General features: G+C 39.1%; 1 protein-coding gene across 5 annotated transcripts; it reads right to left on the reverse strand.

Moving 5' to 3' along the window:
* Window positions 1-6,108: 6,108 nt before the first annotated feature.
* On the reverse strand, window positions 6,109-99,806 carry LOC136857318 (uncharacterized). Of its 5 annotated transcripts, none has more exons than XM_067135901.2 (7): window positions 99,723-99,806; window positions 66,802-66,874; window positions 49,691-49,801; window positions 32,817-33,128; window positions 23,982-24,122; window positions 15,136-15,248; window positions 6,109-7,967 (listed from the first exon to the last, which is right to left on the reverse strand). In XM_067135901.2, the coding sequence occupies exons 3-7, from the start codon at window positions 49,793-49,795 to the stop codon at window positions 7,913-7,915; spliced, it is 726 nt and encodes a 241-aa protein (XP_066992002.1). In that variant the 5' UTR covers window positions 49,796-49,801; window positions 66,802-66,874; window positions 99,723-99,806; the 3' UTR covers window positions 6,109-7,912. The 5 variants fall into 5 exon arrangements, with proteins under 5 accessions (XP_066992002.1, XP_066992003.1, XP_066992004.1 ...); XM_067135902.2 differs by lacking the exon at window positions 99,723-99,806 and adding an exon at window positions 99,431-99,566; XM_067135903.2 differs by lacking the exon at window positions 99,723-99,806 and adding an exon at window positions 99,435-99,509.
* Between the last annotated feature and the right edge of the window lie 25,930 nt (window positions 99,807-125,736).

The following is a 125,736-nucleotide window of genomic DNA, read 5'->3' on the forward strand; positions in this document are numbered from 1 at the left end:
AGGCGTGCATTATTCGAACTCAAGACGAGGTAAGATGCGCCTTGCTGCATATGCAACCACCATTATGCATGAGTGCAATGTGTAATCTAAAATGCTTGTTTGCTTCATTTCTTTCGACAGGTAGTTGTACATCGTTATCAGACCCTGCATTCAATAACATATGATCACTGCTTGTGTTTACCGATATTTTGGTGACGAAGGAAATATTTCATTACAATGTTATAGAGTATTCACGTCATAATTAGGTACTTCGATATATGACGGTGCAATGTGAAATTGTGTCGAGTTGTAAGCGACAACTTGAAGACGATATCCGAAACGCAACGTAAGTCGTATGTGTCGGTTATTTTGTCACATAGCACAGCCCACTGTGTTGCTTATTCAAAAGAAGTAAAATACATTGGCAGAAATACTTCTGGGATGATCCGGCACTTACAAACGCATAATATCAATGAGGAATCGTCACATAACACCTCCGGCCCGGTCTGAATCACAAGAAGCTACCCTGCTGACGATTGTGAGGCATCCAGGTAGGTTTACATCCTAACAACAGTTATTAACAAATTATACGGGTTATTCAGCTAAGAAGTCCACGTGACATAGGTACTGGCATTTTGTATTCACTTCCGTTACTGGTATTAAGTAGCTCATAGTTCAACATGCAGTGCTCTGCTAGGCTTTGACAAAATTTATCGTCACCTCACGTTTCCATATGAGAACTGCTGATGATAACTATCTAGCTTACACTCGTGGTTACTCGGACGTCGCACAGCTCGCAGCACAGGAAAATCGGTCTCGAGAACGTTGACCTTCACCTCTGCTGATAGAATTGGAGCAAAGTCGGGCATTTTAGATTACACGTTTCACTCATATGTAATGGGGGTTGCATATGTATCAAAACTCATCTTTCCCCGTCTCAGGTTCGAATAATGCACGCCTCTAGTATTCAAGTAGGTGTACATCCTATCTAGGTATTCACAAACTATGCAGGGTTATTCAGCTAAGATGTCCACCCCAAATAAGTCGTGCACAGTTTAAGATCGGAATTCTTTTGTATTCAACCATTTAAGGAACGCCGCAATATCACACAACAGGCAGTGTGCGGGAAAACACGTGGCTCATATAAATTTGTAGGCATCGAACAATATTGTCATTGCCGGTGAAACTGCATTGCTTTATTTTCATGCTAGCCCAAACAGTCTTATGGTTTTAAAGGAGAAATTGCCAGCCGGGAAATCGTACAAGGGTGAGCGATGGGGGTCATAGTAGTGCGTTGCAATGCACACGGAAGCGAGATACTTTATCCACTTCATAGGAAAGTTCGATAAGCTACAATGTTTTAAGGGCGTCGGGCACTTTCCATGCCAGTACAAAGCATCTATTGTCGCGGCCACCAAATTAGGCGGGTGAGGAAAACAGCCCTGTCGTCAGATATGGGAACGGCGAAGGGACAGATGGTCGAGAGTCGCTTCACCCCGGGCACGGATTGGCAACGCTGATCGTATAGTGCTGTCAAACTGAAGCCCATCCGCTCCAGGCCACCTTACCCGAGTCATTCCCTGTCAAGCAGTTGTTGAGTTCGCATCGTAAGTGCAGTTAAAGATGGATAGTGAATGTGAATTTATTTGCGCTCAAGTCAAGAGAGAAGTGGCAGAGAGGAACAAGACATTCAAAATAAAGGACGTAGAAAAACTCACGTCAGAAGCCATCGACCGTGTGACTGCTGCAGATTGGGAAAAGAGCTTCAATCGCGCGGAAAATGTTCAAATAGACGATTGGGCCAAGGAAATAGCAAGGGACGAAAGAATGGAGCCATTCTTCATCAGTGTAAAAGACGACTCAACAGATAGTGAGATGAGTGATGACAGTGACAGACTGCCTTGAAGCCAGAAACCGATTCTTACTTGATTGTAAATTAATGTAAACCTATTCTTTAAAGTTGTTCTTTTTCTATATTACTCGGTACAATATACAGTATTGAAATATTTAAAGTTATAATGTAATAAAACTGATACGGATTAATATGTAATCCGAAAGTATTTACGGGGTCCTGCAGCCTGTGCTCGTGCACGCGCCCCGAACTGCCTCGGCTAGCGGCATTTACATGATCGCTTTCCGGGCCATTTTCCAGGAAAATTACAAGACTCACGGAAATATGTTTCAGATAAAAAATATGTCAGGCGATTTTTTACATTTTTCCCGCAGACAAAATTTTATTGGCTGAAGAAATAAAAACTTAGCCGCTTACTGAAATTTTCAATACATGATACTACGGATTTAAACTTACTCGTTCAAGATTTTATTTTTCATAATTATTTAAAGTGCTTTATGTGGAAAATAGGTATACCACTGGAATCAGCAGTCTTTTCTGAAGCTTGTAGTATAATTTGTTTCGAAACATTGTATGAAGTAACATCAGGAGCTTGAGACGACGACTCGCCTCGCGCTTCGAAATGGTGTGTTCAGTTAGACATTTCATCGCCAGTAGCTACATAACCTTGGCAACAAATCCAAGAAATCCAACAAATAATGCATTTGCACAGGGGAACTGGCATAATTTATCCTCGTGTTTGAATTGTGCGATTTTTTCTTTCATTGCGTGAGGTTATGTTTGTCGGTGATTTATGGAAGTGCATTATTTGAACATTGTAAATACATCTTGTTGGATACACATAGGAAATAGTTTTTTCCATGGCATTTGAAAGGTTTAAACTGTGAATCGAGGTGATTGCATGTATTAATGGGTTTTAGAATACCTCGTGACGCGGCGTTTACATTTCTGAAGTACGAGAAAAGTGCCATGGCGGGAAATCGTACAAGGATAGTCATAGGAAAGTTCGATTTTAAGGGCATCGGGTACTTTGTGTAAATACAAGGCATCTAAAATGCATACAGTATAGTAAATCAATTAATAAAGCACTTGCACATGGGAGCCAGCATCGATTTCTCCTAGTCTTTGAATAGGGCTTTTTTTCCTGTCTTTTGTTGCGTGAGGTTGCGTTTACCAGCGAGATATCCGAGTGCATTATTTGAATACTGTAAACGTACCTTCTTGAATACATTTTGTAAATAGTTTTTTCCATGGTATTTGAAAGGTATAAACTGTGAAGCAAGGTTAACTGCATGCAGTAACGGGTCTTAGAATATTTTGTAACACAGCAAGGGTTGGTATTGCTGAATTGCGAATTGGCGGTTAATTCGAAATCCGATTTTTGAGTCCCAACGACTTTGAATTAACGAGGTTTTACTGTATACATAAATAACACAACTCCCAGCATATTACAAAAACACCTATGAACTATTTAAAGGTAATACTCTACTCACCATCTCAGTTTGTCGGTTCCTGGACTTTCAAAAGCTTGCGTGAAGATATGGCGCATGTTCGAGATTTTAAATCTCGCCGGATTTCTTTCACTCGGAAGAAAAACCGGCATTTCAGATGATAATGACAACATAACATGTTTAAGACAACAGCCAGCACCTGAAGGATCAACTAAAATTTTGCCTGTAGAATCAATACAAAAAAAAAATTCACTCCACATCGATTTTGAGTTCAGTTTTTCACTAAATACTTTCTCGGCCTGGAAAAAGATGTCGCATATACTTTTTGAAGGCCATGTTAAAAACACTTCATTATTGCTTGAACCGTAGTCTAATTTCGTAGAGAACTGAAAATGTACTATGATTATAATCACGTAGAGAATGGGCACAGGGCGAACACTTAATTTTTTGAGTGCTTAACAACGTACCCAGCCAAATGGTACACTGAACACTTCTCAAAGAGTTTCGAATTGTGTATTTCTAACCTGCTTCTCCAATAAATTAATTCTCGATTTTGCTGATTTCAGACTGGATCTAGCTCGAATTAAATTTCGATTAGCATTTTTACGCGCCTCTGGAGCGATAATGTATTTTCGGCATCAGAAAGCACACTAGAATAACCCAAATTCTGATCAACATTAGACTGACCTTTTAATTCTCCATTTGCTGCTACACTCCTGTCTTCAATCTTCTTTCTTCTCCTCCTAGTGGTGTTTAGATTAATTTTCCTGTTGGGAGTTTCACGGGACTTAATCTCACTTGAAAGGTATTTCGGAAATTAGGTAAAATGTGAGGCACTGCTCCTGGACGTAATTTTCATCTCGCACGAGGTATAACAACTTTTTCACCATTCACTATAAAGTTATCTGATTTTACTTCAAATCATCAGAGAAATGAACTTGACAAATTCTACAATTACGCGTTAACACAGCCTTTCGTGGAATAGCTCTGGCCCATTTTTTAAGTTTATTACTATCCTTCGGTGGTGAAAAGAATTTTATGCCATTAACTACTCTACCATAGCCTGACTTACAGCCAGGCACAAAACAGTACGGCATGTTGAACTATTAATTTTATCAGGCCACATAACACACGTGCTTTAAGTACACAAAACACAACGAACTGAGTTTAGGAACTGAAAGCAAAGGAAATTCAACTCGTTGACTTGAAATATCTCGCACAATAACATTTCCAACACATGGTTTGCCGGGCTACTGAAACACGTGTTGGACACCAACATTTGCAGTGCTCCCAGTGGCGGGTCCACAAACTACCACGCTATAACAGTTGGGTCATCACACTTGGTTCTTATATTCGTCATGCTATCACCATTCACTTCACAAATCTGTCGAATTTCTACAGCAAACAGGTTCCTTGCTGACAAAAACCGTATCACTGACCGAACCTCACACGTGGCGGGCCGAGTTGGTCTTCAACATTTTGAAAGCACAGAAGAAAACCGCACAGGTTAGCTACAGAGCTGAAACTGAGCAAAGTTGTTCCCGATGCATGTCGGCACATGACGCACGCGTTCGTTGCGATATGCGCGCGAACTACTAGTGTCTACAACAAAACGGACTTTACTTAAAAACCACGCTTCGTAATATATAGTGGATCTTTACCATTCCTTTACCACCTTTAACCCGCCAGTGTAGTGTGTAGTTTCGAACTTGAGCCCTGGTGTACCTTTGCACTGCAGTTTTGACAGACGGACGTATTGAAACACACATCTGTGACCTTGTGAAGGGGCAGGGAGGGAGAAATTATCAGCGACCGTGAAGGGTGAGCGTTCTGCTTCACAACTGTTTCTTTACCTGAAAACAGGGTGCCAGATTGATTATGGTTGGAATATTGTTACAAGGGGAGATGGGCGTCTTTAATCCTGTTCTCATTTAGTGATTTTGTTTTTTCTTCTAAATGTGTTAATTTGTTAAATTGTTTTTTCCATGACATTTGAAAGGTTTGTGAATTGAAGGTACTTGCATGCATTAATAGATCTCAGAAAACTTTGACGTGGCAAGTGTTTACGAGAGAAGTGCCACGGTTGGAAATCATACAAGGATAGAGCGACTGTATTGTGTTGTCATGCAGGAGTTGTCAAATTTACCGATAATCCACGAGTCATATATTTACCAGTTTTATTTATTTGTAGGTTGTACGACATCTCGCAAAGGTGACTGATTCCAAAATGCCATTAAGCCATATAGTATTTAAATTGCGGATTAATATGCCACTTCCCCTGCACCTCTTAACAGATTGATGAACAAAATTGGGATGTGCGATGAATTTTAAAATCCATTTTTGTATTGAAAATAAAGGATGCAACAATTATGCTGTGAAGTACGGTATATACAAGGTTTATTGATGGGTACTAGTGACTTCATTATTTCTTGGGTACTTGTGCTCTCCAGTAATAACAATTGAATTTAAAAATGAATATAATAGAACTCACTAAACTGATAATACTTCAGTTGGGAACCAGTTTAAAGGGTATTACACCAGAAAAAATTTTCACCCCCCTGCACACTACGATATACAAGTTTAGAATTCCAAGTCAATGAGAAATTACACAAAATGAGCATGTAAGACCACAAAGGAAAAAATTTATTAATCAATTCAGGGTGAATATATTTTATAAAGGATGGAAGTATTTACCCCCTGAAGAATGCGCTAACAAGAGATAGTAGCAAACTGCGATGTTATGAACTCTGAAGTAGGCGGAGGTTTACAATATCCAGTCAATCGCAGAAAAATTGGTAAAGGAGCCAGAAAAAACACACATAAGACTTCGCTTTATAAAATCACTTTATTTATTCATTCATTTCAATGCTTCGTTCCTCAGGAATATTCCACAAGGTAAATCTGACCCTACTCTCCTTACATAAAACATACATGTAACATTTGCTATCACGAAAAACAAATGGAAGAGAGAGGCTACACTGTGTCCAGAGAGAAAGTATCAACCATGCTAGTACTTCTTGTTCCAAGTAAAGTTCTATCTCAAAAACTCATTACTGTCGTGCAGTTCACAATTCAAATCTTACAACAGATCATGCTTAAAGGAAACAATGAATTATGCTCACTATTACACAATTAAAAATATGAACTTATAACACTACCATTTCAAAGAGCCCCTCCCTCATTTTCCCACCATATCGCCCACAATTGACAGCCTAAGAGAATGATCCTTTAACTGAAGATGTTAGCTTGCCAAATCAGACCAACAAAAGCTATAATATGTAACACTATCAGGGCATTTTTCACTGTTGGAACTCTAAAAAGTACTGTTATCCTCGCATTAAAATGCATACAGATAGTCAAATCTCTTATAACTTTTTTTGTTTGTTTTCACAAGCATTAATATTGCTGCGGTTCCTCATAGAACTCGTCAGGGGAGACTTGAAATAATGCAGAATTATTTAACAAAATATTCAGTAGAAAGTAAAATCTAAGAAAGAATTCACCCCAACTATTGTTTTAACAGAACTCTTACTTGGAAGTTGAAGTACTTCAAAATTACTACGTTTGTAAATAAATTGGGCGGTAATGATAGAAGCAATTTAGGAGGAGGAATGAGGACTGTGTAGTGACTTGGCATTAAGTGGTTACATCAGGTAACATACGAGATTCTTAAAACCCTGCCAATGGAAAAAGGCCAACATTTCATATGCCAGAAATGACTGGGGTGTAGTAGCACTTGGAGGTCTTCTCCATAATGAATACCACACTTCAAACATCGTGATTTTTTTATTCATTACAAGTTTAACACATTTATCCTCTAACTATAATTGTTACTTTCTCTAATTCCTATGTTTAACAAAAATAAATCTGCTCACAGACAAAATATTGCAACATATTAAGATTTACAAAATTATCACTAAGGTAAAGAGTAAAAAATTACACCTCAGGATAAAAACTGCCAAGACCAGAACAACTTACTACAGAATTAGCAAATCAGAATTAAAGCAGCACTTCAGATCAAAAAATGGAAAACAAAACGAATGATTCAGAAAAGGAGAACCAATGATAAAAACAAGGAGTGGCTCCCTAAAAAGGCAAGCCAGAATTAAAGGGCTTTAATTCAACAGGATCAAGTGCTCTGCAATAGCTGTTTCGGAAAGGGTGTAATGTGTAACTGATAAAACTACAAACACATAAAAAATGATCGCTCAAACATGTAACTTATTCCAGAATGACAAATTAAAGTTACATATATTTATATCTAGATATAAAGTTAATGCTCAAGAGTCACAATCCAGCACATAACTTGGCGATAGAAGATTCTCAGGGTGCCAAGTGGCCTTTCTCCACAACACTTTAATACCACACAAACTTTTCACAATTCTAGATCAAGAGAAAAATACATATGTACAAGTATGGCTGGACACAAAATTAAAAAGTAGGCTAATTAAGGAATCAATTCTTAGCAATATAAAGTGGAAACTGATTGGAAAGTTCTCATCTACCTCCACAACGCAAGTCTTTCACAATTTAAGGAATAATTTGGTTACAAAAAAATGGGTAAAACTGGTGATTACCCTTCCTCATCTTCTTTCTTGTGAGTTACGCTCCTACTGCACTCTGCTGCAGTTCATTCACTGTCGTCTCTGTGGGGTAAGTCAGATTCAACTGGAGTCACTTTTACACTGGACAAATAAAAGGAAAAAAGTATCTTACTGATAGACATGGACTGTCAGGAAAGATAATAAGAACATGTATTTCATAGAGTACAATAACTTTACATTCTAAATAGTGCAGAATTACTCTTAGGGAGGCCATCGTAACACATGCAGAGCCACACTGTCTGGTAAACTGCCAGTGTCACCACACGCTATCGCAGACCACCAAATGACAGTAATTTTACATATGCTATAGGGCAACAGAAGCAGTCTAGTTTTCAGTTTACTTTATCTGAGAATGAAGAATGATTCTGAATTGAATATCACACTAGCGCAGTTCGTGGAAGAGTGGAATGATCGTAACTAATACTTCCCAAGTAATTGCACAATTAATACAGGAGAAACTGTGGAAGAAAAGTTGCAGTTGAACAGTAACATAACTACAGACATAAATTTGTTACTCTGCTGCGAACATCACAGTGTCAAATTATCTGCATGTAAGTTTTGAAACTTTGGCAGATAAATGAAGGCTGCTGTAAAACAAAGAATGTCTATGTCTCACTGAATGAATAAATTACATTACTTCATTAGCCTTTTTACTGCAAAGCCAGTCTGAGATGGGATCATTTTCAATGTAGTAGTATTTTATGAACAGCGTATACTGCTAGCAAGAGAATATTCTGCGACATTTACTGAAGTTACGAATGAAGCTTTCTCTAAGAGCATGCATATTTTGGCACCTATCAGTTGTCCCACATGACAACAGACAGGTGTGCAATCTAGCATGGAGTTACAAACAGATTAATGCAACTTGTGGATTGTAGGAAAGTGTGTTGTCTGCCTTAACCTCTGTTAAGGGGATGGGACAAAACAATATGAATACCATGGGAAACTGCAGATCCATCCGACTGAATATTCCCTACAGAATCCCCAAGGATGATACCGATACTGACATGATCTACAAAACAAACTTTAGTACCTACAATTAGCGCAGCTTCTGACAACTGCAGAGCAATATAACGAGACTAATTTGATTGCAAGGAATTTATACGTGAATGAGCACCCTAGTTTTAGGAAGGAAAATTTTGAAAAAAAGGTGGTATTTGTTAATTTTATAGCTCTGTTGAATAATAATAGTAAGAAAACTGTAAATAATATAATACAATAAATATGCCTGGTCTAGATTACAGATTTGTGAGAGTAAATAAAATTTCTCTGGCACAAACCAACAAAAAATCTGTGGAATTTCACCATTTTTTAAACTGCCTGTTACATGTGCAAAGCTATTTTTCCTTTAAAACAAAACTGAAATTAATTTGTTCAAAAATACATGAGCCATCCTAACAATTTAAACTCTTGCTTTTGCTATAGCTTTCAATAGAGACATTTCACTCATGGCCACATACCCAAAATGTATTTTCCAGCACATATTTTAAAAATACATCTTCAATAAGCTTAACTTTTTGACCACAAAATGCCTGGTGGTTACTGTTTGTCTAAGGCAAGCCTTACTTGATCATTGTGAGACTGTTTTTAGCTAATTTTTACTTTTGCCAAATGCAAGCAGCTGATGATGAATGCAACGCATTCGAAACATGTTCTGAACTTTTAATCTAATGTCTATTGAAATAGCCTAAGGCTAAATAAAAGTGAAAGTATCGATCAGGTGGATTCTTGTTCCTTCAATTAATTGGATCTTATAGTCGATACGGATATGAAGTGGATAGTATGTAACCAGCCCTCAGGTCGAGAAAAATCCCTGACCTGGCCGGGAATCAAACCTGAGGCCTCCTGGCGAGAGGCAGGCACGCTATCCCTACACCACGGGACCGGCAAAAACGTGTAGGCTACGTACAAATCCCTAACCTCCTTTTGAGGTTTCAGTGATTTATATAGGCCTACCGGTATTTATATATTTGTATATTTGGTTGTTCGAAGGTTTAATAACAATTTAATACATTACAAGTGTTCACTTTAAAACCCCTAATCAGAAAATTAGTTAGATTTACCCCATACCATAAGGAATATTTCACAAGAAACATCGATCAGTATGACAATTTATTTCACGAGATACCTACCGAAATAGTGTTAGTTTTAACACAGAAATAAACAGTTTTATTTCACCAAAAAATAAGGCCCTTAAAGATGACAGATTAGGGAGAGAAAACAAGTATACCCAAGGAAGACATCGGAAGGGTCGAAGAAGAATGTGCATACTTTTTTTGCTACTGGCTTCACGTCGCACCGACACAGATAGGCCTTTAAGGCGATGATGGGACAGGAGAGTGCTAGGACTGGGAATGAAGCGGCCGCGGCCTTATAAAGCAGTCATGGTGGAGTCTGCAGAAAAGACCTGTAGATGAGTATCAGGAAGGAAGAAAGATCAAGAAATGCCCTGCTGGAATGATAGGGCAAAAGATATAGTTAAATGGAAGAAACAAGCGTGGAAAGATGGCTGAGAAACAGAACAACGGAATGCAAAACAATACAGGCACTGCAAGAAAAAGTGCTCCAAGGTGGTCCGAGAAGAGAAAAAAAATGCTGGCAAAAATTCACTGAATCTCTCAGGAAGATGATAGAACTGGAATCAAAAAGATCTTATTCCCATGGGTTACAAGGAAGAAAAACCCAGGTGAAGGTGCTAACTTCATTAAAAATGAACAGAAGGAAGTGATTACAGAAGCATAATATATTGCAGAGGTGGGGAAAATACTTTGAACACCTTTACAACATGAAAAATACCTCGGTACAAGGAAAAATCAAAGAACCAGATTTAGTGCAGGTGGAAGATAAGGAAAACGAGTACACTGCAGATATTGAGTGGGCCACTAAAAGAATAATGCTAGGCAAGGTAGCTGGAATTGACGAGGTCACCATAGAAATGATAATAGCAGCCAGAGCAACTGGTCTATACTAGTTGTATAGACTTTTCAGAGTGATACGGAGAGAAAAGCGTTCCAAAAGAGTGGACGAAAGGGGTCATTATACCAATTCTCAAGAAATGAGACAGGAAGCAATGTGAAAATTACATTGACAGAGGCACAGATTGGGAATGAAACAATGCAGATGGTAATAGCATTGTATCAAAATCGCAAAAGCTGTATTAGAACCAAAGTGAGTCAAACTGAATGGTTCAGAGTTGAGACAGGCTTAAGACAGGGAAGTATATCATCTCCCTTACTCTTCATGGATAGAATTATACAGGGGGAAGCGTAATTCGCGCACTCGGGCGTCGCAGCGCAACTCCTCGCATGCCAGCAATAAAAAAATGTCTCTTACAAAATTTCGTCTTGCGAGTATATCCGGCAGAAAAACGACGTTGAAGAGTAGCAATCTTGCAACACTGTAACCGCATGTACGGTAACTACCTCTGTCAGCAGAAGTTAGTCGTACTGTACAGTTGGTGCAGTGGATAGAGTTTTGGGTTAGCATGCAGGAGGTCCAATGGTCGATCCTGGGTTGAGGCGTATGTTTTTTATTTCGTAAATGTAGTCCAGCCTCTGTGGTGTAGTGGGTAGCGTGATTAGCTGCCACCCCCGGAGGCCCGGGTTCGATTCCCGGCTCTGCCACGAAATTTGAAAAGTGGTACGAGGGCTGGAACAGGGTCCACTCAGCCTCGGGAGGTCAACTGAGTAGAGGTGGGTTCGATTCCCACCTCAGCCATCCTGGAAGTGATTATCCGTGGTTTCCCACTTCTCCAGGCGAATGCCGGGATGGTACCTAACATAAGGCCACGGCCGCTTCCTTCCTTCTTCCTTGCCTATCCCTTCCAATCTTCCCATCCCTCCACAAGGCCCCTGTTCAGCATAGCAGGTGAGGCTGCCTGGACGAGGTAATGGTCATTCTCCCCAGTTGTATCCCCGACCAAGAGTCGGGAGCTCCAGGACACTGCCCTTGAGGCGGGATCCCTCGCTGTGTCCGAGGGAAAAGCCGACCCTGGAGGGTAAACATGATGATGAAATGTAGTCCAGGTGGTATGGTACCTGGCATCTTAATCATCAACAGCGATTGCAGTGGGTCCTCTAGAAACCATTTGCTCTTACATACTACGATCCTAGAAATGGACGAACAATCGTTTTCATTGGTCAGCTTTGAAAGGCGCCCTTTCCACATCGTGGGCGTGAATTTATTCGCACCACTTCATCTACTAGATGTGAAACCTGTTTGTTTCAGCTGTCTATTTCTTATTAGTCTAACCAGATATTTGTTGTTTCAGCGTTACAAAATGATGTAAATGTAGGATACGTGTGACCTCAGAAACGGTGTCTTACTGTATTACAGTAGGTAATGTCAGATGGAAATTAGCAAATAAAAAATGCGCCTCAACCCAGGATCGAACCATCGACCTCCTGCATGCCAACCAAAAACTCTACCCACTGTACCAACTGTACAGCACGACGAAAACGTGCTGACAGCGGTAGTTACCCTACATATGGTTACAGTGTTGCCAGATTGTTACTCTTCAATGTCCGTTTTCTACCGGATATACCCCCAAGACGAAAATTTGTTAGACATTTTTTTATTGATGGCACGTGAGGAGTCGCGCTGCGACACCCGAGTGCGCGAATTACGCTTCACCCTGTACATAACATCAAGGAGAAGATGATGGGCAAGCAAGTAAAGTTTATGCTCTTTGCTGATGACGTAGTTTGGGGAGATAATGAAGAGGAAGTACAGACACAAGTGGATGTATGGAATGAGGAGATTAGAAATTTTGGAAAGATTACTACTGCGAAAAGCAACACTTTGATCATGACGAGAGGTAACGGAAAATCCAGGGGAGTGATGATAATAGGAAATGAACCTCCTGAAGTAGTGAAAAGTTTTTAATATTTGGGCAGCATGTCACAAGATGGAAATTTGCATAGAGATATTGATTTAAGAATATAGCAGTCTGTAAGTTTCTACCAGTATGTAAGATATAATGTATGGAACAATGATGTGCCACTGAAATGCAAGGTTTTATACTGATCCTATTATAAACCTATACTGACCAATGCTTTAGCAGCCTGGACATTGACTAGACGGAACCACAGTAAGATACAAGCACATGAAGTGAGGTTCCTGAGGAGCATACAGGGAAAGACAAGACGAGATAGAATACTAAATCAGGAAAGGAGAAGCTTGGCAGTGTGTAAACTTCAAGAAGAGACTGATATAGCAAAGCTAAAATGGTTAGGACACATGCTGAGAACGCCAGGAGAGAGAATACCAAAGAGAACATTCATGGATAGAGAGACTGCAAAGGGGACCTGGGGACAGCCTAGAATGAGGTGGAGGAGCTCTGTTGTGGACTGTATTGCAAATAGAGGAGTCGATAACAAGTAAGTACTAGAAGAGGAATGATTAGCAAGTAGGACGGCTTTGGTACACTACCCTACCCAGAGAAAATATGGAAACAGGAATGGATGAAGATGTAATAGCTGTAGTGATGGGAATATTTGATGGTTTAAACTATCACTAGACTACCGATTGTGACTATCAAAATATTAATTTTCATTGGGTTTGAAATTGCTTATAGAGTAGTAATCGGTAGGAATGTAGGTTCTGTACTGGAGTAGTGCTAATACCGATAACGAGTGACAAGTCATTTGCTAGTAACTAGAAAGATCTGATGAAGTGTGGATTGATGTATTTTAAATCTGATTTTCATAGAGTTTGTTCTGCTGGTAGTGATACAAAAGAAAAGAGAGAGACTACTGTCGGATTTTTTTTATTATGGACACTCGAGTTTAGGCTTTAATTACAAACGAACCAATAGGCCTATTGCAATGCGAGTTATACCAATACTTTCCTTGTTTAATTCTACATTAGCGTATATTAGACACACTGTTTTCGACGTTCATTAAATATTTTTTACTTGTGGTTGTAATAAATATTGCCCAGGTTTTTGGCTTCTCTAGGAAGCGCTCACTTAGGAATATATACAAGGAAAAACTTGTCTGATGGTAATGAAATTTTTATATGTTATAAACACATGTATTTGTAGTGTAATACTCAAGTTACAATTTTTTTCAACCATCCCGAAAAAAGTTCTTATTTTTCTAAAGCAACTCTTTCTCAGTCCAGGATAAACGTACAACAGCAAAGTTGGGCTTGTTTTGAAGCACTCAGTCATGGTTATCAGAAACTACAACAACTGTAACCGTACAGTTTGGTACCGAATTTATTAAGAGTAATATTGAAAGGAGGTTTTGTGTACGCCGGACCGTGCGATTAACAGCAGGCCGGTGGTGAAAACGGGCGCAGTGTTGCCGCGTTCAGTAGTACATTGGTATTTAAAGTAAGATGATGTTCTAACTGAAGTAATTGTGGTCATTATGCTTTATTTTAAACAAAATGCATTTTTGTGTCCCAAAAAACTATAACATTACCTATTATTTATTGATAAAGTGCACAATAATATGATTTAATTTATTATTATACAACTTCAAGTCAGATATCTAATCATATACAATAAATGAAGTTTGCTCACTTCTGCGGGGGGGAATTGCATTATTAGTTTATGTTTACATTATAATTCGCACCAGTGAAGGGATTGTGCCGAAGAGTATAGAGTCTATCAACTCTGACTTCTTCGTAGTTGAAATTTGACTTTGTTTTGTGCACTACATCCAGTCACTGGTTTGATTCAAGTATTACTAACCGAAAATACTGATAAACTGAAGTGCAATGCTCCATAGCGAGAGTCCAATTTCAGAGCTTACAAGTGCAAACAGTTGTAACGGTTGACAAATATAGAATAATTCGGTAGTTTTCATTAGATAGTCCCATCACTAAATAGCTGCATTGGAGAGACAAGTTCCTATCTGTGGAAAATGTAACCTATCTTCACTCTCCCAAGGTGCTGGAAATTCAATATCTTTGTAGAAATCTTTCTGGCCACTCAAAATTCTTTTCTTTCTGTGGTTCTGCCTTCTACAGCTTGTATATAGTCTTCATACAGCAATAGAGCTTCCAATGTCTTCTAGTTGCTGCCATTTTGAAATTTTAACAGCTGTTAACACTAGGCCAGCATCAAAACAGTATTTTGTTAATGTTAATTATTCTAGATGAAAGTCTTAAAAACACCTGTGTAAAAGTTCAGCAATGAGACTGGAAGTTGCAGAGCTTGTTAATTGAATGAAGACCATAAGGTATGTTAAATTATGCAGGCTAGCAAAATCGTTATCAGATAGAAAATGCGAATACTTACTCTTTAATGGAATCCTTAAGGAACTCCACAATTGTCTCTTTTCTGTTTTGCATCTTGAAAACTATTGGAGCAGGGTAGTAGAGTTCCTTGTTGTTGATAGACCAACCCGAGTACTGGAGAAAATAAAACAAATATATAATTCAAGATACCACAAGAAAAGTCACATTTACTTAACTATTTACATGACCAAATCTAATCTTGTTAGTTTCTATAAACTACTAAAAGCGAAGTTTAAACCCTTCAGAAATTAGCTTAGTTTACCTTTAGCAGTAACAGCATATTTAAGTTTTGCACCGTACAAATATGAGGCACTCCCAAAAGTAAAAAATGAAGGTTTTGCAAAAAACAGTCAAGAAGTGCAAATATTGTCATTTTTGAAATGCCACTCACTATTGCTAACAAGACAAACAAAGGTCATTAGAACTGGCACCAACAAAGCAAGAAGAGTACAGTGGAACCTCGATTATCCGTTCCCGGAAAATAAGTTTTCCCGGAATATGCGTTCAAATTACGTGGTCCCGCGAGCATCCTAATTAAATCACGTTGTAAAAGTCCCGCATTATCCGTTCCTCGAAGAAACGATTTCCCGGATCAACTGTCCAGAAATTCCAGTCCCATCAACGCTAAATCCTCGATCAATCGTTTTTTAATAAACTGTATCTCACAAAAGGACGGCTATTGCATATTTATGGATCTTGGCGTTAACGCCCCGTCACAGCGATAATTAAAGCAAGTACTGTACCGGTACTGGAAAAGCGATCGGCGGTTACCTTGCATAAGGGACCATCTTAGCATCGCATTCGGGTGGTATTGTTTAGAGAATCTCGGAAAATAATAAAGCAGAGCGTGGCGACAACAATTGCAAGGAGACACGGCGCATTTCGACAGGTCTGCTTGAAGACGGAACGAGTTTCGTCAAATGTTCGCACTTATAAAAAGTCCATATTATGTCCAGGGTTAGATGTTTATATTTTTAATTTTTTCGATCGTACTGCCGAAGACGTTTTTGGCACTTCGCTCAGGGCACTGCAAAGTAACTGGGCTTTCAGGCAGGAATCGAAACTGCTTCTTAACACAAATTCAGTATTTTTTATATTATCGTACATGATTATGTTAGCAAGACCAAAACAGATGTTGCACCTTACATTAAAAAAGCCATGGGAGGTCTTGGAATTGCCTATTACTGTTTAGGTCCTAATGTAAGACTGGGAATTTTACGTTTTCGTGTTAAAATACCAAAAAAACCGCAGTCGTTTTATTTGCACACGTTACATTTTAAATGGTTGGTACAATTTCAAACTCGTACTGACATGTGCAGTGAGCGCGCTTTCCAGATGACCTCAAGGTCACGAATAACCGTAGTTTCTGAAGTTTTGATATTTCTTTTATCTTTCCAATTTGATTGGATTTGTGACGCGCAGAACTGAATATAATGCATTCGAGAACTTTTAAGAATCGATACTTACATTCGAAACCATGTTTTCGAGTTCAACATAACCTTTAAAAGTCGACGTAGGCCTAATTTGCGCGGTACAAGATTTCCAGAAACTGACTACGAACAGTATACCGGAGACCAAATTACAATGAAAGATTAAGAAATGAACGGATTTCGCATTCATTTTGGGTGCTTTCGTATCTAATGTGCTTTATTTTATTAGATGAGAGAATTAAAAACTACTTGTGGTCGATTGTCGTTTGGCTTGGCGTTATTAGATTTTTCGAAGAGTTTGGCTAGCCTAATCAAAGTCGCTGAACTGAAAGAAGTTTTCACGGGAAACTGACGAAGATTCCCCTGTAAAACTGAATATAAAGTATCGAGATTTTGAACTCGCGTACCAGTAATTAATGTGGTTTCGTGGTCTAACATGCCCGCCTCTCATCCAGAGGCCCGGGTTCGATTGCGACCAGGTCAGACAATTTTACCTGGATATAAGTCTGATTCCAAGTCCACTCAGCCTACGTGATTACCTTTAATTGTGGAGCTATCTAATGGTGAGATGGCGACCCCTATCTACAGAGCCAGGAATATCGGCCAAGAGGATTCGTCGCACTGACCATGCGCACCTCGTAATCTGGAGTCCTCCGGGCTGAGCAGCGGTCGTTTGGCAGGCAAAGTCCCACTGGGGCTGTAGTTTGGTTTGGTTTAGGAGTTTTGTAAGATTATAATGATACATATTTCATTTTTGTGATGTTTAGCCAAATTGTTGATGGTTTTCATTCATTCCCGGATTTTCCGTTTTCCCGTATTGTACGTTTTATTTTCATGGTCCCTCGAAAAACGGAGAATCGAGGTTTCACTGTAGTCTGCTTTATTCGTTGGAGAAAATGCCCCTACACCTAGGCCCGGTTTCAACAACACGTGTTAGTATTTAACAAAGTGTTAAATCATTTTAACATACAATTTAAGAAAATTTGCGTTTCATCAACAACTGTTAACGTTAACAAATATTAAACTGCGTATTAAAGTTAACATCAGCCATTTCCCAAGTTAAATGGCTAACATTAGCATTTAGCAACCTGTTACTAAATGGCTGCTGTAAATCTCCCTTTAGATGCGGAATTGCTCTATTTAGATCTTTTACACAATAATCCTGATTGAAGAAGATTTCAGCGATGTAATGAATTTTGAAAATTTGACAGATGCAGAATTTCTTTATAGGCCTAGATACAGGTTATGAAAAAGTCGTTGCTAAGGTTGTTGGCGAAATTCGAGTGAGGTTGGAATATCCTATGAAGAGAAACTTGCCTCTTTCTCCAATGTTGCAGGTACTGATATTACGATTTTTTGTTACTGTTTTTTTTTTTTTTTTCATCCCACATAATGGTTGGAGACAGTGCTGGAATTTCTAAAGCCACTGTTAGTAGAGTTGTTTGTCGAGTGTGCAGCAATAGCATCCATGAGAAGGAGGTATGTAACATTCCCTTCAGTACAAGAACGTCAGCAAATTACCCGCGACTTCTATGATATAAGCCGTTTTCCTGGTGTTCTAGGTGCAATAGATTGCACACATGTAAGAATCCAATCACCTGGAGGCAACAGGGCCGAAATATATCGTGATTGGAAGGGATATTTCTCAGTTAATGTTCAGGTGATTAGTGATCCTAACCTCCAAATCAGGGATATAGTTGCTAGGTGGCCTGGTTCTGTACACGACAGTACAATATTTAATAACTTCCATATCAGAGCACAGTTTGAAGTGGGGACAATTAACGAAGGGATTTTGTTAGGTGATAGTGGATACCCGCTAAGGAAGTATCTGTGAACCCCATTGAAACCATCGCAGACTTTCTACCACGCCTAGTCCTTTTCTTTTATTGACGTCCGAAACGGGGGAGGAGCCTACGTTCAGCTGTTTCCAATATGGCGGCGAGATAGTGACGGGAAATAAACACGACAGTGATCGGGTGTGCGTCTGTAGGATTTATTAAATGTTCAAAATGTCTTTGGTGTCGTATGCGCAACTGTTGAGAGTTGTCGGAGATTTCACGCGTCCATTAGTGGAAGGGGAAGAAATATTCAAGCGTAATTACTTGATATGTGTAGGTAAAAAGTTTGAAACAGAAGATGAAACTGGTGTTGGAGCGCTGTGTTTACAATCATCCCACATCGATTCAAAACCCCACAAAGTTAATGTTGTCTTGAACAAAGGGAGTGAAAATGTGAAGTGCAACTGTACATGTAAAGCGGGTTTGTTAGAGAAATGTTACCGTTGACACGCTAACGCACCTTAACAGTTAAGCTACTGTAATTTTCCACTATTAGAAGTTATGGAGTAATTTCTTGTTGATTTGGTCCATGCCAAAGCTTTAGCCAGGTGACGGGGGAGTTACCTGTCTTGTAAACTGTAATCTTGGGGAAGAAATAAAATAATAATTCTACTAAGTAAATGTTGTAAAGCAAATAAATCCTAGGCTTTATACAGGCTTTTGTTGGAACAGCCCACATCCTAATCTTAACATTCTTCCATTTTTACCATCAGCACAAATGTTAGAACTTAGAACCGAAAATAGTAAGTATAAAATGTATAACTACCTACAGAATATGCTGAGCAAAGTTTGAAAATTATAATTCAAGGGTAGTATAACCTCTACAGTCACAGCTGTTTGGGGTTGAAGAATACTTGGTTTGTCCAATTCTACCAAACAATTAGATTATGGCTTCTTATTTATGATGACCGGGCGAGTTGGCCGTGCGGTTAGGAGCGTGCAGCTGTGAGCTCGCATCCGGGAGATAGTGGGTTCGAACCCCACTGGCGGCAGCCCTGAAGATGGGTTTCCGTGGTTTCCCAAATGCTGGGGCTGTACCTTAATTAAGACCACGGCCGCTTCCTTCCCATTTCTAGACATTTCCTGTCCCATCGCCGCCATAAGACCTATCTGTGTCGGTGTGACGTAAAACAAATAGCAAAAAAAGCTAATTTATGATGGCAAAATACTACATATTTTCTTTCATTGAAAGAAGTATTTTATAGGCAATTTAAATGCAGTGCTTAATTACTACCAGTTAAAGATATTACTCACACGTAGATAGTTAATTTACTGCCTGCTGTTACACATATGAAGAAGTTTACAAAGAGCGGATTACATTCTATGTGCGGCACAGAAGTATTAGGCTACAAGTTAACAGTATTTTTGATGTAGCTAAATCGTTGTGAATACAAATTAGAGACAATAACTATCAATGAGTACAATAAACAGTACCGGTACCTACGCTGTGTAAAGAAGTCGTCTTCACGAGAATGCAGACTGCACACTGTTATGTATCGCCTAACGCGTTTTCCAATTGACAGTGCGGAAGCCCATCTTTCTCTCTGAACCTTTTGTACAGGAAAGTAGTGAAGAGATTTCGCATCCGTTTTATACGATTTGCAACCGTATACAGAGCAGTACCTCCTCAAATTTGACAATTTTCTTTCTGTTTCCATCACGACGTCAATGCTTCGCCATGTAAATAAAGCTCACCAGTCACTATGTTGCAGCTTCAACATTCTACCGCATGGCTGCACGACTTTTATGTCGTCAATAGCCAAGCCATTTGTGTGCTTGCACTCAATAACTTTTTATTTACTAACTAATTCAATTAAAAACTTAGAACTACGACTCCATTTCACTCCACACGCCCTACGCCCTATTTAACAGCTGTACTCAAACAAAAGCACATTGGAGCGCGCTGTAAAATAGCACGTTCGTACCACTGCCTCCTTGATTCGTACCAATTCACCATGTTGGGAGAGTTAACAGTCAATTAGTTAACATTTCACAAGAAAAGTTTGATGAAACGCAAGAAACCTAACAAGATGTTAAATTTCTAACTCAGTATTAACTAACTGCTTGTTAGTACATATTTAACATGTTGATGAAACCGGGCCCTAATGTTCAAATGTAAGGCTATTCCAACAGTAGAAGGTAAAGCTATTATGATGAGAGAGTACCCCTGAAGATGGCAAATGACTTTGCAGAGGGCTGAGTTGATCAAATAAAAAAATACATATATGTAAAGGAAAAAGATGGAGAGCACTGTTTTACTATGCAAGAACGCATTGATGAAGTACATTACAACATATCAGAATCATTCCATATTGACTGTTTTCACTTTACAAAGGCAAAAATGTATCCCTCCTAATTCAATACAAAACATAATTCCATCATTAGATGGAGAAATAAAATTCAAACATGTGTAGACTCGTTTGAGCCATCTTCAGTGAATTAAGGGCGGGGGGTTAACGTAACATACAAAATACAAGCTAAAAATGTGCTAAAAACATAATGAAAAGCAAAGGAGAGATGACCGAAATAAAAACAATAATATACAATATTTACATCACTAGAAGGAGCAATAAATAACTCAGACAAATTCAGTGAAAAAAACATAATATAAAACATAATTGAGACCAAAAAGTGTGCTAGCCTAAGAAAAAAGGATACAGTCTGAAAGAATACGTGCTCTCAGACTACGAGTTCTGCAACCTAACTACAAGCACTTATTGTTTGTTTCTGACTTATTTTTCTTTTCTTCTTAGGCTAGCACACTTTTTGGACAAAATTATATTTTATATTAACCTTTTTTTCACGGAAGTTATCTCAATGAGTTCTTTATTGCTCCTTCTAGTGATATAAATATTGTATATTATTGATTTTAATCCTGTCATCTCTCCTTTGCTTTACATTTGTTAATTGATTATGTTTTTAGCAGATTTTTAGCTTAATATTATGTATATAACTTTAACCCCCCCACCCTTATTTCACTGAACATATCTTGAACAAGTCTAAACATGTTTGAATTTTATTGCTCCATCTAATGATGGAATTATGTTTTGTACTGAACTTGGGAGGATACATTTAATTTTTTCCGTTGCAAGTAACAATCATTGTAGACAATCACTGTTGTGAGGTAAATGGAGTGAGAAGACGAGCAGATAAAATTGAAAAGCAAGAAATAAGTGCTGATGTCTAATGTTAACATCAGGCGCTTCACCAGTCACGAGCACCAATTGATGTCCAACTTCATAATCAAGACGGGCGCATCTAGTTTGATGGTGCCACCTGTGAATAGAGACGAAGACCCAAGTCAGGGGTTTCGCCGGTACAGATTGACCACATATTAGTCTGACTTGAGTGTTTATAGTTAAGCCAACGTAGAAAGCTGGGCAGAGTCTGCACTGAAGCTGGATGAAGTGCAGTCATAATGACCTTGTATGGGGTAAGACTCGCGAGATGTTGCTGGTGAAAATGGTGCTGGGTATAAGCAGACGGCAGGTCTTACACAGGTGGGAGGGCCAGAAGAGGTGGGAGTTTGCGAGATTTGTAGCGAATCAAGATGTTTATCGATGGGTGCCCAAATCTCGCTGTGGGGCTTTTTGGAAGAAAATCATGAGTACATCGAGGGCGAGAAAAGAGTGCTCGTTTCAAAATGCAATTGATTCTGTGCAGACCAGGGTGATATGTGGTTATAAAAGGAAGGAATTACGTTGCTCAGAAAGCCTGGGACAGAATTCATGGCTCAGCTCAAACCAATTTGAGCGGACAAATCCCTAGCAATTAAGGCCTTCCTCAGGTTGTCAGAAGAGGTACAAGCAGTAGGGGTTGTGGAAAGCCTCCACAGACATTACTTCAATGAAAAATTTTTAATACGCCAAGAAGAGACTGTGATAATTCCTTGAGGTCTGACGCCTGTTCTCCAAAAGAGCAAGTGTCTGCATTAATCGTTTAAAGTGGCCTTTTAACTTAACTGTAACGTGATTCGCGCACAAGAAACAATTTATCCAGTGACAAAATCAAAAGCCCAGAATCAATACAATTATGAGTGGGCAAGAAGTGTTTATATAAAGATGGTGGAGAGGTCTTGTGAAGAATGGAAATTAAAATTTTTCCAAGGAACTGATGACAATATACCACAAAACTGTGGAATCATTCTTCCACTAGTGAGGAAGTAAAGGAGCATGCAACATTTATCAATATCTTATACAGGATATACTTGCACTCTTGAGAAATGTGTGTAAATGCTAAGGCTGGAGCACAAGGACAGTGGAAATAGGGAGCAACAGAAAAGGTTACGGATAAACATGAAAATCTGAAACTGGCAATCTCTGCATCTAGCCCTCAACAGGCTAGTTCATACCTGCCTAAGAAATCAAAAATAGGAAGAATTTTTTTAATTCTTTGATTTTATCACATATTTCACCACGGTCTCGATGAAAACAGGACAACATAAAACGCATACATATCTACAGTTACAAGGAAAAAAGACTGTTAATTTTCAAATCTTAAAACTAAGAAATCATAAAAATGATTACAAGAAAATCTAACAAAAAAAGAACAAAATGCATTTCATTTATTAGTCTAACATGAAAGGAAATTCTATTTCATAGGTATCCCTGAACACCTGGAGATAACGCTTCTTATGTTTTGTGACCATAATGTGAAGAAAAAATACCAGAAACTGTCACCGATACAGCTGTCTGAAATACATTAAAAGCATTAAAATTATGATCGAACAATGAACACAGATGCACAGAAATATGCTAAACTACCACATACAAAACAGATCAGTATATCTGATACATTATTAACCTACGACTGACACGGAAGAAAGCACAGAACCCCAAGAAAGAAAGAAAAACCGAGTGGCCTACAACTCCCAATGAAACAACAACTATGTTAACAGCGCACAAATCACACAATAAGAAACTCAGACTCGTCCCAATTAACGGACTCGCTAGCCTCTCTCCCTTGTAGGGCGATTAACTTCCCGAATTCCCACTCTAAAACATACACGAGGCTGTAGTGAGCGCGAAAGAAGACATGAAGGCGACAAACGATAGACTACACTCACTGACTGAAGCATCAAATAAATAAACTTGAAAATGAGGTTGCATAAATTACACAAGTACACAATAATTTATCCCATGGGAAGAGTTTAACTGTAGTGGAGGTCATATAGGTAAAAAATAGGAAGTAAAAATAAATCTGAAGTACGGAAGAAGAGTTAAAAAACGGAAGGTTTGGCAAGCCAGTTTCTGCACTGTACGAAGGCAAGAGCTGGCCACTTGAGAGATCACTTCTTGATGTGGTAAGTGTAGGATAAAAAGCAAGCCGGACTGTCTGAACTAGAGTAGACAGGTTAACATCATGCAAAAGGAAATTTAATTGCAAGTCGAAACAAGTCATGCAAAGGAACAAGTAACATAAGTCACACAACTACATATGACTGGCAAGCAAGCTAGTCTTTATAAAAGCAACTTACTAATTAAATCTCAAATTTCTTAGTAGTCCATAACTATTTTAAGCAAAACAAAGGATCAACCTATTTTCAGTGGACAGAATTCTTTGGATACTTGTTTACTTACAGTTGATGTATTCTTGTAGAGTGTTTTACCATCTTGTTCAAATGGCATGTATTTCTGCAGTAAAGCCTTGCCATCTATTTTCCAGATAGGGGGATCACCTCCATTTTGGAAGTCTGTTTTCAGCACAACAAATGCACCAGACTGAAAGAAAATTAAAGGAAGTTTCTAGAGAGAGCATGTTTCACATGAAAATCAATATAGAATTTTCACATACAATGAAACTTCATTAGTGTTTCCCAATCACAAGTTTCCTCACTTAGCACATTGTAAATTTGGAATCATGATTCTCGTTGCAATGAATATATATATATATATACACACAACTCTCGCTGAACCCTGAACATGTTCATCACCTCTTATGAAATGAACGTGATTTCCAACACAGGAGACAGACTGGGGAAAGTGGCACGATTGTACGATTAAAAAAAAAAAACCACCTTTAATCTCTAAACTTCACATGATAAGCCGCCCAGAAAAGTTCGCTTTGCTCGACTGTTAAACGCGAGATTGCTGAATGACCCAGTGAGCCTATTTATGCTTTCTTTTCACATTCCCAGAGGTGCCAACTTTGAAGTGGATTATCAGTAATTGCCCTCCGCCCCCAAGACAAATTTCGAGTCAAGTCCAAAGCATACGCCTTCCTTCTTGATAATGACACACCCCTTTTGCCCTTCCTTCTAGCAATCTATCGAAAAGTATATCATATTACACAATAACATTTGCACGCAACCTGTTGGTTCTATGATAAAACATTCCTTGTAGCTTGTTTCTCACGCAGCAGCTGCTTTTCAGTGTAGTTTTTCTTGAAGCATCCTTCCAACTTTGATGACATGTTCGTTTTCTGAACCATAAGCGATACCAGTGCAGTGCAGATCTTTCTGTCAACTGTCAGGTACACTTAACACAGCAAATACAAGAGCAAACCAACACACACAGACCGATATTTAAACAAAAATTCGAATCACCATCCTGGGCAGAAGCGCGCCATGATGAAGACTTTGGTGGATCGCGCCCTTCGTGTCCGTGAACCAGAGTACATCGAGAAGGAACTACGGCATCTTGATCTAGCCTTACAAACCAATGGCTACACGGTACAAGAGGTCAGGAGAGCACTCCACCCCAGAAGACAGCCAGCGAACAGTAAGCGAGAAGAACCCAGGAAGAAAGGTATCGCTTATTTGCCGTATATATGGGATGTCACGGATCGTATTGGAAGGCTCCTTGAACGTCACGAAGTTAAAACCATTTTTCAGCCGACCCAACAGCTACGAAACATGTTACGTTCTGCCAAAGATCCACGTGACCCTTTAACATCTACTGGGGTCTATAGGATACCTTGCAGCTGTGGAGCTGTTTATATTGGCACGACTGGCAGAAGTGTCAATACTCGCCTGACGGAGCACAAAAGGAATTGTCGCTTGGGACAATACGACAAATCAGCAGTAGCGGAGCATGCACTGCTTGACGGAAATCATGAGATCCGTTACGAGGATACTGACATACTGGCCACAACATCCCACTTTCACGCCCGTCTCTACAGGGAAGCAATCGAAATACATAAACATCCAGATAACTTTAATAGAAAGGAGGAAGGACTGAAACTCAGCAAGGCCTGGTACACCCCTTTATATAACGTACGGCCGAAGTTTACTAATATCAGGGACATTACAGTCAACCAACCAGAGGATCCATTGCTCGGCACGACCCAATCTGAGGTCGTGCACTCCGAGATCCAATCAGACGACACTTCTCGGAGTGACCCAGTCAGAATCCATGCCCGGCGCGAACCAATCAGAGGTCGTGTGTTCAGATAGCTAACCAAACGTCAAGCTGCTCGGCGCGACCCAATCGGAGGTCGTGCTTTCAGATATTCAATCAGATGTCGGTTTGCACAGCGCGAACCAATTGGAGGCCACACACTTACATATAAATACAGCTGCTTCCCAAACAACTTTTGCAGCCGGCAGCGGGATACAGGAGAGCGTATCTACACGACGCCACTGAAGATGACTACCGCAGCAGTAGTCGAAACGTCTGGGAGAAGCGAGAGGAGTGGACCACGGCATAACAGCCCGGAAGAATTTTATTATATTACTGAAGGATTTGTAGTGGAGCTCCTTCATTCACAATTAATTTTACAACGCTTATGGGTAGCAAAAGGAAGTCACGATCAAATAAGTAACGTTGCCAACTCACAAGCACTGAAATAAAGTCGATTTAGGAGAAAGGCTCGAAAGGACTCAACATTTTTCCTTTTCTTTTGTTTCCGTCAAAAATTATTTTTTCGTGATAATGTCAGCTTTTCCGTAATTATTTCCCCTTTGACCGTAACTCCGTAATTGTGAGGTGAAATCCGTAATAATTACGGACAATCCGTAATAGTTGGCACCTCTGCATTCCAATCAGAAGTTCAGACATTTATTCTATGGCGAGTGGTAGAGTGAAGGGTAGAAAATACTTGCTGACGACGTACCAACAAATTAGAAACATTGTGTGAAGATGACTAGCGTGGTGCATATTTGTGATAGCCTAGTTACGGATAGAGAAAAGGCCATGACAGTTAAAATCCTTCAGAAAGTGGACTGGCATCTACATCTAAGTTCACAAGAGATGGCGGGAATCTTGAAAGTCTTACGAGTTTCTACTACAGACGGTCCACTCTCGCACGTTCAAAATGGCGGTCGAAGTAATTCTCTCGCACATGGCAGAGTGTAAGGGAACAGTGGCAGAGGTCCCAACTACACAGTTTAAAACAATTAGGGGAACATGTTTTTGAACGTATGCCATTCTCCAGAAAATAATACCTCACACCCACGTATATTACCAACTAAACCTTTATTTTTTACCGTTGAAGTATAAAAAACACAGATGGATTCGCAGTTTTTTAAGATCACAAATAGAAATGTCCAAACAGGGGCGAAAACAAAGTGATAACTAGACCTGGGATTTTAGGCAAAAACCTTATTTGTTCCTTAAGAGATAACTTAAAATGAAGTTGTATGTACATGTTTCATGTGATTATAAGGTTAGAAATGATGGTCCTATGGTACCTAAAAATGCCTAAACTGGCGTTAAAACCTATTTTTGCATATATTCCTATAATTGTTATATTTTATCCCAAAATCGAACAAAAAACGCTTTTAATTTAGTTAGAGAATCTAAAATATTTGACTTGTTTTCAATATCTTCAATAGCATTTTCTTCAAATTCTTTTCAGACAAAATGTGAAGCTGTATAACAATTACCACTCCCCAGAAGTCCTTAAGAACTTCCCGCTGTGAATACTCCCTTTGTCCCATAGTCTGGGTCACGAGGTGGGGGACAGTGCCCATTGACCTGTTGGAAACTAAACCCTTCATTCCATTCTGTGAGAAACTTTCAGTGCGTCCATTTGCATTATCCCGAAAGTGGCAGTTTCCAAGACCTCCTTAATTAAATAGCGGTTGCAGGAGTTTCCCCATTTCACGTTGGATGGAAAAATTATATACTGCGAAGTTTACAGCAAAGAGATAAGTGAAATTTCTTTTATATATCACTCTGAAGTACGTACCTTGGTGTGAGTCATACTTAATACGCAGGCGTTATCTCTCTCTGTTGTATTACGTTTTATACATTTTATGAATCAATTCAGCGTACATACACTAAACAAATTATAACAGTAAATATGAATTGGGAATTGTAGCGCATCCCGATCCCTCGATTTTTTGTTTATAGAGTCGTTAAAATCAGGCCGTGTTTGTGTGGTACTGTAAGGTCTATTAATTTCGGGGAAAGTCTAATTTTCAAGCAGGTTTTAGAAGAGGAATAATCGTACAAACGTATTGAAAAATGAAGATATCATGCTGCCGTAGGAAACCTAAAATTATGAGGTGAAAATTGTAAGAAAATTATATATGCATTTTTATCAATTGTAGGAAGTGTATGACACATTGTAAATATATACAGCATTTTTTTATAAGCATACAGTAAATGTAAGGAGGGAAAAGCACTGAATTCAGCTATGCGCGAGTATCAGTACTGGTAGTAACAAAAAGGTTGGCCAACAATCTACCTGAAAATAACATAACAGGAAAAGAAATGAATTAAATTCACCTCTACTGTTCGACTTCGTGGTTGGTCAGCATAGTCGCCTTCGGTTCAGAGGGCCCCGGGTTCGATTCCCGGCCGGATCGGAGATTTAAACCTTAAATGGTTATATCCCCTGGCTTGGGGACTGTGTATTTGTACTGTCCGAGATATTCCTGAAACCCACACACAATACTATCGTCCACTACAAAAAGATGCATTTTCCAGTACACGGCAGATGCCGCCCACCCTTGTCGGGAGGGCCTGTCTTACAAAGGCTGGACCAGGATAGAAATAGTCACATGGAATTATTACCTCTACGGCATCACTTAAAGGTCCAGGGTACATACAGGAGAGACATACATCTGGATCTCTGTCGATGAGACTACTGACACTAGGCCGTTATATTGCTCACGTGAAAGTCGGAAAATTAGATCCAGACACACCGTTCGTCATATTTGCTCTGCAGCGGACAGTTAACTAAAACCAATAAGTATACAGTTGCTCAGTTTGTAAATACAGTAGAAGTCCGCTATAGCGAGTACGGCATGTAACGAGAACCCCGTTATACCGACAACATTTTTATCATCATCATTTCCCTTTATCCAGCTGTAGCCGGGTAGGGGCAAATATGATTCCTCTCCACTTTCTTCGTTCTTTCCACCACTCCTCCTCCAACACTGTGTCCCAGTCCAGGTTTCTTTCTATAATGCTGCGTTGGATGGTATCCTTCCATCTCAATCGTGGTCGTCCACGACCTCTCCTTCCTTGGATTTGCATATCCATCACCCTTTTTGGCATTCTTACGTCGCTCATTCGCTTTATGTGCCCATACAATCTTAGTCGGCTCTTCTCTATTCTATCATTCCTTTTTTTCCACTCTAATTTCTTCCCGGATTTTCTCATTCCTTATTGTGTCTCTTCTACTCTTCTGTATCATACTCCTCAAGAACTTCATTTTGGCTGCCTGTATTCGACTCTCATCCTTCTCTGTCATTGTCCAAGTTTCTGCTCCGTAAGTTGTAATGGGTACGTAATACATCTTGTACATAGTATCCTTTGCTTCCGTTGGCACATCTTTGTCCCATAACATATTTCTTACACTATGATAGAAACAACTTCCAGCTTGAATCCTTTTACTAATCTCAGCATCCAGTCGAGCATTCTCCATTAATTCACCCCCCAGGTATTTAAACGTTTCCACTACTTCCAGGGGCTTGTCTGCAAGTCTAATCTGACCTTTCCCTTCTTTCTCCCCTCTAGTCATAACAAGAGTTTTACTCTTTTCTACACTTATTTTCAATCCACATTCTTCGATCTTCCCATTCACCACATTCAACTGTTCTTGAACCTTCCTGTCGTCTTCTCCCCAAATCACAATATCATCTGCAAATAACATCACGTTCATTTCTCTTCCTCCATATGCTGCTTTTGCTGTTCTCATGATGTCATCCATTACTATTGTAAACAGGATTGGTGATACAACACTTCCCTGTCTCAGCCCACTAATTATTTTGAACCAACTTGTCCTGCCAACTTGTGTTTGCACGCAACTACAACATTCCTTATACAATGCCATGATCATTTTTATTAATCCCTGTCCAATTCCTTTTTGCACCAGACTGTCCCAAACTTTCGTCCTAGGGACACTGTCATATGCCTTTTCAATATCAATGAATGTCATCACCATATCATTCCCATACTCCCAATGCTTTTCCATTAGTTGTCTCATAATGAAAATGGGCTCTATTGTTGACCTTCCACTTCTGAAACCAAACTGATTTTCCTGTATCTGCTTCTCAACCCTCCGCGGTGTAGGGGGCAACGCGTGCGCCTGTCACCCGGCGGTCGATTCTCGGCCGGATTAGGCAAGGTAGCAGGTAGGGACCCTCTTCGGAGGCAGCCCTACCCAGGGAGTGGCGCCCCTGCCTATGTGAGTCCCAGAGCACACTGACCCGGTGTGTAACATCTGGTATGGGTCCCAGCTCAGGGTTACGAGTGAAGACCTCAACGGCATTTACGGCGGAGAAGGTGGACTTCGGTACAGCGGAGATGGCGGAAGGGGCATACCCGTAGCGTCCGTACTCCAGAGGAGCAGCTACGAAAGGCGTCTTGTCTCCATGTTAGGGGCGGCCTAATTTTGAACCTGGCAGTAGGTATAAAATGCCTTTGGGTGTGGCGAGCCCATCGTAACAATAGCCTATGTGGACAAAGCAGACATGGAGCCTCGGAATAGGTTAGGGCGTCCCCTGCTAAAAGCAACGCGCAGCTCTTCAGGTGCTGGGGGAACTGTGAAAAATGGGCAACCAGCACCAAACTACATCAACATTTTTCTGTCCCTTCAAAATTCCTATATTAAACTGTGTATTATCCTACGGTTACAGCGAGAGCCCTATCATTGACGCATCCGTTATTATGAGCGATTATGCGTGCGAGATTTGTTATCAATATTTATGCCCCCCGCGATTATGTTGCACGCAGTTGATTATCTTCGGCATCTCAGGAGAGTTTGATATTTCTTCCTTAAAATATTTTCATTTAAAGGGGCAGTTAAAAGCAAATTATATATCTCAAGAAATAATACATTTGTCTAATGTAATATCTTAGAAATAATGAACATGTTAAGCAATACCAAAAAGTCAATTTAACACAAGAAAAACAGAAAATATGTACAAAACAGCAGACTTAAATTCCTTAGTGGACCATTGGGAGAACAACTTGCAGCGAGGAAAAGACATAGTAATTGATGACTTGCAATTTTAACTTGAAGGAACAGAGGCCTAACATGGACTATTTCTTGACCTTTCAAAGGCATTTGATACTGTTGATCATGAAATATTGTTGTACAAATTATATCAGATTGGAGTTAGAGGAATAGTTAATGACTGGTTTAGATCATACCTGGATAAACGATCCCAGTTTGTTGAAATTACACATTGTAACAGTAAAGGGCACAATGAGACATCACTCTCAGGTAAAAAGCATAGACTTAGGTATTCCGCAGGGTAGTATTTTAGGGGCCTGTTCTTTTCTTGATCTATGTGAATGATCTTCCTCACAATAACCAAGTAGAAACAGCAGTTCTATATGCTGATGATACAAACATAATTATTAATAATCCTCACCCTACGTCTATAGAAACTGCAGCAAATACAGTCCAGTCTACGTTAGAATCATGGTTCAGGAAAAACAAATTAACATTGAACTTTAAAAAGACCCAATACATGGAATTCAAGGCATCTAACTACCATGACAAAACCGCAAAAAAACACAACCTTATATTAAATGCAATTGAAAATACGTTGACCACAAAATTTTTAGGTGTCCATATAGATGAAAAATTAAGATGGGATTGTCATATGAAAAAAATAGAGAAGTCTCAGTTCTGTTTGTTTTGCCTTAAGGATTTTGTCTAATAGTTGTAGTGAAGAATATGTTAGAATACCATATTTTGGATATTTCCATTCAGTCATCACTTATGCTATTGGTCTCTGGGGCTGCTACAAATCAAATCTTGATGTAATTTTTCGAATACAGAAACGAACTATCAGAATTATATTGAGACTTAACAGGTTAGATCATTGCAGACCATTATTTAAGAGAATAAGGATACTCCCAGTACGAAGAATACACATCATGCAATGCATTCTACACGTGAAAAAAAAAAAAAACATTGATCACTTCAGAAAGAATTTTGACAATCACAGTTACCAGAAGCGAACAAGAAATAATATTTTTATCGAGCACAAGAGTAAAACCATTGCCTTGAGACATGTAGACAGTTGGAATCAGATTGTATAATAAGCTAAGATATTAGTCCCGTCAGTACTTTTACCACAGCTTTAAAAAATCTCCTGCTGAGTAGCTGCTTCTACAGTACAGAAGAATACATGATGAAGTGCTGGTAATGATGATACTACTTATTAACTTGGAAACTTTCTTAATATCTAGTATATAGCCTTAAAAATAGGTTAATGTCACATTGACTATGTTCATATCATTAACACATCACCAATATATTTTTATTTTGTCCTGTAAATATTGGTTATTAATATTATTTTAAAAAATTAAGATGTGTTGTCCTAACATTGAGGTATTTGGTGTTTGTTTTTCTTTTTCAAAATGCTCATTGTTGTGCATATATTATTGTTAGTATTAGGAAATCACTTGACAACTCCTATACTGTTGGCATATTTCAAAATACGTAATTGTACAGTCTATGGAAGCTAAATGAATGAATGATTCTCCAGCCCGAATCTAGACAAGCCCACCGCTTAGTTAAATTCTCTAAATGCTTCTCCTGACATGCCAGCAGCCTTAATTATTGAACTTTTCTTAGTTTGAAAATGTCATCCACTCTAAAACACGGACATTTTTGTAATCTGTACATTAGCAAGTTTTGCCTTGTGTTAAAATTGAGTTCTTAAAGTTACATCAAAACCTATCTCGATGTAACTGAAGTGATACTCTCCATTTTCATACGACTGCCATATAGCGGCCAAAAACAAAGTGCATCAACGCGCTACAACACAAGCCACAAACAAGGAAAAAAGTTTTGTCAAAGCTGGAGAAATGTCTACCTCAGCTGTGATGGGTGGCATACAGTGATGGGCGATGTACAATTAGAAAATGATACAAATAAACCTTCACAAAAAACTGGATGCATATTTAAGACTACAGTTTCCTAACACATTTTAAATTAAAACATTGTTTTATATTCAAACCAATACAATAGTTAACAGAACCTATAGCAGCACAAGGAGAACTTACAGTGAATTCCTTCTCAATTGGAACAGGTGCAGCAGCTGGTTGTGAAATAGTAGTTGATGTTGCTTCACAGCTCACTGTGTCTGCCTTTGGCTTTACTTTGCCACCAGAAGGGGATGTTGAAGATACCTGCTGGATCTTCTTGCCTCTACCACGACCCTTTGGACCTGCAGGTTTCTTTCCTCTTTTACCAAATTGTCCATCACTATCAGAGTCCTCATCAGATGGACTTTCATCTTCCTCACTTGTGCTAGGCTCAGTTAGTCTGGGTTTCTTGGTAACTGACGTTCGAAGGCGTTTGGATTGGCGACGACCCTGCAATTATCAGACAAATCAATCTAGCATTGTTACACATTTTGTTTCAACAATGCTGAAGCACTTCTAGGTTAGGACTATCCTAAAATGATCAGTTCTCTAGCAATAAACCTACACAGAGGTAAGATATATTTGAAAAGCAAGAATATACCAGAGAAGGAGACTGACTATATAGCATAATTTGATGTTGAAAATCAAGTTCAACAGAAAGGGGAAAAATAAATCAGATCAATGGCATGATGGAGAACATAAAAAACTTATGGATGTAAAAGCATAAATGAACAGGCTATTGTAGAGCAGATATACCAAAACCACACCATGTACACACCCTAAGAAAAGATAAATTCTTCTTGCTCTATATTATGCGGTTAACGTGGCTTTCTTTTAAATTCCTCGAGTTTGTGTAATAAATTGTTTTATTAAATCCAAAATTTTTTACTTTTTTATGGGGGTATCAAGTTTAAAAGGCGGGACATTTAAATAAACAAGTAGTCGTGCATTTTCAGGTGTTTGGCATTATTTTTTGTTTGTATTAATACTGCCTAATACGATAAATACTGTTATTTCTCCGAATCCAAGACGACCCCCTCTTTTTCCTTCAAAAAATGAGATCAGGTTCAAAAAGTGCTTTGTGAAATGAATTTCATTTATAACAAATTTCCACTTTCAGAAATACACAAGTGTTCGGTAACTAGATGTATCCTGTACTTCCTTTGATAGTTCAGGGAATTCCTATTAGCAAGCCTGCATTTGTATTGCATCTCATGTTATGGGCATCCCGACCTTGTTTTTCATGCACATACCTCACAATTCCATGTTTAACTTCCGTAAAACGTCCTCGTTGCGGGCCGCTGAATACACTTCTTGTACAGTACGCATTTTTAAGCTATCTTCGGCTTCATGCTAACGCCGACCATTGGCTTTGGTTATGCTGTATTTTCACGTGTTTAATAACCATTAATTTAAAATTTGTACAATAATATTGGCGAGAACCCATAGAAAAATTTCCAGCAATATTTGTTCTCAAGTGTCCCTACAATACAGCAATCCATCATGAAAATATTTCTGCCGTCCATAAAACTGCTTTTACTAAAGCTCAGGTACATTAGACAATGTAACTGCCATGCATCCTTGCTATTCCAATTGGAATGACACTTCCTGCACAGCTAGATCTCTGAATGTATGGTACGGTGCATTACATTCGACCTTGCAATTAGCCCCCAAGAGAGTACTCCTAATGTGTTGATGCCATTCTACAGATTTCACAAACGGTTTTGTAGAGGCTAGTAGAATGTCATTTAGTGACGTTACACAGAGGTACTGTACAATTTACTGCAGCGACCAACTATGTATAATAGAGACCCAGACGTTGAAGGTAGAGTTTTGTGCCCGCACGGGAGGTGAAGGAAAGCATCGTGGTTATCATGGTAGCTGCAAATGGTGTTCATTACTGTTACGTCCCAAATGCAAGACAACCCATGATTTTTCACAAGAAATTTTGAGGAAAAGAAAGTCGTCTTGGATACGAAGAAATGTGGTAAAACTGAACGTCCAACCTTCACGTTTCTCTACAGGGTTGGGTATGAAGCTAGACGGATCTTCATAGAGTTCTTTACGACCGGAGTAAATGTGATGAATCGAAATACGTGACACAAGAGTAAATAAAACTGATTAACACTTATTGTTTATTTTTTAAATTTAGAAAGGCTGCCAACAAAGGTATACAGTAAGATTCACTATACAATCACAAATTTGTTAAGGAATACTGTAGAACATTTTGCTAGTGCTAGTGGCTTTACGTCGCACCGACAAAGATAGGTCTTATGGCGAAGATGGGATAGGAAAGGCCTAGGAGTTGGAAGTGCCAGTGGCCTTAAAGTACATCCCCAGCATTTGCCTGGTGTGAAAATTGGAGACCACGGAAAACCATCTTCAGGGCTGCCGACAGTAGGATTCGAATAAACAAAATCATAGATGCAGCTCACATCCACGGGCCTCTAACCGCACGGCCAACTCGCCCGGTAATACTGTAGAACAAACATATGTACAATTTATAGTTCTTTATGGCCAGAAGCCATGTGTTTACTGCACAAAATGGGAGGCTATTGCGTACTGGACCCCATACTTATTGCAGCTATAAAAGTGGAAAACGGGTGGGCCAATGTGCGAGGAAATACAGTATGTTGTAATTAAATTCTCAGCCTGAAATTAATAATGGAAAAAAGTGCAGGAATATACAGCTATTTATCTCATCCACAGATTTCAAAGAAGCCTATGGTAGTATCCATAGTTCAACACTTATTCTCAAACACTATGGTCTTCAACCCAAATTAAAAATCAAACCAACTTTAAACCGCACCAATTCCAAGGCAAAGTTCAGGCCAGACGTGTCAGGACTTTTACAATTACACAATACAATAACAGTTATGAGAAGCAGATTAGTTCTTCGTGTTTTTAATTTAGGAATTACGGTTTTATGGTGCTAAATCTTTGTGTCTATTGACAAGCATGTCTTATTAAACCTTAACCAGGGTTTTTTTCATTTTGTTAGTTCTATTTATCCATGTTGCTTTCTTAATGAACGTAGGTTTTCGTGGCACATTGTATTAAAATAAATATGCAACCAGGAATAAAGCCATTTATGTACATTTAACAAAGCAGAGCTTTACGCCAAATTACATTATCCACCAGGGTATGTGAAGGTTTGCCTCCAACAGCGAGCAAAGAAATTCTCTGCAGAAACGTGGAAGTCACGACTATATTAGTGACGGCCCCCAACTAACTGACTCAGGGATCGTCGCACTGTGCTGTGAAGGTTGGGAGGGAAGTTATTGACTCATTGCCCTGTCGACAGTTTCTGAAGTCCGTCACGCTGTGCCATGGTAGTGTTATGAATATATTCCTGGAGTAGAGGTCTCCATGTATTTCATAACAGCGCGACAATTCCAGAGTCCAGCTAGTCAGGAGCCGTTTATAGTCGTGACTTACGCGTTTCTTCAGAAAATTTATTTACTCACTGTCGGAGGCAAACCTTCACATGCCCTGACGAAGGCCAATGTAATTTGGCATAAAGCTCTGCCTTGTTAAATATACATAATTGGCTTTAATCCAGGTCACATAATTGTTTCTTTATTGTAATACTATGAGCCACGAAAATCTACGTCCATTAAGAAAGCAACATGGATAAATTGAACTAACAAAATGAAGAAAGCCCTGGTTAAGGTATAATAAGACATGCTTGTCAATAGCGACAAAGATTTAACACAAAACCGTAATTCTCTCAGAAGCCATTTACATTTGTGAAACCATTACAAATTAAAAACAAAGAACTAACCTGCTTCTCGTAACTGAAAGAAGAATTATCAAAATGTGCATAAATAAAAAGTACCAGTCTGCAAAAACGTTGCAAATGAGAATGCCTATCGAGAGACTACCCCATCACCAGCACAATGAACAAGAAAATCTTTTCACATCCTGAGACTGCCAGGAAACTGGATTTTACAACTACAGTAGAATTCCACTGCAACGAACACCAGTATAACGAAATTTTCAGAATAACGAATAATTTTTTTGGTCCCTCCCTTTTTCCCTATTTGTTGTACGTTAACGAATTTCGTAGTTTCAGTTTAACGAATTAAACTTGAGCTCTTTTCTTTACCAGTTTGACCGTATTTTCTCAAATTAAAACCAAAATTCATCCTGTTTTATTACCAACATTTTTCTTGTTACATTATTTCGTTATTTAGACGATATGATCGCCATTTTCCATATATGCACCATACGCGATCGAGAAGGCAATCGCTTTTGTGTAAGCAATACGCTTCGCCCAGTTCCCACGTATGGTATGGAACTTATTTGGGAAAGACTAACGGTGTCCGACGTTCGAACTATTGAAAATGTAAAGGCCAGATTTCTGAAACAAATACTGGGCATCTCCAAGATGTCACCATCTCGACGGCGGTACATGGGTTTCACCATGGTCTATGCCACCAATCAGACTTTCATGAACCGTCCCTACATTGTGCGTACGTTGTGTGATAAACATTGCGATCGCTATCATTTCAGCAAGTGCAACAAGAGCACAAAATCTTCACTAGAATATGCGAAAATTAATGTATTTTTTTTATTTTAATGCACATTTGTACGCTATTAAATAAATAAATATGCTTCGCCCGTCATCCAATGTAAGACGCCACTCTATTAGCTGAGTAGGAGTGCCAAGTTTGCAATCCACCAATGAACGCTACGCTTTGCGCAACCAATAGGCTTTGCCCATCAACCAATGTAAGACGTTACACTATTGGCTGAGTAGGATCGCGATGTTTGTAATCCACCAATAAACGCGACGGTTTCGTCGCATCATGCATTGCATGTTTCTTCTTCGTATTTAATTCGCAAATCCTATTCAAAGCACTTCTCACATTCTCTTCTCATGTCATTATTTGGACCGGTCCAGCTGCGGTCAATCAGATGAATAAAAATCCAGGCTGATTTCTGCTTGTTTTCTCTTTCTCTCTTGGAGAACTACTACTTCTTTACGTTAAGGTTATATCATTAAACTTGCAAAGTTCGTGTACATTTCGTTAAATAAATAAGTACTGTACATATCGCAAATGGATAAGCAGAAGCGACAGCAGTTTTCGTTGAGTGAAAAACGTAAAATACTTGCGGAAGTCGAGAAACGCGGAAAGAAAGGAGATGTAGCGAAGAAGCATGACATTAGCCCGTCAATACTTTCTACGTTTTTAAAGCAGAAAAGTAAGACAGAGGAAAACATCGATGCTGATGCCCTAGGTCCACACCGTAAGAAGATCAGGACAGCCGACTACAAGGAGGTGGACCAAGCCGTCTATACGTGGTTTGTGGAAATGTGGAGTAAAAACATTCCAATAAATGGCCCACAGTTATGTGAGCGTGCGTGATTTTTCGCACGTTCGCTTGGGTCACCTGAGTTTATGGGTAGTGCTGGTTGGCTTCATAGGTTCCGGGAGAGATATGGCATATCCCACAAATTTATAAATGGTGAAGCTAACGATGCCCCGAAGGAAGTTGAGTCTTCATGGCGGCTGGAGACTCTAAAGGATGCCTTGAAAGAATATTCGCCGGCAGACATTTATAATGCAGACGAAACTGCTTTATTTTATAAACTAATGCCGAACAAAACCCTTGATTTTAAGGGAAATAAGTGTTTTGGGGGCAAACGTTCAAAAGAACGTATCACGGCTCTTTTGTGCACAAATTCCACAGGGACGGACAAACTGAAGCCTGTCGTAATTGGGAAGTTTGGAAAGCCAAGGCGCTTCAAGGGGGTGCAACATCTGCCCTGTGAATACAGGCACAATTCTAAGGCATGGACGACATCTGTGCTATTCAAAGAGTGGTTGTTGGACTTCGAACGTCGGATGAAGGCCGAAAAGAGGAGGATTCTTCTATTATTGGACAATTGCTCTTCTCATAATTGTGTGCCTCGCCATTTGGAGCATGTAAAAGTTTTATTTTTGCCTCCAAATACAACTTCAATTCTGCAGCCGCTGGATCAGGGTATAATTCATGCAGTAAAGCGGCATTACCGAGCTCGCGTAGTCCGTCGAATGCTGTGCAACGTTGCCACGAATAGACATTAACATCAATATATTGGAAGCAATGCAGATGCTTAATGCTGCATGGCAATCCCTGAATGCAGACATCATGACAAACTGCTTCAGAAAAGCTGGAGTGGTTTTCACAGAAGACGTCACAGAAAGTGAAGTGTTGGATGATGTGGAAACCGAGGAGAATTGGAAGTGTTTGTGTACAACGTTGGATGTGCCATCTACGGTAAGTTTTACCGACTACATCAATGTAGACAGTGATGTAATAGTTCACAAAGAAATCACAAATGAGGAAATTGTGGAGGACATTATGAATGATAGAGATCCATGCGATGAGGAGGAAGAGGAAGACAACCACCAAAATGATTTTGATTGACAGAGCTTGACTCTTCAGCAGGCAACGAACATGGCACGTAGCCTTCAAGATTTTCTCGTGTCACGAAGTGATGTGCCAGAATCTGTTTTAAATTCATGTGCAGTGGTTGGTGACTATTTGGAACGAGCTTTTGTGTCTGGATCTGTTCAGAAGAAAATCACAGACTTTTTCAAAAAATGTTCTGGAACAGTGTGTAGACTTGCTGGTACAATGTAAAAATAGATTTTCTGAAAACATCTGTCAGTACTGTAACTCTTATTATTATAATGGTATTTTGAAGTTATATAGATCCTGCAGCTGATATAACAGGGCAGATGACCTCGTAGTTCCGCCCCTAAAAACAATAACTAACGGATATAATACTAGGTGAGTTCTTAAGAGTTGACTTATTTCAGTATAACAAATTAATTTCAGAGGTCCCCAAAATTTTGTTATACTGGTATTTTACTGTAATAATGAGAAATCTGGGAAAGAAGGCAGGAGCAATGGATTCCCATAATTCAGCAAGATCCAAAGTACTGTACTTGACTCGAGATACAGGCAGACAACCAAAAATGAAAAATGACTGGCAAATTTTTGGCAGAAATGACACAGAAAGGCTATAGAGATTTCAAATTGAGAAAATATGATCGGAAGAAATGAGACAAGTATTGGGTAGATCACAAGAATCAAAGAATAGAACCTTCAAAGAGGAAGTGAAACAACTCGCGTTGTGTAATGGAAACAAAATTAATAACTAGATAGAAAACGCATGCTGCCCTGCAGCATGTTATAAATACGTCATGTGCACCAAGTTTGGTTGAGAGCTATGCTGGAATATACACATACATTTCAGTCACATTTGAAATTTTCTTTTTCACCCCTTCGCAACCACCATGCCAATGAAGACTGAACGTAAATGCCATCCGGGCTGTCACTATTAATCTCAACGGCCCCGAAAACTATGGATACTACAGTGAAACCTCGATTCTCTGTTTTTCGAGGGACCATGAAAATAAAACGTACAACACGGGAAAACTGAATATCCGGGAATGAAAACCATCAACAATTTGGCTGAACATCACAAAAATGAAATATGTATAATTATAATCTTACAAAAACTCCTAAACCAAACCAAACTACAGCCCCAGTGGGACTTCGCCTGCCAAGCGACCGCTGTTCAGCCCGAAGGCCTGCAGATTACGGAGGGGCACAGGGTCAGTGCGACGAATCCTCTTGGCCGATATTCCTGGCTCTGTAGATCAGGGTCGCCATCTCACCATTAGATAGCTGCACAATTAAAGGTAATCACGTAGGCCGAGTGGACCTGGAACCAGACTTATATCCAGGTAAAATTGCCTGACTTTGCCGCAATCGAACCCGGGCCCTCTGGATGAGAGGCGGGCATGTTAGACCGCGAAACCGCATTAATTACCGGTACGCGAGTTCAAAATCTCGAGACTTTATATTCAGTTTCACAGGGGAATTTTCGTCAGTTTCCCGTGAAAACAACTTTCAGTTCAGCAACTTTGATTAGCCTAGCCAAACTCTTCGAAAAATCTAATAACGCCAAGCCAAACGACAATCGACCACAAGTAGTTTTTAATTCTCTCATCTAATAAAATAAAGCACATTAGATACAAAAGCACCCAAAATGATAGTGAAATCCGTTCATTTCTTAATCTTTCATTGTAATTTGGTCCCCGGTATACTGTTCGTAGTAGGTTTCTGAAAATCTCGTACCGCGCAAATTAGGCCTACATCGACTTTCAAAGGTTATGTTGAACTTGAAAACATGGTTTCATGTAAGTATCGATTCTTAAAAGTTCTCGAATGCGTTATATTCAATTCTACGCATCACTAATTCAATAAAATTGGAAAGATAAAAGAAATATCAAAACTTCAGAAATTACGGTTATTCGTGACCTTGAGGTCATCTGTAAAGCGCGGTCGCTGCACATGTCAGTACGAGTTTGAAATGATACCAACCATTTAAAATGAAACGTGCGCAAATAAAACGACTGCGGTTTTTGGTATTTTAACACAAAAACGTAAAATTTCCAGTCTTACAGTAATAGGCAATCCCAAAACCTCCCATGGCTTTCTTCTTTTTTTTTAAAATGTAAGGTGCAATATCTGTTTTGGTCTCGCTAACATAATCATGTGGGATAATATCAAAAATACTGAATTTATTTTAAGAAGGAACAGTTTCGATTCCTGCCTGAAAGCCCAGTTACTCTGCAGTGCCCTGAGCAAAGTGCCAAAAACCTCTTCGGCAGTACGAACGAAAAAAAAAGAGTAAAATATCAACATCTAACCCTGTACATAATATGGACGTTTTATAAGTGCAAACATTCGACGAAACTCGTTCCGTCTTCAAGCAGAGCTGTCGAAATGCGCTGTGTCTCCTGGCAATTATTGTAGTGGCCACTTTCTGCTTTATGATTTTCCGAGATTCTATAAACAATACCACCCGAATGCGATGCTAAGGTGGTCCGTTATGCAAGTTCACCGCCGATCGCTTTTCCAGTACCGGTACAGTACTTGCTTTAATTATCGCAGTGACGGGGCGTTAACGCCATGATCCATAAATATGCCATAGCCATCCTTTCGATAGATACAGTTTATTAAAAAACGATTGATCGAGGATTTAGCGTTGATGGGACTGGAATTACTGGACGGTTGATCCGAGAAATCGTTTCTTCGAGGAGCGGATAATGCGGGACTTTTACAGCGTGATTTAATTACGATGCTCGCGGGACCACGTAATTTGAACGCATATTCCGGGAAAACGTATTTTCCGGGAACGGATAATCGAGGTTTCACTGTATACGAATATAGGTCGTTTTAGATTATTTTTACATATCACTAAACCTACCCTCCAGTCCACCCCTAGGATGCTTGGTACGTTTTTCTCCCATGGGATTTCTCTTAGGATAGTATACACGTACCAAGTTTGATTGAAATTGCAAGTTTATCTTTACGTAAAGATATTGTTCCTTAACCCATTCAAATCACAAATGGCCACATTCTTGACTGGAACCAGACTTAATCTGCCCACTCAGTTTGAGTACCTGCACACAAAAATATGCATAAAATAACTAATGCAGATAATTCACTCAAATTTTGCATTCATCTCACTGAAGGTTATGAACTTGCCCATTCTTTTCGCCTTGAGTGACTGCTGGCTGTGGTATATACATTTCATTAGAACAATTTCAAAAAGAGCAGATCGCAAGTTCGGACGGCCTATTTTTTTTTCCTGAAACACCACTGTATCCATATAGCCAAGCGTTCTTTCCACCACAGAGCTGGTAAACTGGCTACATCCTCGAGAGCCCTTGCTACATTAATATTCACTCTTGCTGGTGATATATCGTTAAATCCAGACCTATCAAAAGCCGGCGTGCTGAATTTCTTCAATCAAAACACTAGGAGTATTGCTAGTGCTCTATTGGAATTTAATACTGCTTTCAGTTACCTAAGACATGACTGTATGTGTGTATTGGAGTCTTGACTGACATCAATAGGCTCTATGTAATAATTACGAGGTATTTCATCTGGACGGAGAAGCAGTGTACAATAATAAAGGAGGTGGTGGTCTTTGTAGCCGTCAAGTCCATGCTGAGCCCAGTACCGAGGATGGATTTAGCAGGTTGCTGGGAAAACACAGTGGTGAAAGTAATGTTCCCTGCAGGCCAGGCAGTGTTTGTTTCTTGCTACCTGCATCTGTTCTGCCCCCTTTTTATACAGAGGATGTATCAGCACATTATTCTAATCTTCTAGAATCTCTTCTTAGATATTGAAAGTTTTGTTACTGATTTCAGTACTCCATCTCCTCCGTATTTCACTAGTTCCATCGTGATCGAGTCTTCTGCTGCTTTAAATTTTTGAAATGACCGACTATAAATTTATCTGCGCAAGGAGACCATGTACTCGTACAGGGACTGTGTTGGAAAGAACCTTGTATGCATTTTAGATGCCTTGTATTTAGACAGAAAGAGTACCCGATGCCCTTAAAAATGAACTTTCCTATGACTATCCTTGAACGATTTCCCGCCATGGCATTTCTCTCGTACTTCAGAAATGTAAACACTTGCCGCGTCACAATGTGTTCTAAGACCCATTAATACATGCAATCACCTAGATTCACAGTTTAAACTTTTCAAATGCCATGAAAAGAACTATTTCAGAGATGCCAACTTTCAAGAAAGGTAACTCGTAATACAGCCGTTAGGGCGGGGGGGGGGGGGGGGGGGGCGCGGTCGTAGATATATTTTTTTACATAATCTTACTAACTTACATATCATTTAATTTAAAGCTTGTAGTTCCTGTTTGGTAAACGTACACTGGTGACATGCTTTTTCTTTTCATATCATGTGCATCCTCTGCACTAACAGAGCACTTAACGGTTCGGAGTTCATATTAGCACGAAATTCAGTCTTGTTCTTCTTCATCATGCGCATCCGAAACATCGCGGCTACACACACTACAAAACACGTGTGAATGAGATTTTGAGGAATGCATTAAACAAGGCCATTCTTCCGAGTATACCTCCCTAAACTTTTCAACTATATTACTAGCGTCACTAATCACGGTAACGTAATCACACGTATTTTCCTGCACAAGAAATCGCTTAATTATTTCAAACCTTTTGCATTTCGTAACACACGATTAGCATATATCCTAGAAGAGCAATATATGTAAATTTGGCAACCAAAATCGCAATAAATACATCTTCAACAGTCACGCACACAGTATTCACAAGTAAACGCCGTTTGTCGCCACTTTACCGCCAAAACAAAGACAAAAGAACGCATACTTGCATGGAAGTCTGATTATGTGACGGACCAAGACAACTCCGCAAGATATACCACTTCACAGGTGCCTATATTTCCGGAACTGGAAGCACACACTGCGTTTGGCGCGTGAAAACTTTTAAATATTCTTAAACGAGGGACAGGAAAGGGGTATAAATTATTACCGATAAGTCCGAAAATAATATTCTGAGAATTCAAGCCGCATTGTGTATCCTTCTGAACACTTCATACACTTAGGTTTAAAAATGAAAAAAAAAAAAATTTCCGTAATTTGTGGTGTGTGATTCGTAAAGGCGTAATTATGACGGGTGATTCGTAATTATTACGATTAAATCGTAATGGTTGGCATCTCTGCTATTTCCGAAATGTATCCAACAAGGTGTATTTATTACAATGTTCAAATAATGCACTTGGATAAATCACTGGCAAACATAACGTCACGCAATGAAAGAAAAAAAAATCAAACAATTCAAAGATGAGGACAAATTATGCTGGTTCCCCTGTGCAAATATATTATTATTTTTATTTCTGTACTGTTTGCATTTTTAGATGCTTTGTACTGGCATGGAAAGTGCCTGACGTCCTTAAAACCTTGTGCTTATCAAAATTTCCTATGACGAGGGGATAAAGTTGCTTGCTTCCATGTGCATTGCAACGCACTACAATGACCCTCATCCCCGACCTTTGTACGATTCCCCGGCTGGCACTTGCTGCTTTAAAACAATAAGACCGCTTGGGCTCGCATTAAAATAAAGCAATGCAGTTTCGTCGGCAATGACAACATTGTTCAGTGCCTACGAATTTATTATATGAGCCACGTTTTTCGTCAACTGTCAGCATCGCCAGTGTTCGCGGATTCTGTTTTCCCGCACACTGCCTGTTGTGCGATATTACGGCGCTCCTTAAAAGATTGAATACAAAAGAATACCGATTTCATTCAATTTAGCAATCATGAAGCACACTGTAGACCCATCGAAGTGAGTGTATAGTAAGTGCGGAAAGCTACCCCTCCACGTTCCGGAACACGCGTTCTATTATGACGCGAATAAATTTTGAGTTGAAATTACTCTGTAACATACTATAGTTTTAAACTGTAAAGGCAGTTTCGAATTAAAAGTCTGAATTTCGGTAATGTGGCCGACAATGTACTTCGAATTACGAATTATTCATATTTCGAATTAAACAATTTAAATAACATGCAAAACTGTATCTCATGTTTCCGGGAACGAGAGCTTCAAATTAGGTGGGATTTTGAATTAACCTATTTTGAATTAGAGGTTCTACTGTATAGCCATGCTGTAGGAAGCGTACCAAATCACCAGCTTTTAACTAGCGCATCTTTTCACTTGGACTTCCAAATTTAATGTATAGTGACTGGGAGCATTCTTTTGGCTGTTGAAATCCAAGCCCTTATGTAAAGTATAATTTATGTATGTTCTCTACATTTATCACACGATTTACCTAAACAGTGTAAATAATAAGAGAGACTGCATTATTCAGGTTGGGCATGCCAAGAGTCCTACATTAGGCTACAATTTTTAACAAGGAATGCAAAAATGATTATTTACAATACAATCAATACTTCTGTATGATTCTGAGACATGGAGAATAACCAAGAAAGAGCAGCAGCTGCAGGTCTTTGAGAATAAATTTTATAGAAAAATATTTGGCCCATGGTTTGTTATGTCTCAAAGCTGGCAGAAAAGAACTGACTATGAGATTTACACCCTCTCTCAACAACACACTATAATGTGTGTGACAATCCAACAAACTGTGCTGGGATGGACATGAACTGAGGATGAAGAATAACAAGTGCCAGTAGATCTATACAAGGGATCTCTTAATGGGAAAAGACCTTCACGAAGGCCCCGAAGCACCTAGAAGGAGACCAACAAGGTATGCCAGACACTCCAGATTGATAACTGGGAAGAACGGGCTCAAGATCAAAAAAGGTGGAAGAGGATTGAGAGATCAGCACGGCAACTTATGTCCCTCAGACGCCAACAGGGTGAGCGAGTATGCTATCACCCAGATAGTGGCAACAGTTCCACGGCGGAAAGAATAAAAATAAATAACAGGAAATTTGGCCGCATTTATGGATATCTACAGTTGTGGCGGTAATGCGTTTTATTATCAGAATGTTTAATTTCGTACATTCGTTGTCTATTTTTTATTAACGCATACCTAATTATGTTTTGTTGGAGTCTCCAAAAATTGTTAAAAGTGGAGACATAAAATCAATATTATTTGTTAGGTACGTTGACGAGTAAAACAATCTTTATGATTGGATAGTTTTTATCACATTTTAAAGTTACTTCTCTCCAAAAAATACCTATATTGGCCCGAGTTATGAGACATTAAACAATCATTTTATTAATGATCACGCCTGCTATATTTATAGCAGAAACCCTGAATATTTCTCGACTAAAGTAAACTAGTTTCCTTATCCTGATGTGTGAGCCCACTTTAGATGCCCCCAGTGGGGGGGTGTTACATGTATCATTTTTACTGCATATCAACAGGACAGAAGCAGATAAGAAAAGAACCAGCTGTTGAAGCTCCCATTACATAGGCAGAAACACAAGCAGCCCTTAAGATGCCGCAAGGGAAATCTCCAGGAATCAAGTCAGCACGGACTTGTTAAAGCAGCAGGAGTCCACGGTTCACAGTGGCAACACAGAGAGCTCAATGTAGTTTGGAAAGATGAATCAAGTCAGCACGGACTTGTTAAAGCAGCAGGAGTCCACGGTTCACAGTGGCAACACAGAGAGCTCAATGTAGTTTGGAAAGATGGCAAGATACCTACTGATTGGAGAGAGGGCGACATCTCCCTGTTTAAGAAAGGAATCTAATGAAAATGCTCCAACTACTGGGGAATAAAGGTAATCGCCCACTGCAGGGAACCGCGCCGCGCCGCGCGGAACAAGCTTGTGAAACATTCCACGGGCCATTTTCCGAGACTTCGCCCATACAGCACACCTCACCGCGCCGCCTCTCTCCAGTTGGAGAAGTGCAGCTCACACAGAAATATGAGTTCCATTTCCGAGGAGGACTTATTATTTGCGGTTGCGATACTTGCAAATGAGGAAGAAGAAAAACGCGAAAGAAAAGTTTGGGCCCACAACATTTATGAGAAAATGGAAACGAACGGAGAGTTTCACCATTTATTTCCTGATCTACTAAAGGACCGAAGTAAATTTTCCCACTGCTTTCGTATGTCCCAAGAAAAATTCTATGAACTATTGAACCTAGTTAAGCCGTGTGTACCGAGCTCGATAGCTGCAGTCGCTTAAGTGCGGCCAATATCTAGTGTTCGGGAGATAGTAGGTTCGAACCCCACCGTCGGCAGCCCTGAAAAGGGTTTTCCGTGGTTTCCCATTTTCACACCAGGCAAATGCTGGGGCTGTACCTTAATTAAGGCCACGGCCGCTTCCTTCCCACTCCTAGCCCTTTCCTGTCCCATCGTCGCCATAAGACCTATCTGTGTCGGTGCGACGTAAAGCAACTAGCAAATAAAAAAGCCGTATGTAGAGCGAGAAAATATCACCTTTCGCCGAGAAAGACGTACAGTGCACAATACCACTAACCGCGTGAAGGTACGAGCGTGCTGGCACTAGTCGAGGACTCACGAAGACTGCCGAAACGGCACGAAACCACATTCTTTCCATTAATCCTTCCTTCTACCCTCGCCCATACAAGCGCGCCGAAAGGAAAAAGTTCCGTTCCAGAAACCTGGGGGCTTCTGGTGCGGAAATTCCACAAGCTTGTTCCGCGCGGCGCGGCTCCCTGCAGTGGGCGTTAAGCCATTGCATTTCACAAGAAGCAGACCACGGAAATTTCTTCTCGGCTGCGCTGCGCGGCGCGGCGTAGTGGGCGATTACCTTAACACTCCTTTCTCATGCGCTTAAGATTCTTGAAGAAATCAGAGAGCAGATAGAGAATCATCTTAGAGCAACAGTATGGCTTCAGGCCTAACAGGTCGACAACAGACCGAATCTTCAGTATCCATACGTTAATGGAAAGTATTGGGAAAAAGGCAAAAATCTGTTTATGGTATTCCTTGACACCGAGAATGCATATGACCACCAAAGAGAAAGAACGACTGAGAAAAAGGAATGTGCCGGAGAGACTGGTGAGGAAAGTTCAGATGCTGTATGAGAATTGTGTAGCTGCGTGCGATTGGGTGACGGACACTCATCCCGGTTCAAGACCGAAAGTGGAGTAAAGCAAGGCAGTGCAGTATCCCCATTACTGTTTATGACCATCTTGGAGGACATAATGAAGAACATCAGGAAAACCTCTCGTGATCTAAATGCAATGGCCTTCACTGATGTTATAATCTGGGGAGAAACTGAGGAACAGGTACAGTCAAGACTCAATGAATGGAATGTTAAGTTCCAGGAGTTCAATCTCAAGGTAAGCGTACTCATACAGTAGTGATGGCAATAAACAGGGGGACGACGAGCAAACATCATGCTAAGAAACCACCCCCTAGAAAGTGTGAAGAGCTTTACATATTTCCGCAGTGTAATATCTCTAGATACACTAAGCTACAAAGAAGGTGGCAACTATAGTGCAGGTGAGCTCTCACTTTTACCAGCAAGTTCCTAAAGTACCAACAAAATCAAAACTGGTATGTTCAATGAATACTTCATAACAATCTTAACCTATGATATTGAAACCGGCACCCTCACTAAGACAGACTCGTCCAGATTGTAGCATCCGAGATGAAGTTCCTTAGGTCCACAATTCAAAAAACCAAACTGGACAAGTTAAGGAATGATGTGTTTAGGAAGGAAGCTGGGATTGTTACATCATTGTTAGATCAGGTCAGCAGGTGAGACAGGTGGTTTGGGCATGTAATGATGGAGCCAACAAGGACAGCATAAGTTAACTTGGCAAGACATGTGGAAGGAAACGGATGGTGGAAAGACCAAGAACCCATTGGATGGACATTGCAGATTGTGGAAGGACAACAGAATGTATCACAATAAGACGGAATGGAAGAGGCTCGCAAACAGTACCCAGGAAACGAATTGTAAAATGATGATCAACCTTCCTGCCATTCGCAAATCTCTAGCAGATGGAAATTCTAAGTTGCCACAGAGGGAACTAGATATATTTCCACCAATAGAGCATATAAAAAAATCAGATCAAACATTTGTTGTAGGGTTTTTCCCCGGCGTTTGAGTGTCAGACCTAAGACGAAACGCCGGTTAATAGAGCAAACGCCGGGAAAAAAACCTACATCTAATGTTTGATCTGAATCTCTAGCAGTACGGTACCCGGAACCAAACTAAGACTCCCAAGAACGGCAGCTAATCGTGCTAACCCTTATGCTGGCGGACACTCTTAACTATAAAACACAGACGTATAGCACGACTTATGGGAGCTTGCAATGCGCAGGTCGGACACTAAACTATTCACCTATTTGTGTGAATTCAGAGCTGCGGTGGGCGAAGTTACGGAGGCGGACAATTCTCAACTACGAATGTACCGCACAATTTCAACGCGTTTTCATTGCATGGGTCGTACGGACGAAACAATCGACAAATTTTTGCAATGTTGTCAGAACTGCAATAAGACTTGTACCTGCTTTGAAGGAGAATCATTGTTCTCTGACAAATTACGTTGGGAGGGGGGGAGTGTTGAATGCGAGTTTTTTTTATCATTTTCGTCTCAAAAAGCCAGAGGGATCTAATACACGAGTCAATACGGTAGTTATGGATGCAATATAAAATTAACAAAGTGAGAGGGGTGTGTCTTACAGAACGAATGAATTCTTTGTTCACAAACCTCTCCAGCAGCTGGTGTCCAATCATCATCCGAGCCTTGCAGCTCCTCTGGCTCATCGACTGAAAACTCGTTCTCAGATTCGTCACCTGCGTACTTCTTCTTCATATTGACCTAAAAAGAATGTGAAGGCATATTTTTAAAAACTCTCATGTTCTTAAATTAATGGGGCAACTTGAAGACAACATTTTAGAACTATTGTTCTTCAAAATTTACTGTACTTGAGTCAATTTGTACATGAACAAAAAATAAGTGCAACACTTATTTCCTACCACTGAAAACAGCGATGGGATACTCTTAATTCTTTACTAATAGACAAGACTTAAAAAAAAACATGCATTTTTGAAAATAATAGCACTTTTACCGCACTCATAAGATGAATGCAGCCTCATCCAATAGGTATGCCTTTGTTAACATTTTGAAACTGATATTCTGTGCTCATATTTTGAGATAATGGATCTGGAGAAATGTGGTGCAGGTCAAGTTGACGCCCGTGGACAATCCGCATGTCCATGGAGGATGGAGTCTTATCTGAGGTGAATTCCAGTACTGAAAATGGCACATAAACCCAACCCTCAAGGCATAGGAATTATCCAATTGAAATTTAAATCCCTTGCCCCAATAGCAATTGAACCCAGGACCCTTAAGACCAAAGGCCAGCATGCAAAACAATCACTGACAGAGCCAGGCTATTTTGAGATACTATGATGAGAGTTAAAAGAATTCTGAACTACCGTATTTCACGGCATAATCGTCGCACTTTTTATACCAAAATTTTCGAAAAAATTGTAGGGTGCGACCATTATACGATGAACATTTAATACCAGTATTTGCATTACTCAAAAAATGTATTTATAACTAAATTGTATTTGATACAAATTTAAGATGCACGTAATACTCGTGTTTATACGTCATAATAATTAAAATAGTCTAAAACAAAATTCATAATTTTTCGCAACAATTCGGCGAACGTTTTTCCAACCTGAAAATAAAAATGAACGTATTAAGTTAATTGTCATTAATTTGAGTATTAAAGTTAAAATATTACACTTGCAAAAAATTATTGCTTTGTTGTGAAATGCGGACTTACCGGTACGCAATTTATTCCATATCTTCGGTGTCGCTTTCGCAGGTTTCGCTATCTGATGCGCCGTCCTCGCCTCTGTTAATACCAGTATCAGATTCTTCGTCTCCCTGCCACACTGCGTCATCTTCGGAACCATCTAGTGCATTCTAAATCCCAGTCCTTTTGAAGCTCTTGGAGACTAGTTCAGGTAGTATAAGATCCCAACTCTTCTTCACCCACGAGCATAACAAGTCCAAGGGTGGACGCCTGATATTTCCGGCGGGCGTCAATTGCTGATCGCCGCTCATCATCCACTCGTAAAATCGACGTAAGTGGTCTTTAAAGGGTTTATTAACACATACGTCTAGTGGCTGCAAAGCAGATGTTAGGCCACCAGGAATGACTATCTGTCGTGTCTTATTTGTAGTGAGAATTTGCTTCACTTCGTTCACGAGGTGACCTCGGAAACTATCTAAACCAAGCAGAGCTGGTTGTTTTACTAGTGCACCAGGTCTTCTATTCCACACAGTTTTAACCCAGTCCAGCATGAGTTCTACGTCCATCCAAGCCTTTGGTTGCACTCGTACATGAATTCTACGGGGAAACTGTATATTCTTAGGCATCGTTTTCCTCTTGAAAATGATGTAAGGCGGCAACTTTCTCCCGTCAGCTGTAATGGCTAGCATTGCCGTGCATCGCAACTTCTCACTACCGCTGGTTTTCATTGATACACTCCATGATCCTTTTAGCGCATTAGTGCTGTTGCGAGGCATATAAAAAAAGATTGGAGTCTGATCGGCATTACCGATTTGAGAAAGCAAGTACCAAGTTTCCTTGCGCAAACGTATGACAAATCGGTGAAAATTTACAATCTTGTCCGTGTAAGCAGCAGGCAACTTTTGGCTTAGTGTTGTTCTCCTTAGCACTGACAGATTGTGTCGTCGCATGAACCCCTTAATCCACCCACGAGTCGCCTTAAACTGAGTTACCGGTATGTTGTGTTTGCGCGCTACCTACTGTCCCTTAATTTGTAACATTTCATATGATACACTGCAGCCATTGTTACGTATTTCACTGAAGTACCTTAACACTTCGTCAATTATAGGAAACTTCCCTGTTTTAGGACATCTAAACGCGCGTCTAGAAGGGTTTGTGCTTTTTATCTTGTTTTTTACTTTCCGCCAGTCACGCACCAACTTTTCACTCACTGAAAATTTTCTTTCTGCAGCTCTGCTCCCGTGCTGTTCAGCGAAGGCAATTACGCTTAGCTTGAAGCCCGCAGAATAGTTTCTACATTTACCAATAATCGCTTATAAATGCTTCACACGTTAATGTTTTGCGATATAAATGACTTTCCGTAATTGTTCACTATTAAAACAAATTATTTCTGCAAACACCCCAAACACAAAGTAAAAACTTAAATTCTCACGCACACATGTCTACAGTAATCACGTAAATCTGAAACAAATAAACGCATCTGTGATCTGTCCATTCCAGAGCAGCCAATACTTTTAGGCAGCAAGGAAGCATGCAGCAATTTATCAGTTTAGCTCGTTGGTTGCGACACACTACTGCGCTTGCGCAAAGCTCGCAAACCGGAGCTCTAGCTAGCGCGGTGTAGATCTACTGTATAGTTGACTGTATTCCGAGACGTCAGTAACAAACATTCATTTTTTTCAATTTCTTTTAAACGTACGGTAATTAGGTTAATATTTCTTCCCAGTTATTGATGATTTTACATTACTGACGAGTTTCTAAAATAAAACTTTAATAGCATTGGATAATAATTATCTTGACTGCTTGAATAAAAGTTTTCATCCCATGCCCGAACACTTATGACGTAGTAGTAAGATAAGAGTCTAGCGATGACAACTGAGACATCGTAAATAATTTGGCTGACCGTGAGCTGAATAATTCCGTGGAAATCTGCGTTATCGTCTTGGATTTCACTTCGTGCACAATAACACAGGAGCCGGCCCCATGGTGTAGGGGTAGCGTGCTTGCCTCTTACACGGAGGCCTCGGGTTCAATTCACGGCCGGGTCAGGGAATTTTATCTGTATCTGAGGGCTGGTTCGAGGTCCACTCAACCTACCTACCCGGTATTTCCTGGCGACGTTGCCGATAAGCGATAACTTGCAGCCTTACGTATTTCAAATGGGAACTCATAATATGTAGGTGGTGAATAAATAGTACACTGTCTCACGACCACGTTGTCAAACTGCCGATAGCCTACCGGTAAGCCATGCGTCGTACATATACCGGTATTATTTATTTATACGTTGTGCAACATGTCGCAAACGTGACTGTGTTGCCAAATTGCCCATAAACCATACACGTATTTAAATTGCGCATTCATGTGACTCTTACGTTGCAGTTCCATTTACCTTTTAAACAGATTAGTGAACAAAATTTGGACGTGCGACGATTATGTAATTAAAGGTTTAAAGTCCGATTTTTGTATTGAAAATAAAGGATGCGACGATTACGAGGTGGCGACGATTATGCCGTGAAATACGGTACTCATAAGACCCTTCGTGAAAATGTTCAAATTAAATGCATAAGAGCAATGTCCAAAAATAGATGAATGTAGGTTTTTACAATTGTCTATCATTTACAGCTTGTTTTTTTAAAAAATTTGTCATTTAGCAAGTTGACCCTGCAATTATTAGAAATGAAAATATTATAGGAACTAAACTTTTTTTTTTTGCATTTGTTGGAATGAAAATTTGAATGTGCTGGAGCATACAAGTTTCACTTTCCCAGTCAGTTTGTGCAAATTCTGAACATTACAAGTGACATTTTCAAATCCAAATATATGAGATCTGAAAGAAATTTGTTTTAAGTTGGAATTTCTACCATTCATACAAAGTGATTTCACAAAGTTCATGTGTACTGAATTAGAACCGGATTGGAATAAGATAATCCTAGACCCAACTTTTTATGCAGAAGAGAAATATTTACAATGTTTACAAGCATGAAAAAAATCAAATAGAAAAGTCCATTTGTTTGAGAAATGGCACGTGTTGTTTCTGCAGTAAGATAAATTATCAGCTACCAGTTTGGTTGACAGCAATGAGCTTATTTAATTAAAACAGTAGGTGTTCCGAGGTGTTGAATTCACAGTTTCATTTCTTTGAATATTACAGACATAACCATCAGTATTCGCCCTCCGCCTCCGAAACAAACTTCTAGTCAAGTCCAAAGCATGCTCTTTCCTTCTTAATAATGACACCCCTTTTGTACTTCCCTATAGCAATCTATTCTAAAGTATATCATATTACACAATACTGCCGTCATTTCTTGATGGATGCAGTACTTTTGCATCCATCTCTTGGCACAGGCCAGAGTAAAGTGTAGCTTCCACCGAAGTCCCAGTCAACATCCATGGCTGTGACAATATGGAAGTTGCTGGGGTATGAGTAGTGCTGAGCAATGACATTCAGAGCAAGACTAGTGCATCAGAGTGTTATGAAAGGTGCTGCTCATAGGGTCAGTCGTGCTGCAATAGTACTTTCTGACCCAGTAAGGAAAGCAAAGGCAAACTACCCCACTCGTCATCTTACATAGTACGGCTCATTTTTGTGCTGCCATTGGTTTTTGGGGTTTCCTTATAACCGCATAACCTTTGGTGGTGCTATTTGAGGATCCAACCAGCCTCTGGGCTGATGACCTAACAGACAGACATTACACAATAACATTTGCACACAACCTGTTAGTTCAGTGATAAAACATTCCTTGTATATCATTTTGCATGAGAGTTTAACCTTTACATTGCTGTGCTCACAATCGCGGAGAGTGACTGCTGCTCTACTGCGCCCGTAATATTGCGAGCGTGACATTCTTCAGACTTTATCAATGCAATACTCCCAATATTGACACAAGAAGTCATTTGAACTCCGTGGGCAGATACACGCATCTCTCTGCAGTAGATAGGAGCTTACGAAATGACAATCTGTTGATTCATTCACGAGTTATTGAGATAAATACGATACTCTGTTTTACGAGCTGCCCTGCGGTATGCCCGGCATGCAATCTAGCAGTGAGGCCCGCGCCAGGGATGAGTAAGCTGCAGTATGTCGACCGCCAGCAAAGCGCGCGATCTTACCGAATCTGAGGTTGTAAGAGTGCTATCCACATTAGAATCGGAAGATGAATATTCCCATTTCAGTGTTTTCGAGAATAATGATACAGATGACACCGATTATAATGAAAGTACAGAAGTTGTCCAACCAGCCGGGGACAAACCGCTTAGACTGACAAGACATTTTCCTTCCCCTGTACCACCCACCCCAAAGAAGATATTTCCTGCCAGGTACTGCGAAGTGTGTTCAAACACCACGCTTGATGAGAAAAAGAAAGTAGATATATGTGTGAAAAATGCGACGTTGGACTCTGTACACCCCTCTTTTGGAAACTACCATACCCTAGTAAGGTAATGAAGGATATGAACTTGTTTCGTGCGAATGAACACTTCCAAAGAAGACATGTGATTTGAAAAAATGTAGGCTACCCGCAGTTTTGGAATTATCAGTTTTGTACAACCCTTCATTAACTGGTCTGGACCATTTTTTATTTTGATATCAAACCAAGATGTATAGGAATTTTTAATGCATTCTCGGTGTTTTATCTTCAATATTTTACCGTAAAATTTAGATACATTTGTACTCATTTTAGACACCCCTGAAGTTATTGTCTTCAAATTAGTTATATATCGGTGCCTGGAAGTGGACAGTTAGGACCACCTGTAGCCACTGAAACATGTAAGTTGAGCTATTTATTGTTATTTTTAATTATTAGTTTGATTTTTGTTCAATTCTTGGCCTTTTATGCTGGACAACCTTGAATTTCCTGCACAACATATAGCTAATTTTGTGTTAGAAAAATGTTTAAGACCTTCCATATTTAGTATAGAAATATATGACAAGCAGGCAAGAACCCTCTGGTTTTCCCCATCTTCCGACTTTTATGCACTGAAGTTAATTATTAAAAATAATTCAGCACAGGGCTTTTAGAAAAGAGTGTTTATCTCAGCAATGGAAAGGTTAATCCTGATGTATTATATATTATCTATGAAAAAAGCACTACTTTGTCTAGCATATTAGGGCTGTAGGTTATAACTAGCTACCTTAAATATTACAAACATATAATACAAAAGTGAGATTACACACACAATTAATTAAACTGGGGAAAAAGTAAAACTATCCTTAAATTGTTTCTAAAATGAACTGCATAAACATAAAAAAATCTTTCAAACAACAGATCTTTTGAAATATCCTAAAAATAGGTTTCACTAACATTACTTTAATCCTGATGTAAACAAATAGGCGGAGCACCTTGGCTTTGCACGTGGACATAGACGTAGTTGACTGGAGAAGCAACCGTCGCACTCACTCGACTATATGCGAATAAATTTCACCTGCATACACCCCAGCATCAGTGGGTGTGACACATCCCACTCTGACGAGTCTAGTGTCAGATCTGAGACGAAATGCTGGTTGATAGAGCAAACGCCTGAAAAGCCATACATCTAATTTTTGATCTGATTTTTGAAAAGTAGTACGTCGCAATAATTTTATTTTATTTTAGTTTATTACATTTAGAGTGTCTGAAAGAGTATGTAATCAAATTAAAATATGGTTGTCATATATACCGGTGTGTATATAGATATATGTTGTTTTAATAAAACAGTGATTAAATAATGAGAAATTAAGCCACAGCGCATGGTGTAATACAGGAAGTCATCTCATGGTGAGGGAAAGTCGTAAGTTGTACAATGTGGCGATAAGGTGTTGCATCTTGCAGCAGCAGTGAGTCAGTATTCATAGTGAGAGAAATGAAGCAAGATGTACAACTATCGAGTGTAGTGAAGCACAAAAGAGACCATAGGCAGTGCATTGTGAATGTTTTTAATAAAATAAGTGAACAGAATCCAGGTTTAACCGTAAAAGAGGTAGAGAAACTAAGTGCAGAGTTGTGTGGTGTGTCTGCTAGTTCGATTCATAACATGCGAACACAGTTTAGAAAGACAGGGAAATTAACAGCACTGGGAAAGGAATGTAAACGACCTCAAAAGAGTCGAGAAGTACGACGATTCACAATTAAGTATTTATTTATTTTCCACCTAGTCGATACAATGATTGCTTAAGGCAATTTTTAATGGTCAAAAGTGGTACATGTTTCGTATATTATCAACATCTTCAGCCACATAACACTGTTTAGATGAAAAATATATAAAATTGACCATTAAAAATTGCCTTAAGCAATCATTGTATCGACTAGGTGGAAAATAAATACTTAATTGTGAATCTCTTGAAGTGCGATACGGACCATGAAGCTGATTTTATGTAAGTACGACTATATCACCAAAAGTGGTATTAGAAGGAAAATGCATGAATTCTATTTTCGGAATGACCCACCTACTTTATGCAAGACAGTGTGAGTAGAGATTAAACTTGAGCCACCTTCCGTTTAACTACATTGTACAGACTTTTTAAACCCAATCACTGCCAAACCTGTATATAAACGTTTTTGAATTCCGTGCCACGGCCGCCAAACCCGTATATATACGTTTTGGAGCCGTGTGTACTTCAGCGATCTCACAAATGAACGCGATATAACGTAGTGCTTTGAGATTCCGTGGAAATGCTCAAAGAAGTTCTATACTGCAGATATACCACCCCATTTCGCGTGTTTTGAAAACACGATCTGGTGTTATTTCAGCTTTGTTGGAGTGGAACATCTTTCCCAATGTGTTCCCATCATGGCGTCTTGAAGTATACATTCGTCTCTTGTTGACGAAGAAATTAAATGTTTCCTCATAAATAGTGATTCTGGAGTGCTATATTTTGATAATGAAGGTGGAAAATATCTAAGTGGCGACAATAAACTGCAAGAAAGTGCGAGACATAGTAGTAATGAGTCTCGAATTGTCACCCCATCCTCAGACAAATTATTTTTTTCCGAAATGTAAATGATTTTGACATTACCAGTTCTTGGATAAAGAATTTTTATATCATATCAGTGATAGTATCACCGAGCGGGGTAGCTGCGCGTATTAACATGCTATGGCTATGGAGCCAAGCTCTGCACTCGGCAGGCGAGTGGGTTCGAACCTCATCGTCAGCTCTCTTGAGAATTTCTTTTCTTTGTTGTTTCCCTTTTGCACTCCCAAGTACATGCTGGGACAATTCCTATTCAGAAGTCAAAGCCGATTCCTTCCATTTCTGTACACAGTTTCATTCACCATCATCATTTCATATTCATTACCTTCTCAACTGAGGTTTGCGCCAGGAAGGGCATCCGGTCGTAACATAAGGTGTAAAATATAATCTCACTTCATCCCCAACATCATATTGGGCTGCAGGGCTAAGGGGACGATAAGCATTCCATTAATAGTATCAGTAAATATGTATCTGTCAAAGTGCTTCTTCCTTATAATAATAAAAAACAGCCTACAGGGCTCGACTAGTCATCAAAACTCGGCAGTGAAAAGGTTTAAAGGACAGAGTTCCAGTTTGTTAAAAAGAGATCCTAACCTGTGTTAATGGATAGGGAAGATATTGTATTGTGGAGACTGAAGTATTTGCGTGAAATAAGGAGATTTTGTGCAGAAGGTCGCAAAATTTATTACTTGGATGAAACATGGCTTAACGAAGGATGTGCAACTTCGAAAGTATGGGTTGATTCCAGTGTTAAATCGAAGAAACAGACTTTTGTTTCTGGATTTTAAACTGGCTTGAAGCAGCCGACTGGAAAAGATAGAAGGCTTATCATTGTTCATATAGGAAGTGACTATGGTTTTGTGGAAGGTGGAGCTCTCGTGTTTGAATCTAAAACAACACGAATATCATGAAGAAATCACAGGTGACGTCTTTTTGTTGTGGTTTTCGTCTATCCTAGTGAAATTCGAACCTGGGAGTGTGATTGTAATGGACAATGCATCTTGCTATTCTGTGAAAATGGAACGAAACCCGATAATGGCAATGCGGAAAGACCAGATCATTGCTAGGCTTGACAGTCGCCAAACAGAATACTAGGCTGATATGGTCAAAGCAGAACACCTTGCAGGGGTGAGGTCAGTGCAAGACATGTATGACAAATACATTTGCGACGAGAGCAAAGAAAGCGGGCCACTGTGTTCTACGACTTCCACCCTACCAATGCACTCTCAATCCCATTGAACAGATATGGAGTCAAGTGAAGGGTTACGTTGCGAGAAACAACACAACCTTCAAGCTACAAGACGTACGAGGTCTACTTTGCACAGCCCTTGAAAATGTGACAGCAGATAACTGGAAGGACTGCATTAGAAATGCAACGAAAGAAGAAGACCAGATGTGGGAGCTAGACGGCCCAACAGATGAAGTTAGAGAGATTTATCATCAATGATAGAGATTCAGACAGTGACAGTAATGAGAATGGGGGGATACATCGTGTGATATGGAAGGAATTGAGCCCCTGCAGGACGATTAAGAAAGCTAAACATATATAATATACATGGACTTCTTACTTTGTTAAGACCACAACTGCCTGGGTTTCTTGTCTTTTTGAGTTGTTTCTTTATGATTGTTGCTACAGAATTATCAACAGTTACGCATGACATGTTCAATCATGCTATATGTTCTATCAGGATAGGAACTGTACAAGATAAGGAGATACACATTTCAACTTGAAAGTTGGTATTATATCACATACTGTGAATTATAAGCCCACATCTCAAAAAAAAAAAAAACTTTTATTCAAGTAATATCTAGTCATGCTCAATTTAGTGTAACATGGCCATACATATTTTTTTTTCCTTCTGAGGGCAGATAATTCCTTATAACATTTTGGTTTCTTAGTGGTGAGAACAATACAGCCACATTGACATATGGCTGTATTATACTTGCTTTCCATATAAACTCGCTATTGAGCAGGTACTATCTTAAGTTGTGGCCTTATTACACTCACATTTGAGTGGAGGGCTCTTGTTGCTTCAATGTAAATCCAGTTTCCTTATTGTCATTATAATGTACTTTAGTGACTCTAGTAGAGAAACTTCTGTGCATTGCGTTAATCAGTTTTGCCTTATTCTGTGATTTTGGATGTATCTACAGTAGAACCTCGATAATTCGAAATCGGTTAATTCAAAATCCCGCCTAATTCGAAGAAGGTCTCGTTCCCGGAAACATGAGATACAGTTTTGCATGTTATTTGAATTGTTTAATTCGAAATACAGATAATTAGTAATTCGAAGTACGTCGGCCCCATTACCGAAATTTAGACTTAATTCGAAACTGCCTTTACATTTTTAAACAGTAGTATGTTACAGAGTAATTTCAACTCGAAATTTATCCGCGTCATAATAGAACGCGTGTTCCGGAACGTAGAGTGGTACGGTACCGTAGCTTACCGCATTTACACTCAAGGTTAACTTCATGCAGTAACGGGCCTTAGAATATTTTGTAACGCAGCGAGGGTTGGTAGTTCTGAATTGCAAATTGGCGGTTAATTCGAAATCACGTAATTCGAAGTCCGATTTTTGAGTCCCAACGACTTCGAATTAACGAGGTTTTACTGTAAATGGACATGAACAATACATGATTATCCTGAATAAGGAAAATAATGTGCTAAATCCTGCTGCAAATTGTGATTAAGAGGTAAGCAGCCTTCTATAAATATGATTAAAATTATATCTGGGATTTATCATAGCTGTAATGGTAAGTATATGAGTTTAAGTTTATTGTTTATTTTAATATATTTAGTGTACTACTGAAAACTTGAAAGCAAAACTGGAAGCAGTAACTTTATACCCTGTTGCTGTTTTTTGCACTTGTGCTTTTCTTAAATATTCATGAAATGAGGGAACCGAGAGCATACCTAAGGCTGATTAATTTGTTATAGATTGTTGAACGCCAACATGGAAGTGAACTTTATGAGATGCGAAGTATTCCAGTAGCCCCTACGAAGGTCCAAAGCGACTTCGATGTTTTAAAACCAGATAGAGACAGTGATTTACAGGCAAGTAGAATTCAGAAATCTAATATTCATTGGATAAATCGCCTGGGTAGTAATATCTGTGTAAAATATAATAATGTTAGTTTTCATGTTTTGTTACTTGCAGATAAATGCCGGTGAAGAAAAGGTTTACACTGATCCCGTGCCTGTGAAAGCAGCTCATCTCCCTCAGAGTATCAGATTACCACTTGCAACCTGACTAACTGTGAAGGGACCAGTGGATCTTTGTGCAATACTAACATTATGGCCTCAGAGGTACATTATAAATAACATGCCCTAAGTAGTTCTTTCAAATTAAGTCATTAGAAGCAAACAAAATACAGATCTATGTTTTCTCTTTTACCGACCACATCACAAGAAAAGAATGTCGATCGAGAGAAGCAGAGTGGGGCACTGGAAGAGTTTGTTGGTGATAGTGATATCACGGAATTAGTACATTTTGAAGAGCGTGATTTGTCTGAAATAGAAGCTGAGGATTCTACCGTGAGTGAACGTGCAACACTTCGAGTAGAAGCTAACAGATCGCAGAGGAAGAAAAAGTCAGCCAGATTTATGGAAAGCAAACAAAGAAATCAAGAGTAAATTTTGGTCAGGCATACCTCACTGTAACCAATAAAGAAATAGTTGCGAAGTCAGGTGTTTGTGGGGTAAAAAGTGCCGTCTTCAATGACCAACCAAAATTACAGAGGAAAGAAAAGCAGAAATCAACAAATCCTACTGGTAATTAGGAGACCATGGCCTGCAGCGTAATTTTGTGGTCAGTCACTCCCAAAAAGTGCAACCAAGGTACAGATATTCAAAAGAAGGCAGCCAGAGGGGATGTAATATTGCGTACTACTTTTTTGACAGAAATAAAATAAGGGTCTGTAAGCAGTTTTTTTATGAAAACTCTTTTGATGTAGGAGATAACTTCATAAGGAACTGCTGGAGTTTTAGAGAAGGAGAAACGGGGAAAACACACAAAGCATAAAGTTGATGAGGCGTCGAAGGAACAGGATAGAAACCATATACGCTCGTTCCCCAGAACAGAGTCGTTTTCTTCAAGCTCAAAGAAGTAGAGTATCTAGATGGGAGCTTAACAGTTGTCGAGATGTACCGACTATCTGGAAAATCGAACCAAAAGTGGACTTCCTTCAGTGAAGCTCACTTGATATAAAGAAATTTTCAATACAGAATTCAATCTTTCTTTTTCGTGCCAAAGAAAGATCAGTGTGCGATCTGTGAAAGTTATAAAAATGCCAGTGATGAAGAAAAGGAACAGAAACTAGCATTGTATGAAGATCGTTGCAGGAAAAAATACTAAGTAGATAAGTCCAAAGATAGGGGTCATTGACTGCATCATGCTTCGATTTACAGGCAGTCCTTGAAGCACCATGTGGTGATATTTCAGTTTTGTACTACAATAGAAAGTTGAATACTTACTGTTTATGATATCGGAAAGAAGGAAGGGTACTGGTTTTTTTTCGAACGAATCAATAGCTAATCGTGGAGTCAATGAAATTGGAACTTGTGTCTCGACTTTTCTAGAAGAACATTGCCAGAATCAACGTGTTGCATTTTATTCAGATAATGCTGGTGGACAAAGTAAGAATAAATTTATAGAATCTTTATACCTCTTTGCTGTACAGCCCCTTAGTATTCCACAAATTACCCATAAATATTTGACAGCTGGACATACACAGAACAAAGTAGTATGCATTCTACAATCAAGAAGCAGAAAGCAAGGAGTTTGAAATTAGAGCCTATTTTTTCACCAACGCAGTGGGTGCCTCTGATATTGTTAGCTAAGAAAGAAGGAAAGCCCTACGTTCTAAGAGCTTGCGACGGAGGACATTAAAAATTTTAAAACAACTGGCGAAGAATATGAGTAAGAATTTCACAGACAACGCAGATGGCCAAAAGGGAACTGGAATTCACTCAAAATCATGAAAACAAGAAAGGATTCAGCCAATGTTCTGTTCTACAAAATAGACTACGAAGACCAGGACATTAAAACAATACGCGTAAGAGGAAAACTGCGAGGACGTCCAAGATTACCACTTCTGGAACAGGCTTATTCATGTCCACAGAAAATATCTTTGAGCAAGCTTAAGGACTTCCTCGACTATGTTCAACTGGTGTCATTCCTAGAGTTCATCACCAGTTCTTTCATAGCCTACAAGCTCATCAAAATGAAGAGGACAAACAAGCGGATCTTACGGAAGCAGATTACGAATGTGAGGAGCGGCAGAATTATGTTGACAAAATTGTACTTTGAATACAATAAAACTGGTTTTGGTTAAGTTCTTATGCAGTAAATGATGCAGAATAAAGTTTTCTTGTGATCATTATGCAAGTTGGAATTCATACTTTCCATTACAATTTTGAAATAAATGTTGGTAAATCTTCTACCTTGCTGGTATTATAAGGCCACAAGTGCAAATTTTATTAATATAAATCAGATTACCTCACATACAATTGCATAAATCAAAGCATATGTATACCAAAGCAAAAAGTGTATATACCGAAGTAATTGTAACAAACAGTTACTTTGATATTTGAATAATCTGATTTTATATGAAAGAAGCAAACTTTCAAATATATCTCTTGTAAAATTTACATTTTTTTAGTTGTGGCCGTGTTATTCTCAGTGTGCGATATTAGGTTACAGTCTACCAGGCAGACATTTCTAACAGCTGTCCTAAATCTGCCTTTGTGTGGAATTTTGTGCTCCAGCATACGAGAGCTTTATTTCATATTCAGAAATGAATGAATAAATAAATAAAAAATAAATAATGTAGGCCATAATCTTCAGCAGTATATCTCCGTTCAAACCCCTCCACTAGGTTCACACAGCTCAAGAACTGTTCCTCATCTACTTTAGGTCATATAGGCAGCGCTGTACGTCTGAACACGAGACGACGGGGCGGAGGTCAATGATACAGGCTCAGCAAATCACAACTCTTTCTTTGGCAGAAGTGCGGACAGACCTTGTTTACATCATGATTAAATTCTCGTGAAAAAACATACAGCTTTTTTCTCACGCAGCAGCTGCTTTTCAGTGTCGTTTTTCTCGAAGCATCTTTTTCACGGTGATTACATTTTCGTCTTCTGAACCATAAGCGATTCCAGTGCACAAGTGCTTAATGTAAGCCTCACTTCTTTCACATTCTTTCCGTCAACTGTCAGGCACACTTAACGTGGCAAATGCAAAATTACTGAACGATTTATAATATAAAAGAGCAGCGCTTGAGCTCCTTCATTCGCAATGACTTTCACTATGCTTATAGGTAGCAAAAGGAAGTCACGATCGAATAAGTATCATTGCCAACTCACAGGCATTGAAATCAAGACTGTTTAGGAGGACAACATTTTTCATTTTTTCTGTAGAATTTTTTGTTATGTCAGCTTTTCTGTAATAATTTTCCCTTTGACCATAATTCCATAACCGTGAAGTAAAATCCGTAATAGTTGGCACCTCCGCGTGTGCAATGTATTAACATATTGACGACCGACCCTGGAGATCTCGTTAGTATTGCGGACAGCGGTTGACGACGTACCCCAGAGATCTCCGTTTTAACGCACGGGTATCGTTTGTACCTTGTGCTATTTGTTGGCTATAATTTTAACTACTTTCAATCATGTCATGGAGTAGAGGGATCGTAGATGTTAGTGTTGACGTATTTCTTTATTGTACGATTGTTGTAGCAATGGAAACTTCGAATATACACAGCGTTCTTATGCGGCGAGAATTGCTGTACAAGATGGCGCGCCCATTAACTGATGTGCCATATAGGTGATGAGCAGTGAGCATTCTCGTAGTTTCCAGCTGACAGTAGATGACAGCCGACAGAAGGTGACTGGTTACGAGAATTCTCACTTCTATGCACCTTGTATTTTCCTAATTATTGATGAAACTGTGGGCAAGAATTACGAGTTCCAAATGATGTAGTCTTGGAATATAAATTGCTGCATCTTTCTTCGTGTATTTAACAAAATAATGTTGGATATGTAGAGCTATTCCCTGGAGCACCCGTGCTGATGTCAACATGGCGTGACATAGTTGCCGACAGCTACCGATAATTGGGGTGTTGTTAATGCGGACAAGAGAGATATCATTTGACTGGTTATAACAGGTACCAAGTGATAGTCAATTAGATATTTTTAATGATGAACAGCTAACACTAAACGAGGAGTAGCAGTGAAGAGAAATCCTTGCATGCTTGAAAACAACGAGTATATGAATGGCACAAATAGAGCATTCATACTACACTGCGCTTAGAAAGACTATTGGAGCCACAAACATTATTGCTTTGAAAAGTGTCCCAACGCACAGACTACGAAGCAACCTAGCACGTACATGTTCCAAGTTTAAGGTCGATATCTTGAACACATTAAGAGTTATAGTGGTTTGAGTGCAGCAGTGTAATTTCTTTCTTGGAGGCTTTAACTATCCAGTCTGCATAGGGTAGCAGCCTTCGTTCGGCGCCCGTCTATGTGTTAACGAAATAGTAAATTATCTAAGAGTTGAAGTGATAGTGAAAAAATACTGCCAGGGCCTCAAAGAAGAAAAGGTGTTAATGAGGACACGTACAAGAGAGATATCATTAGAAAAGCAAGACTGAAAGGTGTTTACGTATCTTACAATGGTAAACAAGTTTCAGTAAAAACTCAAACTTTTCATAATTGCAAGTGTGCAGTTCAATGCTTTACTAATATACCTGAAGAAGATAAAAAGTATGGGACTATTTTCATTTGCTGGAACGCAAGAATGTTCGAGACGTACTTACACTTATTGAAGAAGGGAGGCAAAGAGAAGGAAAGGGACAGTTTTAGGCCCAAATGAGGTAGTCCTGAAACCAGAAATTCGAGGATATATCCAGAGGAACATGATTTTGCTGAAGAACAAGAAATTGGCTTGGCAGTTCAAGTAACAGTAGATGCAAGAAAAGAGAAACAGCCTTTCTTTGTCTATAACGTTAATGTCAGAGGAACTTAAAGAGGTTTAAAAAAAGGCTTTCATGTGTTTTTTCGCTGTTAATGCAAGTCGAGTTTGTCGAATCTGTAACACTATGTGCTGGTGTAAGCCCTCTCAATTGGCGAGGGAAAACAAAGGAGTGGTAATGCTACCACCAGTGATGTGTGAGGACCTACGAGCATATCTTAAAATATGAAGTAAAAGTTGCCAACTACGGAGGTAAGCCTAAAAAAGGCCATTTTATACAAGACAATCCTGACTTAGTGAATTCAGTAAAACAGTTTTTTCTGGAAACTCTTCCGAGAACACTTTGGATATTAGCTTGGAAAACCACAGGTGGACGCTTGCTCCACATGTGAAAGTTTTAAAATGAAGATCAAGGATCCAGAAAATGCTACAAGAAATGACGTTGCAGAGCAAATAGTTCAGAGGTGAGAAATGTTTTATTCTAATATGAAAGAAATGGCAGCAAATAAAGATGATACAGTTGTCACATTTGACTTTATGCAAAATCAGCCACTTTCACCGATTCCAGTCCAAGAGGTATTTTATAATAGAGGTGCAAAACATTGCTGGACCTGGTGATGAGTGAAACTAGATTTTTTGATGTTGGTCTACTCTTAATTCTTCAAATTGTTACATTTATAGGATTTGTGGCAAAATATAAACATTAGTAGGCCAACATATAAATGCTCAAAATGCATGGGAATCACCACATTACTGCAGAAACAGCACAAGTGCACTTTTATTATTCAATTGTGGGTGTTCGAATCTTTGAATTTTTTTCACAAGTAGATCTAAAACACACCTGTTTACCATATATAATTTGTTGGAATATTTTAAGTTTCACTCAAAAGGGGAAGTTTTTTGTTATACTCAAAACTAAGAAAATGTAACGTTTCTGAAATAACCAAATTAATTCATAAATTATGACAATTACAGGATCCTACACGAAACCACATAAACGAAAATTACTGCTAATCTGAGTATCGTGGCACTTGTGCTAGGAATATGTATAGGACATGATTACCATATTTAACAACAGTACCTTTATTGAAAAGGTGTTCTAGGCAAAGATCAATCAATACATTACCTAAGATTTATATCGATGAAAACCGTTCAAAGAGAAATGACGTCAATCAGCTGCACCTTACTTCTAGGTACACCTGGAAGCAAAAATAATTGTGTACTTAGCTACCATTGGTACCAAAGAGTATCATACAGAAGTGAATCAATTAATGAACAGTGCTTAAAATGCATCACAGTAAATCTAATAATTTCAACAACATAAGATACAAACGCACAGCTGAAAGGGTTTAATTTTTAGCATAATTTATCCAAGGAAATCTAAGCTCATATTTGCCAAAATTTAATAAGTCTGCACAAGATCTGGAGAAATTTGCAAATGGTACGGATACTGTCACAGAAAAAGCGTACAAGATGAAAATAAATAAATAAATAAATGTAATGGAGGGCACTCAAAGTCAAGAGATGAAGGAAATATTAAATTAAAAAATGAAGTCTTCAAGAAAGAGACGTATGCGCAGTTTCTGGAATGGTGAGATATCTTTACGATCGCTATTGCTTTGTTACAGCTGCCGACTCAATAAATCTTTGCTGCGTTGCACAGCGGAACAGCAGCTAACTTATCGAACTGTCAACTATTGGCTCGATCAAGTTTCATAAATACACACTAGATGCCACCCCTCTTATTGCTTTGTTTTTGTGCATTAGGTGTGTTCTCTAGATTGTCAGGCGCATGCGCACATGTAATGCATCGCATTTGAGCTTTCCGTGCAGCTCCTATTATCCCCTCTTTGCCATGCAGCAAGAAATGGGTATTCGACTAGTTCTTGCAGACGTGGGTGTCAGTTTCGTGGTGTTAAAGGCTGTCAGAAGAATTGGACAATGTTTGAGGATTTCTAATGAAATGTGCACACGAGTGGCACATGTCACGCGCAATCCAGTTTGCACTGAGCCTTATGAGTATTCCGTATCTCTTCCCTGTTATTACAAAATATGAACATTGATCACAGTATAACGATATATATATATAGGGTAATTAACATCATTATATAACTTGTTAGTTCCATGTAATGTTAATATCGTTAATTAAAAACAATCCCACGATAACTCACTGCTAATGCAAGTAGGCCAACTACAATAAATGTGTAAGTATCTGTTAAACTCAGTTACTGGTACCAGTACTTTTATGGACACGAATGCAGTCACAGATACAAATATGATAAGATCCAGTAGTACCGAATCTTAAAGGGTACCGTAATTAATTGATCAACAGGGGATAATGGAAAATTATTATTCGTCACAGGGCACAAATTGTCACCTGTAACCTCTACCAAACCTATGGCAGTGTATTTATTTCACCTCAATCTGTCTTTGAATTCGTTTTCACTACTGTATACTTCATTAGAATATTTCTAGAATGTTTACCATTTCTACAAATTTTTTTGTCGGAAGAAGATGAGAATGCCATAGAAAATTTTAACAAACACAATGTTAGCTGCTGATACTGAAGTACTGCGCACGCGCCCACCAAGTTAAATAGATATATCCTGCTCAGCGGCCTCTTAAGTTAGCAAACTATTTGTTGAACCGATAGCTGTATCTTACGATCGTGCAACGCCAAAACACAAGTTAACTATTAGATACCACTGTAAGTTCGATATCTCATGTTCCAGAAACCGGCCAGTAGTGTTATTTGGGTAGTGGAGTAACAATGGCAGGAGACCTAAAATGCACATTGGCACAGGCGAGGAAGGCTTTCATTCAGAAAGAAAAAAAAATAGTCTTACATCAAACATCGATAGAAATTAGAAGTCTTCAGACTTAAGTGAAACTTGGAAAAAATAACTAGTTCAAAAAGAAAGATAATAAAGCATTTGAAATGTGGTGTTGGAGAAGATCAAAGGTCAGATCGAATCATGAATGAAGAGATACCAAACTGAATTTGTAAAAGGAAAACGATTCGGTGAAATTTGACTAGATGAAGAGAATGATACACAGCCACAAGTTGTTCAATTTTTTTAGGGTAGTATAGGTAGCAATAATGGTAGGTACGGAATAAGTCATGAATATGATACATTATAGCAGACATCGGTTGTAGTAGTTACATAGAAATGACAAGATCAGCATTGGATAGGGTTGCATAAAACTACAGTGGAACCTCGATATCACTAATCTCCTCTGGAGCAAAATTTTTATTTCAAGTTATCGAAACTTCAAGATATAGATAATACCGATTTTGAGCATGTATAGCATGTACCTAAAAATGTATCTGGGGCTTATGCTGAATACATTATTTCTAACAGTATTTAAAAATAATACAAACTATTTTATGGCATAACTAATTACAAACCTTATTACAGCAACCTTTTAGAAGGCAGGATACAGTACATACAGTAGTAAAACAAGAAACATACCTCCGTTAACTTTGAAAAAAAGATCCGTTAGTCCCTTCTGTTGGTTACTGTTTAAATTCCTCCCCTTCACGTCGAAACTTCTCGTCAATACAACACGGCCGAAATTCGTAAATGGAGCTCGTACCCGTGACTCCAGGGGTTGCTTTCGCGCGTGACCGGTAATTCACACCCGAGAAACACTGAGGCTTCGCCAATGTTCTGATCACTTACAAGTTTTAGGTTTTCGGTTCCTGAAATATTAGCTCCCAGCATCACTGTAACCCTTTGTTTACTTGTTAACTGCTTCTCACAAACCACAAATGCTGTATTGCACAGTTAATGTTGCACAAAATTCAAAGTTAGAGTTTTTTTGCTTTAAGGGAGGAATGTTTGCTTCGAGAAATCTAGAAATAGCCATAAACAAATACACATGAACAATAGGACGAACGGCCAGAAAATTTAAGTTACTTTGAGACACAGAAATTGGAGGAATGGAGGTTCGAGATATCGAGGTTCGACTAGTCTACAGAGAGATTGATGACCCAAACAACAATATTGCTATTGTCACAATAACCCAGCAGATAAAGTTGTTTAAAAATGTACACTGCCTGACAAAAGAAGTCAAGCACCCAGAAGTAGTGGTTGAAAGTGAATGAAACTATATACGCAAGTGCCAACTTTTAGAAATCACAAATAGGAAGATATTTCTTGGATTTGATCACGTACATTATGCCACAGTCTAAGTAAGACAAGATAAAAGGCATACATATCTACAGTTACAATACAAATTGAGCATTTAAAATCTTCAACTAAGAAAAAAAATGGTTACAAGAAAATGTAACAAAAACTGAAGAAAATGCATGATAAGTTTCCTTTATTAGATTGTAAAATGAAAGGAAATTCAATTTAATAGGCTAGTGTGAAGAAGAAATACTAGAAACTGCCACCGGGACAACTCTCAAATACAATCAAGTCATTAAAATTATGAACGAAGAATAAAAACTTAAATACGCTAAACTACCGCATACAAAACAGATAAGTATGTCTCATACATTAACATATGACTTCGACAGGGGGAAAAGCACAGAACTGCAAGAAAAAACATGTGGACCATCACTCCAACGAAACTATGCACAGAAATTATAACTGCGCGCAAACCATACAATAAACTCATTTTTTTTTCCTGAATCCTGATTAACGGAGTCGTTAGTGCACGATAGCCTCTTGCTTGTAGGAAGATTTCCGTCCGAAATTCCCACCTGTAATGCACACACACTGCTGGAGTGAGCGGGAAACACGATACACTCGCCAAATAAAGCATCAAAGAAATAAGCTTGAAAATTACACTAGCACATAGGAATTTCACATAGGAATTTATTCTAGGGGAAGAATATTGGCCGTACTGGAGGTTATATTGGTCAAAAATAAGAAAAGTAAAAAAATCGGAAAATCCGAAGAAGAGATAACCTGACGAGTGCAACGCCTGCCTATAGACAGGCTGACGCAGCCAGGTCCACCCGTGCTACGCCCGTCTATAGACGGTGCAATGAAATTGAATTAATAAATAATGTAGTTCAACCTATTCAATACAAATAAATATGAAATGTAATATTATATTCATATTTAATTATAAGCGGAAGCGGTACCGGTTTCGACCCCAACTTGGGTCACCATCAGGCGACTAAAATGCAAAAAACAATGCATAGGTAAATAAGAAATAATAAAAGAGTGAGTCTTTCACAAAAACAATTGAAGAGGCAAAATATGTTAATGGGATGGACACTGTGCAATTTTAAATCCTAAAATCTAGAAGTAGAAAGTCAGTCACTTATAAGAAGGCGCGATCTTCTGAATAGTATCACAACACACAGAAATTTCAGCACTGTCTCATGTTTACAAGAAGAGGTGAAAAGTTAAATGAGCCAGCGAATGAGGCGCGAAGTCACAATATAATTTAATGAACATGAAGTTCCAAAATTGTCTAGAAGTCGAAGACGAGTCGCTTGATTGAAGCTAATTGCTAGCTCCTGAAGATCAGCGCAACACACTCAATGTCAGGCAATGTGCTTTCAAATGCCAATGGAACTTGGTGAATAGCTTGATGAACCAGTCTGTAATTGTTTCAGTTGTGAAAATGTGTGTGTGTGTGTATATAAAACACAATTTAATATAATTTTTTTAATATTTAAATATAGACAGTGCGCGAGAATTTTAATTTTTAGAGTTTCCCGGTTCACTTTCGAGTGCGAATTTGATCTCTGACATGTTCTGCCATCTGTTGGGCATTATTAGAGGCATGATTTTTTCGCATTAACGATAAACGCAACAAAAAATATTTTGAAGCGATTTTCCGATATCTTTACGAATCATGTGTTTCTGGTTAAGAAAATATGGATATTATGTTCGCCAATTAAATCGAATTAAGGCGATAAGGCTATTTTAAAGCGAAATTCAATCATTTCGCGATAAGCGCGATATTACAGCGAAATCTGTAGTGAATAACTATCTTGACATTTTGTTCCAAGATTATGTATGAAAAGGTGAACAAAGATTCATAACAGGAAAGAAATATGTTATCATTAGGGCCCGGATGTTGATGACATGTCGTCTTTTTACTGAGCTGTCTAAAACAATGCTGAAGCAGATATAAACTCCGGCCGGGCTACCCCGTCTTCAAATATGATATTTTTATTTTGCATCTTTTTGCATTTTTTCTATTTTTCCATTTTAATGCCCGAGTGCACCAACCTCGGTAAAGAGAATACCGCAGTAAACTTCACAATTTTACCAGGGTAAAGTCGTATTTCTGTTGCACCAAGCTCGGTTTCGAGTTTACCGACATTTTACCGCGGTATAATGTTTACCGCCCGTAAGCGAGCGGTTAACTAAGAAAACCGCAGTAAAGTTGTATTTGTGCTCTGTGGTTAAAGATTGCAAGATGGAGCTTAACAACTATAGCTTATATCTCCAGTATGTTAATCAGTTTGAAAGAAATGAAGGGAGAATTATAGAAGAGAGACGCGATTTATTTGAAGAATTAAGCGATGTTTCGTTCCAGAGAAGATTTAGATTGCGTAAGGAAACAGTGAATTACATTTTAGATTTAAATGGTGAACAATTAAAATGCCCGACTGGGAGAAACTGTCGTATATCGCCTAGAAATCATCTTTTAATAGCGCTGCGGTTCTATGCAACTGGAACATTTCAAGGAGTGATCGGTACGTCTGTGATGTTGACAGAACAACTGTATGCCGCGTAATAGACAAGGTTTCTGATCTACTTGCGTCGTTATCGCCACAGTTCATTCAACTTCCACTTACGCAGCGGGAACAAAGAGAGGTTATGGAAGGGTTTCATACAATCGCTGGGTTCCTTGGTGTATTGGGTGCGCTGGACTGCAGTCATGTGCGAATACAGTCTCCCGGAGGTGAAAAATGGGGAGGTATTTAGAAATAGGAAAGGTTATTTCTTGCTAAACGTGTAAACTGTGAGCGATTCGAACCTCACGATACGAGATATTGTAGCAAGATGGCCAGGGTCGAATCATGATAGCACAATATTTCACAATTTTCGGCTGAGAGCGCGTCTCGAGACGAGAGAAATAGCTAATGGCTATCTTTTGGGTGATAGAGGTTACCCATGTAAATCCTTCTTCCTTACACCTGTTCAGAATCCCACCTCCCCAGCAGAACAACGATATAACAGAGCCCATATTGCCACAAGGAATGTTGTCGAGAGACAATATTGTGTGTGGAAAAGGAGGTTCCCTTCCATGTCTTTAGGACTTCGATGTAACATTCAAAACATGCCGAACATTATTTCCCATTTCAAGGAGTCGATAACTTGCTTGCGCTGTCACAAAATGTAAACACGAGGGACAAGTGACTGTCGAAACGGTCACTGCCGGCTGGATAAACTAAAGACAAGTGACTATCGAAATGATCACTGCTTCCTGAATACTACTTCGAATTTCTTCCGAGGGGAATAATAGCGAGAAAATCAAGCGTCAAGAAACCGCGGTAACGAAACCGGGCGATAGTAATGGTGCACTGCTTTTACGACAATACCACGGTAAAAGTTTTACTACGGTTTCGTAAAGGCTGATAATTACCGAGCTTGGTGCACTCGGGCATAAGAGCAATTTAAGTTTGGTAGATTTTTGGGACATATTTTAGAGAAATCGGCCGTTTTAGGTCATTTTTTCCCGATTTAGTCATGTCACAGCTTTATATGAGGCAGTTACGTCTCTCAGAGTTAAGAACAAGCTAGTAGTTGATACAGGAAAATTTAAAATATTGAAATAAAATATTTCAGTATTGCTATTAGTACTAAAATATATATCTTGGATGCAGAAGGTTACGGGGGTAGGTATGCAGATACTCTTGTTTTCGTCGAACCAGTTATTAGCAGAATGGAATGTTACCTGCTCTGTTGACCAAGGACAGCTGTGGTGGGGTAGAAAGGGGAAGGGTTTGTTTTATTCTTGTCTCAGTTCCGCATAATTCACGACGACGGCTTTCAAAATGCCTAAAATAAAACCGAGTGTGTCAGTGCATTTAAAACAACTAGTATCTGAATTTGGTGACAATGTGTTTTCCACTGATGGAAGCATATTGTTTTGCAAATTGCCTGGAACTAAAGTAGCTGCTGAAAGAAGATTTACTGTAACACAACATATCGGTCGCGATAAACACATTCGTGCTCTTCAGCGTGTTTCAAATAAACCTGCAACTCAGCGCTTACTGCCTGCTTCGAATTCCGGCAAGTCCTCACAGTTCAGTAAAGAATTGTGTGATGTATTTGTATCTGCAAACATTCCGCTGTATAAACTCAACAGCCCGAAATTACGTGGATTTTTGGAAAAACATACGAATCAAGAAATACCATTTTTATTATTTATAAATTTCATTTTCCGCATTGACAGATTCAAAGTATATATAAGAAAAGTGTACCGGTTTCGGCTCTTTAACGGCCATCATCAGCTAGTACATCATTTGTTTTCAGCCATTAGACAATTCACAAGTTGTTATTGTATTAGACATCCGGATGTCTAATGGGGGGTGGAAATGTATACAGTAGCATGTAATTAAAATATCAGTAGTCAAGGTAAAAAGTTACATTAAGTTAGAACATGAGTGTGTAGGACATATTAAAACATATGGGTCATAATATAAACACTTAAAAAGTTTTAACACATTAAAATTTGGTTAGTATAGGTAGACACTTGTTAAAATTTTTTTTTAGTTCATGTTACATAGGTTCCATTCTTCTATCTTCTGTGTAGTTCCTTTGCTTTTATGTTATGTTGATTTTAGCTGGGCATGGTAATCTTCGAGAAAGTTCTGAAAGTGGTATGCGTCATATTGATATGGACCTTTGTCATGAAGAAATTTTTTATATTGTGTTATATTTTCCAACTTGTGATGTACTCTGGTAAGTTTCAATATAGTAAACAGCAGGTCTTGAGTTTGAATTAGAAGTAGTTGGTGGCAACACTACGTTTGTGGTTGTAGTTTTAGTTGTTAGTATTAGTATCCTTATCGCAAAATTGTTCAAAAATTAATGCGAAAAAATCATGCCTCTAGGCATTATGTAGAACTGAACAGAGATTATAGCTTCGGGAAGTAACTTACAGAGCTTTTTGTAGATGTCTGCGGAGTTCATCTTTGATGTAAACAAACATGGCGGAACAACAATTTAGTTGCTCCTGCAGCGATGTTATTTCGGATCACAGAATCTTTCAGTTATTAACCACAGCGGAAAGTGATGGAGATAATCATTTTAAGGAATTTAGGGAATATTATTTTGGGCTCTGTACTTTGTATAAAGAAGTTGTATGCATGGGCACATAAGTGTCATTTTGCTTTCTCTGGAAATAATATTGGACATAAGCGTACGATTTTCCATTTGCATTTAGATTTATAAACAACCAACATTTATAAACATTTTAAGCTAATCACCCTACTGATAAGTTAAAAATTGAGGCTTCTACAAATTTTTTCAAATATGAATGAAAAAAATCAGAAATGAGGTACCAAGCAGTCAACTGGTAACTCAACACTTAAAAGGTTAAAAACTGAAAGCTTCTGGCTAAATCTAAAGGGTTGGCAGGGATGTATATACTCTGAAAAACTGTGCCTTTATTGAATTAATTACAATATGGGATGAAAGAGACAAGGCTGCTGGCAGTTACAGGTGGAATGTGAGCCAAGCCAGAAGGGTCCCGCACCCACTCCCTGGCTGCAGTGCATATCCTAATGCAGTTAGGAATGGTGTCAAACAGCCTTTGGATCCCCTCCCGAGACAAGTTCATCCACAGTTGTTGCAACTGTGCCTCCAGTTCCAGCAGGTTGATAATGGGACTCAGCCCCCTTCTAATGTCATCTCTCACGTGTTCAATGATGGAGAGTTACAGGGATCTTGTTGGCCACGGGAGGACCTCAACATGCTCTAGGCATGTCCATAGACACTTGCTGTGTGTGTGGACTTGCATTATCTTGTTTGAACACTGCCATAAGCGGTAGAAGGATATGCGGATGCAGAATGTCAGTAAAGTATCGCTGTGCGACCGAAATCTGCCAAAGCACTATAAGAGATGACCTGAACGCATATCCTATGGACCACCACACCATGAGGCCTAGGATTATGCCTGTCTCCACATTATGGGGGAGCATTTGCCCTTTGCGCTGCCGAACCCGCACACGATTGTCATCAGAGGTTATGGAGAAGCAGGACTAGTTACTGAATACCATGCAACGCTAGTCGCCCTTGTCCATGCCTCCTGGGAAAGGCACCACTTCAAAAGCAGGCATTGGTGTTCTGGTGTCAATGGTAACCAACACATGGGACGGTAGGGCCCCAAACAGGCAGATACGAGTTGAGACACTGTGGGGACTCTCAAGACGACGTAGTCTCCAGCACATGTTCGCGGATGCCAAATTTATGGGATCCTGCAATACTAGGCACACCATACAACCGTAATCCCTTACATGAGGGAGTTTTTAAAAAGTAATTAGAATTAGCAGGTTTAAGTACCAACATAGTTGGGGATGTGCAAGATCTCGTAAATTCAGCACGGTTGAAGTTTAAGGAAGCGGAAGTTATCAGTGGAATACTCTGTAGGCGGGATACTGACTGGAAGGTGATTGCGGCTTTAAATGAGACTATGAAGTGGTCATGTGGGAAACTGGGAGCGAGATTTCTAGATCCTAGTTGATAGAGATCAGCGCTCAGATGACCTTCACTTAAACCACAGTGGTACATATCAGTGGAACACGATAAATAAAAATGTAAACAGACTCTGGGATGGGGTAAAACAATTGTTGAGGAATGTGAAAACAGGTTTGTACCTTTAAAGGTGGTAAGGAATGGTTAAGACCCACCTTGTTATAAAGGAGAAATAAAGAGACTAAGGAGGTGCGGACTGGAAAGAAATAAGAGTTAAAAATGGCGGTGGAAGGAGAAATTGAAGGAACATAACAGGAAATTGAATCTATCAAAGAAGCAAGCATAATTGGCAGTCAAACAAATTCTAGTGAAAAATGGAAGGGTATGTATAGGTACTTTAACCCCTTAACTGGGGAATAGTTTCATGACATCAACCAGTCGGTGGGTAATTAATCAGCACAACGTGCACTTTTGGAATGGGTACAGTAGCGTGCGGCAGATGTAAATACTCAACAGAAAAATATATTTTACTTGAATTATTAGCGATATAGTAGAAATTCAATAGCATTATGTTATTACCGTTTTTCTTGTAAACCCACGAATATATACGCAGTGTGTTCATACAGAAGTGAATATAAAAGTGTTCCTTTCATTAATATGATATTTTTCAAGTTTTCAGATATGCATCAATAGGTTCTACATACTTTCTGGTTTATAGGTCATTCGGAAATTGCGCAGTGTGGCAAATATGGAAGCATGGGCAAGCACAAAGTGCCACGTCACATTCCTCACAGCAGTAGACAGTTTCCCGTCCCCTCTGGTTTGACAGACACACGTTTTATTGAGTGATACTTCCGGTTGGCGGGTTCTCAGATAATTCAACGTCTTTCCTAACCAAGCCATGTTCACGTCACACGGAACAATTTACTACTGTAACGGTTCAAATCCCGTTACAAGGTAATATCTGTATTTTATTATTATTATTATTGCATCTGTGATATTATTATTATGTCCGTATTACTATTACTTTATCTGTGAGATTCTATTATTTTGTTATAATTCTTATTCAGTTCAATTTTGCAATGCTTGTCGCTTGCAGGATTGTACTTAGATGTATGCATATATACGTGTGTGTAAAATAACACTCAATACATGTACAGTGAGAATTGTTATATATCAGATGTTGGATATGGCATCGTTACATTGTGCAATAATGCTGGCGATTCTGCCAAGTCATAGCTACGTCATCGTGAGCTTTTAGCAATGCGCTCAGAGACTCAGCCGCCCCAGGGGATTTCACCATTACATGCAACAGTTTGAGGCATTGTGGGAGTATGTCATTGTTATTTCTGGAGATTACATAGCTGTGTCAACCAACGTCTATAAAGGGAGGATGCATATTGTAGCGTCAGTCATTATTTAAACGGAAGCAGTACAGTGAAGAAGTCTATGAGATGAAGAGGCCTCAGTCGGTCAGTCAACGAGTGTGAACGAGATGGAGAAGACTCAGTGAGCCATTAATTATTGGTCATTGAGAGAGTGAGGCCAAAGTTGGTCCGTCACTTAGTTGAAGACACGGACGCAAGGGCTTACCATGGAGTCAGAGAGGGATACCACCTGCTATGAGGTAATACCGTATTGACTTACAAAGAAGTCAAATGATATGGAGAAGAAGCAGTCACGATGTATCACCAAGTTAGGCGTGACACATCTACAGTAAACACCAGATCAAAGGAATACGTCGTAATTACCCTCAAAGTGTTAAAGGTACAGTCAAGTGAATCGGTGAGGGAAATATTTCGTATAAATTGTTAAATGTCCGGTCAAGAAGAATTCAAATTCATGCCTAGTTTTTTTTTCAGTTGCAATGTCATTTCATATTCTCATCTGTTTTATCGCAACAAGACCCACTAGTTTTTATATATTATTTAAAGAATATATTTTGTTCTATCAAACGAATTCATAGTTTTATTTCAATGACAGTAAAATATTTTAACCTCAAAACTAAGGGGGAAACCGAACGCCAATCTCCTTTTCCCAGAACTTATATGGTATGTTGTCAAAAGTAAGCTCATTACCCCACACCCTAGAGATAGTCAAGATTCTCATTCTGTTATTGCTGCACTGAGTGGCAGCTGGCGCCCTTCAAATAACGTATGTGTAAGTAAGCAGGTAAGAAGTAAGTGTGAGTCCAGGGTTCGACGATTGTGTATTTTATTTAATGAATGTTAATTTTCATGTTAAATGCAGATATTCAGATTTTTCAAGTTAAATGCAGATTTATATGTTTGTAAATTTAGTCAGTTAGGAAAGTCTCACTATGATACACAGACCAACTTACAAAAAGTTATCAGAAATGGACAATGGAGTTCGCAGAACAACTGTATCGTAACAACGATGACAACTCACAAATTTAGTAATTTCAATGTACATATGCACAAATAAATTTACGAAGGATTTGGCGCAGACCGCACGAGCCAGCTGTAGGACTGCCACCTAGCAATAATCACATCTAATATGAATGGAATTAGTTTTAAATTACGACAGCAGATGGCAGAAGTGATTAAGAATAGACAGACGCCTATAGGCTGCTAACCCTACGTAAGAACACATTTAGAATTTACAAGAACGCCTAAAGGCGTCAAGCCCAATACTCGTGTGACAGCTATTGACGCCTGTAGGCGTCAAACACAGTTAAGGGGTTAAGGCGGAGAGGTCCTAAGGAGGACATTCTAAGAATCATTAATGAACAAGGGGAGTGTGTATGTGAGGATCTTCAAAAGGCAGAAGTATTCAGTCGCAGTATGTAAAGATTGTTGGTTACAAGGATACTGCCCAGGTAGCACTTAGCACAATATAACCACCATACTACGGATGTTATTTTATGCTTAGTTACTGATGTGAAGTGACGAACGGACCACTACTGGAAATATGGGTTAGAAAATGACAAAGTATTTTGTCGTATATCCCACGGACCACTACTGGAAATATGGGATAGAAAATAAATTTTGTTGTATAAACTATCCTAATAAATCACACATTACTGAATTAAAATACATTTCCGAAGCCCCTCGTTTTGTACCATAGAAACTGCAACCTTAAAAGTAATATTACTTCTGATGCTGTAATAATGTAATTAACTTCTTATGTTTTAAGTGAATTGTTGATCTGTTTACTATAACCATGTGCCATCGGCTGCGTGTTTTATTGCGCTCGGTTCTTTTCGCAGTCTTTGTCAGTGCACTTTATCAGTCTTCAGAAAGCACAAACAATAGAGGCTAGAAATAATGACTTGAGTGGTTGAAGGAGCACAATATTTCAGTTTGCGATGACAGGAAGGCGGGATGCCATGCATCTTGTGAAATAAAACCAGCCCAGAACCTAGTTTACGTGGTAGATGAAAGAGCTAGGAGGCATGGGCATGAAGTTGTTCGCCTTCCACCATACCATTGCCATTTTAATGCCTAGAACTGATCTGGGCCCAAGTGAAGGATTATGCACCTGCAAATAACAGACTCTTCAAAGTTTCGAAAGTTGAAAGACTTCTTTGGGAAGCCACAGGCCCTGTAAGTGCAGAAGGCTGGAACAAGGTTGTGAGATGCAATCCGAGATAAATGAAGCTTGGGAGAGGGAAAGTATCACAGATGATTATGTTGGAAGACTTCTCGTTACGGTCAAGCGAGTGAAACCTCAACAGATGACAATGCCAATAATGACTCAGAAAAGAGTGCTATATTCCCTTCATAGGATTTTTTCTTTCCTTAAGAGAAACTCAATACATCAGCAACGCGAGCTCTTCTAGATGGTGAGTAGACATTTAAATCTCACGCGTTTTATCTGTTCAAAAATTGATCTATTTTTATCGTATAGCCTTATCCTAAATGTTATGGTTAATCTTATGAGTCATGTTGCTGCAATGAATAATAGATTCTTGACATATATTTGAATATACAAATTTCCGGTCATGTGTGCCGTGAATCAGCTGTTTGTCCTAGTACTAATTTGGCACCAATGCCTGACTTCCGGTTAACCGTCAAGTCAAAACTCATAGAAACGGAACTATACTCAAAAAGCGAGATTGGATGGGTTGATCAATAATCACTACTGTCACAAGACGTTACTAGAGGCCAGTGAGCCACTCAAGACTAATCTAGGGGCTAATCCTCCCAGACCCACTTTTGCTTGCCCCTAGCCCAATGGTTCTCACTACCTGGAGGCATTTCATAATGCCATGTTCCTATCACTGATTAAAGGTGTTGTCTCTAGCTTGACATAAGTTCTTAAGATGGCACTCTTGCGTACAAAGTTGTCACGTCTTGTGAGCTGCGCCTAGTTACACTCTTAACCTCTCTTTTACAAGCTATATTGTAAAGATTTACTAAACGATATTATACAATATCTGATAACACCCCCAATAGGAAAAAATGTGCAAGTACTTTTTCAGACAAGTTTTCCTGACAAAAGTGTGTAAGGGACCTTGGTCTTCTCACACTTCGTGACTTATCACGTTTTTTACATAACCTGCATAAACACAGAAAGTCTGGGTGATGAAAACTCTTCCTCCTACACACTTTGTGTGCACTGAGAATCTGATCACCACGTCTCAAGTCACAGGATGCCAGCATCCGTTCCCGTGAGATCATTGCATCTGTGCAGAAGAAGTCCTTCCACATTTACTTCTTTCACTTAGAATTGCATCCTGATGTAAACAGAAGCAGCAGCCGAGTCTCAATTACTCGAAAAAGTAAGTTCTCTCGTTAAGGCATGTCGACTTAACCTTATCTAGTTCTGCAGGATGTCTGCACTTCAAATACGACCTTATCTTCTGTAGACTGTATAAGGTTACCAGAGCAACTTTTAACCGGGTCGCTGTTTCCAGTGAAAGGGTACTCACCGCCCTTAAGCAGCATTCACTCTCTTGGATAAGGATTGTGAATATGTTCCCTGGTGTCTATTGTAACCCCTAGATACCTGAAGTGAGACAGAGCAGATAACACAACGTTTACCTCCTTAGGGTACGAACATGCCGAGTGGATTACTCCTCGCTCAGCGCTCTTCACTCCTGTATCTTCACACAGGAAGCTAAGAGATGCAAAACAAACCCATACATTTCAATAGTAGCGTTCATGCCGGCACTTCACTCATCTCTCTTCTCTCCGCTCCTCCCTCAAGAATCAAATCGGTTTGATTTTGGAGCGATGTGCTTCTTGAGCGCTGTTCTGTGATTGGTTGGCTCAAGGCCACGGCCGCCTACTCATAATAGTATCGGCCTGCGTTTCACTGAAGGTAAAATATCCATGTTGAATATTATCTTTATACTCGGTAAATTTAATCTTTCGATGAAGTACAGATTGCTTTATTGAAGTGGAGAATAATATTATATTACTACTGCTTACGTTATTGTAATGACCAGTTCTTCAATGCAAATATGACTGACATGATAGCTGCTGTACTTCCGTGGTTTCATATTGCCTTCAATTCCTTTCAGCAAATATTGAAATGTCTGCATTCTTCTTCTTCTTTTTCTACCGCCCTTTGCCACACCTTGTGGGGCCGCGGATGCGAACCGTATCACACATGTTGACTGACGCTGTTTTACGGATGGATGCCTTTCCTGACGTCAACCTTATGTGGAGGGATGTAATTACTATTGCGTGTTTCGGTGGTAGTTTGTAGTATGGTGTGTTGTCTGAGTATGAAGAGGAGAGTGTTGGAACAAACGCAAATAACCAGTCCCCGAGCCAGAAGAATTAATGTCGCCAATAAAATCTCCAACCCGGCCGGGAATCGAACCCGGGATTCACTAAACCGAAGGGATCAACGTTGGCCATTCAGCTAAGGAGTCGTATACTGAAATGTCTGCATCGACTTTCTTCAATAGTCATGACATTTCTGTGGGTCTTTCTTCACTCCTTGGTATAAATTATGGAATTCACCCAATCTCTGCCTTCTCTTATTAATTGGATGTGCGCTGTATCTTCTGTCAGAACTTGAAATCAAGTACAGTTTGCTTGCTATCATATGTTCATCATCACTTCTGCTACTATACTTAACTATTATGTATGCTATTTTGCTTTACGTCGCACCGACACAGATAGGTCTTATGGCGACGATGGGATAGGGGAGGCCTAGGAATGGGAAGGAAGCGTCCGTGGCCTTAATTAAGGTACAGCCCCAGTATTTGCCTGGTGTGAAAATGGGAAACCGCGGAAAACCATCTTCAGGGCTGCCGACAGTGGGATTCGAACCCACTATCTCCCGGATGCAAGCTCACAGCTGCGCACTCCTAACCGCACGGTCAACTTGCCCAGTACTATTATGTATACAGAGGAGTATGAACATTTTCACTAAACAAAATTACATTTAAAGAACACAACCCTATCTTCTCGTGAATGCTGCACAATCATAACTGGATGGAAAACTTTTCCTCATTAATGAAGAAAGAGCGAGGGTCTCCTACCCGGCATGTACGCCTTTGAATGATGAGTGATGAGTGAAGAGCACTGCTATGAGCACTGAGTGAGGAGTAATCCACTCGGCATGTTCGTACCCTTAGCCTCATTCAGTTGCAATGATTTTTCTTCTGCCCATTCAGTCACTGTTGAAGGCTTGCTTAAGATCTTGACTGAGACAAACATCACGTCATCCACACGTATGTACAGCTTTAAATTTTCTGGTCTTGCTCTAACAATATCTGCTGTAGCTGAACAGAATGGGGCTCCTCGTAGGACTCAGTCTGTTATATGAGTTCCCTATCATTCATTAACGCACCACAGCATGATTATTTTCCAGTTTTAAGGAGTTACCTTGGATACTGCTCCACAAAACAAATGTTCAACATACCTTTTTTTTTTTTAATCAGGTAGCATTTTGCTACACAACCCTTTACCTTGCCCATGCATATTCAATACGATTCACATCGCAGCGAGAGTCTTAACAGCACGGTAAAACTTCACAAACTAGTTTGCGAAGGAGGTTAAGAATCCCACAAGGGAAAACACAGAACGCTATACAAGGCTGCCAACTTAGGAACTTAGGTCAGGTTAATGACAAGACCCTTGCCCAACGACAAGAATACGACAGAATATGAGATACATCCGGGTACTAACAGGACCACTAGTCTAGACTGGTTAGGCCAGGTAGCGACAAGAGCACTGGGCTGGATTGGTTAAAACCAGCTAGTGACAAGCAGGAAGGGTCAGAGTATTAGCCCCCTCCAAAAACTCTAAAAGCAGTTCGTGAAACGTAAAGCAAATAACATTAGCCCCTGGGTTAAAGCTACAAAGCAGCCTCCAGCCCTCCAGTATACCATGACAGAATTGGCTAGAGACAAGACCTCAGAATGTGGTAGCATTGGGCCACACGAGAGCTCCATCGGAGACAACAGAGACAGGAAATTGCTCTTTTCAGAGATCAATTTTAAATATTTCTAGGGACAAATCTCTGGCAGGCATAAAGGAAGGATCTCTGCTCTCGTCTACTTTATATATAATTTCAAATCATTTTTGCACTATTTTCTCCTTCCTAAAAGTACAAACGAGCTAGTCAAGTGTAACCACAACAAATGACCTGCATTGACTGCAAGTGTGTCTATGTAGTACTTAATAAATGTTTATTTTGTTTTACTAAATTGTATTAAGTTTAGGTATGATCCTATATTTTTCATATGAAATGTGTGTAATTCATCTTCAGGATTAAATGTTGGAGCCTTGTCGATTTGTTTTGAATGATAAATATTGTCCATGATAACAGTTTCCAGAAATATTCATTAACAGCTGTTCTCAAAACCATATTTCGGAAATATCACTATAATCTTTCATAGGAAATGGAACGGAAGCAGACCATTCGACACAAACCCCTCCTCACTCCCCGCATGCACTACAACAATTTGCTAAACTTTTTCTAGGGGGATTTTAACTTCACTCTCAAACCGAATCTTTTTCTTTGTATGGCGAATTAACCCACATCATATCTAGAAAAATTCTAGTGTCTCATTTGGCACAAGAAATCATTCCGCATAGCAATAATGTCATTTTTCCATTTTGTTTCCTTTCTGCCGCATTCTTAAGTTTATTAAAAACTAACAGCTTCTAAAAGCCCACAGAGATACGGTTTCACCCTATCGTACTTATCTTTCATAGTTGGTATATAAAACCAGCCGATTACGTGAAAGGAGAATATCGGTGGAATTCCATGCTTATATCCATCTTATAGAAGATCATAATGGGTTTAGGGTAAGTCGAGAGTAGAATTTCCTAATCACTCGTAAATGTTAAAACAAAAATGATAATTTACATAACCTACAAGTCACTACACACAACTTTCTTCAGTGCCACTGCAATTGAACGTGTCTTTTGGTACCTATTCCCGTTCAGGGCTGATAGGAAAGGATGTCTAGTATTATCAACGCAAAGTCTCAACATTGTGGCAGTGTGCTTGAATGTATAGTCTTTTCTTACGTTTTGAGGTCCAGAACTAACGCCAATTAATGCAGTCCTTTTCCGTAGGCCATTTAATTATTTATGAACTCTTGCCAATCACAGTAGTGCTATAAAGAAAGATTTATTTCTGCAAAGTGCATGAGGATATGCAAGAATTGATGTCACAGAAACATCTGGCCTATTTAAGATAAAGCTTTTCTTGTCAATGGTCTCAGATATTTCAATTTCTGTAAAATACTCTCACTGCCCTCTCATTTGTAGACATGATAATAAGCTTTAGGGCTTTTGTCGTGTTATAATAAGAGTTAGGAAATGTTACTCTTTATTTACCCTAAACCCATTATGATCTAACTCTTAGACACTCAGCAAGCCAATCTATCGGCTCAAATGGTATTTGTTGAAACACTCGGCGTGCCGATCTATCGGCTGTGTTCGGATGGCTGTACTAGTACCTTAATAGACTCGCAGATGTCTGGAAAAGACAGCAATAGTAGCTTTTGGATTTGGTTACACTTTTCTCAAGAAAGAGCTGAAAGCTTTAATTTAGAACTTTTTATTTTTGTTTAATGGCGAAGCAAAATCAAAACTGATCATCATGAATCCCAAGTTACCTACGGCGAAAGCGTTAACCGAAGATTCACAAGGCGGATGTCCCCATAAGGCCCGTTATTAACTTCAGAAGTAGTCCGACGTACAAAATATCCCAATTTATTCACAATTTTCTTAAAAAACTTTATTCCTTTCAAGCTAACACGTCAGTTAAAAATTCCCTGGAATTCTGCAATAGAATAAAAAATCTCACGTTACCGAAACATTACACCCTTCACTCCTTTGACATAGTAAATATGTACGCGAATGTACCCGTCAATAAAACCATCGAAATAGTAAAAAACCTTTCCAAATTCAGTAAATTGACTATAGGGGAGATAGAAGAGTATTCAGATCCTCAAGTTTAAATTAAATAATGGCTTCTTTACTCTTAATAACATCATATACCAACAGAAGGGGCTTCCTATGGGGTCACCGGCCTCGGGAATCCTCGCTGATATTTACGTAGATTTCCTCGAATACACTCACATTATAGGTAAAATTAATGGGATCAAACATTGGACTTGGTATGTGGATGATACTTTTATTATCCTGGATTCTCACATTACTGACAACACCGTTCTTGAATTACTTAATAACCTGGATGCACACAAAGTTTACGATAGAATCCGAGAACAACAATTCCCTTAATTATCTCGATTTAACTATTACTCGCAATCAGAATAAAACCATTTCTTTTAATATTTACAGGAAGCCCATTCACACAATAAACACAATCCACCAAACTTCTCTACACCCAGGGACACAGAAGAAGACAGCTTACAAAAGTATGATTTTCAGAGTTCTTAATGTTCCTAAGAATTTTAGAAAGGAAATCAACACCATTTATGCAATAGCCGAAGGAAATGGTTTCAGTAAAGCTTTCGTGAATAAAATTTTCAATAAATTTAGAAATAAACCCAAGACTACCTTAGAAAAACAATCTTCCCATAAAGAGAAGTTCACCACATTTACCTTTAATAATAATAATATATATATATATATATCCTATTTCAAACATCTTTAAAAAACACAAGTTAAAAGTAGCTTTCAAGACCGTTCACACCAATACATTCTCAGAATTGTCCTGCGAATTAATTTAGTCGGAACATTTGTTTATATAATGAGCTTCCTTCCGTTCTTACTCAGAGCTTTAATTGGCAAATCACGTACGTCTGACAACTACTTCTGCTTCAGAATATTCAAAACACTTTGCTTCAAGACTGGTAGCCACAAGTTCTAACCATCACCTGCCCCCACAATTTGATCTTAATCCATTAGTGCTCAGAATTATTTTTATTTTGTAGTTTATTGTAGTTGATAATATTGTTGTAATGATTACATGTATTATCAAGAAAATAATTTCTGAAAAATTTGACATTGGTACACCGAGAAATTTAATGGTAACTAAAGTTGCCAGTGAACACTGGTTTATCACTTGAATAAATGAATGGAAAATTAATTCCCATAACTTCGTTTTACGTATGCAAAATGTTACTATAATAGAATGCATATTTTAGCCTGAATCAATGTAAAGCCAAGTTTTATAGGTTATTAAACAAATTTCTGAAATCAATAAAAAGGAACCTATGAGCATCGTGTAAATCATATACCAGTAGTTATGTTTTCTGTGAACAAAATCAAATTATTGAATACCGTACTGGAATCAATGAAAACTAAACTGAAACACATATTTCAGTTATCCTTAACAGTCAGAATTTATGAAAATTGAGAAAGCAATCTGGACGAAGTTGCACTTGACACTTAGCGCATAAGTACACAGTGCGATTTTGGCATAGTTTAATCTATGAAACTTAGATTCCCCCTTCACTACAAAATGATCTTTTCGATCTTTCCTTACAGCATTCAGTGCAGTCTGAAATGATTGAAATGAAGGTCCAGGTCTCAATTTTGGCGTACCAGGGGCAGCCAGAAGTTGCAATACCACTCGTTTTCTCTTTCACATTTTTGAAGTAGAGCTTGCTATGAGATCTAGTAGTTCCTTTGTGAATAAATACTGGAATGCTTGTAATGGTGACGTCAGGCTATTTTTCAGAAAATCCTTTGTTGAAGCTTCATAAGGATTCTCACATTTAGGCAAATTGTAGTCCATTTTTCTTGTTATCTCCCAAAAAATTAATGACGACAACCTTTTTCGCAGGTTTTCCGGAATGTTTTGATGTCAATGGTCTTTCCTCTACCTCCAACTCCACCCCTTCCACATCATCACAATCATCAGTTTCGGGATCATCAAATCCAACGACAGCCTTGGCTTGTAGAATTCTGCCACGCAGGTGGGAGGCATCTCCTACGTCGTCAGAAAAATCTGAATCGTCCATGTCAGCATTTGCAGCTTCATATGGAGGAATTATACCTACTGACTTTAAGCACCTGGGCCTCAAAAGAATTGATAATCTCATCGGCAAAGCTATAGAAAAAAGCACCCACGGTTTAGTAACATGAGCAATCTCCTTACTATATTTTTACCGTCATTAACAATAGAACATATCTCAATAAGACAGAATGGAAGAGGCTCGCCAGCAGTACCCGAGAAACTGGAACTGTTAGATTATGATACCAAATCTTACAATTAATTGAATGGTAGTATTGTGGTAGAACCTCTATGATATTGTGTAATTTTAATTGTCTGCATCTGATTTTCCTGTGTGACATTACCAATATACAACCTCCAAAATATCGTTGTGGGGTACCTTCTATGACTGCTTCGTTGGTCGATTTCTGTACCACTGCCATTGAACAAATGACTATGTATGAGAGTTGTTATTCTGACATTTCACATCAGCTGTTTACCTTTATGTTAGCAGTGGAAAGAACTATCAGACTCTAAAATCTATCATTCAAAAACAGCATCAACAGATCACACCCCAGAGCAGGGTCGATTCTCAGGAAGTATCAAGCACTCAAGTGCTGTGCCTACAAATTTTATTGAATGCAAGATATATCGCAGAAAGTTTACAAAGAGGGGCATTAACATATACATAGCAAGAACTCACGAGTCAGTATCTCAGGACTCATCATTTGTAGATAATGAACAATGGCACATTAATTTAGGAATTCCTCAGGCATCTCAAAATCTTCACCCAAGTTTATCAGCTAGCCACACTGCAAATTCTTCAAATCAGACATTTGACAATATAAATTCAGTGTCCGCACTGCGGATGTCATTACTCCAGTTCCCACGGGGTCAAAATTCTCATCAGCAGAGTTCGTGATATTCACCATCAAATTTTAGTCTCCAGAAATAGACAGCAGGTTGCTCCCCCTCAAAATGTCTAAAAATTCACTCAAGAAAGTGACCATCATCACGGAAATACTACCAGTACAAGAAAAATAAATCACAGAACCAAAGGAAATATAAGCAGACAACCAATCTTGAACGGGCAACAAAACTGGACCGAATTAAACTCAGCGAAAGATACAAATATCAGCTTACTCAGTACTACTATTATAATCAGGGCAGAAAGGCTATTAGATCTGTTTTAAATTCTAATGGCAAAAATTGTAAAATTCCTTCCGATGAAATATTCCACAATTTCTCTGAAATTGTCAGGCAACCTAATGACATGATTCGATCCAAACACCCTTCTCATACAAGTGATATTGATCGGGAACAATATGACACTAAGCCCAGATGAATTCAAATTTGCTGTTAATCATATAGCCATAGACACATCACCCGGTCCAGACCCCGCCCTCATCACAGTTATCAAAGACAGTAATGCAGTCGACATAATATATCTCATTGTCACACGTATTTTGAAAACTGGGGTTGTACCTTCTATCTTCAAAAAGCCCAGGACTGTTCTAATCCATAAAGGTGGAGATACACTCAATATTAAGAACTGAGATCTTTCACAATCTGTTAAATGATAAGAATAACTGAGCGGGTTCTTGACAGGCGTCTTTGCGAACACGTTTTAAACCCCAATCAACGAGGATTTACCAACTCTGGAACGCACGTCAACACTGCGATACTAGACTCTTCTCCATGAAGCCAAAAAATAAACAAGCCAATCTGACTACTACATTCTTATATACAGAAAGCCTTTGACAATGTTGGTTATGCTCATTTAATAATACGTTTATTGCAGCCAATGGCCATAGAGAAACTTACATACTGTATATAAGTAGATGTTACAAATTACAATTTAATTTGGATAATTGTCAGTCTGCACAGTATTAACTCTTCCGAGCAGAATTTCTTAAGCGACACATGCCGGTTCTCACAAAATTGCACCTGGTATCGATCACATAACTTGCCACACAAGGAACAACTACAGTCTTCACATGGTTCATGGAATCGATCCGTGCAACAGACTTTGAAGTGAAAGCCGTGGATCGCGAACCTTGTCACAAGGTGCCTCAGCTCGTGGTTCGCTTCCTTCCAGCCATTTGTCATCGTGTCTGTGCTGCAGAAGTCAATCCAGATGTCTTTTTCCTCTGGTGTTCGGAGACTATTTCTTCGTAAGCTGGTGTGGATGGCAGTCCAAGCTGTAGGCGAAGATCTTCCAAAAGCAACGTTTCGCTGCACAACTCTTAGATCAATCTGGATGGGGAAAATTTGGAGACGCCGAGGACTCTACATATATGTGGCCTTAACATTTTCGATGTCCTTCAAGTTCGCTTTTGTGAGGCATTCCCAGATTAACTGTAACCCATACGTAGCTACGGGTATGACCTTAAATTTAAATAATTCCGTCGCTGTTCGGAGTGAAATCTTCCATATATGTCTGATATTTATTGCAATCAGAGATGCGGCCACTCTTTCATGCTCATTTAAATGATACACTAAAGTCGTTACCAATTCCAACCAAACTTGTGAACTTAAATCATGAATCTGCAAACAGGAAATGTCACACAAATTCAGACGCAGGAATTCAAAACAAAACCTCTCTTAATAAGCAGGGGACTTATGCAAGGTTCTCCTGTCGCCAATCCTGCTTAATCTCGCCATCAATCATATTCTGGATGACCTTAGCGAAACGTCTATATCTACCCAATTTGGCTTTCAATTGAGTCCAGATCATGAAGTCCTAACGGTAGTAAGTTTTGCTGAAGATGTAATTATTGTTGGAAAAGATTCTGAGTCAGCTTTCTTACTTGCTCACGCAGCCATACGTCAGTTACAAGAAACTGGACTTTACATCAATCCTGGAATATGCATCAACCATGGTCACCTATCAGAAGAAAAACTATTCACAGCAGATGAAAAACAGATACCGTCTGAAGAAAGGAGAATCTATAAAGTATTTACGTGTGAATTTCTCCAATGGAATTACTTTCCAGCCCATCGATGTCCTAAATAAGCTCAAAACTCCACCTTAGTGCTCCTGATTTCTTCACCGCTTTTGCATTCCGATCAAAAACTTGTAATCATAAACACTTCAATCTGTCCCAGTTTGGTATTTAAATTTCAGGTACCAGACAGTACCCCCCCCCACAAAAGATTCCAATCAAATTTATGACACATATTATGGTTAGGGGAGCATTAAAGGAAATTTTGCAACTTCCCATGAATGTCCCAAATGATATGATATATATATACACTGGAATTAAATTTAAAGGTCTGGGTTTATGTTGTGCATCATGAGAAATATATCTGCAACATATTACTGCATGCAAAATTTTGAAATCTTCCAATAACTTATTTACACTCAACGAGAAACTTATGTCAAGAAATCAGCATGAGCCTTGCTGCATTGAATGTAGCAGAAACAGAATCTATTCAAGACAAAAGGCATGGTTTTGTAGATACAAAGAAAGTTTGACTTGAATTGAGAAGAGTTTTTGACAACTGGAGCAAGAAAGAGCATAAAGGCAAAGGTGTAGTCCTATTTAAATAGTATACTCCAGCAAATACATGGATTTGTGATCATAAAGGATTGTCTCGCAGTAAATGGCATGATGCAATAAAAATGAATGCCAATGTCTCTGCTGTGCGTACTGTATCTGGCAGATCCCACGGCAACAGCAGCCTGTAGGCGTTGCCACAGAGTTCGAAACTCTTCCACATGTCCTGGGAGCATGTCCACATGGTGATTTACTTCGCACCTCACGCCATAATGTAGCTAGATCAATGATAGCTAACGCTTTGAGAGGACGTTATAATGTTTATGAAGAAGTACATGGTCTCTCCAACAAAGAAGGCAACCGACGCATTGACATAATTGCTTTTAAGCCATCCTGTTCTGAAGGTTTCATCAGTGATCCAACAATTAAATTTGAGACCAATGAAAACCAGCCAGAAGAGGTCGATGCGGAAAAAAGAATTTATGAAGAAACGGTGGGCTTCTATAAGCAAAAGTATAAGCTGTCATCCATTTCTGTAATCGGCTTGATGTTAGGTGCTCACGGAACCATACCTAAATTTTTGTCAACTTCTGCAATACGTTCGAAATGAACAGAGATTTCATCTATAACATTGCCTTTACCACACTCAAGAAGTCCATCATAATCTTCAGGAACCATGCTTGCAACCTCAAATAAATGACATGCCTCACTCTTTTGCCTACACTCAACCTCATTCTCTACTGTATCTATATCCATTATTGTCGTTGAGGTACTCTTTGTTCTTGAGCAACCTGCAGCTGTTTCAGGAAGACTGTATAATAATAATAATAATGTCAAGCTTCTATAATAACTAGAATACTATAATAAAGGCTGCTTCGGGTGATTGAAATAGCACAATCTCTCAAGTGAGATTAGAAAACACTAGCCTAATGCCCAGTTTCTGGAACGTGAGATATCGAACCTATAGCAGTATCAAATGGTTAACTTGTCTTTTAGCGCTGCACGAACGTAAGATACGCCTATCTGTTTGATAAATCGCTTGCTAACTTAAGAGGGCCCTGAGCAGGAGATATCTAATTGTTAACTTGGTGGGCCCATGTGCAGTACTTCAGTATTAGCAGCTAACATTGTGTTTGTTAAAATTTTCTATGGTTTTCTCATCTTCCGACGAAGGAATTGTAGAAATGGTCAATATTCTAGAACGACCACGTTCATCGTCTGCCTAATGTTCTAATGAAGTATGGTGAAAAGGAATTAAAAGACAGATTGAGGCTAAACAAAAATGTCATAGGTTTAGTACAGGTTACAGGCGACAATTTGCGTCCTGTGACAAATAATTTTCCATTGTCCCCCGATATTAAGATACCATTTAAGACTCAGTACTACTAAGTCATATTCGTATCAGACTGTATTCGTGTCTATAAAAGCACTGGTACCAATAACTGAGTTAACATGTATCATAGTAGGCCTACTGCAGGCCAACTTGCATTGGCAGTGAGCATATACTTTTATCGTGGGATTGTTTTTAATTAACGATATTACATTAAAAGGAACTAAAGGTTATATAAATATGTTAATTACCCGAGATATATCGTACTGTGATCAAACAATGTTCATATTTTGGAATAACAGGGAAAAGGTACGGTATACTTTTTTTTTTGCTAGGGGCTTTATGTCGCACTGACACAGATAGGTCTTATGGCGACGATGGGATAGGAAAGGCCTAGGAGTTGGAAGGAAGCGGCCATGGCCTTAATTAAGGTACAGCCCCAGCATTCGCCTGGTGTGAAAATGGGAAACCACGGAAAACCATCTTCAGGGCTGCCGATAGTGGGATTCAAACCTATCTCCCGGATGCAAGCTCACAGCCGCGCGCCTCTACGCGCACGGCCAACTCGCCCGGTGACACTATACTTATAAAGGCTCAGTGCAAACTAGATCGTGCGGGACATGTCCTATTTGTGTGCATATTTCATTAGAAATCCCCATGTCAAATTCTTCAGACAGTCCTTAAACACTATGAAACAGACACCCACATATGCAAGAACTAGTCAAATACCAATTTCTCGCTGCATAGCAGAGGAGGTAACAGGAGCTGCACAGAAAGCTCAAATGCGATGCATTACTAGTGCGTATGCACCGGACAATCTAGTGATCTCATTTAATGCACAAAAACAAAACAGTACATGGGGTGGCATTTAGTGTGCATTTATGAAACTTGATCACCGAGCCAATAGTTGACAGTTTGATAAGTTAGCTGCTATTCCACTGTGAACCGCAGTGAAGATTTATAGAGTCAACAGCTGTAACAGAAAGATACCTCACCATTCCAGAAACTGGACATAGTAGTAAATGTGGTCCCTACCTAGACACCTGAAAATTTAAATCTACTGCTCAGAACCAAACAGTCTATACAAAATACACATTGAATCACTTCTTCCATCATGGCAGAAGCTGAAAATCCCTTGCATTGGGACATTCCTAGCAACACAAAGACAAATTATATTCACGATAAGTACCTGTACCTCTAACATTAGCTTGTACCCAATTACATACACATAGTAGTATAATTGAATGGGTGAAAACCATAACGGTATAAGTAACATTTTGGTCATTCAGAGAAAAAGACATTTAAACATCTTCAACACTCATATAAAGCATGGTATTTGTAGTTATACCACCCATCACTAGAGCGCAGAATATTACCGCTATCACTTGTATCCCCTGGTTGGTGAAAGGATACATCCTCCTGGAGTTACATCCTGCACTTAACTCATTTTTTAAAGAAATGTCACTTATACCGTTATGGTTTTCACCCATTCAATTGTGCATGAAATGTACAAGTACAAAATTTAACACTGACAAGAGTACTTTGGATCACATTTCACTATACTCTGTGATGGAGATCATTCTTTTGTTGGCACAAAGGGGTACGTGAACGAATTGTATCCATGAAATGTCATTCTAATTTTTATCCTAAATAGAAGATAATTGCTTTTATGCAAAATAGAGAGGGGAGAAATTCAGTATACACAGCAGTAAGGGGCAGAAGTTCAATAACTACAACAATTCTTCAGCGCACACATGTAGGCGGGATTTCTATGTCATTCGTTTGTCTCTCGCTGATTTCTCGCAATGGTCATGTTCGTGCGGTGGACAGGGATGCCAACTGTTGATCTTAACTAGTCACACATTGTTAGGTGCTTATGAATTTACGAACCTCGTACGATAATAGCACCAGTGACAAAGCCATTGGTCTGGATTGGTTAGGTTCGGTGAGTGACTAAGCCATTGGACAAAGAACAAGAAAAGGGGGTCTGGGGACATAAGCCCCCAGGTTAGGGCCGCAAAGCAGCTGTTAGGCCTCTAGCATTTCGTATGGTGATAGCAGCTAGTGAAAAAGCCAATGGTCTGGATTGGTTAAGTCTGCAGTGACAAAAGCCATTGGTCTCGACAGACAGGGACCCACCCACCGTCTCCCAGAAGTACTTTTACAATCTAATACAATTTATCCTGCGCTATTGTTCATCGTTTAACTACGCAGCAGCATTTCCATTGACTGAGACACAATCGGATGTGACGTCACTCTCAGCAATCACGCTTAACTACACAGCAGCACTTCCATTGGCTGAGACAATTGGATATGACGTCACTCCGAGCAATCAAGTAAAATGAATTCCGTTACGGGTATGATGCGCAAAGGTATCACCCAAATATCACTATAAAATTTGTCACAAATGGAACATAATTGATTTTACACATATCAAGTGAAAAATCCCCGGCAAATTAAGAAATACCGTCGTTATTTGAGAAATATGAAAACATATTTAAGGCTTGTACACAGGACTGGTTTATGTCGTACTACGTTGCTGGTGCCGTCTTTTGTTACTTTCTTCAGGTCCAGGGCTAGCACCGTGGAATGGGAGGGCTATGTCTGGATTCTCATTATCTTTGTCCATTCGCTGCTGGTGCCGTCTTTTGTTACTTTATTCAGGTCCAGGGCTAGCACCGTGGAATGGGAGTGCTATGTCTGTAGATTCTCATTATCTTTGGCCAGTACAAACAGCAAAATGGAGGTCAAAAAAAAAAAAGCATGATACCTGGACCAATAAATATTTTTATTTCTGTTCGAACGAAATCGCTAGTCCACTGAATTTTTCTTATGTACCGGTACATTGGCCATATCATTTTGTCGCCTATTAAATATTGCATATCGCGATACAATTCATGAAATGATGTCATTGACAAGTGAAGAATGAAACGAAAGCAAAGAACTTCAGTGAACACAGATATCACACACGAAATTGTTCAAAGTGTAAGACAAAAGACATACGTGTGTCACTGTGAGCACAACACCAAATGTACTTGTAAAGTAGTAGAGTACGTATTAATATTCTCCAAAAAACATATATTTCTTAATTTGCCAGGGATTTTTCACTTGAAATGTGTAAAAGTAATTATTATGTTCCATTTGTGACAAATTTTATAGTGATATTTAGGTGATACCAATGCGCACTATACCCTCCGTTACCCACCCGTGTACAATAAAAACACAACTAAATGCAATCGCTTTGTCACAAGCTGCTATCACCATACAAAACGCTAGAGGCCTAACAAGGGGCTTACGCCCCCAGACCCCCTTTGCTTGATCTTAGCCAAATGGCTTTGTCACTAAGCGGACATAACAAATCCAGACCAATGTTCAAGTAACTTTTGTGTGTGAAGCCTTTGCTCACTTCTTTGCTTGATGTTACTCAGTGGGGCAAGTTGTTGACCTGTGCCCCTAACTCATTAATATAATTATTGGTCCAGGGATCTACAGTGGATTTTTCTATCAACAAAAACCATTGTGTTATTTACAACTAGCTGATGTACTCTTGCTTCGCTATGGAATTCTACATTGTATACAGAATTCTAAGTTAGATAGCGTATAACTTAACATCCTGCAGCCAAAAGTTTTTAACATTATAAGGAAGTGAAAATAATGCAAATCTTCCATGGAATTCCTTTTAGAGGAGATATGTGTTCATTGCAATGTCTAGGAACTCACCACCCTGCTCCCAGAAGTAAATTTACTTTTATAACCTAATAAAGAGCAGCAGCCGCCATCGTCCATGGCTAAAGTAGCTTCTTGCATTCTCATTGGTCAAATAATGAAATGTGATGTCATTGCCATCAATGCTTGTAAATACATTGCGTTACCAACCTTGGCTGAATAAAAGCACAAACAAAAAAACACCATGTAAAATAACAATGCAGCTTGTAACCGTCCAGACCAATGGTCTAGTCCAGATCCTATCCTAACCGTCCGCACAGCAGGAACCAGTCCAGACCAATCGCATTTCCACACGAAACTAGGGGCTCGCACCTTCTAACCATCCAGACCAATGGTCTTGTCCAGATCTTATCCTAACCGTCAGCACAGCAAGAACCAGTCCAGACCAATCGTGTAACAATAATCACCACCACCAGCTATCGACGCACCTCCCTCATTAGTTCCTCAGTATAGAGGTTGGCAGCTCTGAGCACCGTTTCACAACATCCTTAACGAGAAGACCGCGAGCGTGTAAACAAACGACAGTCGTTCCACGCGCAGCTGAATGTAGCGAGTACTGGGCTGCGAAAAGTAATTATTTCTAGGTTAGGTAGTGTACATGTTGTGAGAAACATTGTATTAAATCTTAATGTTACCCTAGAAATGCAACAGAGAGGTAACCAAACCTCTTTTCTCATATGAAGACTGGGTTAGGGAAATTTCATTGTAATGGTAGGCCCACAAGCCTACCATCAGTCACAATCAGGTTTGGAACAGAACAGTACTACGCTGCCGATCTAACAGTCCGAAGTTCCATAGCTGGAATGACCAAGCCGCAGACAGCCATGATATGTGAACAGACTGTCTTTTTTCCGTGGGGCGGATAGTGGAGAGTTTCAGGGCAAAAGCTATGCCCTTTTACTACTTTTTCCTCCAAGCCAGAGGAGAAACCCCCTCTTCACTGCTAATACTAACCATCCAGACCAATCGCCTTGTCTAGATCCTATCCTAACCGTATACGAAACTACAGCCCTAGGACCGCTTCAATCATTAGTCCAGCCCGGGGACCACCCACATGTGGCGACTGTCGTTTGTTTAGTCGCTCGCGGCCTACTCGGAAAGGATGTTCTCTAGCAGTGCTCAGTGCTGCCAACCTCTGTACTTAGGAACTATGCTTGCTCTGATAGCTGGTGGTGGTGATTATTAGATTCTTGCCCCTGGATGGAAGACGATTCGTCTGAACGGTTAGGATTCATGCCGTGAACAAGACCATTGGTCTGGATAGTTAGGATTCTTGCCGTGGACAAGACCATTGGTCTGGACGGTTAGAAGCCGCGAAGGGACGTTAGGCCCCTAGTTTCGTGAGGAAAGACAATTGGTCTGGACAGTTAGGATTCTTGCAGTGGACAAGACCATTGGTCTGAACGGTTAGAAGCCGTGAAGCGGCCCTAGGCTTCTAGTTTGATGAGCGCAGCCACTTGCGCTTTTATTGGAACGCATTATGATTTAAGTTCCTTCACCGGAAGATCACGTGCCACTTTACATTGGCCAACAGGAATACAAGGAGCTACTTGAGAAATTAATATGGAGTGTAATCTTAATTAGGTTATAAAAGTAAATGTATTTCTTGGGACGGGATAGTGCGTTCCTGGACATCGCAATGAACACATCTCCCCTCTCAGATGCTCTCCAAGTAAGATTGCATATTTCCACTCTCTTATAACATTACAAATGTAGTGGCCCCGGGGCTGGATTAATACCCCGCTTCACGGCTTCCAACCATCCAGACCAATTGTCTTGTTCAGATCCTATCCTAATCCTAACCATTCGCATGGCAAGAACAATCAAAGCATAGCTCCTAAGTAGAGGCTGGCAGCACTGAGCACTGCTGCAGAACATCCTTTCTGAGAATGCCACGAGTAAACAAACGTCATTACGCGTCTGTGTGAATGGTGGCCCACGGGCTGAACGAGTAATCCCTTTGGTTGATTCCTCAATGCCTCCACTTGAAGATCCAAAGTATACTGCCCTTACATCTTACCAAGACAATATTGACCTTAACCATACAATGATACTCGAGAAGATATGATACTGGCCTCACCCAAAGATACTGTACTATAGACCAAAACACGAAAAGTTACCACTAAATATTCTATTAACACTACAAAAAGACTAAAGATGCTTCAAATGTAATATTTCAAAATTACTCAATATCTCCAGATTTATTACATGTTATAAATTTCATGATTTTGGTGTGTAATAAATAGTATGAAGTATTGAATAAGTGGACCCTCAAGGGAATTCTTTCGCTCATTGGAGTCTCCCGATTTGTTAAAAACAAAAAACATGCCCATTCAACCATTGCATTAATAAGGTAATTTCATCCAATGGATCGTGACCAACAAATACCATTAAAACGTAAGATAGGTAAACAAATGCTACCAAACGTTTCAAAACCAAAATGTACCACATAATAACGTACGGAAAACGTCAAAAACGCATCTGAAAACTTTAGCATTCTCAAACACTAGTACGGGAATTGATACCGATTTAACCATTTTTAAGAACCCCGAAATTACGCTGCATATTTTGACGTTCCACATAAATTATTTATAAAAATTCCACATTCATGGCCACCAATAAGCAATGAATTTGTTTTCGTACTACGATTAAAGCAGTTCACAAAAGACAGGTGGATCTTCACATAAGTCGAAAACCAGTACATTATCAAACCCGTAGATCACCGTTGAACAATCCTATCAATAACATACCAATACCAGTAACACAAAAGCTGCCTTCCACCAAACGAGGATAATAAAAAAAATTAAACACCCGCCCACGTGGGATAACAAAGAAAAAACAAGAAAATGTCACAAATATAGGTCGAATAATTATTTAAACTCTTCCAACAAGCGAAACTTTACGAAAGACGACAATGATATTCATGCAAAGATCTGAATCAGACAACAAGTAGCTGAAAGCCGGGTGTACGATTTAAAACTTACACTGTCCGATGAGAGTATAGAACTTGATTAACAATCGATATAGCTTTGACCTCAACGAAGTGCTTGCATTAAACATTAAAGCAAACCTGCCAAGACTAAATAGCCATTAAACCACGAAATAGTTGCTCAAACTCTGTTAGCATCACATTACAAAACTCCACCTACCATTCGAAATTACCAAACTAAGTCGGCCTTTGTTATCAGATTGACATTATCCACAAGAAATGAAAACTCAATAATGTTTAAACATACGTACCTACCACACACCAACGATCCGACGCAATTAAACAGCAAAAATGTAAAAACTTCTCGGGAAGCAAGACATGGAAGCTACCAACGAAGTCCGCGAACAAGCTTACGCTAGCAAAAAAAGCGCGCAACATGCAATATAGGTTAGGTACGCCATTCCAAATTCAACCGTTAACTCAGAAAATAGAGCCGGTTGAAAATATTTTATCAATAACTAACATCAAACAATCCTTCCTGCTACAGTTAAATAAAAACTACCAGATTAAAATAAAACAACTCAAATATTTTAAAATAATTACCTGCTAAAAGGTAGTCACCACAAAGCCGCAAATGAAAGCTAAACACTTGTAGGGCGCCGAAACAAGTATAGTTCAGAAACGGAAGTGTTAGGCGTGTTGCTCAACAATCGATTATGTTTCTGTATTTCAAACCAAATTCGAAGGCATTACATTAAATAATACAAGTCTCATAAACAAAATCAGTTTATTAATTTAAAATTAATGCAGTTTCAAAAATGAATCACATAAACTACCGTATTTAGTATTTTTTAAATTCTGTATTGAAAAATCCTTCAGGCAAATTTAGTTAAACTGAACGCGCTCAGGATATTAAACGCATATTTTTGGTGTATTGATGAATTTACAAAAGTATATATAGAAAATGTTTCCTTTCTCCAGGAAATAAAATTTATCATAGTTAAACTATTACCCATTTTTCACTGTTTCACATTAAGTGTTCCGCAATGCTCCGCCCAATAGGGGAATGGGGGGAAATGCACACCTGCTGTTACCGACAGCGACAGGTTTGCGTTCCAATTTAAAGCTGTAGGGCTGTTAGGATTAGAATTTTAGAAGGAAATTGTAACAAAAAAGAAGAGCACCCTTATATGAAAGATAATTTGAATATTAAAATATACTCTATTTCACCACTCTTTTACTTAATATGAAGAAGGCTACTCTCCTAAAACTTTGGAATGTTATTGGGAACGTCAAGCTGCTGTACGTACTGCTGAAATCTTGATTATTATTATTATTATTATTATTATTATTATTATTATTATTAAAATCAAACAGTCGTATCAGCACACGACATGATCCAACCTCCTTGAATTTGCATTGGAATAAAAGATTATGTAAGAATGATGTAGTTACGGCATCATTTTGGAAACATATTAAACCAAAAGTGTAGTATCCTAACACATTTCCCTTTGAAATTGACAATGGTTGCAAGAGACCTGTTGTTTGATTGACTGGGTAATCAATAGTTAAACCTTATGACCACCCTAGTCTTCTTTGTGAATCAAGCAGGAACAATGATAGTGCCACTCTGCTGAAAAACAGTCTTAAACAGGAAGTCATAATGTAGCAATGATAAATTTAAGGTACCATGGGGCAAGAGAGACTTTTAAGAAACCTTCACAGTTCCCTGTAAAATAAATGATCATATCACTAAATTAGATTCTTTTTTTAATATTATAATTACGATTTAACTTATTTCAGCTTTTCCTCTTGCTAACGGTATCAAAAATAGCTCTCCAATCCACAAGAACTTACTGATAGTGGTGGTAATGATAGATTCTTTCTAAACAGTAACTTGGGGTTTAAAACTGCATGTTGTTTCAGTATTTCACTTCTTTTTTCTTCTTTACTTTTAAATTGTCCTTCCTGAATGCAGTACTCGTTCATATGTACTTTTCTGAGCATCATTTTCCTCAACCACTTGGTACCGTTCTATCCAAACTACTATTCTGGAGTCTTCCAACATTCCCGTTGTCTCCAGTGTACACTACTTTTTTTTTTTTTTTTTTTTGCTAGTTGCTTTATGTCGCACCGACACAGATAGGTCTTATGGCGATGATGGGACAGGAAAGGGCTAGGAGTGGGAAGGAAGCGGCCGTGGCCTTAATGAAGGTACAGCCCCAGCATTTGCCTGGTGTGAAAATGGGAAACCACGGAAAACCATTTTCAGGGCTGCAGACAGTGGGGTTCGAACCTACTATCTCCCGAATACTGGATACTGACCGCAGTTAAGCGACTGCAGCTATCGAGCTTGGTTGTACACTACTTGGAGACCACCATCAAGCCATATGTCTTCTGAACAAACAATGAATGAATTTAAAAGACCAACCACTCAAACACAGTCTCATCCATGTTCACTGTAGATGTGGTCTCTAAATAAACAAACAAACAAACAAACAAACAAATAAATAAATAAATAAGTCATTCAACTCTTGAGGGAATCAGCTGAATTTGAATGCTTACTGAATTTCATACAATCTTGGCTTTTCTTTTATCTTGCCAGCATGTTCAGTCATCCTCCATTAGAATCCTGTATGTACGGATTAATCAAATCAATCAGTCATCAGTGATTTGCATTTAGGGTTGTCATCCAGGTGGTAGATACCCTATCAGTTGTTTTCTCAAATGATTTCAAAGAAGTTGGAGATTTATCAAACATTTTACTTGATAAATTATTCCAATGCCTAATTCCTCCTCCTCCTATAAATGAATGTTTTCTCATATTTGTCCTCTTGCATTCCATATTTAACACCATATTATATCTGGCTCATGGCTAAAAGGTTAGCGTTCTGGCCTTTGGATCAGAGGGTCACGGGTTTGATTCCAAGCCGGGTTGATGATTTTAACCTTAATTGGTTAATTCATCACCTGAAACAGCCTCATGCCAGCAGCTTCATTATTAGAAATCATTGTAGGTAGGGCCCCATCCTCACAGACATGTAGGACATTTATAGGCCGTCCACTAGAAAAAGACCTGCATCAGGCCTCTTCGGAAGCCATACGCTATTATTTTACTATATTATGATCTTTCCTACCGTTAAACGCTCCACTCCATCGTATTCGTCTCCTAATGTCTTTCCATGCCAATTCTCCGCTGACAGTTCAGAACATACCGCTTAGTCGAGCAGCTCATCTAATTACTTCCAAGCCTTCCCGACCTAAAGACTGCAACATTTTCGTAACACTACTCTTTTATTGGAAATCACTTACAACAAATCACACGGCTTTCTTTTGGATCTTTTCCAGTTCTTGTATCAAGTAATCTTGGTGTGGGTCCCATACACCATACTCTAATTGGTGTCTTATCAGAGTCTTACACCCTCTTTCGTTTACTTCCTTACAGCAACCCCTAAATACTCTCATAACCATATGAAGAAATCTGCATCCCTTATTTACAACCTCGTTAATGTGATTAGACCAATGAAGATTCTTTATATTAACACCTAGGTAATTACAGTGATCTCCATGAGCAACTCCCATCCCATCAACACAGTAATTAGAACTGGTACCGGTAGGACTTTTCCTCTTGGTGAAACTCACAACCTGACTTTTCACACTGTTTACCATCATACCATTGTCTGCTGTCCACCTCACAACATTGGCAAAGTCTTTTTGAAGTTGATGACAATCCTGTAACTTATTTGCTACTCTATACAGTATAATATCATCTGCAAAAAACCTTGTCTTTAATTCCAGTACTTTATTCATATCATTTATATACATAAATAAGAAAATAAAAAGGTTCAATATACTGCCTTGCGTGACCCCCATCTTAATAATGTATTCTCAATCAATCAATCAATCAATCCTGATCTGCATTTATGGCAGTCACCCAGGTGGTAGACACCCTTTTTCTTTTCCTAGCCCTTTCTTAAATGGTTGCAGAGAAATTGGAAATTTATTGAACATCTCCCTTGGTAAGGTATTCCATTCCCTAGCTCCCCTTCCTATAAATGAATATTTGCCCCAATTTGTCCTCTTCTATTCCAACTTTACCTTCATATTGTGATCTTTCCTACTTTTAAAGATACCACTCAAATTTATTCGTCTACTAATATCATTCCACGCCCTCTCTCCACTGACAGCTCGGAACATACCACTTATTGCAGGTTATAAATTTCATTTTTTGTCCATATTGTAGATCTACATGTGATACAAATTATTATAATTTTATTAAATACCACCTATTCAATACATAGGGCCTAATAAACTAATGAGGACTTTCATCCTTATTAAATTGTTAACATGGTGAGCATCATCAGCCAATTAAGATTTACCCGAGGTTTAATAAGATCGTCAACATATTCTATTGTGCACATTAGAACATTATCATTTTACTAACAAGTTCATTCAAAAACAAGACTGATGTATTGACAATATTGGATTTATGCCAATACACATTGTACTAGTGTTACTCTAGTAACATCGAGAATAAGACAATGGTTCTTAATAGGCAATTATTAACTTCATAAAATTGTTAATATATACAACGAAGGTTCAAGAACAATTATACAAGTCAAGAAATACTGAATCAATATAATTAGCCAGATCTTAAATGGTTTTTTTTCAAAATGGTCTTAAATTGATGTTGAACAGATGAGTAATGTTAATACTAAGATTTTAGACACCGAGCTCGATAGCTGCAGTCGCTTAAGTGCGGCCAGTATCCAGTATTCGGGAGATAGTAGGTTCGAACCCCACTGTCGGCAGCCCTGAAAATGGTTTTCCGTGGTTTCCCATTTTCACACCAGGCAAATGCTGGGGCTGTACCTTAATTAAGGCCACGGACGCTTCCTTCCCACTCCTAGCCCTTCCCTGTCCCTCCGTCGCCATAAGACCTATCTGAGTCGGTGCGACGTGAAGCAACTAGCAAAAAAAAAAAAAAAAGAAATTTAGACAAATGTGTTTTAACTTAAAGACATAACTTTTATTGTTACATGATCTGTAAAATATTATTTGTCACTCATGCTTACAAAGCAAATTTTAGCTCAATAGAAATCCGACTCGTTGGCTGAATGGTCAGCGTACTGGCCTATCGTGCACATTAGAACACTTTCATTTTACTAACAAGTTCATTCAAAAACAAGACTAATGTATTGACAACATTGGATTTATGCCAATACACATTGTACTTTCTTATCCATATACAGCGTACTGGCCTTCGGTTCAAAGGGTCCCGGGTTCAATTCTCGGCTGGGTCGGGGATTTTAACCTTCACTGGTTAATTCCAATGGCGCAGGGGATGGGTGTATGTGCTGTCCCCAACATCCCTGCATCTCACACACCACACATAACACTATACTCCACCAAAGTAACACGCAGTTACCTACACATGGCAGATGCCACCCACCCTCATTGGAGGGTCTGCCTTACTAGGGCTGCACTCGGGTAGAAATAGCCACACAAAATTAAAATTAAGCTCAATAGAATATGTTCACAATCTTATTAAACCTTGGATAAATGTTAATTGTCTGATGATGCTCACAAAAAGGAGCAAAACATGAACCATGTTAACAAATTATTAAGGATGTAAGACCTCATTAGTTTATTATGTATTGATTATGTGGTATTTAATAAAATGATAATAATTTGTCGAGCAGCTCGTCTTCTTTCTCCCAAGTCTTCCCAGCCCAAACTTTGCAACATTTTTGTAATGCTACCCATTTTTCAGAAATCAAAACCAAACCACACCCCCATGGCACTACAGCCCTTGAAGGGCCTTGGCTTACCAAGCAACCGCTGCTCAGCCCGAAGGCCTGCAGATTTCGAGGTGCCATATGGTCAGCACAACAAATACTTTCTAGACTGGGCCTCTTTACTCACCGTCAGGTAGCTCCTCAATTTTAATCATGTAGGGTAAGTGGACTTCGAACCAGCCCTCAGGTCCAGGTAAAAATCCCTGACATGGCTGGAAATCGAACCTGAGGCCGCCGGGTAAGAGGTAGACACGCTATTCCTATACCATGGGGCCAGCTTTTGTCAGAAATCACCCAGAAAAAATCAATCTGCTTTTCTTTGGATTTTTTCCAGTTCTTGAATCAAGTAATCTTGGTGAAGGTCCCATACACTGAAACCATACACTAGTTGGGGTCCTACCAGAGATTTATATGCCCTCTCCTTTACATCCTTACACAACCCCTAAACACACTCATAACCATGTGCAGAGATCTGTATCCTTTATCTCCAATCCCATTTATCTGATACCCCAATGAAGATCTTTCCTTATGTTAACACCTAGGTACTTACAGAGATACCCAAAAGGAACGTTCACCCCCATCAACACAGTAATTAAAACTGAGAGGACTTTTCCTATTTGTGAAACTCACAACCTGACTTTTAACCCCATTTATCACCATACCATTGCCTGCTGTCCACCTCACAACATTATCAAGGTCCTTTTGCAGTTGCTCACAATTTTGTAACTTATTTATTATATTATACAGAATAATATCATCTGCAAAAAGAATAATGCCTTGAGGAATTCCCCTCTTAATTATTACAGGGTCATATAAAGCTTCGCCTACTCTAATTCTCTGAGATCTATTTTCTAGAAATATAGCAACCCATTCAGTCACTCTTTTGTCTAGTCTGACAGCATTCATTTTTGCCACTAGTCTCCTATGATCCACCATATCAAATGCCTTAGCTAGGTCAATTGCAGTACAGTCCATTTGACCTTCTGAATCCAAGATATCTGCTATATCTTGCAGGAATCCTGCAAGTTGAGTTTCAGTGGAATAACCTTTCCTAAACCTTGAACTGCCTTCTATCAAACTAGTGATTAATTTCACAAACATGTGTAATATAATCAAAGAATGCTTTTCCAAAGCTTACATGTAATGCACGTGAAACGACTGGCCTGTAATTTTCAGCTTTATGTCTATCACCCTTTCCTTTGTACACAGGGGCTACTATAGCAACTCTCCATTCATTTGGTATAGCTCCTTCATGCAAACAATAATCAAATAAGTACTTCAGATATGATACTATATCCCAACCCATTGTCTTTAATGTATCCCCAGAAATCTTATCAATTCCAGCTACTTTTCTAGTTTTCAAGTTTTGTATCTTATTGTAAATGTCATTGTTATCATACGGTATGTAAATTTTAATACTTCTTCAGCATTAGACACCTCCTCTATCTGGACATTATCCTTGTAACCAACAATATTCACATACTGCTGACTGAATACTTTGTCTGTTGAAGATCCTCACATACACACACCCCTTGTTCATTAATGATTCCTAGAATGTCCTTCTTGGACGTGGGTTCGAATCCCCATCAGGAAGTAGTAAAATTTAAGAAACGAGATTTCCACTTCCGGAGGTGCATATGGCCTTGAGGTTCACTCAGCCTACACCAAAAATTAGTACCGGGTTAATTCCTGGGGGCAAAGGCGGCCAGGCGTAGATCTAAAATCAATCAAAATCAATCAATACTGATCTGCATTTAGGGCAGTCGCCCAGGTGGCAGATTCCCTATCTGTTGCTTTCCTAGCCTTTTCCGAAATGATTTCAAAGAAATTGGAAATTTATTGAACATCTCCCTTGGTAAGTTATCCCAATCCCTAACTCCCCTTCCTATAAATGAATATTTGCCCCAGTTTGTCCTCTTGAATTCCAACTTTATCTTCATATTGTGATCTTTCCTACTTTTATAGACGCCATACAAACCTATTCGTCTACTAATGTCATTCCACGCCATCTCTCCGCTGACAGCTCGGAACATACCACTTAGTCGAGCAGCTCTTCTTCTTTCTCTCAATTCTTCCCAACCCAAACATTGCAACATTTTTGTAACGCTACTCTTTTGTCGGAAATCACCCAGAACAAATCGAGCTGCTTTTCTTTGGATTTTTTCCAGTTCTTGAATCAGGTAATCCTGGTGAGGGTCCCATACACTGGAACCATACTCTAGTTGGGGTCTTACCAGAGACTTATATGCACTCTCCTTTACATCCTTACTACAACCACTAAACACCCTCATAACCATGTGCAGAGATCGGTACCCTTTATTTACAATCCCATTTATGTGATTACCCCAGTGAAGATCTTTCCTTATATTAACACCTAGATACTTACAATGATCCCCAAAAGGAACTTTCACCCCATCAACGCAGTAATTAAAACTGAGAGGACTTTTCCTATTTGTAAAACTCACAATCTGACTTTTAGCCCCATTTATCAACATACCATTGCCTGCTGTCCATCTCACAATATTTTCGAGGTCACGTTGCAGTTGCTCACAATCTTGTAACTTATTTATCACTCTATAGAGAATAACATCATCTGCAAAAAGCCTTACCTCCGATTCCACTCCTTTACTCATATCATTTATATATATAAGAAAACATAAAGGTCCGATAACACTGCCCTGAGGAACTCCCCTCTCAACTATTACAGGGTCAGACAAAGCTTCACCTACTCTAACTCTCTGAGATCTATTTTCTAGAAATATAGCAACCCATTCAGTCACTCCTTTGTCTAGTCCAATTGCACTCATTTTTGCCAGTAGTCTCCCATGATCCACCCTATCAAATGCTTTAGACATGTCAATCGCGATACAGTCCATTTGACCTCCAGAATCCAAGATATCTGCTATATCTTGCTGGAATCCTACAAGTTCAGCTTCAGTGGAATAACCTTTCCTAAAACCGAATTGCCTTCTATCGAACCAGTTATTAATTTCACAAACATGTCTAATATAATCAGAAAGAATGCCTTCCCAAAGCTTACATACAATGCATGTCAAACTTACTGGCCTGTAATTTTCAGCTTTATGTCTATCACCCTTTTCTTTATACACAGGGGCTACTATAGCAACTCTCCATTCATCTGGTATAGCTCCTTCGGCCAAACAATAATCAAATAGGTACTTCAGATATGGTACTATATCCCAACCCATTGTCTTTAGTATATCCCCAGAAATCTGATCAATTCCAGCCGCTTTTCTAGTTTTCAACTTTTGTATCTTATTGTAAATGTCATTGTTATCATACGTAAATTTTATTACTTCTTTGGCCTTAGTCTCTTCCTCTATCTCGACATTATCCTTGTAACCAACAATCTTTACATACTGCTGACTGAATACTTCTGCCTTTTGAAGATCCTCACATACACACTCCTCTTGTTCATTAATTATTCCTGGAATGTCCTTCTTGGAACCTGTTTCTGCCTTAAAATACCTATACATACCCTTTCATTTTTCACTAAAATTTGTATGACTGCCAGTTATGCTTGCCATCATGTTATCCTTAGCTGCCTTCTTTGCTAGATTCAATTTTCTAGTAAGTTCCTTCAATTTCTCCTTACTTCCACAGCCATTTCTAACTCTATTTTTTTCCAGTCTGCACCTCCTTCTTAGTCTCTTTATTTCTCTATTATAATAAGGTGGGTCTTTACCATTCCTTACCACCCTTAAAGGTACAAACCTGTTTTCGCATTCCTCAACAATTTCTTTAAACCCATCCCAGAGTCTGTTTACATTTTTATTTACCGTTTTCCACCGATCATAGTTACTTTTTAGAAACTGCCTCATACCTGCTTTATCAGCCATATGGTACTGCCTAACAGTCCTACTTTTAAGACCTTCCTTTCTATCACATTTATTTTTAACTACCACAAAAACAGCTTCATGATCACTAATACCATCTATTACTTCAGTTTCCCTATAGAGCTCATCTGGTTTTATCAGCACCACATCCAAAATATTTTTCCCTCTGGTTGGTTCCATCACTTTCTGAATCAGCTGTCCTTCCCATATTAACTTATTTGCCATTTGTTGGTCATGCTTCCTGTCGTTCGCATTTCCTTCCCAATTGACATCTGGCAAATTCAGATCTCCCGCTACAATCACATTTCTTTCCATGTCGTTTCCCACATAGCTGACTATCCTATCAAATAATTCCGAATCCGCATCAGTGCTACTCTTTCCCGATCTGTACACTCCAAATATATCAAGTTGCCTATTATCTTTAGAAATGAGCCTTACACCTAGAATTTCATGTGTCTCATCTTTAACTTTTTCGTAGCTTACAAATTCTTCTTTCACCAGAATGAAAACTCCCCCTCCCACCTTTCCTATCCTATCTCTACGATACACACTCCAGTGCCGTGAGAAAATTTCTGCATCCATTATATCATTTCTCAGCCATGATTCAACTCCTATTACAATATCTGGTAAATATATATCTATTAAATTACTTAATTCTATTCCTTTCTTTACAATACTTCTACAGTTCAACACTAACAATTTTATGTCATCCCTACTTGATTTCCAGTTCCCTGGTCCCTTATCACCGCTCCCTAGGCCATCCCGTTTCCCTGAATGTACCTCCCTATTACCCTTCCAAACAAATTTCCTAACTTATACGTACCACTGCGGTTTAAATGAAGACCATCCGAGCGCAGATCCCTTTCTCCTACCCACCCATTAGGATCTAGAAATTTCACTCCCACTTTCCCACATACCCACTCCATAGTCTCATTTAAATCCCCAATCACCCTCCAGTCAGTATCCCTCCTACACAGTATTCCACTAATAACAATCTCCGCTTTCTCAAACTTCACCCGTGCTGCATTTACCAGATCCCACACATCTCCAACTATGTTGGTACTTACATCAGCTTGCCTTACGTTGTTGGTACCAACGTGAAACACTACCACCTTCTCCTTCCCCTCCTCCCTCTCTTCTACTTTCCTCAACATCTGCCTCAACCTAATTCCTGGATAACATTCTACCCTGGTTCCCTTTCCTCCACACACTTTCCCCACGTGTCTAACGATGGAATCCCCCATGACCAGAGCCTCAACCCTACCCACCTCATTTGATCCCCTCCCCTCCTGGTCAGCCCTATCTTTCCTGATAGCTGCAGAAGCTACTTCCTCCTCCCTTTTCTCCTTCCCATGACCCTGTTCCACCTGTCTTTTCCTATCCTCTACTCTACATTTCCCTTTCCTACCTTTTCCCTTCATCCTACTTCCACGCATCTCAGCAACAGTTCCCTGTCCTTCATCTTCCCTCTGCTGTTCTACCTGGAGTGACTCGTACCGATTTCGCACAGACACCTGTCCTGAATTCTGATCCTGAATAGAGCCCTTGGCCTGCAATCTCCTTCCCCTTAGAACATTCGACCACCTGTCTTCTACAACTCCTCCCTTTCCTTCCCCTCCCTCTTGTACACCTACTGTAACCTGTACATTGTTTGAGGGAGTCCTATCTTCCTTCCCGTCTTCTGTGAGAATCCTAATTATCTCCCTCAAACTTTCCAAATCCTCCCTCATACCCCTCAATGCCTCACCACACCCACAATAAGTACACTCGCGCTCCTTAGCCATTCTTTACGGGGGAAAAATTTTAAATTAAAAAAATAAAATAACTTATTTGCAAAAAAATAAATTAATGGAGGGATATATTGTCTGGGATAGTACACAACAATAAGGTAATTAATATACGATTACACTACAATACTACTTAGTCGTGCTCTATTATTATTTTTTTAATTTTTTTATCCTACAACCCCTAACAGGATAAAAGCTGCTGTTAATTATTGAATATCGAAAGTAATACACAAGAACTACACAATTCCAAACTGCAATTAAGCCTATCCTAATTTCAACAATATTTTAGTAAGAGTTTCTACCGATACCTCTACCACACCAGTACTACACAAATATTTTACAATAATAAAATAAGCACACTAAATTCTAATAGGATATTACTTGTATACTACTGTACAGTACACTACAGTAATTTTTAAACTACTTTCAGACGTATCCTAATTACGATACCGGTACCGTACCGTATGTCACTACTAAGCACAACAGAAATGAAATTTGCAAGAACTACTGTACTCAAAGATTATCAACGAAGCTAAATGCTTAGACAAATTATTATTAGTATTACGGTCTAATAGATATACACGAAAGATAACACACGAATATAGCACGCAAGATACGGCACTATCTAGATGTACTGTATCTATACTACAATGTATCTACACTACACTGCGTTTGGTTAAATGCTTAAGTATCAAAAGGATTGCCGTACACGAAGAAAAACACGAATATAACTGGCAAGATACTATCTAATATATTATACCTTATCTTCACTACAATTCTACTGAAATGTGGTTATGTGATTAACCACTCTACCCCATCACGTGCCGAGGTTAACAATGGTGGAAGCCTTTACCTTCCACTCCTCCAAGGGCCTTCATGGCCTGTATGGAGGTGTCCTTCTTAGAACCTCTTTCTGCTTTAAAGTACCTATACATACTCTTCCATTTTTCACTAAAATTTGTATGACTGACAATTATGCTTCCCATCATGTTATCCTTAGCTGACTTCTTTGCTAGATTCAATTTCATATTAAGTTTCTTCACCTTCTCCTTACTTCCACAGCCATTTCTAACTCCATTTCTTTCTAATCTGTACTTTCTTCTTAGTCTCTTTATTTCTCTGTTATAATAAGGTGAGTCTTAACAATTCCTTACCACCTTTAAAGGTACAAACCTATTTTCACATTCCTCAACAATTGCTTTAACCCATCCCAGAACCTGTTTACATTTTTATTTATCATTTTCCACTTAAAACGTACCACTGCGATTTTAGTGAAGGCCATCTGAGCGCAGATCTCTATCTCCTACCCACCCATTAGGATCTAGAAATCTCACTCCCAGTTTCCCACATACCCACTCCATAGTCTCATTTAAAGCCCCAATCACCTTCCAGTCAGTATCCCTCGTACAGAGTATTCCAATGATAACAATCTCTGCTTCCTTAAACTTCAACCGTGCTGCTTTTACCAGATCCCACACATCCCCAACTATGTTGGTACTAATACCTGCTAATTCTAATTACTTTTTAAAAACTCCTTCTTGCCTGCTTTTCAGCCATATGGTTCTGCCCAATAGCCCTCCTTTGAAGGCCTTCCTTTCTCTTATTGTTCTTCTTCTTTTCTACCACTTTTTCCCACACCTGTGGGGTCGCGGGTGCGAACTCTGTCGCACATGTCGATTTGGCCCTGACGCCAACTCTATATGTAGGGACGTAATCACTACCGTGTGTTTCTGTGGTGGGTGGTAGTGTAGTGTGTTGTGTGAATATGAAGAGGAAAGTGTTAGGACAAACACAAACACCCAGTCCCCGGGCCGGAAGAATTAATCGGAGGCAATTAAAATCCCCGACCCGACCGGAAATCGAACCCGGGACCCTCTGAACCGAAGTCCTCAACGCTGACCATTCAGCCAATGAGTCGGATTGAATACCTTCCTTTCTAACACATTTATCTTTAACTATTACAAAAACAGCTGTTGATCACTAATACCATCTATTACTTTGGTCGTCTATAGAGCTCATCTGGGTTTACTATCACCACGTCCAGTATATTCTTCCCTCTAGTTGGTTCCATTACTTTCTGAATCAGCTGTTCTTCCCATATTAACTTATTTGCCATTTGTTGGTCATGCTTCCTGTCGTTCACATTACCTTCCCAATTGACATTTGTTAAACTGAGATCTCCCGCTACAATCACATTCCTTTCCATGTTGTTTCCCACATAGCTGATCATCTTATCAAATAATTCTGAATCAGCATCAGCGCTACCCTTTCCTGGTCTGTATACTCCAAAGACATCAAGTTGCCTATTTAGAAATGAACCTTACACCTAAAATTTCATGTTTGTCATCTTTAACTTTTTCGTAGCTTAAAAATTCTTCTTTCACCAGAATGAATACTCCCCCTCCTACCATTCCTATCCTATCTCTACGATACAAACTCCCTTCAAATTTTAGTGTAATAGGATGTAAGTCCTAACTTTGGAAATTCAATTGGATTGGATAGGTTGATCCTAATACATTTTGGTAATATCTTAAACTGACAAACTCCAGCTCCGTGAGAAAATTTCAGAATCTATTATATCATTTCTCAGCCATGATTCAACTCCTGTTATAATATCTGGTAGGTATATATTAAATTACTTAATTCTATTCCTTTCTTTTCAATACTTCTACAGTTCAACACTAACATTTTTATGTCATCCCTACTTGACTTCCAGATCCCTGTACCCTTATCACTGCTCCCTAGACCACCCCGTTTCCCTGAATGTACTTTCCTATAACCCTTCTAAACAAATTTCCTGACTTATACATACCACTGTGGTTTAAGTGAAGGCAATCTGAGTGCAGATATCTATCTCCTACCCACCCATTAGGATCTAGAAATCTCACTCCCAGTTTCCCACATACCCACTCCATAGTTTCATTTAAATCCCCAATCACCTTCCAGTCAGTGTCCCTCCTACACAGTATTCCACTGATAACAATCTCTGCTTCAGTAAACTTCATCCGTGCTGCATTTACCAGATCCCACACTTCCACAACTATGTTGGTACTTATACCTCATACAATTTTTTTCAATACCTCATACAATTTTTTTCATTTCGTCTTGTCCAGCTCCCGCCAAGTCAGGGTGTTGATGGTATACCATCACTCATATTTAGGCTATTGTTACGATGGGGTCTCCACTCCCAAAGGCAGTACTTATACCTGCTAATTCTATGAGTTCTAGTTTCTAGAAATATAGCCATTCATTCCCCCACTCTTTGTCTAGTACAATAGCCTTTGTTTTCGTCAACAGTCTCCCATTGTCAATCCTATCAAAAGCCTTGGATAGGTCAATATAGATACAGTCCATTTGACCTCCTGAATCTAAAATAACTATTATATCTGGTTGGAATTCTACAAGTTGAGCTACACTGGAATAACCTTTCCTAAACTAAAACTGCCTTCTATCAGCCCAGTTAGTAATTTTGCAAATGTGTCTAACATAATCAGAAAGCATGTTTCCCAGAACTTACAAGCAACCCATATCAAGCTGACTGCCCTGTAATTAACCACTTTATGTTTTATCACCCTTTTCTTTGTCCACTGACATTACTATAGCAGTTCTCTATTCTTTTGGTATAGTTCCTTCATGCAAACAGTAATCAAGTAAGTTTATCATATAGGACACTATATCCCTACCCATTGTTTTTAGTCTTTTTCTCCTCAACCTTAAAGTGTGTTTTCCAAAGTGCGACTGTAGCTGCCATGGTGGCCAGGGCCACAATGACTGGGATCACCATATACATTGGCGACAGCAGCCACAAGCGACAGGCATGTGGGGTGTTTTCTTAGACACGACTCCAGCTGCCAGTCGTGCAGTCCAGTCCATCAGAAATGGACGAGAGCGCGGGCGATTTTGTTAGTGGCACGGCTTTCCTTGACATTTGAATGGAAGAAAAAGAAGAAGACAAAATATTGGTAATATGGTATCTCGGCCCGAAAGGAAGGAAAGTCAACAGTATTTTCACAATGAACTATGAGGAAGGATGCTATAACATTTCAATTAACAGGCATCTTTTAAGTGATGAGAAAAAGTTCAGGAAGTATTTCAGACTGAGTGTTAGTCAGTTTAGTTACATTCTCAAACTTATAAAAAGTGACATTTTGAAAACCCCATGTACTCGGTACAAGAAGCCCATCAGCCCAGCTGAGAAACTTGCGCTCACTCTCAGGTACAGACATTTTAATCTTATTTTAACAGTGTTTAGCTCAGATGAATAAATGATTTTACAGTAAGACATAACGATCAGTAAATCTATGGTCATAATGGACTTTTTTTTTCTGCTAGTGGCTTTATGTCGCACCGACACAGATAGGTCTTATGGCGACGATGACATAGTAAAGGCCTAGGAGTTAGAATGAAGCAGCTGTGGCCTCATTAAGGTACAACCACAGCATTTGCCTGGTGTAAAAATTGAAAACCATCTTCAGGGCTGCCGACAGTAGGATTCGAACCCACTATCTCCCGGATGCAAGCTCACAGCTATGCACCCCTAACAGCACGGTCAACTCGCCCAGTAAACTTCAAGTTTAACAAACCCGCAACTTAACTGAGTGACACAACATTAATTGCACCAATATGTCAATTATTTACACATTTAGGCATGCAATTCCATCGGTGTAATTTCCTGGAAGCAGATATAATCTAATTTATGTAGTTGCAAAACTATCTAGCGTACTACTACTCAATCTAGGTAATGAAGGAATCAATAAAAATGCATAAAAATGGTAATGCAGAGCGGGATTTATATTTTATTTAAAAGTACATATTACATTGTATATTCATTCCTATAAATTATAACCCAGTAATCTTGACAAGATATCGTAACTGTTTACATCTGTGCACAGATCAGCTTTTAGCGGCCCTTGATTGACAGAGGAGAATGCTTGCAGAAGAGATGTTGAGCAATAGTCACTTGCTTTAAATTGTACACACATTTATGCTCGGAAACTAAGTGGCAAAGAGCTATATCAAGCCAGTGACTGAACATTCCCTCGGCTTTTCGTTGCTTCGACATCGTATCCAAAGTCAATAATTAACTACTACACAACAGATACTTATATCATCTGTCGCAGCAATTGCGGCTGCCAGCACTGCTAGTGTGGCGGCTCAAGCTACAATCGCCGCGATTCGCAGACCAAATTCAAACTGCGGATGCGCAGAGATGGAGACTACTGTCACCATGCGGCTACAATCACTGTTGCAGCTACAAATGCATCTTTAAGGTTGGTGGGTAATATGCATGTCTCGCAAGCATTTCCTTTCTTTGGCCAAGAGCTTCAAGTAGCAATAGGTCTGCCTGCACTTAATACTGTCTATAAATTGCACTCTAGATCTTACTTTTCTCCTTCTACCATCCAGTTTTCCTTCAAAAAGGGTGGAGCAGCAGTCAAAATGACAAAGCAAGTGGCAAACGGAGCTATTTCTTCTCCTGTTTAAGGTTTCAACCAAGGTGCATATGTAATTTGCTCTTTTGAGAAAGTTCTCGTTTTTGACTCAGTTCATGGTATTCTTAACAGTTAATGCCAGCACATCTCAAAGGCCTTGAGTTTCAGCGCTTTGACTTTTTGCAGGGTTCATGTTTCTGACCAATAACCTACTACACTTCGACAAAACTTTTCATGAGGTGTTTTCTTATTTCCATATTGATCATCGTAGATTGCTGGTAGCTAAAAATTTCTTAATGGCTTCTTCTACACAGATTTTAAATAATAGTGGTGATAGTCCACATCCTTGTCTTATGTCTTTTCCAATTCTTGCTTCCACTCTTTGTTTTCCTATTAATGCTGTCTGGTTCTTGTAAAGAGGACAGAGTATTATTCTGTCCCTGTAATCTATTTTCAGCTTTCTTAGAATTTTAAACAGCACATACCAGTGTATGTTATCAAAGGATTTCTCTACAGAGTGAACCCAAACTCCGCCGCAAAACTTTCAGAGGTTGTTCAGCGATACTTTCTGAGCATATTGGTATAAGGAACCAGTGGTCTCCGGTGGCTTATTACGGAGTAATTGCATTTCGTTTGCTTTGTTGCCCCAATTAGTTTTGTATCTGTACTGCACTGAAAAAAATAATAATGTTACTTGTTTTACGTCTGTCCTAAATGCTAGTTCTTAACAGACACCAGGGTGTCAGAATTTTGTCCCACAGGAGTTCTTTAATGTGTCAGAAGCCAATGGACACAGAGTTTTTGCCCTCTAAAGGAATAGTAGAGGCTTTTCCATTGTTGTGAAGGTATTTTCACAGAAACATTGATGATTGGGTAACAAACAGAATAAATCATAATTACATTATTACTCTGTAATGAGCCAACGAAGACTACGTATCCCTTATACCAATACACTCAGACGGTATCCCTGAACAACCTCCGAAAGTTTGTCGGTAGAGTTTGGGTTCACCCTGTTTATCAATGAATGCAATGTCTATTTCTAGATATTTTTCTATTATGACTAAGCTTTAGGATGGCTTTAGATGTGCCTCTTCCCCTCCTAAATCCAGACTGTTCTTCTGAAATATTGTCATCTATCTTCCTCTCTATCTGGTGGTAGATATTTTGAGTTCTGGTTTTAAAAGTGTAGGAGAGGAAGAACAATGTTCTGTGATCTTCATCATCTGTGCTCTATGTTGTTTTTTTGTTTTGTTTTGTTTTTTGGACAGGAATGAGAATAGTTAAAAATCTTTTGGGAATCCTCCTGTTATATACATTTCACTTATTAGCTCATATAGATTGTCTTTGACTTTATCTCCTAGGGTCTGTAAGATCTCTACAGGGATTTCATCCAGTCCTGAAGCCGTTCTGTGTTTGCTTTGTTGCCCCAATTAGCTTTGTATCTGTACTACACTGAAAAAAATAATAATGTTACTTGTTTTACGTCTGTTCTAAATGCTAGTTCTTAACAGACAACAGGGTGTTGGAATTTTGTCTTATCAAATTCTTCTCTGGGTATTGGCAGTCCTAGCTAATCTTCTTCCATTTGGTCCTCACTTTCAAGGACATTTGTATCCAGAATGCCTTGGTAGAATTCTTCTGTGTACTCCTTATAATGTAGCGCTACTTCATTTTCTTCAGCTAGGGCTTCACCATTTGTACTCCATATATTCCTGACGCTAAACGTATACCCATGCGGCAGCCTCTGATCTCAAAACTTGGCCCGCCCACATGATAATGAGGGTTGTCATTTAGCCTGTCCTGGTGATAATGAGGGTTGTCAGTTGGTTTCTTTCCTCTGGACACAAGGGCCCGTGTCGTTTAAAAGGCAAGTGAGAGCTGTCAAGATCACAGCTGTCATATTTTGCATCGATTATTTAAACATGTTAGAATTTAATTTATTCTTGAGACAATATAAATATTAAAATCCGATCATGAACCACAGCACAAACCAATATCGCACAATATTTTGTTTTGTGCATAACCCGTGCGGTGGTCGCAGATGTTAGAAGGAAGAAAGAAAGAAAGAAGGTAAAAAAAGAAGAAAAATAGAAGAAATTGGCAAATAAACTTGACAAAGAACTGTCAAATAGTGGCTTCTTCTATACAGATTTTAAATAATAATGGTGATAGTCCATATCCTTGTCTTATGTCTTTTCCAATTTTTGCTTCCACTCTTTGTCTGATCACCATGAGCTATTTTAAATACAAATAGCAGGTCTCCCTAAATACTATGCTTGAATTCATATCAAAGTAAACCTATTAAAATATTACTTTTATGCAGCTAATATCAGTGTCTCGCTTTCAGTAAAGAAAGGAAAAGTAGAATCAGGAATTATGGACTGGGATGATGATGATGATGATGATGATGATGATGACGATGATGATGACAACCCTTGCCTAAGTTGTTCTTCATAACGTATTCATATGCATTACGTATCAGCCATTGACTTTGTTTACTTAAAGTTTTAGTCTCCTTTCTTTTCTTTGCAGAAATACTACTACTTGGTTGAGTATCACTCATGGGCACCAAATCAGTGCTATTTGGACAAGTATCAGTGCTACTGGGGGTCGAAGGGGTAGTATGTGGTCCTGTGGGTGCACTTCTTGCTGATGGGAGTGCACTAGCAAAACACAGGAAATGCCATTTATTCCTACCAAGTCCGATACATGCATGTCCACGCCGTGTCCTCTGGGCAACGGGTACATTCTTTAAGGTACACAGCTAAGTCATGTAAGGGCAGAAAGCGAGTTCCCGATGCTTAAATGCGGACCAATCAGCTAAGGGAGACAACCCTAACAGAAAACATCGGTCCTCCAGAATTGCTGGGGGTTGGAGCAAGGCTAACAACCTTGCTCCGGAAAACAAACTGTTGCGAAGCCCCAGAATATGCCTCGGAATGGTGGATTTAAAATAAACGACGAGCTAAGCTAAAGGCAATGGACTACACAATTGGTACATGGAATGTATGCACACTTCTACGAGCCGGAGCACTGAAAGTACTGATGCAGAAACTAGAAGTCAATAAAGTGGACATAGCAGCCATACAAGAAACTAGATGGTCAGGAAGGGATGAGATCTGGGACACCAAAACCCACACACTATTCAGTAGTGGGAAGTCAAGGAATGCACAAGAAGGTGGAGTAGCATTTATAGTACGAAAACAAGCCAAAGATGATGTATTACAGTTTTTGGCAGTAAATGAAAGATTGGCAACACTGCGTGTTAAAATGCGATTCTATAACTTAACAATCGTAAATGTATATGCACCAATGGAAGACAAGGAACAGATAGTCAAGGATCAGTTCTATGCTGAACTGGAACGAGTGCTAGATTCAATCCCTTCAAACGATGCTAAGATGATAATAGGAGACCTAAATGCACAAATTGGGAAGGAGGAGATATATCAAGGAATAATAGGGATCCATAGTTTACACAACAATACTAATGATAATGGACAGAGATTGCTTGACCTTGCTACCAGCAGAAACATGAAAGTGATGTCAACTTGTTTCCCTCATAAAGAGGTACACAAGCAAACATGGATATCGCCGGATGGAAAGACCTGTAATCAAATAGACCATGTAATGATGGAAAAAAGATGAGAATCCAATATCGTGGATGTCAGATCATTCAGAGGAACAAGTTGTGGCTTCGACCACTTTCTAGTTAAGGCAATCTTAAGGTGCCGCATTATGAAAACAAGAAAGGAAGGAATGAGTAGGATAGGAAAGTACGATACTAGTGAACTGAAGAATAAGGATCAGAAAGATACGGGAAAAGAATGGCAGAAGTGCTGGTAGAGAAATATAATAAGGACCAAACAGCAACGGTCGAGACTAAATGGATTGCTCTGAAGGAAAGCGTTAAGGCTGTGGCAAAGGACACACTAGACATTGTACCCAAAAGGAGCACAAAGGAATGGTTTGATGAGGAATGCCAAAAAGCCATAGAAGAAAGGGATAAAGCATATAAAGCATACCTAGAGAGATCAACAAGGGTGAAGAAACAAGAGGTTGAAAATCAGAATAAAGAAGTAAGGAATGTATGTCGAAGAAAGAAGAGAAGAAAATTAAATGAGAAAATGGCTAGAATAGTGGAGGAATTTAAAGAAGATAATAGCTACATGGCTTACAGAGAAGTTAAAGAAGTGAAAGAAGGATTCAAGGCAAGAACAAACATGTGTAAGGACAGAAATGGACAGCTTTTGGGAGATAAAGAAGGGATCCAAGATAGATGGAAGGAATATTTCCAACACCTCCTGAACCCAGTAGAATTGAAAGGGAAAACACCAACTACCTCAAGGAATATCACTGAGACAAATGAATCAGAAGTCGCAGCACCATCTATGCAAGAAGTGATAGAAGCCATACAGCAACTGAAAAACAATAAAGCACCAGGTATCGATGGAATCCCTGCAGAGTTGTGGAAATACGGAGGAACCACATTACAAGAAGCTATATATGATCTAATTGTGAGTGTGTGGAACACAGAAGAAATGCCTGAAGACTGGCGCAAAAGCATCATATGCCCAATATACAAGAAAGGGGATAAGTTGGTATGTAGCAATTATAGAGGCATCACACTGCTGTGTACAGTATATAAGCTGTTCACCTCCATCCTGAAGAAGAGACTAGAACCCCTGGCGAAAGAAATTCTCGGAGAATACCAGGCAGGGTTGCGGAAGGGAAGATCCACTATTGATCAGATATTTACTGTGAAACATGTGTTGGAGAAGTGTTGGGAACGGGGCATAGATGTGGTACAGATGTTTATCGACTTTCAATAAGCATACGACTCTATTGACAGGGATAAATTAATGGAGATATTAAGAGAGTTCAAGATACCAGAAAAGCTGGTGCGACTGGTGGAATTAACTATGAGACTGAAGTAGGCAGCTTCTTCGAAGTGAATCAGGGATTGAAGCAAGGAGACGGCTTAGCACCAATTCTATTTAACCTGGCACTAGAATCAGTGATTAGAAAGTTAAGGGTGGACACCAGTGGAACACTTCTATACAAAACAGCTCAACTAGTTGGATATGCTGATGACATAAATTTGATGGGAAGAACAACAAGGACAGTTAAAGAAGCATTTGAAGATTTGAGTAGAGAAGGCAAAGAGATTGCACTTAAGATCAATGAACAAAAGACGAAGGTAATGGTGCAGGCTCGGAGAAGGAAGTATACAAATGACCACCTTGTCCCTGAAGGATCCAAAGTGGAGGTGGTGGATGAATGTAAATATCTTGGTGTACATCTAAGCAACAAGAATGAGGAAATGGTGGAAATACAGGCAAGAATTCAAGCTGCCAACAGAGCATACTTCGCAGTACTACCACTTTTCAGAAGTAGAGATATAAACCAGAGCTTAAAAGTTATGCTATACAAAACCCTCATTCGCAGTATAGTGATGTATGGAAGTGATATGTGGACCCTCCCAAAGAAAGCCGTGGAGAAGATAGATTCCTTCGAAAGGAAAATCCTGAGGAGAATTTATAGACCCATATGCATACAAGGAGAATGGAGAATTAGATATAACAATGAACTATATTCCCTGTATGGGGAGGCACCCCTGTCGCATGCCATTCGAATGAAGAGTCTTAAATGGGCAGGTCATCTAATTAGGATGGAAGAACACCGAATCCCAAAGAAGGTATTCTTAGGAGACTTTGGAGGAGGAAGGCCTGTGAGAAGGCCACGTAACAGATGGGAAGATGGTGTACATCAGGATGCAGCACACATCCTCAAGATCCGGAATTGGAGAGTAGCTACACGAGATCGACAAGTTTGGCGGAGAGCAACTGGGGAGGCCACGACCTGAAAACGGGCCATCGCGCCATAGGTAAGGTAAGATCAGTACTGCTGGCGCTCAGTTGAGAATCGTTTGTATGTAGTGGCAGATTTAATTCAGGATCTTCTGGTGCATTAATTTCCAGTTTAATTCCCATGGCCTCCACATTATTGCATGAAGCTAAGTAAAAAGCAATACACTCCACAAATATTTATTAATGAAGCAAATAGTACAAGACTTTCAACCAGTGAACAAATCCCATGCGGCGAATTGTCTCGGCTAAAAAAAAAAAGAGAGAGAGAGAGACTGACTTCTATTTCATAAGAGGTGCATTGGCAACAGAGCTGTAAGGATTTCTGTTGGGAAATGAGAACTTCCGTTATAAAGCCCACTACCGTCATAAATCACCCCCTGCTGGGCAAGAAAGTGGCCGAGAGATCAAATGTTTGCCGAACTCTTTGAATGCCGATGGGTATGCGTTGCCCGTCTCAGCTATATAATGTTCAACGCTTTCCTTCTTGTTCCAAATTGTTTTCATATCTTGGTGTATGATCCTCCTCAAGTTTTTGCTAAAATTCATATTACTGCCAATAATGCTTTTCACTCATGTTATCCTTAGCTGATTTGTTTTGCCAAAAATTTCCCAGTAAGTTCCTTCAGACTGTGACATTAAGTGACAACGACAATTATAAGAAATTACTACCTCCACTATAAACTGTGTATTCTAAATTGTGTGTCTGGACAGCACATCTAGCCTTAAATTAAGAAATGGATTGAACATCTGTCTACATTTTCTTACACTCATTTTAAAAATGAGTCTATTGTGGGATATCTTCGACATGTGTTTAGTGTGAAAGATTCTGTAGTCGCGGCCCGTATCTGCTGTGTGTGGCTGTTGTGGACTCTGGCGCCATCTGTCAGGGAATTAACTTACTAGTCTTGTGTACAGACTCTTTCGCCGCAGCGCACATAATTCGCCCGATACTAACGCTTGTGCGGTCGCCCTCTGAAATGGCGGTCTGCCATTAGACTGAGCTGAGCGCAGACATATCTAGCGATGTCTCCGCTTGCATTTACCGAGATGAAGCCCAATCCGACAGGCGTCAGATAAAAAGTGGTGTAATATTCCATTTTGGGATTATTTAATGTATTAATCTTCATTTTAAAATTTCTATTATGTAACTTTAATACTTACTTTCTTGGTTTTGTGGGTGATTTACCAGTGTATGGGCCAGCATGGGTAAGTTATTATCGCATACCTCACCACTCTTTTAAGTACTTCCTTTTAATATATTTTGTGGGCTCATGTAATTGTTTTATTATGTGTCATTTTGATTATTGCTCAGATTTATTCTTCTACTAATGTCATTCCACACCATCCCTTCACTGACAGCTCAGAACATACCACATCGTAGAGAAGCTCGTCTCCTTTCTCTCATGTCTTCCCAACCCAAACTTTGCAACATTTGTGTAACGCTACTCTTTTGTCGGAAATCACCCAGAAAAAATCGAGCTACTTTTCTTTGGATTTTGTCCAGTTCTTGAATCAACTGAGAGAACTTTTCCTATTTGTGAAACTCACAACCTGACTTTTAACCCCGTTTATCATCATACCATTGCCTACTGTACATCTCACAACATTACTGAGGTCATTTGCAGTTGCTCACAATCTTGTAACTTATTTATTACTCTGTACAGAATAACATTGTCTGCAAAAAAGACTTATTTCTAATTCCACTTCTTCACACATATCATTGATATATATAAGAAAACATAAGGGTCCAATAATACTACCTTGAGGAATTCCCCTCTTAATTATTACAGGGTCAGATAAAGCTTCGCCTACAATATTATCTGAAACCTATTTTCTAGAAATATAGACATCCTTTCAATCACTCTTTTGTCAAGTCCAATTGCACTCATTTTTGCCAGTAGTCTCCCATGATCTACCCATCAAATGCCTTAGAGAGGTCAATCGCAGTACAGTCCATTTGACCTCCTGAATGCAGGATATCTGCTATATCTTGCTGGAATCCTACAAGTTGAGCTTCAATGGAATAATCTTTCCTAAACCCAAACTGCCTTCTATCAAACCAGTAATTAATTTCACAAAACATGTCTAATATAATCAGAAAGAATGCTTTCCCAAAGTTTACATGCAATGCATGTCAAACTGACTGGCCTGTCATTTTCAGCTTTATGTCTATCACCCTTTCCTTTATACACAGGGGCTACTATAACAACTCTCCATTCATTTGGTATAGCTCCTTCATGCAAACAATAATCAAATAAGTACTTCAGATATGATACTGTATCCCAAACCCTTGTTTTTAGTATATCCCTCGAAACCTTATCAATTCCAGCTACTTTTCTAGTTTTCAACTTTTGTATCTTACTCTAAATGTCATTATTGTCATAGGTCAATTTTAATACTTAATACTTCTTTAGTATAAGTCACCTCCTCTAACTGGACGTTATCCTTGTAACCAATAATCTTTACATATTGCTGACTGAATACTTCTGCCTTTTGAAGATCTTCACATACACACTCCCCTTGTTCATTAATGATTCCTGGAATGTCCTTCTCGGAACCTGTTTCTGCCTTAAAGTATCCATACATACTCTTCCATTTTTTATTAAAATTAGTATGTCTGACAATTATGCTTGCCATCATGTTATCCTTAGCTGACTTCTTTGCTAGATTCAATTTCCTAGTAAGTTTCTACAATTTCTCCTTACTTCCACAGCCATTTCTAACTCCATTTCTTTCTAATCTGTACTTCCTTCTTAGTCTCTTTACTTCCCTGTTATAATATAGTGGATCTTTACCATTCCTTACCACATTTAAAGGTACAAAGCTATTTTCACATTCCTCAACAATTGCTTTAAACCCATCCCAGAGTCTGTTTACATTTTTATTTACCGTTTTCCACCAATCATAGTTAGTTTTTAAAACTCCCTCATGCCTATTTTATCAGCCGTATGGTACTGCCTAATAGTTCCAATTTTAATACCTTCCTTTCTTTCACATTTATTTTTTTATTTATTTTTCACTACCACAAAAACACCTTCATGATTACTAATACCATCTATTACTTCGGTTTCTCTATAGAGCTCATCTGGTTTTACCAGCACCACATCCAGCATATTATTCCCTCTAGTTGGTTCCATAACTTTCTGAATCAGCTGTCCTTCCCATATTAACTTATTTGCCATTTGTTGTTCATGCTTCCTGTCATTTTCATTACCTTCCCAATTGCCATTTGGTAAATTGAGATCATCCACTACAAGCACATTCCTTTCCTTATCATTTCCCACATAGCTTATCAAATAATTCTGGATCAGCATCAGCACTACCCTTTCCCGGTCTGTACACTCCAAAGACATCAAGTTGCCTATTATCTTTAGAGATGAGCCTTACACCTAGAATTTTATGTTTGTCATCTTTAACTTTTTTGTAGCTTACAAATTCTTCTTTCACCAGAATGAATACTCCCCCTCCTACCATTCCTATCCTATCTGTACGATACACACTCCAGTTCCATGAGAAAATTTCTGCATCCATTATATAATTTCTCAGCCATGATTCAACTCCTTTTACATTATCTGGTATTTATATTTATTAAATTACTTAATTCTGTTCCTTTCTTTACAATATTTCTACAGTTCAGCACTAACATTTTTATGTCATCATAGATAGGGTTCCATCCTCACAGCCTATATAGCGTCAACGTATAAGAACTGCTCCAGGGCTCTTCGGAGGCCACATGCCATTATTATATCAGGTTTTGTGAACTTATGTGCCTATACAATTTCAAAGATCATTCAAAAAAAAAAAAAAAATATATATATATATACAATCAGCCATTTCAATCATTAAAATGATGTGGCCTCTTTAAGTCGTGGGTAT

The sequence above is a fragment of the Anabrus simplex genome, chromosome 1 (assembly GCF_040414725.1).
Source record: "Anabrus simplex isolate iqAnaSimp1 chromosome 1, ASM4041472v1, whole genome shotgun sequence".
Taxonomy (NCBI): Eukaryota; Metazoa; Arthropoda; class Insecta; order Orthoptera; family Tettigoniidae; genus Anabrus; species Anabrus simplex.

What these genes read in the sequence shown, in the direction of transcription:
- LOC136857318 (XM_067135899.2), bottom strand. Translation starts at nt 99,557, where the DNA reads ATGTTGCGCGCTTTTTTTGCTAGCGTAAGCTTGTTCGCGGACTTCGTT. An exon ending in GGACACCAGCTGCTGGAGAG is followed by an intron (nt 33,129 to 49,690) that starts GTTTGTGAACAA and finishes TGATAATTGCAG; the next exon opens with GGTCGTCGCCAATCCAAACG. An exon ending in TCTACAAGAATACATCAACT is followed by an intron (nt 15,249 to 23,981) that starts GTAAGTAAACAA and finishes TATTTTCTCCAG; the next exon opens with TACTCGGGTTGGTCTATCAA.